The sequence below is a fragment of the Hydractinia symbiolongicarpus genome, chromosome 3 (genome assembly GCF_029227915.1).
Source record: "Hydractinia symbiolongicarpus strain clone_291-10 chromosome 3, HSymV2.1, whole genome shotgun sequence".
In the NCBI taxonomy this organism is placed as follows: Eukaryota; Metazoa; Cnidaria; class Hydrozoa; order Anthoathecata; family Hydractiniidae; genus Hydractinia; species Hydractinia symbiolongicarpus.
Window position 1 is genome coordinate 2,452,074 of NC_079877.1, and position 144,179 is coordinate 2,596,252.

Sequence of the window (144,179 nt, forward strand, 5' to 3'; positions counted from 1 at the left end):
TTCATTTAAAAATTTATATAAATAAGTCATTTTTACTGTGGGACCAATCCTAGCTGTTAGCGCGCGCTGAAGATATAGAGATAGTTTCAAAAACTCCATTTCATTGACTTTCTAACTGTGTCAATCCGTTTGAGTTAGAACGGTTGCGTCACATAATCGTACCAACATGTATTTAGTGATTTTCTTCCGATATTACTAAGTTGTATCGCTTTCAACAGAGAAACGATTGACTGTGGGACTTAATTGAACTGATTTTGGACTTTGACCTTATAAATGTGATAAATTTGACAATTGGACTCCAAGAAAGAACATTCTTCTTAATTTGACATGATTGCCGGAACTCAGCGACTACACTGGACCCTGTGGTAGCAATTCATTTAAAAATTTAGATAAATAAGTCATTTTTACTGTGGGACCAATCCTAGCCGTTAGCGCGCGCTGAAGATATAAAGACAGTTTCACAAACTCCATTTCATTGACTTTCTAACGTTGTCAATCCGTTTGAGTTACAACGGTTGCGTCACATATTCGTACCAACATGTAATTAACGAAAGTATTCGGATATTACTAGGTTGCATCGCTTTTAACTGTGAAACGTTTGACTGTGCGACTTAATTGAACTGATTTTGAACTTTGACCTTATAAATGTTATAAGTAAGACAATTGGACACCAAGAAATACCATTCTTCTTAATTTGACATGATTGGTGGAACTAAGCGTATACACTGGCGCTGTGGTAGCGATTCATTTAAAAATTTAGATAAATAAGTCATTTTTACTGTGGGACCAATCCTAGCCGTTAGCGCGCGCTGAAGATATAGAGATAGTTTCAAAAACTCCATTTCATTGACTTTCTAACTGTGTCAATCCGTTTGAGTTAGAACGGTTGCGTCACATAATCGTACCAACATGTATTTAGTGATTTTCTTCCGATATTACTAAGTTGTATCGCTTTCAACAGAGAAACGATTGACTGTGCGACTTAATTGAACTGATTTTGGACTTTGACCTCATAAGTGTGATAAATGAGACAATTGGACTCCAAGAAAGAACATTCTTCGTAATTTGACATGATTGCTGGAACTCAGCGATTACACTGGACCCTGTGGTAGCGATTCATTTAAAAATTTAGATAAATAAGTCATTTTTTACTGTGGGACCAATCCTAGCCGTTAGTTCGCGCTGAAGAAATAGAGAAAGCTTTAAAAAGTACATTTCATTGACTTTCTAACGGTTTCAATCCGTTTGAGTTACAACGGTTGGGTCACATATTCGTACCAACATGTATTTAGCGATATTTTTCTGATATTACTAGGTTGCATCGCTTCTAACAGTGAAACGATTGACTGTGGGACTTAATTGAACTAACTTTGGACTGTGACCTCATAAGTGTGATAAATGAGACAATTGGACTCCAGGAAAGGACATTCTTCTTACTTTGACATGATTGCCGGAACTCAGCGATTACACTGGACCCTGTGGTAGCGATTCATTTAAAAATTTAGATAAATAAGTCATTTTTACTGTGGGACCAATCCTAGCCGTTAGCGCGCGCTGAAGATAAAGAGACAGCTTCAAAAACTCCATTTCATTGACTTTCTAACGGTGTCATTCCGTTTGAGTTACAACGGTTGCGTCACACATTCGTACCAACATGTATTTAGTGACTTTTTTCCGATATTACTAAGTTGTATCGCTTTAAACAGTGAAACGGTTGACTGTGGGACTTAATTGAACTGATTTTGGACTTTGACCTTATAAATGTGATAAATGAGTCATTTTGACTACAAGAATTGATATTATTCGTAATTTGACATGATTGCTAGAACTCAGCGATTACATTAGGCTCTGTGGTAGCGCTTTATTTAAAAATTAAGACAAATAAGTCATTCTTTACTGTGGGACCAATCCTAGCCGTTAGTTCGCGCTGAAGAAATGAAGGCATTCTCAAAAACTACATTTCATTGATTTCTTGGCGGTATAATTCCGTTTGAGTTACAACGGTTGCGTCACATATTTGTACTAACATGTATTTAGCGAAAGTATTCTGATATTACTATGTTGCATCGCTTTTAACTGTGAAACGTTTGACTGTGCGACTTAATTGAACTGATTTTGGACTTTGACCTCATAAGTGTGATAAATGAGACAATTGGACTCCAAGAAAGCACATTCTTCGTAAATTGACATGATTGCTGGAACTCAGCGATTACACTGGACCCTTTGGTAGCGATTCATTTAAAAATTTAGATAAATAAGTCATTTTTTACTGTGGGACCAATCCTAGCCGTTAGTTCGCGCTGAAAAGATAGAGAAAGCTTTAAAAAGTACATTTCATTGACTTTCTAACGGTTTCAATCCGTTTGAGTTACAACGGTTGGGTCACATATTCGTACCAACATGTATTTAGCGACTTTTTTCCGATATTACTAAGTTGTATCGCTTCTAACAGTGAAACGATTGACTGTGGGACTTAATTGAACTAACTTTGGACTGTGATCTCATAAGTGTGATAAATGTGACAATTGGACACCAAGAAATAACATTCTTCTTAATTTGACATGATTGGTGGAACTAAGCGTATACACTGGACCCTGTGGTAGCGATTCATTTAAAAATTTAGATAAATAAGTCATTTTTACTGTGGGACCAGTCCTAGCCGTTAGCGCGCGCTGAAGATATAGAGATAGTTTCAAAAACTCCATTTCATTGACTTTCTAACGGTGTCAATCCGTTTGAGTTAGAACGGTTGCGTCACATAATCGTACCAACATGTATTTAGTGATTTTCTTCCGATATTACTAAGTTGTATCGCTTTCAACAGAGAAACGATTGACTGTGCGACTTAATTGAACTGATTTTGGACTTTCACCTCATAAGTGTGATAAATGAGACAATTGGACTCCAAGAAAGAACATTCTTCGTAATTTGACATGATTGCTGGAACTCAGCGATTACACTGGACCCTGTGGTAGCGATTCATTTAAAAATTTAGATAAATAAGTCATTTTTTACTGTGGGACCAATCCTAGCCGTTAGTTCGCGCTGAAGAAATAGAGAAAGCTTTAAAAAGTACATTTCATTGACTTTCTAACGGTTTCAATCCGTTTGAGTTACAACGGTTGGGTCACATATTCGTACCAACATGTATTTACCAATATTTTTCTGATATTACTAGGTTGCATCGCTTCTAACAGTGAAACGATTGACTGTGGGACTTAATTGAACTAACTTTGGACTGTGACCTCATAAGTGTGATAAATGTGACAATTGGACTCCAAGAAAGAATATTCTTCTTAATTTGACATGATTGCCGGAACTCAGCGATTACACTGGACCCTGTGGTAGCGATTCATTTAAAAATTTAGATAAATAAGTCATTTTTACTGTGGGACCAATCCTAGCCGTTAGCGCGCGCTAAAGATATAGAGACAGTTTCACAAACTCCATTTCATTGACTTTCTAACGGTGTCAATCCGTTTGAGTTACAACGGTTGCGTCACATATTCGTACCAACATGTATTTAGCGAAAGTATTCGGATATTACTAGGTTGCATCGCTTTTAACTGTAAAACGTTTGACTGTGCGACTTAATTGAACTGATTTTGAACTTTGACCTTATAAATGTTATAAGTGAGACAATTGGACCCCAAGAAATACCATTCTTCTTAATTTGACATGATTGGTGGAACTAAGCGTATACACTGGACCCTGTGGTAGCGATTCATTTAAAAATTTAGATAAATAAGTCATTTTTACTGTGGGACCAGTCCTAGCCGTTAGCGCGCGCTTAGCTGCGCGAGATAGTTTCAAAAACTCTATTTCATTGACTTTCTAACGGTTTCAATCCGTTTGAGTTACAACGGTTGGGTCACATATTCGTACCAACATGTATTTAGCGATATTTTTCTGATATTACTAGGTTGCATCGCTTCTAACAGTAAAACGATTGACTGTGGGACTTAATTGAACTAACTTTGGACTGTGACCTCATAAGTGTGATAAATGAGACAATTGGACTCCAGGAAAGAACATTCTTCTTACTTTGACATGATTGCCGGAACTCAGCGATTACACTGGACCCTGTGGTAGCGATTCATTTAAAAATTTTGAAAAATAAGTCATTTTTACTGTGGGACCAATCCTAGCCGTTAGCGCGCGCTGAAGATAGAGAGACAGTTTCGAAAACTCCATTTCATTGACTTTCTAACGGTGTCAATCCGTTTGAGTTACAACAGTTGCGTCACACATTCGTACCAACATGTATTTAGTGATTTTTTTCCGATATTACTAAGTTGTATCGCTTTAAACAGTGAAACGATTGACTGTGGGACTAAATTGAACTAACTTTGGACTGTGACCTCATAAGTGTGATAAATGAGAAAATTGGACTCCAGGAAAGAACATTCTTCTTACTTTGACATGATTGCCGGAACTCAGCGATTACACTGGACCCTGTGGTAGCAATTCATTTAAAAATTTAGATAAATAAGTCGTTTTTACTGTGGGTCCAATCCTAGCCGTTAGCGCGCGCTGAAGATAGAGAGACAGTTTCAAAAACTTCATTTCATTGAATTTCTAACGGTGTCAATCCGTTTGAGTTACAACAGTTGCGTCACACATTCGTACCAACATGTATTTAGTGATTTTTTTCCGATATTACTAAGTTGTATCGCTTTAAACAGTGACACGATTGACTGTGGGACTTAATTGAACTGATTTTGGACTTTGACCTTATAAATGTGATAAATGAGTCAGTTTGACTACAAGAAATGATATTATGCGTAATTTGACATGATTGCTGGAACTCAGCGATTACATTAGGCTTTGTGGTAGCGCTTTATTTAAAAATTAAGTTAAATAAGTCAATCTTTACTGTGGGACCAATCCTAGCCGTTAGTTCGCGCTGAAGAAATGAAGACATTCTCAAAAACTACATTTCATTGATTTCTTGGCGGTATAATTCCGTTTGAGTTACAACGGTTGCCTCACATATTCGTACCAACATGTATTTAGCGAAAGTATTCTGATATTACTATGTTGCATCGCTTTTAACTGTGAGACGTTTGACTGTGCGACTTAATCGAACTGATTTTGGACTTTGACCTCATAAGTGTGATAAATGAGACAATTGGACTCCAAGAAAGAACATTCTTCGTAAATTGACATGATTGCTGGAACTCAGCGATTACACTGGACCCTTTGGTAGCGATTCATTTAAAAATTTAGATAAATAAGTCATTTTTTACTGTGGGACCAATCCTAGCCGTTAGTTCGCGCTGAAAAAATAGAGAAAGTTTTAAAAAGTACATTTCATTGACTTTCTAACGGTTTCAATCCGTTTGAGTTACAACGGTTGGGTCACATATTCGTACCAACATGCATTTAGCGATATTTTTCTGATATTACTAGGTTGCATCGCTTCTAACAGTGAAACGATTGACTGTGGGACTTAATTGAACTAACTTTGGACTGTGACCTCATAAGTGTGATGAATGTGACAATTGGACTCCAAGAAAGAACATTCTTCTTAATTTGACATGGCTGCCGGAACTCAGCGATTACACTGGACCCTGTGGTAGCGATTCATTTAAAAATTTAGATAAATAAGTCATTTTTACTGTGGGACCAATCCTAGCCGTTAGCGCGCGCTAAAGATATAGAGACAGTTTCAAAAACTCCATTTCTTTGACTTTCTAACGGTGTCAATCCGTTTGAGTTACAACTGTTGCGTCACACATTCGTACCAACATGTATTTAGTGATTTTTTTCCGATATTACTAAGTTGTATCGCTTTAAACAGTGAAACGATTGACTGTGGGACTTAATTGAACTAACTTTGGACTGTGACCTCATAAGTGTGATAAATGAGACAATTGGACTCCAGGAAAGAACATTCTTCTCACTTTGACATGATTGCCGGAACTCAGCGATTACACTGTACCCTGTGGTAGCGATTCATTTAAAAATTTAGATAAATAAGTCATTTTTACTGTGGGACCAATCCTAGCCGTTAGCGCGCGCTGAAGATAGAGAGACAGTTTCAAAAACTCCATTTCATTGAATTTCTAACGGTGTCAATCCGTTTGAGTTACAACAGTTGCGTCACACATTCGTACCAACATGTATTTAGTGATTTTTTTCCGATATTACTAAGTTGTATCGCTTTAAACAGTGAAACGATTGACTGTGGGACTTAATTGAACTGATTTTGGACTTTGACCTTATAAATGTGATAAATGAGTCAGTTTGACTACAAGAAATAACATTATTCGTAATTTGACATGATTGCTGGAACTCAGCGATTACATTAGGCTCTGTGGTAGCGCTTTAATTAAAAATTAAGATAAATAAGTCAATCTTTACTGTGGGACCAATCCTAGCCGTTAGTTCGCGCTGAAGAAATGAAGACATTCTCAAAAACTACATTTCATTGATTTCTTGGCGGTATAATTCCGTTTGAGTTACAACGGTTGCGTCACATATTCGTACCAACATGTATTTAGCAAAAGTATTCTGATATTACTAGGTTGCATCGCTTCTAACAGTAAAACGATTGACTGTGGGACTTAATTGAACTAACTTTGGACTGTGACCTCATAAGTGTGATAAATGAGACAATTGGACTCCAGGAAAGAACATTCTTCTTACTTTGAGATGATTGCCGGAACTCAGCGATTACACTGGACCCTGTGGTAGCGATTCATTTAAAAATTTTGAAAAATAAGTCATTTTTACTGTGGGACCAATCCTAGCCGTTAGCGCGCGCTGAAGATAGAGAGACAGTTTCGAAAACTCCATTTCATTGACTTTCTAACGGTGTCAATCCGTTTGAGTTACAACAGTTGCGTCACACATTCGTACCAACATGTATTTAGTGATTTTTTTCCGATATTACTAAGTTGTATCGCTTTAAACAGTGAAACGATTGACTGTGGGACTTAATTGAACTAACTTTGGACTGTGACCTCATAAGTGTGATAAATGAGAAAATTGGACTCCAGGAAAGAACATTCTTCTTACTTTGACATGATTGCCGGATCTCAGCGATTACACTGGACCCTGTGGTAGCAATTCATTTAAAAATTTAGATAAATAAGTCGTTTTTACTGTGGGTCCAATCCTAGCCGTTAGCGCGCGCTGAAGATAGAGAGACAGTTTCAAAAACTTCATTTCATTGAATTTCTAACGGTGTCAATCCGTTTGAGTTACAACAGTTGCGTCACACATTCGTACCAACATGTATTTAGTGATTTTTTTCCGATATTACTAAGTTGTATCGCTTTAAACAGTGACACGATTGACTGTGGGACTTAATTGAACTGATTTTGGACTTTGACCTTATAAATGTGATAAATGAGTCAGTTTGACTACAAGAAATGATATTATGCGTAATTTGACATGATTGCTGGAACTCAGCGATTACATTAGGCTTTGTGGTAGCGCTTTATTTAAAAATTAAGTTAAATAAGTCAATCTTTACTGTGGGACCAATCCTAGCCGTTAGTTCGCGCTGAAGAAATGAAGACATTCTCAAAAACTACATTTCATTGATTTCTTGGCGGTATAATTCCGTTTGAGTTACAACGGTTGCGTCACATATTCGTACCAACATGTATTTAGCGAAAGTATTCTGATATTACTATGTTGCATCGCTTTTAACTGTGAAACGTTTGACTGTGCGACTTAATCGAACTGATTTTGGACTTTGACCTCATAAGTGTGATAAATGAGACAATTGGACTCCAAGAAAGAACATTCTTCGTAAATTGACATGATTGCTGGAACTCAGCGATTACACTGGACCCTTTGGTAGCGATTCATTTAAAAATTTAGATAAATAAGTCATTTTTTACTGTGGGACCAATCCTAGCCGTTAGTTCGCGCTGAAAAAATAGAGAAAGTTTTAAAAAGTACATTTCATTGACTTTCTAACGGTTTCAATCCGTTTGAGTTACAACGGTTGGGTCACATATTCGTACCAACATGCATTTAGCGATATTTTTCTGATATTACTAGGTTGCATCGCTTCTAACAGTGAAACGATTGACTGTGGGACTTAATTGAACTAACTTTGGACTGTGACCTCATAAGTGTGATGAATGTGACAATTGGACTCCAAGAAAGAACATTCTTCTTAATTTGACATGGCTGCCGGAACTCAGCGATTACACTGGACCCTGTGGTAGCGATTCATTTAAAAATTTAGATAAATAAGTCATTTTTACTGTGGGACCAATCCTAGCCGTTAGCGCGCGCTAAAGATATAGAGACAGTTTCAAAAACTCCATTTCTTTGAATTTCTAACGGTGTCAATCCGTTTGAGTTACAACGGTTGCGTCACATATTCGTACCAACATGTATTTAGCGAAAGTATTCGGATATTATTAGGTTGCATCGCTTTTAACTGTGAAACGTTTGACTGTGCGACTTAATTGAACTGATTTTGAACTTTGACCTTATGAATGTTATAAGTGAGACAATTGGACACCAAGAAATACCATTCTTCTTAATTTGACATGATTGGTGGAACTAAGCGTATACACTGGACCCTGGGGTAGCGATTCATTTAAAAATTTAGATAAATAAGTCATTTTTACTGTGGGACCAATCCTAGCCGTTAGCGCGCGCTGAAGATATAAAGATAGTTTCAAAAAATCCATTTCATTGATTTTCTAACGGTGTCAATCCGTTTCAGTTAGAACGGTTGCGTCACATAGTCGTACCAACATGTATTTAGTGATTTTCTTCCGATATTACTAAGTTGTATCGCTTTCAACAGAGAAACGATTGACTGTGCGACTTAATTGAACTGATTTTGGACTGTGACCTCATAAGTGTGGTAAATGAGACAATTGGAATCCAAGAAAGAACATTCTTCGTAATTTGACATGATTGCCGGAACTCAGCGATTACACTGGACCCTGTGGTAGCGATTCATTTAAAAATTTAGATAAATAAGTCATTTTTACTGTGGGACCAATCCTAGCCGTTAGCGCGCGCTAAAGATATAGAGACAGTTTCACAAACTCCATTTCATTGACTTTCTAACGGTGTCAATCCGTTTGAGTTACAACGGTTGCGTCACATATTCGTACCAACATGTATTTAGCGAAAGTATTCGGATATTATTAGGTTGCATCGCTTTTAACTGTGAAACGTTTGACTGTGCGACTTAATTGAACTGATTTTGAACTTTGACCTTATGAATGTTATAAGTGAGACAATTGGACACCAAGAAATACCATTCTTCTTAATTTGACATGATTGGTGGAACTAAGCGTATACACTGGACCGTGGGGTAGCGATTCATTTAAAAATTTAGATAAATAAGTCATTTTTACTGTGGGACCAATCCTAGCCGTTAGCGCGCGCTGAAGATATAAAGATAGTTTCAAAAAATCCAATTCATTGATTTTCTAACGGTGTCAATCCGTTTCAGTTAGAACGGTTGCGTCACATAGTCGTACCAACATGTATTTAGTGATTTTCTTCCGATATTACTAAGTTGTATCGCTTTCAACAGAGAAACGATTGACTGTGCGACTTAATTGAACTGATTTTGGACTGTGACCTCATAAGTGTGATAAATGAGACAATTGGAATCCAAGAAAGAACATTCTTCGTAATTTGACATGATTGCTGGAACTCAGCGATTACACTGGACCCTGTGGTAGCGATTCATTTAAAAATTTAGATAAATAAGTCATTTTTTACTGTGGGAGCAATCCTAGCCGTTAGTTCGCGCTGAAGAAATAGAGAAAGCTTTAAAAAGTACATTTCATTGACTTTCTAACGGTTTCAATCCGTTTGAGTTACAACGGTTGGCTCACATATTCGTACCAACATGCATTTAGCGACATTTTTCTGATATTACTAGGTTGCATCGCTTCTAACAGTGAAAGGATTGACTGTGGGACTTAATTGAACTAACTTTGGACTGTGACCTCATAAGTGTGATAAATGAGACAATTGGACTCCAAGAAAGAACATTCTTCTTAATTTGACATGATTGCCGGAACTCAGCGATTACACTGGACCCTGTGGTAGCGATTCATTTAAAAATTTAGATAAATAAGCCATTTTTACTGTGGGACCAATCCTAGCCGTTAGCGCGCACTGAAGATATAGAGACAGTTTCACAAACTCCATTTCATTGACTTTCTAACGGTGTCAATCCGTTTGAGTTACAATGGTTGCGTCACATATTCGTACCAACATGTATTTAGCGAAAGTATTCTGATATTACTAGGTTGCATCGCTTTTAACTGTGAAACGTTTGACTGTGCGACTTAATTGAACTTATTTTGGACTTTGACCTTGTAAATGTTATAAGTGAGACAATTGGACTCCAAGGAATAACATTCTTCTTAATTTGACATGATTGCTGGAACTCAGCGATTACACTGGGCGCTGTGGTAGCGCTTTATTTAAAAATTAAGATAAATAAGTCTTTTTTTACTGTGGGACCAATCCTAGGAGTTATCGCGCGCTGAAGAAATAGAGACAGTTTCAAAAACCACATTTCATTGACTTTTTAACGGTGTCAATCCGTTTGAGTTACAACAGCTGCGTCACATATTCGGACCAAAATGTATTTAGTGATTTTCTTCCGATATTACTAAGTTGTATCGCTTTCAACAGTGAAACGATTGACTGTGGGAATTATTTGAACTGATTCAGGACTTTGACCTTATAAATGTAATAAATGAGCCATTTTGACTAAAAGAAATATCATTCTTCTTAATTTTACATGATTGCTGGAACTCAGCGATTACACTGGGCGCTGTGGTAGCGCTTTATTTAAATACTTAGATAAATAAGATTTTCTTACTGTGGGACCAATCCTGGCCGTTAGCACGCGCTGAAGAAATAAAGACATTCTCAAAAACTACATTTCATTGATTTCTTGGCGGTATAATTCGGTTTGAGTTACAACGGTTGCGTCACATATTCGCACCAACATGTATTTAGCGAAAGTATTCGGATATTACTAGGTTGCATCGCTTTTAACTGTGAAACGTTTGACTGTGCGACTTAATTGAACTGATTTTGAACTTTGACCTTATAAATGTTATAAGTGAGACAATTGGACACCAACAAATACCATTCTTCTTAATTTGACATGATTGGTGGAACTAAGCGTATACACTGGACCCTGTGGTAGCGATTCATTTAAAAATTTAGATAAATAAGTCATTTTTACTGTGGGACCAATGCTAGCCGTTAGCGCGCGCTGAAGATATAGAGATAGTTTCGAAAAATCCATTTCATTGATTTTCTAACGGTGTCAATCCGTTTCAGTTAGAACGGTTGCGTCACATAGTCTTACCAACATGTATTTAGTGATTTTCTTCCGATATTACTAAGTTGTATCGCTTTCAACAGAGAAACGATTGACTGTGCGACTTAATTGAACTGATTTTGGACTTTGACCTCATAAGTGTAATAAATGAGACAATTGGAATCCAAGAAAGAACATTCTTCGTAATTTGACATGATTGCTGGAACTCAGCGATTACACTGGACCCTGTGGTAGCGATTCATTTAAAAATTTAGATAAATAAGTCATTTTTTACTGTGGGACCAATCCTAGCCGTTAGTTCGTGCTGAAGAAATAGAGAAAGCTTTAAAAAGTACATTTCATTGACTTTCTAACGGTTTCAATCCGTTTGAGTTACAACGGTTGGGTCACATATTCGTACCAACATGTATTTAGCGATATTTTTCTGATATTATTAGGTTGCATCGCTTCTAACAGTGAAACGATTGACTGTGCGACTTAATTGAACTGATTTTGGACTGTGACCTCATAAGTGTGATAAATGAGACAATTGGAATCCAAGAAAGAACATTCTTCGTAATTTGACATGATTGCCGGAACTCAGCGATTACACTGGACCCTGTGGTAGCGATTCATTTAAAAATTTAGATAAATAAGTCATTTTTACTGTGGGACCAATCCTAGCCGTTAGCGCGCGCTAAAGATATAGAGACAGTTTCACAAACTCCATTTCATTGACTTTCTAACGGTGTCAATCCGTTTGAGTTACAACGGTTGCGTCACATATTCGTACCAACATGTATTTAGCGAAAGTATTCGGATATTATTAGGTTGTATCGCTTTTAACTGTGAAACGTTTGACTGTGCGACTTAATTGAACTGATTTTGAACTTTGACCTTATGAATGTTATAAATGAGACAATTGGACACCAAGAAATACCATTCTTCTTAATTTGACATGATTGGTGGAACTAAGCGTATACACTGGACCGTGGGGTAGCGATTCATTTAAAAATTTAGATAAATAAGTCATTTTTACTGTGGGACCAATCCTAGCCGTTAGCGCGCGCTGAAGATATAAATATAGTTTCAAAAAATCCATTTCATTGATTTTCTAACGGTGTCAATCCGTTTCAGTTAGAACGGTTGCGTCACATAGTCGTACCAACATGTATTTAGTGATTTTCTTCCGATATTACTAAGTTGTATCGCTTTCAACAGAGAAACGATTGACTGTGCGACTTAATTGAACTGATTTTGGACTGTGACCTCATAAGTGTGATAAATGAGACAATTGGAATCCAAGAAAGAACATTCTTCGTAATTTGACATGATTGCTGGAACTCAGCGATTACACTGGACCCTGTGGTAGCGATTCATTTAAAAATTTAGATAAATAAGTCATTTTTTACTGTGGGAGCAATCCTAGCCGTTAGTTCGCGCTGAAGAAATAGAGAAAGCTTTAAAAAGTACATTTCATTGACTTTCTAACGGTTTCAATCCGTTTGAGTTACAACGGTTGGCTCACATATTCGTACCAACATGCATTTAGCGACATTTTTCTGATATTACTAGGTTGCATCGCTTCTAACAGTGAAAGGATTGACTGTGGGACTTAATTGAACTAACTTTGGACTGTGACCTCATAAGTGTGATAAATGAGACAATTGGACTCCAAGAAAGAACATTCTTCTTAATTTGACATGATTGCCGGAACTCAGCGATTACACTGGACCCTGTGGTAGCGATTCATTTAAAAATTTAGATAAATAAGCCATTTTTACTGTGGGACCAATCCTAGCCGTTAGCGCGCACTGAAGATATAGAGACAGTTTCACAAACTCCATTTCATTGACTTTCTAACGGTGTCAATCCGTTTGAGTTACAATGGTTGCGTCACATATTCGTACCAACATGTATTTAGCGAAAGTATTCTGATATTACTAGGTTGCATCGCTTTTAACTGTGAAACGTTTGACTGTGCGACTTAATTGAACTTATTTTGGACTTTGACCTTGTAAATGTTATAAGTGAGACAATTGGACTCCAAGGAATAACATTCTTCTTAATTTGACATGATTGCTGGAACTCAGCGATTACACTGGGCGCTGTGGTAGCGCTTTATTTAAAAATTAAGATAAATAAGTCTTTTTTTACTGTGGGACCAATCCTAGGAGTTATCGCGCGCTGAAGAAATAGAGACAGTTTCAAAAACCACATTTCATTGACTTTTTAACGGTGTCAATCCGTTTGAGTTACAACAGCTGCGTCACATATTCGGACCAAAATGTATTTAGTGATTTTCTTCCGATATTACTAAGTTGTATCGCTTTCAACAGTGAAACGATTGACTGTGGGAATTATTTGAACTGATTCAGGACTTTGACCTTATAAATGTAATAAATGAGCCATTTTGACTAAAAGAAATATCATTCTTCTTAATTTTACATGATTGCTGGAACTCAGCGATTACACTGGGCGCTGTGGTAGCGCTTTATTTAAATACTTAGATAAATAAGATTTTCTTACTGTGGGACCAATCCTGGCCGTTAGCACGCGCTGAAGAAATAAAGACATTCTCAAAAACTACATTTCATTGATTTCTTGGCGGTATAATTCCGTTTGAGTTACAACGGTTGCGTCACATATTCGCACCAACATGTATTTAGCGAAAGTATTCGGATATTACTAGGTTGCATCGCTTTTAACTGTGAAACGTTTGACTGTGCGACTTAATTGAACTGATTTTGAACTTTGACCTTATAAATGTTATAAGTGAGACAATTGGACACCAACAAATACCATTCTTCTTAATTTGACATGATTGGTGGAACTAAGCGTATACACTGGACCCTGTGGTAGCGATTCATTTAAAAATTTAGATAAATAAGTCATTTTTACTGTGGGACCAATGCTAGCCGTTAGCGCGCGCTGAAGATATAGAGATAGTTTCGAAAAATCCATTTCATTGATTTTCTAACGGTGTCAATCCGTTTCAGTTAGAACGGTTGCGTCACATAGTCTTACCAACATGTATTTAGTGATTTTCTTCCGATATTACTAAGTTGTATCGCTTTCAACAGAGAAACGATTGACTGTGCGACTTAATTGAACTGATTTTGGACTTTGACCTCATAAGTGTAATAAATGAGACAATTGGAATCCAAGAAAGAACATTCTTCGTAATTTGACATGATTGCTGGAACTCAGCGATTACACTGGACCCTGTGGTAGCGATTCATTTAAAAATTTAGATAAATAAGTCATTTTTTACTGTGGGACCAATCCTAGCCGTTAGTTCGTGCTGAAGAAATAGAGAAAGCTTTAAAAAGTACATTTCATTGACTTTCTAACGGTTTCAATCCGTTTGAGTTACAACGGTTGGGTCACATATTCGTACCAACATGTATTTAGCGATATTTTTCTGATATTATTAGGTTGCATCGCTTCTAACAGTGAAACGATTGACTGTGGGACTTAATTGAACTAACTTTGGACTGTGACCTCATAAGTGTGATAAATGAGACAATTGGACTCCAAGAAAGAACATTCTTCTTAATTTGACATGATTGCCGGAACTCAGCGATTACACTGGACCCTGTGGTAGCGCCTCATTTAAAAATTTAGATAAATAAGTCATTTTCACTGTGGGACCAATCCTAGCCGTTAGTGCGCGCTGAAGATATAGAGACAGTTTCACAAACTCCATTTCATTGACTTTCTAACGGTGTCAATCCGTTTGAGTTACAATGGTTGCGTCACATATTCGTACCAACATGTATTTAGCGAAAGTATTCTGATATTACTAGGTTGCATCGCTTTTAACTGTGAAACGTTTGACTGTGTGACTTAATTGAACTGATTTTGGACTTTGACCTTGTAAATGTTATAAGTGAGACAATTGGACTCCAAGAAATAACATTCTTCTTAATTTGACATGATTGCTGGAACTAAGCGATTACACTGGGCGCTGTGGTAGCGCTTTATTTAAAAATTAAGATAAATAAGTCTTTTTTTACTCTGGGACCAATCCTAGCAGTTATCGCGCGCTGAAGAAATGGAGACAGTTTCAAAAACCACATTTCATTGACTTTTTAACGGTGTCAATCCGTTTGAGTTACAACAGCTGCGTCACATATTCGTACCAAAATGTATTTAGTGATTTTCTTCCGATATTACTAAGTTGTATCGCTTTTAACAGTGAAACGATTGACTGTGGGAATTATTTAAACTGATTCAGGACTTTGACCTTATAAATGTAATAAATGAGCCATTTTGACTAAAAGAAATATCATTCTTCTTAATTTTACATGATTGCTGGAACTCAGCGATTACACTGGGCGCTGTGGTAGCGCTTTATTTAAATATTTAGATAAATAAGATTTTCTTACTGTGGGACCAATCCTGGCCGTTAGCACGCGCTGAAGAAATAAAGACATTCTCAAACACTACATTTCATTGATTTCTTGGCGGTATAATTCCGTTTGAGTTACAACGGTTGCGTCACATATTCGTACCAACATGTATTTAGCGAAAGTATTCGGATATTACTAGGTTGCATCGCTTTTAACTGTGAAACGTTTGACTGTGCGACTTAATTGAACTGCTTTTGGATTTTGACCTTATAAATGTTGTAAGTGAGACAATTGCACTCCAAGAAATAACATTCTTCTTAATTTGACATAATTGCTGGAACTCAGCAATTACACTGTGCGCTGTGGTAGCGCTTTATTTAAAAATTAAGATGAATAAGTCATTTTTTACTGTGGAAGCAATCCTAGCCGTTAGTTTGCGCTGAAGAAGTAGAGACAGCTTCAAAAAGTACATTTCATTGAATTTCTCACGGTGTCAATCCGTTTGAGTTACAACGGTTGTGTCACACATTCGTACCAACATGTATTTAGTGATATTTTTCCGATATTACTAAGTTGTATCGCTTTCAACAGTGAAACGATTGACTGTGGGACTTAGTTGAACTGATTTTGGAGTTTGACCTTATAAATGTGATAATTGAGTCATTTTGACTACAAGAAATGACATTCTTCTTAGTTTGACATGATTGCTGGAACTCAGCGATTACACTGGGCGCTGTGGTAACGCTTTATTTAAAAATTAAGATAAATAAGTCATTTTGTACTGTGGGACCAATCCTAGCCGTTATCGCGCGCTGAAGAAATAGAGACAGTTTCAAAAACTACATTTCATTGACTTTCTAACGGTGTCAATCCGTTTGAGTTAGAACGGTTGCGTCACATAATCGTACCAGCATGTATTAAGTGATTTTCTTCCGATATTACTAAGTTGCATCGCTTTCAACAGAGAAACGATTGACTGTGGGAATTAATTGAACTGATTTTGGGCTTTGACCTTATAAATGTAATAAATGAGCCATTATGACTAGAAGAAATAACATTCTCCTTAATTTGACATGATTGCTGGAACTCAGCGATTACACTGTGCGCTGTGGTAGCGCTTTGTGTAAAAGTTAAGATAAATAAGTCATTTATTACTGTGGAAACAAACCTAGCCGTTATCGCACGCTGAAGAAATAGAGACAGTTTCAAAAACTACATTTCATTGACTTTCTAACGGTGTAAATCCGTTTGAATTAAAACGGTTGCGTCACACATTCGTACCAACATGTATTTAGTGATATTTTTCCAATATTACTAAGTTGTATCGCTTTCAACAGTGAAACGATTGACTGTGGGACTTAGTTGAACTGATTTTGGACTTTGACCTTATAAATGTGATAAATGAGTCATTTTGACTACAAGAAATGACATTCTTCTTAGTTTGACATGATTGCTGGAACTCAGCGATTACACTGGGCGCTGTGGAAACGCTTTATTTAAAAATTAAGATAAATAAGTCATTTTGTACTGTGGGACCAATCCTAGCCGTTATCGCGCGCTGAAGAAATAGAGACAGTTTCAAAAACTACATTTCATTGACATTCTAACGGTCTCAATCCGTTTGAGTTAGAACGGTTGCGTCACATAATCGTACCAGCATGTATTTAGTGATTTTCTTCCGATATTACTAAGTTGTATCGCTCTTAACAGTGAAACGATTGACTGTGGGAATTATTTGAACTGATTCAGGACTTTGACCTTATAAATGTAATAAATGAGCCATTTTGACTATAAGAAATATCATTCTTCTTAATTTTACATGATTGCTGGAACTCAGCGATTACACTGGGCGCTGTGGTAGCGCTTTATTTAAATATTTAGATAAATAAGATTTTCTTACTGTGGGACCAATCCTAGCCGTTAGCACGCGCTGAAGAAATAAAGACATTCTCAAAAACTACATTTCATTGATTTCTTGGCGGTATAATTCCGTTTGAGTTACAACGGTTGCGTCACATATTCGTACCAACATGTATTTAGCGAAAGTATTCGGATATTACTAGGTTGCATCGCTTTTAACTGTGAAACGTTTGACTGTGCGACTTAATTGAACTGCTTTTGGATTTTGACCTTATAAATGTTGTAAGTGAAACAATTGCACTCCAAGAAATAACATTCTTCTTAATTTGACATAATTGCTGGAACTCAGCAATTACACTGGGCGCTGTGGTAGCGCTTTATTTAAAAATTAAGATGAATAAGTCATTTTTTACTGTGGAAGCAATCCTAGCCGTTAGTTTGCGCTGAAGAAGTAGAGACAGCTTCAAAAAGTACATTTCATTGAATTTCTTACGGTGTCAATCCGTTTGAGTTACAACGGTTGTGTCACACATTCGTACCAACATGTATTTAGTGATATTTTTCCGATATTACTAAGTTGTATCGCTTTCAACAGTGAAACGATTGACTGTGGGACTTAGTTGAACTGATTTTGGAGTTTGACCTTATAAATGTGATAATTGAGTCATTTTGACTACAAGAAATGACATTCTTCTTAGTTTGACATGATTGCTGGAACTCAGCGATTACACTGGGCGATGTGGTAACGCTTTATTTAAAAATTAAGATAAATAAGTCATTTTGTACTGTGGGACCAATCCTAGCCGTTATCGCGCGCTGAAGAAATAGAGACAGTTTCAAAAACTACATTTCTTTGACTTTCTAACGGTGTCAATCCGTTTGAGTTAGAACGGTTGCGTCACATAATCGTACCAGCATGTATTTAGTGATTTTCTTCCGATATTACTAAGTTGTATCGCTTTCAACAGAGAATCGATTGACTGTGGGACTTAATTGAACTGATTTTGGGCTTTGTCCTTATAAATGTAATAAATGAGCCATTATGACTAGAAGAAATAACATTCTCCGTAATTTGACATGATTGCTGGAACTCAGCGATTACACTATGCGCTGTTGTAGCGCTTTGTTTAAAAGTTAAGATAAATAAGTCATTTATTACGGTGGAAACAATCCTAGCCGTTATCGCACGCTGAAGAAATAGAGACAGTTTCAAAAACTACATTTCATTGACTTTCTAACGGTGTCAATCCGTTTGAGTTAAAACGGTTGCGTCACATAATCGTACCAGCATGTATTTAGTGATTTTTTTCCGATATTACTAAGTTCTATCGCTTTCAACAGAGAAACGATTGACTGTGAGACTTAATTGAACTGATTTTGGACTTTGACTTTATAAATGTGATAAATGAGTCATTTTGACTACAAGAAATGACATTCTTCTTAGTTTGACATGATTGCTGAAACTCAGCGATTACACTGGGCGCTGTGGAAACGCTTTATTTAAAAATTAAGATAAATAAGTCATTTTGTACTGTGGGACCAATCCTAGCCGTTTTAGCGCGCTGAAGAAATAGAGACAGTTTCAAAAACTACATTTCATTGACTTTCTAACGGTGTCAATCCGTTTGAGTTAGAACGGTTGCGTCACATAATCGTACCAGCATGTATTTAGTGATTTTCTTACGATATTACTAAGTTGTATCGCTTTCAACAGTGAAACGATTGACTGTGGGACTTAGTTGAACTGATTTTGGACTTTGACCTTATAAATGTGATAAATGAGTCATTTTGAATACAAGAAATGACATTCTTCTTAGTTTGACATGATTGCTGGAACTCAGCGATTACACTGGGCGATGTGGTAACGCTTTATTTAAAAATTAAGATAAATAAGTCATTTATTACTGTGGAAACAATCCTAGCCGTTATCGCACGCTGAAGAAATAGAGACAGTTTCAAAAACTACATTTCATTGACTTTCTAACGGTCTCAATCCGTTTGAGTTAGAACGGTTGCGTCACATAATCGTACCAGCATGTATTTAGTGATTTTCTTCCGATATTACTAAGTTGAATCGCTTTCAACAGAGAAACGATTGACTGTGGGACTTAATTGAACTGATTTTGGGCTTTGACCTTATAAATGTAATAAATGAGCCATTATGACTAGAAGAAATAACATTCTCCTTAATTTGACATGATTGCTGGAACTCAGCGATTACACTATGCGCTGTGGTAGTGCTTTGTTTAAAAGTTAAGATAAATAAGTCATTTATTACTGTGGAAACAATCCTAGCTGTTATCGCACGCTGAAGAAATAGAGACAGTTTCAAAAACTACATTTCATTGACTTTCTAACGGTGTCAATCCGTTTGAATTAAAACAGTTGCGTCACATATTCGTACCAATATGTATTTAGTGATTTCCTTCCGATAATACTAAGTTGTATCGCTTTCAACAGTGAAACAATTGACTGTGGGACTTAGTTGAACTGATTTTAGACTTTGACCTTATAAATGTGATAAATGAGTCATTTTGACTACAAGAAATGACATTCTTCTTAGTTTGACATGATTGATGGAACTCACCGATTACACTGGGCGCTGTGATAACGCTTTATTTAAAAATTTAGATAAATAAGTCATTTTGTACTGTGGGACCAATCCTAGCCGTTATCGCGCGCTGAAGAAATAGAGACAGTTTTAAAAACTACATTTCATTGACTTTCTAACGGTGTCAATTCGTTTGAGTTAAAACGGTTGCGTCACACATTCGTACCAACATGTATTTAGTGATATTTTTCCGATATTACTAAGTTGTATCGCTTTCAACAGTGAAACGATTGACTGTGGGACTTAGTTGAACTGATTTTGGACTTTGACCTTATAAATGTGATAAATGAGTCATTTTGACTACAAGAAATGACATTCTTCTTAGTTTGATATGATTGCTGGAACTCAGCGATTACACTGGGCGCTGTGGAAACGCTTTATTTAAAAATTAAGATAAATAAGTCATTTTGTACTGTGGGACCAATCCTAGCCGTTATCGCGCGCTGAAGAAATAGAGACAGTTTCAAAAACTACATTTCATTGACTTTCTAACGGTGTCAATCCGTTTGAGTTAGAACGGTTGCGTCACATAATCGTACCAGCATGTATTTAGTGATTTTCTTCCGATATTACTAAGTTGAATCGCTTTCAACAGAGAAACGATTGACTGTGGGACTTAATTGAACTGATTTTGGGCTTTGACCTTATAAATGTAATAAATGAGCCATTATGACTAGAAGAAATAACATTCTCCTTAATTTGACATGATTGCTGGAACTCAGCAATTACACTATGCGCTGTGGTAGCGCTTTGTTTAAAAGTTAAGATAAATAAGTCATTTATTACTGTGGAAACAATCCTAGCCGTTATCGCACGCTGAAGAAATAGAGACAGTATCAAAAACTACATTTCATTGACTTTCTAACGGTGTCCATCCGTTGGAATTAAAACGGTTGCGTCACATATTCGTACCAACATGTATTTAGTGATTTCCTTCCGATAATACTAAGTTGTATCGCTTTCAACAGTGAAACGATTGACTGTGGGACTTAGTTGAACTGATTTTAGACTTTGACCTTATAAATGTGATAAATGAGTCATTTTGACTACAAGAAATGACATTCTTCTTAGTTTGACATGATTGATGGAACTCACCGATTACACTGGGCGCTGTGGTAACGCTTTATTTAAAAATTTAGATAAATAAGTCATTTTGTACTGTGGGACCAATCCTAGCCGTTATCGCGCGCTGAAGAAATAGAGACAGTTTTAAAAACTACATTTCATTGACTTTCTAACGGTGTCAATCCGTTTGAGTTAAAACAGTTGCGTCACACATTCGTACCAACATGTATTTAGTGATATTTTTCCGATATTACTAAGTTGCATCGCTTTCAACAGTGAAACGATTGACTGTGGGACTTAGTTGAACTGATTTTGGACTTTGACCTTATAAATGAGGTAAATGAGTCATTTTGACTACAAGAAATGACATTCTTCTTAGTTTGACATGATTGATGGAACTCACGGATTACACTGGGCGCTGTGGTAACGCTTTATTTAAAAATTTAGATAAATAAGTCATTTTGTACTGTGGGACCAATCCTAGCCGTTATCGCGCGCTGAAGAAATAGAGACAGTTTTAAAAACTACATTTCATTGACTTTCTAACGGTGTCATTCCGTTTGAGTTACAACGGTTGCGACACATAATCGTACCAACATGTATTTACTGATTTTCTTCCGATATTACTAAGATGTATCGCTTTCAACAGTGAAACGATTGACTGCGGGACTTAGTTGAACTGATTTTGGACTTTGACCTTATAAATGTGATTAATGCGCCAATTGGTCTCCAAGGAATAACATTCTTCTTAATTTGACATGATTACTGGAATTCAGCGGTTACAATAGGCTCTGCGGTAGCGTTTTATTTAAAAATTTAGATAAATAAGATTTTCTTACTGTGGGACCAATCCTGGCCGTTACCATGCGCTGAAGAAATAAAGACATTCTCAAGAACTACATTTCATTGATTTCTTGGTGGTATAATTCCGTTTGAGTTACAACGGTTGCGTCACATATTCGTACCAACATGTATTTAGCGAAAGTGTTCGGATATTACTAAGTTGCATCGCTTTCAACAGTGAAACGATTGACTGTGGGACTTAGTTGAACTGATTTTAGACTTTGACCTTATAAATGTGATAAATGAGTCATTTTGACTACAAGAAATACCATTCTTCTTAATTTGACATGATTGGTAGAACTAAGCGTATACACTGGACCCTGTGGTAGCGATTCATTTAAAAATTTAGATAAATAAGTCATTTTTACTGTGGGACCAATCCTAGCTGTTAGCGCGCGCTGAAGATATAGAGATAGTTTCAAAAACTCCATTTCATTGACTTTCTAACGGTGTCAATCCGTTTGAGTTAGAACGGTTGCGTCACACAATCGTACCAACATGTATTTAGTGATTTTCTTCCGATATTACTAAGTTGTATCGCTTTCAAAAGAGAAACGATTGACTGTGGGACTTAATTGAACTGATTTTGGACTTTGACCTTATAAATGTAATAAATGAGCCATTTTGACTAGAAGAAATAACATTTTCCGTAATTTGACATGATTGATGGAACTCACCGATTACACTGGGCGCTGTGGTAACGGTTTATTTATAAATTGAGATAAATAAGTCATTTTGTACTGTGGGACCAATCCTAGCCGTTATCGCGCGCTGAAGAAATAGAGACAGTTTCAAAAACTACATTTCATTGACTTTCTAACGGTGTCAATCCGTTTGAGTTAAAACAGTTGCGTCACATATTCGTACCAAAATGTATTTAGTGATTTTTTTCGGATATTCCTAAGTTGCATCGCTTTTAATAGTGAAACGATTGACTGTGGGAATTATTTGAACTGATTCAGGACTGTGACCTTATAAATGTGATAAATGAGGGAAAAGGTCTCCAAGGAATAACATTCTTCTTAATTTAACATGATTGCTGGAATTCAGCGATTACATTAGGCTCTGTGGTAGCCTTTTTTAAAAAATTTAGATAAATAAGTCATTTTTTACTGTGGGACCAATCCTAGCCGTTAGTTCGCGCTGAAGAAATAGAGACAGCTTCAAAAAGTACATTTCATTGACTTTCTAACGGTGTCAAACTGTTTGAGTTACAACGGTTGGGTCACATATTCGTACCAACATGTATTAACGATGTTTTTCTGATATTACTAGGTTGCATCGCTTCTAACAGTGAAACGATTGACTGTGGGAATTAATTGAACTAACTTTGGACTTTGACCTTGTAAATGTTATAAGTGAGACAATTGGACTCCAAGAAATAACATTCTTCTCAATTTGGCATGATTGCTGGAACTCAGCGATTACACTGGGCGCTGTGGTAGCGCTTTATTTAAAAATTAAGATAAATAAGTCTTTTTTTACTGTGGGACCAATCCTAGCCGTTAGTTCGCGCTGAAGAAATAGAGAGAGCTTCAAAATGTACATTTCATTGACTTTCTAACGGTGTCAATCTGTTTGAGTTACAACGGTTGGGTCACATATTCGTACCAACATGTATTTAGTGATTTTCTTCCGATATTACTAAGTTGTATCGCTTTCAACAGAGAAACGATTGACTGTGGGACTTAATTGAACTGATTTTGGACTTTGACCTTATAAATGTAATAAATGAGCCATTTTGACTAGAAGATATAACATTCTCCTTAATTTGACATGATTGATGGAAATCACCGATTACACTGGGCGCTGTGGTAACGGTTTATTTATAAATTGAAATAAATAAGTCATTTTGTACTGTGGGACCAATCCTAGCCGTTATCGCGCGCTGAAGAAATAGAGACAGTTTCAAAAACTACATTTCATTGACTTTCTAACGGTGTCAATCCGTTTGAGTTAAAACAGTTGCGTCACATATTCGTACCAAAATGTATTTAGTGATATTTTTCGGATATTCCTAAGTTGCATCGCTTTTAACAGTGAAACGATTGACTGTGGGAATTATTTGAACTGATTCAGGACTGTGACCTTATAAATGTGATAAATGAGGGAAAAGGTCTCCAAGGAATAACATTCTTCTTAATTTAACATGATTGCTGGATTCAGCGATTACATTAGGCTCTGTGGTAGCCTTTTTTAAAAAATTTAGATAAATAAGTCATTTTTTACTGTGGGACCAATCCTAGCCGTTAGTTCGCGCTGAAGAAGTAGAGACAGCTTCAAAAAGTACATTTCATTGACTTTTTAACGGTGTCAATCTGTTTGAGTTAAAACGGTTGGGTCACATATTCGTACCAACATGTATTAACGATGTTTTTCTGATGTTACTAGGTTGCATCGCTTCTAACAGTGAAACGATTGACTGTGGGACTTAATTGAACTAACTTTGGACTTTGACCTTGTAAATGTTATAAGTGAGACAATTGGACTCCAAGAAATAACATTCTTCTTAATTTGGCATGATTGCTGGAACTCAGCGATTACACTGGGCGCTGTGGTAGCGCTTTATTTAAAAATTAAGATAAATAAGACTTTTTTTACTGTGGGACCAATCCTAGCAGTTATCGCGCGCTGAAGAAATAGAGACAGTTTCAAAAACCACATTTCATTGACTTTTTAACGGTGTCAATCCGTTTGAGTTACAACAGCTGCGTCACATATTCGTACCAAAATGTATTTAGTGATTTTCTTCCGATATTACTAAGTTGTATCGCTTTTAACAGTGAAACGATTGACTGTGGGAATTATTTGAACTGATTCAGGACTTTGACCTTATAAATGTAATAAATGAGCCATTTTGACTAAAAGAAATATCATTCTTCTTAATTTTACATGATTGCTGGAACTCAGCGATTACACTGGGCGCTGTGGTAGCGCTTTATTTAAATATTTAGATAAATAAGATTTTCTTACTGTGGGACCAATCCTGGCCGTTAGCACGCGCTGAAGAAATAAAGACATTCTCAAAAACTACATTTCATTGATTCCTTGGCGTATAATTCCGTTTGAGTTACAACGGTTGCGTCACATATTCGTACCAACATGTATTTAGCGAAAGTATTCGGATATTACTAGGTTGCATCGCTTTTAACTGTTAAACGTTTGACTGTGCGACTTAAATGTACTGATTTTGGACTTTGACCTTATAAATGTTGTAAGTGAGACAATTGCACTCCAAGAAATAACATTCTTCTTAATTTGACATAATTGCTGGAACTCAGCGATTACACTGGGCGCTGTGGTAGCGCTTTATTTAAAAATTAAGATGAATAAGTCATTTTTTACTGTGGAAGCAATCCTAGCCGTTAGTTTGCGCTGAAGAAGTAGAGACAGCTTCAAAAAGTACATTTCATTGAATTTCTCACGGTGTCAATCCGTTTGAGTTACAACGGTTGTGTCACACATTCGTACCAACATGTATTTAGTGATATTTTTCCGATATTACTAAGTTGTATCGCTTTCAACAGTGAAACTATTGACTGTGGGACTTAGTTGAACTGATTTTGGAGTTTGACCTTATAAATGTGATAATTGAGTCATTTTGACTACAAGAAATGACATTCTTCTTAGTTTGACATGATTGCTGGAACTCAGCGATTACACTGGGCGATGTGGTAACGCTTTATTTAAAAATTAAGATAAATAAGTCATTTTGTACTGTGGGACCAATCCTAGCCGTTATCGCGCGCTGAAGAAATAGAGACAGTTTCAAAAACTACATTTCATTGACTTTCTAACGGTGTCAATCCGTTTGAGTTAGAACGGTTGCGTCACATAATCGTACCAGCATGTATTTAGTGATTTTCTTCCGATATTACTAAGTTGTATCGCTTTCAACAGAGAATCGATTGACTGTGGGACTTAATTGAACTGATTTTGGGCTTTGTCCTTATAAATGTAATAAATGAGACATTATGACTAGAAGAAATAACATTCTCCGTAATTTGACATGATTGCTGGAACTCAGCGATTACACTATGCGCTGTGGTAGCGCTTTGTTTAAAAGTTAAGATAAATAAGTCATTTATTACGGTGGAAACAATCCTAGCCGTTATCGCACGCTGAAGAAATAGAGACAGTTTCAAAAACTACATTTCATTGACTTTCTAACGGTGTCAATCCGTTTGAGTTAAAACGGTTGCGTCACATAATCGTACCAGCATGTATTTAGTGATTTTCTTCCGATATTACTAAGTTCTATCGCTTTCAACAGAGAAACGATTGACAGTGAGACTTAATTGAACTGATTTTGGACTTTGACCTTATAAATGTGATAAATGAGTCATTTTGACTACAAGAAATGACATTCTTCTTAGTTTGACATGATTGCTGGAACTCAGCGATTACACTGGGCGCTATGGAAACGCTTTATTTAAAAATTAAGATAAATAAGTCATTTTGTACTGTGGGACCAATCCTAGCCGTTTTAGCGCGCTGAAGAAATAGAGACAGTTTCAAAAACTACATTTCATTGACTTTCTAACGGTGTCAATCCGTTTGAGTTAGAACGGTTGCGTCACATAATCGTACCAGCATGTATTTAGTGATTTTCTTCCGATATTACTAAGTTGTATCGCTTTCAACAGTGAAACGATTGACTGTGGGCTTAGTTGAACTGATTTTGGAGTTTGACCTTATAAATGTGATAATTGAGTCATTTTGACTACAAGAAATGACATTCTTCTTAATTTAACATGATTGCTGGATTCAGCGATTACATTAGGCTCTGTGGTAGCCTTTTTTAAAAAATTTAGATAAATAAGTCATTTTTTACTGTGGGACCAATCCTAGCCGTTAGTTCGCGCTGAAGAAATAGAGACAGCTTCAAAAAGTACATTTCATTGACTTTCTAACGGTGTCAATCTGTTTGAGTTACAACGGTTGGGTCACATATTCGTACCAACATGTATTAACGATGTTTTTCTGATATTACTAGGTTGCATCGCTTCTAACAGTGAAACGATTGACTGTGGGACTTAATTGAACTAACTTTGGACTTTGACCTTGTAAATGTTATAAGTGAGACAATTGGACTCCAAGAAGTAACATTCTTCTTAATTTGGCATGATTGCTGGAACTCAGCGATTACACTGGGCGCTGTGGTAGCGCTTTATTTAAAAATTAAGATAAATAAGACTTTTTTTTACTGTGGGACCAATCCTAGCAGTTATCGCGCGCTGAAGAAATAGAGACAGTTTCAAAAACCACATTTCATTGACTTTTTAACGGTGTCAATCCGTTTGAGTTACAACAGCTGCGTCACATATTCGTACCAAAATGTATTTAGTGATTTTCTTCCGATATTACTAAGTTGTATCGCTTTTAACAGTGAAACGATTGACTGTGGGAATTATTTGAACTGATTCAGGACTTTGACCTTATAAATGTAATAAATGAGCCATTTTGACTAAAAGAAATATCATTCTTCTTAATTTTACATGATTGCTGGAACTCAGCGATTACACTGGGCGCTGTGGTAGCGCTTTATTTAAATATTTAGATAAATAAGATTTTCTTACTGTGGGACCAATCCTGGCCGTTAGCACGCGCTGAAGAAATAAAGACATTCTCAAAAACTACATTTCATTGATTTCTTGGCGTATAATTCCGTTTGAGTTACAACGGTTGCGTCACATATTCGTACCAACATGTATTTAGCGAAAGTATTCGGATATTACTAGGTTGCATCGGTTTTAACTGTGAAACGTTTGACTATGCGACTTAATTGAACTGCTTTTGGATTTTGACCTTATAAATGTTGTAAGTGAGACAATTGCACTCCAAGAAATAACATTCTCCTTAATTTGACATAATTGCTGGAACTCAGCGATTACACTGGGCGCTGTGGTAGCGCTTTATTTAAAAATTAAGATGAATAAGTCATTTTTTACTGTGGAAGCAATCCTAGCCGTTAGTTTGCGCTGAAGATGTAGAGACAGCTTCAAAAAGTACATTTCATTGAATTCCTCACGGTGTCAATCCGTTTGAGTTACAAGGGTTGTGTCACACATTCGTACCAACATGTATTTAGTGATATTTTTCCGATATTACTAAGTTGTATCGCTTTCAACAGTGAAACGATTGACTGTGGGACTTAGTTGAACTGATTTTGGAGTTTGACCTTATAAATGTGATAATTGAGTCATTTTGACTACAAGAAATGACATTCTTCTTAGTTTGACATGATTGCTGGAACTCAGCGATTACACTGGGCGATGTGGTAACGCTTTATTTAAAAATTAAGATAAATAAGTCATTTTGTACTGTGGGACCAATCCTAGCCGTTATCGCGCGCTGAAGAAATAGAGACAGTTTCAAAAACTACATTTCATTGACTTTCTAACGGTGTCAATCCGTTTGAGTTAGAACGGTTGCGTCACATAATCGTACCAGCATGTATTTAGTGATTTTCTTCCGATATTACTAAGTTGTATCGCTTTCAACAGAGAATCGATTGACTGTGGGACTCAATTGAACTGATTTTGGGCTTTGTCCTTATAAATGTAATAAATGACACATTATGACTAGAAGAAATAACATTCTCCGTAAATTGACATGATTGCTGGAACTCAGCGATTACACTATGCGCTGTGGGAGCGCTTTGTTTAAAAGTTAAGATAAATAAGTCATTTAATACGGTGGAAACAATCCTAGCCGTTATCGCACGCTGAAGAAATAGAGACAGTTTCAAAAACTACATTTCATTGACTTTCTAACGGTGTCAATCCGTTTGAGTTAAAACGGTTGCGTCACATAATCGTACCAGCATGTATTTAGTGATTTTTTTCCGATATTACTAAGTTCTATCGCTTTCAACAGAGAAACGATTGACAGTGAGACTTAATTGAACTGATTTTGGACTTTGACCTTATAAATATTATAAATGAGTCATTTTGACTACAAGAAATGACATTCTTCTTAGTTTGACATGATTGCTGGAATTCAGCGATTACACTGGGCGCTATGGAAACGCTTTATTTAAAAATTAAGATAAATAAGTCATTTTGTACTGTGGGACCAATCCTAGCCGTTTTAGCGCGCTGAAGAAATAGAGACAGTTTCAAAAACTACATTTCATTGACTTTCTAACGGTGTCAATCCGTTTGAGTTAGAACGGTTGCGTCACATAATCGTACCAGCATGTATTTAGTGATTTTCTTCCGATATTACTAAGTTGTATCGCTTTCAACAGTGAAACGATTGACTGTGGGACTTAGTTGAACTGATTTTGGAGTTTGACCTTATAAATGTGATAATTGAGTCATTTTGACTACAAGAAATGACATTCTTCTTAGTTTGACATGATTGCTGTAACTCAGCGATTACACTGGGCGCTGTGGTAGCGCTTTATTTAAATATTTAGATAAATAAGATTTTCTTACTGTGGGACCAATCCTGGCCGTTAGCACGCACTGAAGAAATAGAGACAGTTTCAAAAACCACATTTCATTGACTTTTTAACGGTGTCAATCCGTTTGAGTTACAACAGCTGCGTCACATAATCGTACCAAAATGTATTTAGTGATTTTCTTCCGATAATACTAAGTTGTATCGCTTTCAACAGTGAAACGATTGACTGTGGGACTTAGTTGAACTGATTTTAGACTTTGACCTTATAAATGTGATAAATGAGTCATTTTGACTACTAGAAATGATATTCTTCTTAGTTTGACATGATTGATGGAACTCACCGATTACACTGGGCGCTGTGGTAATGCTTTAATAAAAAATTTAGATAAATAAGTCATTTTGTACTGTGGGACCAATCCTAGCCGTTATCGCGCGCTGAAGAAATAGAGACAGTTTTAAAAACTACATTTCATTGACTTTCTAACGGTGTCAATCCGTTTGAGTTACAACGGTTGCGACACATAATCGTACCAACATGTATTTACTGATTTTCTTCCGATATTACTAAGATGTATCGCTTTCAACAGTGAAACGATTGACTGCGGGACTTAGTTGAACTGATTTTGGACTTTGACCTTATAAATGTGATTAATGCGCCAATTGGTCTCCAAGGAATAACATTCTTCTTAATTTGACATGATTGCTGGAATTCAGCGGTTACAATAGGCTCTGCGGTAGCGCTTTATTTAAAAATTTAGAAAAATAAGATTTTCTTACTGTGGGACCAATCCTGGCCGTTACCATGCGCTGAAGAAATAAAGACATTCTCAAGAACTACATTTCATTGATTTCTTGGTGGCATAATTCCGTTTGAGTTACAACAGTTGCGTCACATATTCGTACCAACATGTATTTATCGAAAGTATTCGGATATTACTAGGTTGCATCGCTTTTAACTGTGAAACGTTTGACTGTGCGACTTAATTGAACTGATTTTGAACTTTAACCTTATAAATGTTATAAATGAGACAATTGGACACCAAGAAATACCATTCTTCTTAATTTGACATGATTGGTGGAACTAAGCGTATACACTGGACCCTGTGGTAGCGATTCATTTAAAAATTTAGATAAATAAGTCATTTTTACTGTAGGACCAATCCTAGCCGTTAGCGCGCGCTGAAGATATAGAGATAGTTTCAAAAACTCCATTTCATTGACTTTCTATCGGTGTCAATCCGTTTGAGTTAGAACGGTTGCGTCACACAATCGTACCAACATGTATTTAGTGATTTTCTTCCGATATTACTAAGTTGTATCGCTTTCAACAGGGAAACGATTGACTGTGGGACTTAATTGAACTGATTTTGGACTTTGACCTTATAAATGTAATAAATGAGCCATTTTGACTAGAAGAAATAACATTTTCCGTAATTTGACATGATTGATGGAACTCACCGATTACACTGGGCGCTGTGGTAACGGTTTATTTATAAATTGAGATAAATAAGTCATTTTGTACTGTGGGACCAATTCTAGCCGTTATCGCGCGCTGAACAAATAGGGACAGTTTCAAAAACTACATTTCATTGACTTTCTAACGGTGTCAATCCGTTTGAGTTAAAACAGTTGCGTCACATATTCGTACCAAAATGTATTTAGTGATTTTTTTCGGATATTCCTAAGTTGCATCGCTTTTAACAGTGAAACGATTGACTGTGGGAATTATTTGAACTGATTCAGGACTGTGACCTTATAAATGTGATAAATGAGGGAAAAGGTCTCCAAGGAATAACATTCTTCTTAATTTAACATGATTGCTGGAATTCAGCGATTACATTAGGCTCTGTGGTAGCCTTTTTTAAAAAATTTAGATAAATAAGTCATTTTTTACTGTGGGACCAATCCTAGCCGTTAGTTCGCGCTGAAGAAATAGAGACAGCTTCAAAAAGTACATTTCATTGACTTTCTAACGGTGTCAATCTGTTTGAGTTACAACGGTTGGGTCACATATTCGTACCAACATGTATTAACGATGTTTTTCTGATATTACTAGGTTGCATCGCTTCTAACAGTGAAACGATTGACTGTGGGACTTAATTGAACTAACTTTGGACTTTGACCTTGTAAATGTTATAAGTGAGACAATTGGACTCCAAGAAATAACATTCTTCTTAATTTGGCATGATTGCTGGAACTCAGCGATTACACTGGGCGCTGTGGTAGCGCTTTATTTAAAAATTAAGATAAATAAGTCTTTTTTTACTGTGGGACCAATCCTAGCCGTTAGTTCGCGCTGAAGAAATAGAGAGAGCTTCAAAATGCACATTTCATTGACTTTCTAACGGTGTCAATCTATTTGAGTTACAACAGCTGCGTCACATATTCGTACCAAAATGTATTTAGTGATTTTCTTCCGATATTACTAAGTTGTATCGCTTTTAACAGTGAAACGATTGACTGTGGGAATTATTTGAACTGATTCAGGACTTTGACCTTATAAATGTAATAAATGAGCCATTTTGACTAAAAGAAATATCATTCTTCTTAATTTTACATGATTGCTGGAACTCAGCGATTACACTGGGCGCTGTGGTAGCGCTTTATTTAAATATTTAGATAAATAAGATTTTCTTACTGTGGGACCAATCCTGGCCGTTAGCACGCGCTGAAGAAATAAAGACATTCTCAAAAACTACATTTCATTGATTCCTTGGCGTATAATTCCGTTTGAGTTACAACGGTTGCGTCACATATTCGTACCAACATGTATTTAGCGAAAGTATTCGGATATTACTAGGTTGCATCGCTTTTAACTGTTAAACGTTTGACTGTGCGACTTAAATGTACTGATTTTGGACTTTGACCTTATAAATGTTATAAGTGAGACAATTGCACTCCAAGAAATAACATTCTTCTTAATTTGACATAATTGCTGGAACTCAGCGATTACACTGGGCGCTGTGGTAGCGCTTTATTTAAAAATTAAGATGAATAAGTCATTTTTTACTGTGGAAGCAATCCTAGCCGTTAGTTTGCGCTGAAGAAGTAGAGACAGCTTCAAAAAGTACATTTCATTGAATTTATCACGGTGTCAATCCGTTTGAGTTACAACGGTTGTGTCACACATTCGTACAAACATGTATTTAGTGATATTTTTCCGATATTACTAAGTTGTATCGCTTTCAACAGTGAAACTATTGACTGTGGGACTTAGTTGAACTGATTTTGGAGTTTGACCTTATAAATGTGATAATTGAGTCATTTTGACTACAAGAAATGACATTCTTCTTAGTTTGACATGATTGCTGGAACTCAGCGATTACACTGGGCGATGTGGTAACGCTTTATTTAAAAATTAAGATAAATAAGTCATTTTGTACTGTGGGACCAATCCTAGCCGTTATCGCGCGCTGAAGAAATAGAGACAGTTTCAAAAACTACATTTCATTGACTTTCTAACGGTGTCAATCCGTTTGAGTTAGAACGGTTGCGTCACATAATCGTACCAGCATGTATTTAGTGATTTTCTTCCGATATTACTAAGTTGTATCGCTTTCAACAGAGAATCGATTGACTGTGGGACTTAATTGAACTGATTTTGGGCTTTGTCCTTATAAATGTAATAAATGAGACATTATGACTAGAAGAAATAACATTCTCCGTAATTTGACATGATTGCTGGAACTCAGCGATTACACTATGCGCTGTGGTAGCGCTTTGTTTAAAAGTTAAGATAAATAAGTCATTTATTACGGTGGAAACAATCCTAGCCGTTATCGCACGCTGAAGAAATAGAGACAGTTTCAAAAACTACATTTCATTGACTTTCTAACGGTGTCAATCCGTTTGAGTTAAAACGGTTGCGTCACATAATCGTACCAGCATGTATTTAGTGATTTTCTTCCGATATTACTAAGTTCTATCGCTTTCAACAGAGAAACGATTGACAGTGAGACTTAATTGAACTGATTTTGGACTTTGACCTTATAAATGTGATAAATGAGTCATTTTGACTACAAGAAATGACATTCTTTTTAGTTTGACATGATTGCTGGAACTCAGCGATTACACTGGGCGCTATGGAAACGCTTTATTTAAAAATTAAGATAAATAAGTCATTTTGTACTGTGGGACCAATCCTAGCCGTTTTAGCGCGCTGAAGAAATAGAGACAGTTTCAAAAACTACATTTCATTGACTTTCTAACGGTGTCAATCCGTTTGAGTTAGAACGGTTGCGTCACATAATCGTACCAGCATGTATTTAGTGATTTTCTTCCGATATTACTAAGTTGTATCGCTTTCAACAGTGAAACGATTGACTGTGGGCTTAGTTGAACTGATTTTGGAGTTTGACCTTATAAATGTGATAATTGAGTCATTTTGACTACAAGAAATGACATTCTTCTTAATTTAACATGATTGCTGGATTCAGCGATTACATTAGGCTCTGTGGTAGCCTTTTTTAAAAAATTTAGATAAATAAGTCATTTTTTACTGTGGGACCAATCCTAGCCGTTAGTTCGCGCTGAAGAAATAGAGACAGCTTCAAAAAGTACATTTCATTGACTTTCTAACGGTGTCAATCTGTTTGAGTTACAACGGTTGGGTCACATATTCGTACCAACATGTATTAACGATGTTTTTCTGATATTACTAGGTTGCATCGCTTCTAACAGTGAAACGATTGACTGTGGGACTTAATTGAACTAACTTTGGACTTTGACCTTGTAAATGTTATAAGTGAGACAATTGGACTCCAAGAAGTAACATTCTTCTTAATTTGGCATGATTGCTGGAACTCAGCGATTACACTGGGCGCTGTGGTAGCGCTTTATTTAAAAATTAAGATAAATAAGACTTCTTTTTACTGTGGGACCAATCCTAGCAGTTATCGCGCGCTGAAGAAATAGAGACAGTTTCAAAAACCACATTTCATTGACTTTTTAACGGTGTCAATCCGTTTGAGTTACAACAGCTGCGTCACATATTCGTACCAAAATGTATTTAGTGATTTTCTTCCGATATTACTAAGTTGTATCGCTTTTAACAGTGAAACGATTGACTGTGGGAATTATTTGAACTGATTCAGGACTTTGACCTTATAAATGTAATAAATGAGTCATTTTGACTACAAGAAATGACATTCTTCTTAGTTTGACATGATTGCTGGAACTCAGCGATTACACTGGGCGATGTGGTAACGCTTTATTTAAAAATTAAGATAAATAAGTCATTTTGTACTGTGGGACCAATCCTAGCCGTTATCGCGCGCTGAAGAAATAGAGACAGTTTCAAAAACTACATTTCATTGACTTTCTAACGGTGTCAATCCGTTTGAGTTAGAACGGTTGCGTCACATAATCGTACCAGCATGTATTTAGTGATTTTCTTCCGATATTACTAAGTTGTATCGCTTTCAACAGAGAATCGATTGACTGTGGGACTCAATTGAACTGATTTTGGGCTTTGTCCTTATAAATGTAATAAATGACACATTATGACTAGAAGAAATAACATTCTCCGTAATTTGACATGATTGCTGGAACTCAGCGATTACACTATGCGCTGTGGGAGCGCTTTGTTTAAAAGTTAAGATAAATAAGTCATTTATTACGGTGGAAACAATCCTAGCCGTTATCGCACGCTGAAGAAATAGAGACAGTTTCAAAAACTACATTTCATTGACTTTCTAACGGTGTCAATCCGTTTGAGTTAAAACGGTTGCGTCACATAATCGTACCAGCATGTATTTAGTGATTTTCTTCCGATATTACTAAGTTCTATCGCTTTCAACAGAGAAACGATTGACAGTGAGACTTAATTGAACTGATTTTGGACTTTGACCTTATAAATGTTATAAATGAGTCATTTTGACTACAAGAAATGACATTCTTCTTAGTTTGACATGATTGCTGGAACTCAGCGATTACACTGGGCGCTATGGAAACGCTTTATTTAAAAATTAAGATAAATAAGTCATTTTGTACTGTGGGACCCATCCTAGCCGTTTTAGCGCGCTGAAGAAATAGAGACAGTTTCAAAAACTACATTTCATTGACTTTCTAACGGTGTCAATCCGTTTGAGTTAGAACGGTTGCGTCACATAATCGTACCAGCATGTATTTAGTGATTTTCTTCCGATATTACTAAGTTGTATCGCTTTCAACAGTGAAACGATTGACTGTGGGACTTAGTTGAACTGATTTTGGAGTTTGACCTTATAAATGTGATAATTGAGTCATTTTGACTACAAGAAATGACATTCTTCTTAGTTTGACATGATTGCTGGAACTCAGCGATTACACTGGGCGCTGTGGTAGCGCTTTATTTAAATATTTAGATAAATAAGATTTTCTTACTGTGGGACCAATCCTGGCCGTTAGCACGCACTGAAGAAATAGAGACAGTTTCAAAAACCACATTTCATTGACTTTTTAACGGTGTCAATCCGTTTGAGTTACAACAGCTGCGTCACATAATCGTACCAAAATGTATTTAGTGATTTTCTTCCGATAATACTAAGTTGTATCGCTTTCAACAGTGAAACGATTGACTGTGGGACTTAGTTGAACTGATTTTAGACTTTGACCTTATAAATGTGATAAATGAGTCATTTTGACTACTAGAAATGATATTCTTCTTAGTTTGACATGATTGATGGAACTCACCGATTACACTGGGCGCTGTGGTAATGCTTTAATAAAAAATTTAGATAAATAAGTCATTTTGTACTGTGGGACCAATCCTAGCCGTTATCGCGCGCTGAAGAAATAGAGACAGTTTTAAAAACTACATTTCATTGACTTTCTAACGGTGTCAATCCGTTTGAGTTACAACGGTTGCGACACATAATCGTACCAACATGTATTTACTGATTTTCTTCCGATATTACTAAGATGTATCGCTTTCAACAGTGAAACGATTGACTGCGGGACTTAGTTGAACTGATTTTGGACTTTGACCTTATAAATGTGATTAATGCGCCAATTGGTCTCCAAGGAATAACATTCTTCTTAATTTGACATGATTGCTGGAATTCAGCGGTTACAATAGGCTCTGCGGTAGCGCTTTATTTAAAAATTTAGAAAAATAAGATTTTCTTACTGTGGGACCAATCCTGGCCGTTACCATGCGCTGAAGAAATAAAGACATTCTCAAGAACTACATTTCATTGATTTCTTGGTGGCATAATTCCGTTTGAGTTACAACAGTTGCGTCACATATTCGTAAAAACATGTATTTATCGAAAGTATTCGGATATTACTAGGTTGCATCGCTTTTAACTGTGAAACGTTTGACTGTGCGACTTAATTGAACTGATTTTGAACTTTAACCTTATAAATGTTATAAATGAGACAATTGGACACCAAGAAATACCATTCTTCTTAATTTGACATGATTGGTGGAACTAAGCGTATACACTGGACCCTGTGGTAGCGATTCATTTAAAAATTTAGATAAATAAGTCATTTTTACTGTAGGACCAATCCTAGCCGTTAGCGCGCGCTGAAGATATAGAGATAGTTTCAAAAACTCCATTTCATTGACTTTCTATCGGTGTCAATCCGTTTGAGTTAGAACGGTTGCGTCACACAATCGTACCAACATGTATTTAGTGATTTTCTTCCGATATTACTAAGTTGTATCGCTTTCAACAGGGAAACGATTGACTGTGGGACTTAATTGAACTGATTTTGGACTTTGACCTTATAAATGTAATAAATGAGCCATTTTGACTAGAAGAAATAACATTTTCCGTAATTTGACATGATTGATGGAACTCACCGATTACACTGGGCGCTGTGGTAACGGTTTATTTATAAATTGAGATAAATAAGTCATTTTGTACTGTGGGACCAATTCTAGCCGTTATCGCGCGCTGAACAAATAGAGACAGTTTCAAAAACTACATTTCATTGACTTTCTAACGGTGTCAATCCGTTTGAGTTAAAACAGTTGCGTCACATATTCGTACCAAAATGTATTTAGTGATTTTTTTCGGATATTCCTAAGTTGCATCGCTTTTAACAGTGAAACGATTGACTGTGGGAATTATTTGAACTGATTCAGGACTGTGACCTTATAAATGTGATAAATGAGGGAAAAGGTCTCCAAGGAATAACATTCTTCTTAATTTAACATGATTGCTGGAATTCAGCGATTACATTAGGCTCTGTGGTAGCCTTTTTTAAAAAATTTAGATAAATAAGTCATTTTTTACTGTGGGACCAATCCTAGCCGTTAGTTCGCGCTGAAGAAATAGAGACAGCTTCAAAAAGTACATTTCATTGACTTTCTAACGGTGTCAATCTGTTTGAGTTACAACGGTTGGGTCACATATTCGTACCAACATGTATTAACGATGTTTTTCTGATATTACTAGGTTGCATCGCTTCTAACAGTGAAACGATTGACTGTGGGACTTAATTGAACTAACTTTGGACTTTGACCTTGTAAATGTTATAAGTGAGACAATTGGACTCCAAGAAATAACATTCTTCTTAATTTGGCATGATTGCTGGAACTCAGCGATTACACTGGGCGCTGTGGTAGCGCTTTATTTAAAAATTAAGATAAATAAGTCTTTTTTTACTGTGGGACCAATCCTAGCCGTTAGTTCGCGCTGAAGAAATAGAGAGAGCTTCAAAATGCACATTTCATTGACTTTCTAACGGTGTCAATCTGTTTGAGTTACAACGGTTGGGTCACATATTCGTACCAACATGTATTAACGATGTTTTTCTGATGTTACTAGGTTGCATCGCTTCTAACAGTGAAACGATTGACTGTGGGACTTAATTGAACTAACTTTGGACTTTGACCTTGTAAATGTTATAAGTGAGACAATTGGACTCCAAGAAATAACATTCTTCTTAATTTGGCATGATTGCTGGAACTCAGCGATTACACTGGGCGCTGTGGTAGCGCTTTATTTAAAAATTAAGATAAATAAGACTTTTTTTACTGTGGGACCAATCCTAGCAGTTATCGCGCGCTGAAGAAATAGAGACAGTTTCAAAAACCACATTTCATTGACTTTTTAACGGTGTCAATCCGTTTGAGTTACAACAGCTGCGTCACATATTCGTACCAAAATGTATTTAGTGATTTTCTTCCGATATTACTAAGTTGTATCGCTTTTAACAGTGAAACGATTGACTGTGGGAATTATTTGAACTGATTCAGGACTTTGACCTTATAAATGTAATAAATGAGCCATTTTGACTAAAAGAAATATCATTCTTCTTAATTTTACATGATTGCTGGAACTCAGCGATTACACTGGGCGCTGTGGTAGCGCTTTATTTAAATATTTAGATAAATAAGATTTTCTTACTGTGGGACCAATCCTGGCCGTTAGCACGCGCTGAAGAAATAAAGAAATTCTCAAAAACTACATTTCAATGATTCCTTGGTGTATAATTCCGTTTGAGTTACAACGGTTGCGTCACATATTCGTACCAACATGTATTTAGCGAAAGTATTCGGATATTACTAGGTTGCATCGCTTTTAACTGTGAAACGTTTGACTGTACGACTTAATTGAACTGCTTTTGGATTTTGACCTTATAAATGTTGTAAGTGAGACAATTGCACTCCAAGAAATAACATTCTTCTTAATTTGACATAATTGCTGAAACTCAGCGATTACACTGGGCGCTGTGGTAGCGCTTTATTTAAAAATTAAGATGAATAAGTCATTTTTTACTGTGGAAGCAATCCTAGCCGTTAGTTTGCGCTGAAGAAGTAGAGACAGCTTCAAAAAGTACATTTCATTAAATTTCTCACGGTGTCAATCCGTTTGAGTTACAACGGTTGTGTCACACATTCGTACCAACATGTATTTAGTGATATTTTTCCGATATTACTAAGTTGTATCGCTTTCAACAGTGAAACGATTGACTGTGGGACTTAGTTGAACTGATTTTGGAGTTTGACCTTATAAATGTGATAATTGAGTCATTTTGACTACAAGAAATGACATTCTTCTTAGTTTGACATGATTGCTGGATCTCAGCGATTACACTGGGCGATGTGGTAACGCTTTATTTAAAAATTAAGATAAATAAGTCGTTTTGTACTGTGGGACCAATGCTAGCCGTTATCGCGCGCTGAAGAAATAGAGACAGTTTCAAAAACTACATTTCATTGACTTTCTAACGGTGTCAATCCGTTTGAGTTAGAACGGTTGCGTCACATAATCGTACCAGCATGTATTTAGTGATTTTCTTCCGATATTACTAAGTTGTATCGCTTTCAATAGAGAATCGATTGACTGTGGGACTTAATTGAACTGATTTTGGGCTTTGTCCTTATAAATGTAATAAATGAGACATTATGACTAGAAGAAATAACATTCTCCGTAATTTGACATGATTGCTGGAACTCTGCGATTACACTATGCGCTGTGGTAGCGCTTTGTTTAAAAGTTGAGATAAATAAGTCATTTATTACGGTGGAAACAATCCTAGCCGTTATCGCACGCTGAAGAAATAGAGACAGTTTCAAAAACTACATTTCATTGACTTTCTAACGGTGTCAATCCGTTTGAGTTAAAACGGTTGCGTCACATAATCGTACCAGCATGTATTTAGTGATTTTCTTCCGATATTACTAAGTTCTATCGCTTTCAACAGAGAAACGATTGACAGTGAGACTTAATTGAACTGATTTTGGACTTTGACCTTATAAATGTGATAATTGAGTCATTTTGACTACAAGAAATGACATTCTTCTTAATTTAACATGATTGCTGGATTCAGCGATTACATTAGGCTCTGTGGTAGCCTTTTTTAAAAAATTTAGATAAATAAGTCATTTTTTACTGTGGGACCAATCCTAGCCGTTAGTTCGCGCTGAAGAAATAGAGACAGCTTCAAAAAGTACATTTCATTGACTTTCTAACGGTGTCAATCTGTTTGAGTTACAACGGTTGGGTCACATATTCGTACCAACATGTATTAACGATGTTTTTCTGATATTACTAGGTTGCATCGCTTCTAACAGTGAAACGATTGACTGTGGGACTTAATTGAACTAACTTTGGACTTTGACCTTGTAAATGTTATAAGTGAGACAATTGGACTCCAAGAAATAACATTCTTCTTAATTTGGCATGATTGCTGGAACTCAGCGATTACACTGGGCGCTGTGGTAGCGCTTTATTTAAAAATTAAGATAAATAAGTCTTTTTTTACTGTGGGACCAATCCTAGCCGTTAGTTCGCGCTGAAGAAATAGAGAGAGCTTCAAAATGCACATTTCATTGACTTTCTAACGGTGTCAATCTGTTTGAGTTACAACGGTTGGGTCACATATTCGTACCAACATGTATTAACGATGTTTTTCTGATGTTACTAGGTTGCATCGCTTCTAACAGTGAAACGATTGACTGTGGGACTTAATTGAACTAACTTTGGACTTTGACCTTGTAAATGTTATAAGTGAGACAATTGGACTCCAAGAAATAACATTCTTCTTAATTTGGCATGATTGCTGGAACTCAGCGATTACACTGGGCGCTGTGGTAGCGCTTTATTTAAAAATTAAGATAAATAAGACTTTTTTTACTGTGGGACCAATCCTAGCAGTTATCGCGCGCTGAAGAAATAGAGACAGTTTCAAAAACCACATTTCATTGACTTTTTAACGGTGTCAATCCGTTTGAGTTACAACGGTTGCGTCACACATTCGTACCAACATGTATTTAGCGAAAGTATTCGGATATTACTAAGTTGTATCGCTTTTAACAGTGAAACGATTGACTGTGGGAATTATTTGAACTGATTCAGGACTTTGACCTTATAAATGTAATAAATGAGCCATTTTGACTAAAAGAAATATCATTCTTCTTAATTTTACATGATTGCTGGAACTCAGCGATTACACTGGGCGCTGTGGTAGCGCTTTATTTAAATATTTAGATAAATAAGATTTTCTTACTGTGGGACCAATCCTGGCCGTTAGCACGCGCTGAAGAAATAAAGAAATTCTCAAAAACTACATTTCAATGATTCCTTGGTGTATAATTCCGTTTGAGTTACAACGGTTGCGTCACATATTCGTACCAACATGTATTTAGCGAAAGTATTCGGATATTACTAGGTTGCATCGCTTTTAACTGTGAAACGTTTGACTGTACGACTTAATTGAACTGCTTTTGGATTTTGACCTTATAAATGTTGTAAGTGAGACAATTGCACTCCAAGAAATAACATTCTTCTTAATTTGACATAATTGCTGAAACTCAGCGATTACACTGGGCGCTGTGGTAGCGCTTTATTTAAAAATTAAGATGAATAAGTCATTTTTTACTGTGGAAGCAATCCTAGCCGTTAGTTTGCGCTGAAGAAGTAGAGACAGCTTCAAAAAGTACATTTCATTGAATTTCTCACGGTGTCAATCCGTTTGAGTTACAACGGTTGTGTCACACATTCGTACCAACATGTATTTAGTGATATTTTTCCGATATTACTAAGTTGTATCGCTTTCAACAGTGAAACGATTGACTGTGGGACTTAGTTGAACTGATTTTGGAGTTTGACCTTATAAATGTGATAATTGAGTCATTTTGACTACAAGAAATGACATTCTTCTTAGTTTGACATGATTGCTGGATCTCAGCGATTACACTGGGCGATGTGGTAACGCTTTATTTAAAAATTAAGATAAATAAGTCGTTTTGTACTGTGGGACCAATGCTAGCCGTTATCGCGCGCTGAAGAAATAGAGACAGTTTCAAAAACTACATTTCATTGACTTTCTAACGGTGTCAATCCGTTTGAGTTAGAACGGTTGCGTCACATAATCGTACCAGCATGTATTTAGTGATTTTCTTCCGATATTACTAAGTTGTATCGCTTTCAATAGAGAATCGATTGACTGTGGGACTTAATTGAACTGATTTTGGGCTTTGTCCTTATAAATGTAATAAATGAGACATTATGACTAGAAGAAATAACATTCTCCGTAATTTGACATGATTGCTGGAACTCTGCGATTACACTATGCGCTGTGGTAGCGCTTTGTTTAAAAGTTGAGATAAATAAGTCATTTATTACGGTGGAAACAATCCTAGCCGTTATCGCACGCTGAAGAAATAGAGACAGTTTCAAAAACTACATTTCATTGACTTTCTAACGGTGTCAATCCGTTTGAGTTAAAACGGTTGCGTCACATAATCGTACCAGCATGTATTTAGTGATTTTCTTCCGATATTACTAAGTTCTATCGCTTTCAACAGAGAAACGATTGACAGTGAGACTTAATTGAACTGATTTTGGACTTTGACCTTATAAATGTGATAATTGAGTCATTTTGACTACAAGAAATGACATTCTTCTTAATTTAACATGATTGCTGGATTCAGCGATTACATTAGGCCCTGTGGTAGCCTTTTTTAAAAAATTTAGATAAATAAGTCATTTTTTACTGTGGAACCAATCCTAGCCGTTAGTTCGCGCTGAAGAAATAGAGACAGCTTCAAAAAGTACATTTCATTGACTTTCTAACGGTGTCAATCTGTTTGAGTTACAACGGTTGGGTCACATATTCGTACCAACATGTATTAACGATGTTTTTCTGATATTACTAGGTTGCATCGCTTCTAACAGTGAAACGATTGACTGTGGGACTTAGTTGAACTGATTTTGGAGTTTGACCTTATAAATGTGATAATTGAGTCATTTTGACTACAAGAAATGACATTCTTCTTAATTTGGCATGATTGCTGGAACTCAGCGATTACACTGGGCGCTGTGGTAGCGCTTTATTTAAAAATTAAGATAAATAAGACTTTTTTTACTGTGGGACCAATCCTAGCAGTTATCGCGCGCTGAAGAAATAGAGACAGTTTCAAAAACCACATTTCATTGACTTTTTAACGGTGTCAATCCGTTTGAGTTACAACAGTTGCGTCACATATTCGTACCAAAATGTATTTAGTGATTTTCTTCCGATATTACTAAGTTGTATCGCTTTTAACAGTGAAACGATTGACTGTGGGAATTATTTGAACTGATTCAGGACTTTGACCTTATAAATGTAATAAATGAGCCATTTTGACTAAAAGAAATATCATTCTTCTTAATTTTACATGATTGCTGGAACTCAGCGATTACACTGGGCGCTGTGGTAGCGCTTTATTTAAATATTTAGATAAATAAGATTTTCTTACTGTGGGACCAATCCTGGCCGTTAGCACGCGCTGAAGAAATAAAGACATTCTCAAAAACTACATTTCATTGATTTCTTGGCGTATAATTCCGTTTGAGTTACAACGGTTGCGTCACATATTCGTACCAACATGTATTTAGCGAAAGTATTCGGATATTACTAGGTTGCATCGCTTTTAACTGTGAAACGTTTGACTGTGCGACTTAATTGAACTGCTTTTGGATTTTGACCTTATAAATGTTGTAAGTGAGACAATTGCACTCGAAGAAATAACATTCTCCTTAATTTGACATAATTGCTGGAACTCAGCGATTACACTGGGCGCTGTGGTAGCGCTTTATTTAAAAATTAAGATGAATAAGTCATTTTTTACTGTGAAAGCAATCCTAGCCGTTAGTTTGCGCTGAAGAAGTAGAGACAGCTTCAAAAAGTACATTTCATTGAATTTCTCACGGTGTCAATCCGTTTGAGTTAGAACGGTTGTGTCACACATTCGTACCAACATGTATTTAGTGATATTTTTCCGATATTACTAAGTTGTATCGCTTTCAACAGTGAAACGATTGACTGTGGGACTTAGTTGAACTGATTTTGGAGTTTGACCTTATAAATGTGATAATTGAGTCATTTTGACTACAAGAAATGACATTCTTCTTAGTTTGACATGATTGCTGGAACTCAGCGATTACACTGGGCGATGTGGTAACGCTTTATTTAAAAATTAAGATAAATAAGTCATTTTGTACTGTGGGACCAATCCTAGCCGTTATCGCGCGCTGAAGAAATAGAGACAGTTTCAAAAACTACATTTCATTGACTTTCTAACGGTGTCAATACGTTTGACTTAGAACGGTTGCGTCACATAATCGTACCAGCATGTATTTAGTGATTTTCTTCCGATATTACTAAGTTGTATCGCTTTCAACAGAGAATCGATTGACTGTGGGACTTAATTGAACTGATTTTGGGCTTTGTCCTTATAAATGTAATAAATGAGACATTATGACTAGAAGAAATAACATTCTCCGTAATTTGACATGATTCCTGGAACTCTGCAATTACACTATGCGCTGTGGTAGCGCTTTGTTTAAAAGTTAAGATAAATAAGTCATTTATTACGGTGGAAACAATCCTAGCCGTTATCGCACGCTGAAGAAATAGAGACAGTTTCAAAAACTACATTTCATTGACTTTCTAACGGTGTCAATCCGTTTGAGTTAAAACGGTTGCGTCACATAATCGTACCAGCATGTATTTAGTGATTTTCTTCCGATATTACTAAGTTCTATCGCTTTCAACAGAGAAACGATTGACAGTGAGACTTAATTGAACTGATTTTGGACTTTGACCTTATAAATGTGATAAATGAGTCATTTTGACTACAAGAAATGACATTCTTCTTAGTTTGACTTGATTGCTGGAACTCAGCGATTACACTGGGCGCTATGGAAACGCTTTATTTAAAAATTAAGATAAATAAGTCATTTTGTACTGTGGGACCAATCCTAGCCGTTTTAGCGCGCTGAAGAAATAGAGACAGTTTCAAAAACTACATTTCATTGACTTTCTAACGGTGTCAATCCGTTTGAGTTAGAACGGTTGCGTCACATAATCGTACCAGCATGTATTTAGTGATTTTCTTCCGATATTACTAAGTTGTATCGCTTTCAACAGTGAAACGATTGACTGTGGGACTTAGTTGAACTGATTTTGGAGTTTGACCTTATAAATGTGATAATTGAGTCATTTTGACTACAAGAAATGACATTCTTCTTAGTTTGACTTGATTGCTGGAACTCAGCGATTACACTGGGCGCTATGGAAACGCTTTATTTAAAAATTAAGATAAATAAGTCATTTTGTACTGTGGGACCAATCCTAGCCGTTTTAGCGCGCTGAAGAAATAGAGACAGTTTCAAAAACTACATTTCATTGACTTTCTAACGGTGTCAATCCGTTTGAGTTAGAACGGTTGCGTCACATAATCGTACCAGCATGTATTTAGTGATTTTCTTCCGATATTACTAAGTTGTATCGCTTTCAACAGTGAAACGATTGACTGTGGGACTTAGTTGAACTGATTTTGGAGTTTGACCTTATAAATGTGATAATTGAGTCATTTTGACTACAAGAAATGACATTCTTCTTAGTTTGACATGATTGCTGGAACTCAGCGATTACACTGGGCGTGGTGGTAGCGCTTTATTTAAATATTTAGATAAATAAGATTTTCTTACTGTGGGACCAATCCTGGCCGTTAGCACGCACTGAAGAAATAGAGACAGTTTCAAAAACTACATTTCATTGACTTTCTAACGGTGTCAATCCGTTTGAGTTAGAACGGTTGCGTCACATAATCGTACCAGCATGTATTTAGTGATTTTCTTCCGATATTACTAAGTTGTATCGCTTTCAACAGTGAAACGATTGACTGTGGGACTTAGTTGAACTGATTTTGGAGTTTGACCTTATAAATGTGATAATTGAGTCATTTTGACTACAAGAAATGACATTCTTCTTAGTTTGACATGATTGCTGGAACTCAGCGATTACACTGGGCGCTGTGGTAGCGCTTTATTTAAATATTTAGATAAATAAGATTTTCTTACTGTGGGACCAATCCTGGCCGTTAGCACGCACTGAAGAAATAGAGACAGTTTCAAAAACCACATTTCATTGACTTTTTAACGGTGTCAATCCGTTTGAGTTACAACAGCTGCGTCACATATTCGTACCAAAATGTATTTAGTGATTTTCTTCCGATATTACTAAGTTGTATCGCTTTCAACAGAGAATCGATTGACTGTGGGATTAATTGAACTGATTTTGGGCTTTGTCCTTATAAATGTAATAAATGAGACATTATGACTAGAAGAAATAACATTCACCGTAATTTGACAAGATTGCTGGAACTCAGCGATTACACTATGCGCTGTGGTAGCGCTTTGTTTAAAAGTTAAGATAAATAAGTCATTTATTACGGTGGAAACAATCCTAGCCGTTATCGCACGCTGAAGAAATAGAGACAGTTTCAAAAACTACATTTCATTGACTTTCTAACGGTGTCAATCCGTTTGAGTTAAAACGGTTGCGTCACATAATCGTACCAGCATGTATTTAGTGATTATGTTCCGATATTACTAAGTTCTATCGCTTTCAACAGAGAAACGATTGACAGTGAGACTTAATTGAACTGATTTTGGACTTTGACCTTATAAATGTGATAAATGAGTCATTTTGACTACAAGAAATGACATTCTTCTTAGTTTGACATGATTGCTGGAACTCAGCGATTACACTGGGCGCTGTGGAAACGCTTTATTTAAAAATTAAGATAAATAAGTCATTTTGTATTGTGGGACCAATCCTAGCCGTTTTAGCGCGCTGAAGAAATAGAGACAGTTTCAAAAACTACATTTCATTGACTTTCTAACGGTGTCAATCCGTTTGAGTTAGAACGGTTGCGTCACATAATCGTACCAGCATGTATTTAGTGATTTTCTTCCGATATTACTAAGTTGTATCGCTTTCAACAGTGAAACGATTGACTGTGGGACTTAGTTGAACTGATTTTGGACTTTGACCTTATAAATGTGATAAATGAGTCATTTTGACTACAAGAAATGACATTCTTCTTAGTTTGACATGATTGCTGGAACTCAGCGATTACACTGGGCGCTGTGGTAACGCTTTATTTAAAAATTAAGATTAATAAGTCATTTTGTACTGTGGGACCAATCCTAGCCGTTATCGCGCGCTGAAGAAATAGAGACAGTTTCAAAAACTACATTTCATTGACTTTCTAACGGTGTCAATCCGTTTGAGTTAGAACGGTTGCGTCACATAATCGTACCAGCATGTATTTAGTGATTTTCTTTCGATATTACTAAGTTGCATCGCTTTCAACAGAGAAACGATTGACTGTGGGAATTAATTGAACTGATTTTGGGCTTTGACCTTATAAATGTAATAAATGAGCCATTATGACTAGAAGAAATAACATTCTCCTTAATTTGACATGATTGCTGGAACTCAGCGATTACACTGGGCGCTGTGGTAGCGCTTTGTTTAAAAGTTAAGATAAATAAGTCATTTATTACTGTGGAAACAATCCTAGCCGTTATCGCACGCTGAAGAAATAGAGACAGTTTCAAAAACTACATTTCATTGACTTTCTAACGGTGTCAATCCGTTTGAATTAAAACGGTTGCGTCACACATTCGTACCAACATGTATTTAGTGATATTTTTCCGATATTACTAAGTTGTATCGCTTTCAACAGTGAAACGATTGACTGTGGGACTTAGTTGAACTGATTTTGGACTTTGACCTTATAAATGTGATAAATGTGTCATTTTGACTACAAGAAATGACATTCTTCTTAGTTTGACATGATTGCTGGAACTCAGCGATTACACTGGGCGCTGTGGAAACGCTTTATTTAAAAATTAAGATAAATAAGTCATTTTGTACTGTGGGACCAATCCTAGCCGTTATCGCGCGCTGAAGAAATAGAGACAGTTTCAAAAACTACATTTCATTGACTTTCTAACGGTGTCAATCCGTTTGAGTTAGAACGGTTGCGTCACATAATCGTACCAGCATGTATTTAATGATTTTCTTCCGATATTACTAAGTTGAATCGCTTTCAACAGAGAAACGATTGACTGTGGGACTTAATTGAACTGATTTTGGGCTTTGACCTTATAAATGTAATAAATGAGCCATTATGACTAGAAGAAATAACATTCTCCATAATTTGACATGATTGCTGGAACTCAGCGATTACACTATGCGCTGTGGTAGCGCTTTGTTTAAAAGTTAAGAAAAATAAGTCATTTATTACTGTGGAAACAATCCTAGCCGTTATCGCACGCTGAAGAAATTGAGACAGTTTCAAAAACTACATTTCATTGACTTTCTAACGGTGTCAATCCGTTTGAATTAAAACGGTTGCGTCACATATTCGTACCAACATGTATTTAGTGATTTCCTTCCGATAATACTAAGTTGTATCGCTTTCAACAGTGAAACGATTGACTGTGGGACTTAGTTGAACTGATTTTAGACTTTGACCTTATAAATGTGATAAATGAGTCATTTTGACTACAAGAAATGACATTCTTCTTAGTTTGACATGATTGCTGGAACTCAGCGATTACACTGGGCGATGTGGTAACGCTTTATTTAAAAATTAAGATAAATAAGTCATTTTGTACTGTGGGACCAATCCTAGCCGTTATCGCGCGCTGAAAAAATAGAGACAGTTTCAAAAACTACATTTCATTGACTTTCTAACGGTGTCAATCCGTTTGAGTTAGAACGGTTGCGTCACATAATCGTACCAGCATGTATTTAGTGATTTTCTTCCGATATTACTAAGTTGTATCGCTTTCAACAGAGAATCGATTGACTATGGGACTTAATTGAACTGATTTTGGGCTTTGTCCTTATAAATGTAATAAATGAGCCATTATGACTAGAAGAAATAACATTCTCCGTAATTTGACATGATTGCTGGAAGTCAGCGATTACACTATGCGCTGTGGTAGCGCTTTGTTTAAAAGTTAAGATAAATAAGTCATTTATTACGGTGGAAACAATCCTAGCCGTTATCGCACGCTGAAGAAATAGAGACAGTTTCAAAAACTACATTTCATTGACTTTCTAACGGTGTCAATCCGTTTGAATTAAAACGGTTGCGTCACACATTCGTACCAACATGTATTTTGTGATATTTTTCCGATATTACTAAGTTGTATCGCTTTCAACAGTGAAACGATTGACTGTGGGACTTAGTTGAACTGATTTTGGACTTTGACCTTATAAATGTGATAAATGAGTCATTTTGACTACAAGAAATGACATTCTTCTTAGTTTGACATGATTGCTGGAACTCAGCGATTACACTGGGCGCTGTGGAAACGCTTTATTTAAAAATTAAGATAAATAAGTCATTTTGTACTGTGGGACCAATCCTAGCCGTTTTAGCGCGCTGAAGAAATAGAGACAGTTTCAAAAACTACATTTCATTGACTTTCTAACGGTGTCAATCCGTTTGAGTTAAAACGGTTCCGTCACATAATCGTACCAGCATGTATTTAGTGATTTTCTTCCGATATTACTAAGTTCTATCGCTTTCAACAGAGAAAAGATTGACAGTGAGACTTAATTGAACTGATTTTGGACTTTGACCTTATAAATATGATAAATGAGTCATTTTGACTACAAGAAATGACATTCTTCTTAGTTTGACATGATTGCTGGAACTCAGCGATTACACTGGGCGCTGTGGAAACGCTTTATTTAAAAATTAAGATAAATAAGTCATTTTGTACTGTGGGACCAATCCTAGCCGTTTTAGCGCGCTGAAGAAATAGAGACAGTTTCAAAAACTACATTTCATTGACTTTCTAACGGTGTCAATCCGTTTGAGTTAGAACGGTTGCGTCACATAATCGTACCAGCATGTATTTAGTGATTTTCTTCCGATATTACTAAGTTGTATCGCTTTCAACAGTGAAACGATTGACTGTGGGACTTAGTTGAACTGATTTTGGACTTTGACCTTATAAATGTGATAAATGAGTCATTTTGACTACAAGAAATGATATTCTTCTTAGTTTGACATGATTGCTGGAACTCAGCGATTACACTGGGCGCTGTGGTAACGCTTTATTTAAAAATTAAGATAAATAAGTCATTTTGTACTGTTGGACCAATCCTAGCCGTTATCGTGCGCTGAAGAAATAGAGACAGTTTCAAAAACTACATTTCATTGACTTTCTAACGGTGTCAATCCGTTTGAGTTAGAACGGTTGCGTCACATAATCGTACCAGCATGTATTTAATGATTTTCTTCCGATATTACTAAGTTGCATCGCTTTCAACAGAGTAACGATTGACTGTGGGAATTAATTGAACTGATTTTGGGCTTTGACCTTATAAATGAAACAAATGAGCCATTTTGACTACAAGAAATGACATTCTTCTTAGTTTGACATGATTGCTGGAACTCAGCGATCACACTGGGCGCTGTGGAAACGCTTTATTTAAAAATTAAGATAAATAAGTCATTTTGTACTGTGGGACCAATCCTAGCCGTCATCGCGCGCTGAAGAAATAGAGACAGTTTCAAAAACTACATTTCATTGACTTTCTAACGGTCTCAATCCGTTTGAGTTAGAACGGTTGCGTCACATAATCGTACCAGCATGTATTTAGTGATTTTCTTCCGATATTACTAAGTTGAATCGCTTTCAACAGAGAAACGATTGACTGTGGGACTTAATTGAACTGATTTTGGGCTTTGACCTTATAAATGTAATAAATGAGCCATTATGACTAGAAGAAATAACATTCTCCTTAATTTGACATGATTGCTGGAACTCAGCGATTACACTATGCGCTGTGGTAGCGCTTTGTTTAAAAGTTAAGATAAATAAGTCATTTATTACTGTGGAAACAATCCTAGCCGTTATCGCACGCTGAAGAAATAGAGACAGTTTCAAAAACTACATTTCATTGACTTTCTAACAGTGTCAATCCGTTTGAATTAAAACGGTTGCGTCACATATTCGTACCAACATGTATTTAGTGATTTCCTTCCGATAATACTAAGTTGTATCGCTTTCAACAGTGAAACGATTGACTGTGGGACTTAGTTGAACTGATTTTAGACTTTGACCTTATAAATGTAATAAATGAGTCATTTTGACTACAAGAAATGACATTCTTCTTAGTTTGACATGATTGATGGAACTCACCTATTACACTGGGCGCTGTGGTAACGCTTTATTTAAAAATTTAGATAAATAAGTCATTTTGTACTGTGGGACCAATCCTAGCCGTTATCGCGCCCTGAAGAAATAGAGACAGTTTTAAAAACTACATTTCATTGACTTTCTAATGGTGTCAATCCGTTTGAGTTAAAACGGTTGCGTCACATATTCGTACCAACATGTATTTGGTGATTTCCTTCCGATATTACTAAGTTGAATCGCTTTCAACAGAGAAACGATTGACTGTGGGACTTAATTGAACTGATTTTGGGCTTTGACCTTATAAATGTAATAAATGAGCCATTATGACTAGAAGAAATAACATTCTCCTTAATTTGACATGATTGCTGGAACTCAGCGATTACACTATGCGCTGTGGTAGCGCTTTGTTTAAAAGTTAAGATAAATAAGTCATTTATTACTGTGGAAACAATCCTAGCCGTTATCGCACGCTGAAGAAATAGAGACAGTTTCAAAAACTACATTTCATTGACTTTCTAACAGTGTCAATCCGTTTGAATTAAAACGGTTGCGTCACATATTCGTACCAACATGTATTTAGTGATTTCCTTCCGATAATACTAAGTTGTATCGATTTCAACAGTGAAACGATTGACTGTGGGACTTAGTTGAACTGATTTTAGACTTTGACCTTATAAATGTAATAAATGAGTCATTTTGACTACAAGAAATGACATTCTTCTTAGTTTGACATGATTGATGGAACTCACCTATTACACTGGGCGCTGTGGTAACGCTTTATTTAAAAATTTAGATAAATAAGTCATTTTGTACTGTGGGACCAATCCTAGCCGTTATCGCGCGCTGAAGAAATAGAGACAGTTTTAAAAACTACATTTCATTGACTTTCTAACGGTGTCAATCCGTTTGAGTTACAACGGTTGCGACACATAATCGTACCAACATGTATTTACTGATTTTCTTCCGATATTACTAAGATGTATCGCTTTCAACAGTGAAACAATTGACTGCGGGACTTAGTTGAACTGATTTTGGACTTTGACCTTATAAATGTGATTAATGCGCCAATTGGTCTCCAAGGAATAACATTCTTCTTAATTTGACATGATTGCTGGAATTCAGCGGTTACAATAGGCTCTGCGGTAGCGCTTTATTTAAAAATTTAGATAAATAAGATTTTCTTACTGTGGGACCAATCCTGTCCGTTACCATGCGCTGAAGAAAAAAAGACATTCTCAAGAACTACATTTCATTGATTTCTTGGTGGTATAATTCCGTTTGAGTTACAACGGTTGCGTCACATATTCGTACCAACATGTATTTAGCGAAAGTATTCGGATATTACTAGGTTGCATCGCTTTTAACTGTGAAACGTTTGAATGTGCGACTTAATTGAACTGATTTTGAACTTTGACCTTATAAATGTTATAAGTGAGACAATTGGACACCAAGAAATACCATTCTTCTTAATTTGACATGATTGGTGGAACTAAGCGTATACACTGGACCCTGTGGTAGCGATTCATTTAAAAATTTAGATAAATAAGTCATTTTTACTGTGGGACCAATCCTAGCCGTTAGCGCGCGCTGAAGATATAGAGATAGTTTCAAAAACTCCATTTCATTGACTTTCTAACGGTGTCAATCCGTTTGAGTTAGAACGGTTGCGTCACATAATCGTACCAACATGTATTTAGTGATTTTCTTCCGATATTTCTAAGTTGTATCGCTTTCAACAGAGAAACGATTGACTGGGGGACTTAATTGAACTGATTTTGGACTTTGACCTTATAAATGTAATAAATGAGCCATTTTGACTAGAAGAAATAACATTCTCCTTAATTTGACATGATTGATGGAACTCACCGATTACACTGGGCGCTGTGGTAACGGTTTATTTATAAATTGAGATAAATAAGTCATTTTGTACTGTGGGACCAATCCTAGCCGTTATCGCGCGCTGAAGAAATAGAGACAGTTTTAAAAACTACATTTCATTGACTTTCTAACGGTGTCAATCCGTTTGAGTTAAAACAGTTGCGTCACATATTCGTACCAAAATGTATTTAGTGATTTTTTTCGGATATTCCTAAGTTGCATCGCTTTTAATAGTGAAACGATTGACTGTGGGAATTATTTGAACTGATTCAGGTCTGTGACCTTATAAATGTGATAAATGAGGGAAAAGGTCTCCAAGGAATAGCATTCTTCTTAATTTAACATGATTGCTGGAATTCAGCGGTTACATAGGGCTCTGTGGTAGCCTTTTTTAAAAAATTTAGATAAATAAGTCATTTTTTACTGTGGGACCAATCCTAGCCGTTAGTTCGCGCTGAAGAAATAGAGACAGCTTCAAAAAGTACATTTCATTGACTTTCTAACGGTGTCAATCTGTTTGAGTTACAACGGTTGTGTCTCATATTCGTACCAACATGTATTTAGTGATTTTCTTCCGATATTACTAAGTTGTATCGCTTTCAACAGAGAAACGATTGACTGTGGGACTTAATTGAACTGATTTTGGCCTTTGACCTTATAAATGTAATAAATGAGCCATTTTGACTAGAAGAAATAACATTCTCCTTAATTTGACATGATTGATGGAACTCACCGATTACACTGGGCGCTGTGGTAACGGTTTATTTATAAATTGAGATAAATAAGTCATTTTGTACTGTGGGACCAATCCTAGCCGTTATCGCGCGCTGAAGAAATAGAGACAGTTTCAAAAACTACATTTCTTTGACTTTCTAACGGTGTCAATCCGTTTGAGTTGAAACAGTTGCGTCACATATTCGTACCAAAATGTATTTAGTGATTTCCTTCCGATATTACTAAGTTGTATCGCTTTTAACAGTGAAACGATTGACCGTGGGAATTAATTCAATGATTCTGGACTGTGACCTAATAAATGTGTTTAATGCGACAATTGGTCTCCAAGGAATAACATTCTTCTTAATTTGACATGATTGCTGGAATTCAGCGATTACATTAGGCTCTGTGGTAGCCTTTTTTAAAAAATTTAGATAAATAAGTCATTTTTTACTGTGGGACCAGTCCTAGCCGTTAGTTCGCGCTGAAGGAATAAAGACATTCTCAAAAACTACCTTTCATTGATTTCTTGGCGGTATAATTCCGTTTGAGTTACAACGGTTGCGTCACATATTCGTAGCAACATGTATTTAGCAAAAGTATTCGGATATTACTAGGTTGCATTCCTTTTAACTGTGAAACGTTTGACTGTGCGACTTAATTGAACTGATTTTGGACTTTGACCTTATAAATGATTTAAGTGAGACAATTGGACTCCAAGAAATGACATTCTTCTTAATTTGACATGATTGCTGGAACTCAGCGATTACACTGGGCGCTGTGGTAGCGCTTTATTTAAAAATTAAGATAAATAAGTCTTTTTTTACTGTGGGACCAATCCTAGCCGTTATCGCGCGCTGAAGAAACAGAGACAGTTTCAAAAACCACATTTGTGTCAATCCGTTTGAGTTACAACAGTTGCGTCACATAATCGTACCAAAATTTATTTAGTGATTTTCTGCGGATATTCCTAAGTTGTATCGCTTTTAACAGTGAAACGATTGACTGTGGGAATTATTTGAACTGATTCAAGACTGTGACCTTATAAATGTGATAAATGAGGGAAAAGGTCTCCGAGGAATAACATTCTTCTTAATTTAACATGATTGCTGGAATTCAGCGATTACATTAGGCTCTGTGGTAGCCTTTTTTTAAAAATTTAGATAAATAAGTCATTTTTTACTGTGGGACCAATCGTAGCCGTTAGTTCGCGCTGAAGAAATAGAGACAGCTTCAAAAAGTACATTTCATTGACTTTCTAACGGTGTCAATCCGTTTGAGTTACATCGGTTGAGTCACATATTCGCACCAACAGGTATTAACGATGTTTTTCTGATATTATTAGGTTGCATCGGTTCTAACAGTGAAACGATTGACTGTGGGATTTAATTGAACTGATTTTGGACTATGACCTTATAAATGTAATAAATGAGCCATTTTGACTAGAAGAAATAACATTCTCCTTAATTTGACATGATTGATGGAACTCACCGATTACACTGGGCGCTGTGGTAACGGTTTATTTATAAATTGAGATAAATAAGTCATTTTGTACTGTGGGACCAATCCTAGCCGTTATCGCGCGCTGAAGAAATAGAGACAGTTTCAAAAACTACATTTCTTTGACTTTCTAACGGTGTCAATCCGTTTGAGTTGAAACAGTTGCGTCACATATTCGTACCAAAATGTATTTAGTGATTTCCTTCCGATATTACTAAGTTGTATCGCTTTTAACAGTGAAACGATTGACCGTGGGAATTAATTCAATGATTCTGGACTGTGACCTAATAAATGTGTTTAATGCGACAATTGGTCTCCAAGGAATAACATTCTTCTTAATTTGACATGATTGCTGGAATTCAGCGATTACATTAGGCTCTGTGGTAGCCTTTTTTAAAAAATTTAGATAAATAAGTCATTTTTTACTGTGGGACCAGTCCTAGCCGTTAGTTCGCGCTGAAGGAATAAAGACATTCTCAAAAACTACCTTTCATTGATTTCTTGGCGGTATAATTCCGTTTGAGTTACAACGGTTGCGTCACATATTCGTAGCAACATGTATTTAGCAAAAGTATTCGGATATTACTAGGTTGCATTCCTTTTAACTGTGAAACGTTTGACTGTGCGACTTAATTGAACTGATTTTGGACTTTGACCTTATAAATGATTTAAGTGAGACAATTGGACTCCAAGAAATGACATTCTTCTTAATTTGACATGATTGCTGGAACTCAGCGATTACACTGGGCGCTGTGGTAGCGCTTTATTTAAAAATTAAGATAAATAAGTCTTTTTTTACTGTGGGACCAATCCTAGCCGTTATCGCGCGCTGAAGAAACAGAGACAGTTTCAAAAACCACATTTGTGTCAATCCGTTTGAGTTACAACAGTTGCGTCACATAATCGTACCAAAATTTATTTAGTGATTTTCTGCGGATATTCCTAAGTTGTATCGCTTTTAACAGTGAAACGATTGACTGTGGGAATTATTTGAACTGATTCAAGACTGTGACCTTATAAATGTGATAAATGAGGGAAAAGGTCTCCGAGGAACAACATTCTTCTTAATTTAACATGATTGCTGGAATTCAGCGATTACATTAGGCTCTGTGGTAGCCTTTTTTTAAAAATTTAGATAAATAAGTCATTTTTTACTGTGGGACCAATCGTAGCCGTTAGTTCGCGCTGAAGAAATAGAGACAGCTTCAAAAAGTACATTTCATTGACTTTCTAACGGTGTCAATCCGTTTGAGTTACATCGGTTGAGTCACATATTCGCACCAACAGGTATTAACGATGTTTTTCTGATATTATTAGGTTGCATCGGTTCTAACAGTGAAACGATTGACTGTGGGATTTAATTGAACTGATTTTGGACTATGACCTTATAAATGTAATAAATGAGCCATTTTGACTAGAAGAAATAACATTCTCCTTAATTTGACATGATTGATGGAACTCACCGATTACACTGGGCGCTGTGGTAACGGTTTATTTATAAATTGAGATAAATAAGTCATTTTGTACTGTGGGACCAATCCTAGCCGTTATCGCGCGCTGAAGAAATAGAGACAGTTTTAAAAACTACATTTCATTGACTTTCTAACGGTGTCAATCCGTTTGAGTTAAAACAGTTGCGTCACATATTCGTACCAAAATGTATTTAGTGATTTTTTTCGGATATTCCTAAGTTGCATCGCTTTTAATAGTGAAACGATTGACTGTGGGAATTATTTGAACTGATTCAGGTCTGTGACCTTATAAATGTGATAAATGAGGGAAAAGGTCTCCAAGGAATAGCATTCTTCTTAATTTAACATGATTGCTGGAATTCAGCGGTTACATAGGGCTCTGTGGTAGCCTTTTTTAAAAAATTTAGATAGATAAGTCATTTTTTACTGTGGGACCAATCCTAGCCGTTAGTTCGCGCTGAAGAAATAGAGACAGCTTCAAAAAGTACATTTCATTGACTTTCTAACGGTGTCAATCTGTTTGAGTTACAACGGTTGTGTCTCATATTCGTACCAACATGTATTTAGTGATTTTCTTCCGATATTACTAAGTTGTATCGCTTTCAACAGAGAAACGATTGACTGTGGGACTTAATTGAACTGATTTTGGCCTTTGACCTTATAAATGTAATAAATGAGCCATTTTGACTAGAAGAAATAACATTCTCCTTAATTTGACATGATTGATGGAACTCACCGATTACACTGGGCGCTGTGGTAACGGTTTATTTATAAATTGAGATAAATAAGTCATTTTGTACTGTGGGACCAATCCTAGCCGTTATCGCGCGCTGAAGAAATAGAGACAGTTTCAAAAACTACATTTCTTTGACTTTCTAACGGTGTCAATCCGTTTGAGTTGAAACAGTTGCGTCACATATTCGTACCAAAATGTATTTAGTGATTTCCTTCCGATATTACTAAGTTGTATCGCTTTTAACAGTGAAACGATTGACCGTGGGAATTAATTCAATGATTCTGGACTGTGACCTAATAAATGTGTTTAATGCGACAATTGGTCTCCAAGGAATAACATTCTTCTTAATTTGACATGATTGCTGGAATTCAGCGATTACATTAGGCTCTGTGGTAGCCTTTTTTAAAAAATTTAGATAAATAAGTCATTTTTTACTGTGGGACCAGTCCTAGCCGTTAGTTCGCGCTGAAGGAATAAAGACATTCTCAAAAACTACCTTTCATTGATTTCTTGGCGGTATAATTCCGTTTGAGTTACAACGGTTGCGTCACATATTCGTAGCAACATGTATTTAGCAAAAGTATTCGGATATTACTAGGTTGCATTCCTTTTAACTGTGAAACGTTTGACTGTGCGACTTAATTGAACTGATTTTGGACTTTGACCTTATAAATGATTTAAGTGAGACAATTGGACTCCAAGAAATGACATTCTTCTTAATTTGACATGATTGCTGGAACTCAGCGATTACACTGGGCGCTGTGGTAGCGCTTTATTTAAAAATTAAGATAAATAAGTCTTTTTTTACTGTGGGACCAATCCTAGCCGTTATCGCGCGCTGAAGAAACAGAGACAGTTTCAAAAACCACATTTGTGTCAATCCGTTTGAGTTACAACAGTTGCGTCACATAATCGTACCAAAATTTATTTAGTGATTTTCTGCGGATATTCCTAAGTTGTATCGCTTTTAACAGTGAAACGATTGACTGTGGGAATTATTTGAACTGATTCAAGACTGTGACCTTATAAATGTGATAAATGAGGGAAAAGGTCTCCGAGGAATAACATTCTTCTTAATTTAACATGATTGCTGGAATTCAGCGATTACATTAGGCTCTGTGGTAGCCTTTTTTTAAAAATTTAGATAAATAAGTCATTTTTTACTGTGGGACCAATCGTAGCCGTTAGTTCGCGCTGAAGAAATAGAGACAGCTTCAAAAAGTACATTTCATTGACTTTCTAACGGTGTCAATCCGTTTGAGTTACATCGGTTGAGTCACATATTCGCACCAACAGGTATTAACGATGTTTTTCTGATATTATTAGGTTGCATCGGTTCTAACAGTGAAACGATTGACTGTGGGATTTAATTGAACTAACTTTGGACTATGACCTCATAAGTGTAATAAATGAGACAATTGGACTCCAAGAAAGAACATTCTTCTTAATTTGACATGATTGCTGGAACTCAGCGATTACACTGGACCCTGTGGTAGCGATCCATTTAAAAATTTAGATAAATAAGTCAATTTTACTGTGGGACCAATCCTAGCCGTTAGCGCGCGCTGAAGATATAGAGACACTTTCAAAAGCTCCATTTCATTGACTTTCTAACGGTGTCAATCCGTTTGAGTTACAACGGTTGCGTCACACATTCGTACCAACATGTATTTAGTGATTTTTTTCCGATATTACTAAGTTTTATCGCTTTCAACGGTGAAACTATTGACTGTGGGATTTAATTGACCTGATTTGGGACTTTCACCTTATAAATGTAATAAATGAGCCATTTTGACTAAAAGAAAAAACATTCTTCTTAATTTGACATGATTGCTGGAACTCAGCGATTACACTGGGCGCTGTGGTAGCGCTTTGTTTAAAAGTTAAGATAAATAAGTCATTTATTACTGTGGGACCAATCATAGCCGTTAGCGCGCGCTGAAGATATAGAGACAGTTTCAAAAACTCCATTTCATTGACTTTCTAACGGTGTCAATCCGTTTGAGTTACAACGGTTGCGTCACACATTCGTACCAACATGTATTTAGCGAAAGTATTCGGATATTACTAGGTTGCATCGCTTTTAACTGTGAAACGTTTGATTGTGCGACTTAAATGAACTGATTTCGGACTTTGACCTTATAAATGTGATAAATGAGTCATTTTGACTACAAGAAATGACATTCTTCTTAGTTTGACATGATTGATGGAACTCACCGATTACACTGGGCGCTGTGGTAACGGTTTATTTATAAATTGAGATAAATAAGTCATTTTGTACTGTGGGACCAATCCTAGCCGTTATCGCGCGCTGAAGAAATAGAGACAGTTTCAAAAACTACATTTCTTTGACTTTCTAACGGTGTCAATCCGTTTGAGTTGAAACAGTTGCGTCACATATTCGTACCAAAATGTATTTAGTGATTTCCTTCCGATATTACTAAGTTGTATCGCTTTCAACAGAGAAACGATTGACTGTGGGACTTAATTGAACTGATTTTGGCCTTTGACCTTATAAATGTAATAAATGAGCCATTTTGACTAGAAGAAATAACATTCTACTTAATTTGACATGATTGATGGAACTCACCGATTACACTGGGCGCTGTGGTAACGGTTTATTTATAAATTGAGATAAATAAGTCATTTTGTACTGTGGGACCAATCCTAGCCGTTATCGCGCGCTGAAGAAATAGAGACAGTTTCAAAAACTACATTTCTTTGACTTTCTAACGGTGTCAATCCGTTTGAGTTGAAACAGTTGCGTCACATATTCGTACTAAAATGTATTTAGTGATTTCCTTCCGATATTACTAAGTTGTATCGCTTTTAACAGTGAAACGATTGACCGTGGGAATTAATTCAATGATTCTGGACTGTGACCTAATAAATGTGTTTAATGCGACAATTGGTCTCCAAGGAATAACATTCTTCTTAATTTGACATGATTGCTGGAATTCAGCGATTACATTAGGCTCTGTGGTAGCCTTTTTTAAAAAATTTAGATAAATAAGTCATTTTTTACTGTGGGACCAGTCCTAGCCGTTAGTTCGCGCTGAAGGAATAAAGACATTCTCAAAAACTACCTTTCATTGATTTCTTGGCGGTATAATTCCGTTTGAGTTACAACGGTTGCGTCACATATTCGTAGCAACATGTATTTAGCAAAAGTATTCGGATATTACTAGGTTGCATTCCTTTTAACTGTGAAACGTTTGACTGTGCGACTTAATTGAACTGATTTTGGACTTTGACCTTATAAATGATTTAAGTGAGACAATTGGACTCCAAGAAATGACATTCTTCTTAATTTGACATGATTGCTGGAACTCAGCGATTACACTGGGCGCTGTGGTAGCGCTTTATTTAAAAATTAAGATAAATAAGTCTTTTTTTACTGTGGGACCAATCCTAGCCGTTATCGCGCGCTGAAGAAACAGAGACAGTTTCAAAAACCACATTTGTGTCAATCCGTTTGAGTTACAACAGTTGCGTCACATAATCGTACCAAAATTTATTTAGTGATTTTCTGCGGATATTCCTAAGTTGTATCGCTTTTAACAGTGAAACGATTGACTGTGGGAATTATTTGAACTGATTCAAGACTGTGACCTTATAAATGTGATAAATGAGGGAAAAGGTCTCCGAGGAATAACATTCTTCTTAATTTAACATGATTGCTGGAATTCAGCGATTACATTAGGCTCTGTGGTAGCCTTTTTTTAAAAATTTAGATAAATAAGTCATTTTTTACTGTGGGACCAATCGTAGCCGTTAGTTCGCGCTGAAGAAATAGAGACAGCTTCAAAAAGTACATTTCATTGACTTTCTAACGGTGTCAATCCGTTTGAGTTACATCGGTTGAGTCAAATATTCGCACCAACAGGTATTAATGATGTTTTTCTGATATTATTAGGTTGCATCGGTTCTAACAGTGAAACGATTGACTGTGGGATTTAATTGAACTAACTTTGGACTATGACCTCATAAGTGTAATAAATGAGACAATTGGACTCCAAGAAAGAACATTCTTCTTAATTTGACATGATTGCCGGAACTCAGCGATTACACTGGACCCTGTGGTAGCGATCCATTTAAAAATTTAGATAAATAAGTCATTTTTACTGTGGGACCAATCCTAGCCGTTAGCGCGCGCTGAAGATATAGAGACACTTTCAAAAGCTCCATTTCATTGACTTTCTAACGGTGTCAATCCGTTTGAGTTACAACGGTTGCGTCACACATTCGTACCAACATGTATTTAGTGATTTTTTTCCGATATTACTAAGTTGTATCGCTTTCAACGGTGAAACGATTGACTGTGGGATTTAATTGACCTGATTTGGGACTTTCACCTTATAAATGTAATAAATGAGCCATTTTGACTAAAAGAAAAATTATTCTTCTTAATTTGACATGATTGCTGGAACTCAGCGATTACACTGGGCGCTGTGGTAGCGCTTTGTTTAAAAGTTAAGATAAATAAGTCATTTATTACTGTGGGACCAATCATAGCCGTTAGCGCGCGCTGAAGATATAGAGACAGTTTCAAAAACTCCATTTCATTGACTTTCTAACGGTGTCAATCCGTTTGAGTTACAACGGTTGCGTCACACATTCGTACCAACATGTATTTAGCGAAAGTATTCGGATATTACTAGGTTGCATCGCTTTTAACTGTGAAACGTTTGATTGTGCGACTTAAATGAACTGATTTCGGACTTTGACCTTATAAATGTGATAAATGAGTCATTTTGTCTACAAGAAATGACATTCTTCTTAGTTTGACATGATTGATGGAACTCACCGATTACACTGGGCGCTGTGGTAACGTATTATTTAAAAATTTAGATAAATAAGTCATTTTGTACTGTGGGACCAATCCTAGCCGTTATCGTGCGCTGAAGAAATAGAGACAGTTTTAAAAACTACAATTCATTGACTTTCTAACGGTGTCAATCCGTTTGAGTTAAAAGGGTTGCGTCACATTTTCGTACCAACATGTATTTAGTGATTTCCTTCCGATAATACTAAGTTGTATCGCTTTCAAGAGTGAAACGATTGACTGTGGGACTTAGTTGAACTGATTTTAGACTTTGACCTTATAAGTGTGATAAATGAGTCATTTTGACTACAAGAAATGACATTCTTCTTAGTTTGACATGATTGATGGAACTCACCGATTACACTGGGCGCTGTGGTAACGCTTTATTAAAAAATTTAGATAAATAAATCATTTTGTACTGTGGGACCAATCCTAGCCGTTATCTCGCGCTGAAGAAATAGAGACAGTTTTAAAAACTACATTTCATTGACTTTCTAACGGTGTCAATCCGTTTGAGTTACAACGGTTGCGTCACATAGTCGTACCAACATGTATTTACTGATTTTCTTCCGATATTACTAAGATGTATCGCTTTCAACAGTGAAACGATTGACTGTGGGACGTAGTTGAACTGATTTTGGACTTTGACCTTATAAATGTGATTAATGCGCCAATTGGTCTCCAAGGAATAACATTCTCCTTAATTTGACATGATTGCTGGAATTCAGCGGTTACAACAGGCTCTTCGGTAGCGCTTTATTTAAAAATTTAGATAAATAAGATTTTCTTACTGTGGGACCAATCCTGGCCGTTACCATGCGCTGAAGAAATAAAGACATTCTCAAAAACTACATTTCATTGATTTCTTGGTGGTATAATTCCGTTTGAGTTACAACGGTTGCGTCACATATTCGTACCAACATGTATTTAGTGATTTCCTTCCGATAATACTAGGTTGCATCGCTTTTAACTGTGAAACGTTTGACTGTGCGACTTAATTGAACTGATTTTGAACTTTGACCTTATAAATGTTATAAGTGAGACAATTGGACACCAAGAAATACCATTCTTCTTAATTTGACATGATTGGTGGAACTAAGCGTATACACTGGACCCTGTGGTAGCGATTCATTTAAAAATTTAGATAGATAAGTCATTTTTACTGTGGGACCAGTCCTAGCCGTTAGCGCGCGCTGAAGATATAGAGATAGTTTCAAAAACTCCATTTCATTGACTTTCTAACGGTGTCAATCCGTTTGAGTTAGAACGGTTGCGTCACATAATCGTACCAACATGTATTTAGTGATTTTCTTCCGATATTACTAAGTTGTATCGCTTTCAACAGAGAAATGATTGACTGTGGGACTTAATTGAACTGATTTTGGACTTTGACCTTATAAATGTAATAAATGAGCCATTTTGACTAGAAGAAATAACATTCTCCTTAATTTGGTATGATTGACGGAACTCAACGATTACACTGGGCGCTGTGGTAACGGTTTATTTATAAATTGAGATAAATAAGTCATTTTGTACTGTGGGACCAATCCTAGCCGTTATCGCGCGCTGAAGAAATAGAGACAGTTTCAAAAACTACATTTCATTGACTTTTTAACGGTGTTAATCCGTTTGACTTACAACGGTTGCGTCACATAATCGTACCAACATGTATTTAGTGATTTTCTTCCGATATTACTAAGTTGTATCGCTTTCAACAGTGAAACGATTGACTGTGGGACTTAGTTGAACTGATTTTGGACTTTGACCTTATAAATGCAATAAATGAGCCATTTTGACTAGAAGAAATAACATTCTTCTTAAATTGACATGATTGCCGGAACTCAGCAATTACACTGGACCCTGTGGTAGCGATTCATTAAAAAATTTAAATAAATAAGTCATTTTTACTGTGGGACCAATCCTAGCCGTTAGCGCGCGCTGAAGATATTGAGACAGTTTCAAAAACTCCATTTCATTGACTTTCTAACGGTGTCAATCCGTTTGAGTTACAACGGTTGCGTCACACATTCGTACCAACATGTATTTTGTGATATTTTTCTGATATTACTAGGTTGCATCGGTTCTAACAGTGAAACGATTGACTGTGGGATTTAATTGAACTAACTTTGGAATGTGACCTCATAAGTGTGATAAATGAGACAATTGGACTCCAAAAAAGAACATTCTTCTTAATTTGACATGATTGCCGGAACTCAGCGATTACACTGGACCCTGTGGTAGCGATCCATTTAAAAATTTAGATAAATAAGTCATTTTTACTGTGGGACCAATCATAGCCGTTAGCGCGCGCTGAAGATATAGAGACAGTTTCAAAAACTCCATTTCATTGACTTTCTAACGGTGTCAATCCGTTTGAGTTACAACGGTTGCGTCACACATTCGTACCAACATGTATTTAGCGAAAGTATTCGGATATTACTAGGTTGCATCGCTTTTAACTGTGAAACGTTTGATTGTGCGACTTAAATGAACTGATTTCGGACTTTGACCTTATAAATGTGATAAATGAGTCATTTTGACTACAAGAAATGACATTCTTCTTAGTTTGACATGATTGATGGAACTCACCGATTACACTGGGCGCTGTGGTAACGTATTATTTAAAAATTTAGATAAATAAGTCATTTTGTACTGTGGGACCAATCCTAGCCGTTATCGCGCGCTGAAGAAATAGAGACAGTTTTAAAAACTACAATTCATTGACTTTCTAACGGTGTCAATCCGTTTGAGTTGTAACGGTTGCGTCACATTTTCGTACCAACATGTATTTAGTGATTTCCTTCCGATAATACTAAGTTGTATCGCTTTCAACAGTGAAACGATTGACTGTGGGACTTAGTTGAACTGATTTTGGACTTTGACCTTATAAGTGTGATAAATGAGTCATTTTGACTACAAGAAATGACATTCTTCTTAGTTTGACATGATTGATGGAACTCACCGATTACACTGGGCGCTGTGGTAACGCTTTATTAAAAAATTTAGATAAATAAGTCATTTTGTACTGTGGGACCAATCCTAGCCGTTATCTCGCGCTGAAGAAATAGAGACAGTTTTAAAAACTACATTTCATTGACTTTCTAACGGTGTCAATCCGTTTGAGTTACAACGGTTGCGTCACATAGTCGTACCAACATGTATTTACTGATTTTCTTCCGATATTACTAAGATGTATCGCTTTCAACAGTGAAACGATTGACTGTGGGACGTAGTTGAACTGATTTTGGACTTTGACCTTATAAATGTGATTAATGCGCCAATTGGTCTCCAAGGAATAACATTCTCCTTAATTTGACATGATTGCTGGAATTCAGCGGTTACAACAGGCTCTTCGGTAGCGCTTTATTTAAAAATTTAGATAAATAAGATTTTCTTACTGTGGGACCAATCCTGGCCGTTACCATGCGCTGAAGAAATAAAGACATTCTCAAAAACTACATTTCATTGATTTCTTGGTGGTATAATTCCGTTTGAGTTACAACGGTTGCGTCACATATTCGTACCAACATGTATTTAGTGATTTCCTTCCGATAATACTAGGTTGCATCGCTTTTAACTGTGAAACGTTTGACTGTGCGACTTAATTGAACTGATTTTGAACTTTGACCTTATAAATGTTATAAGTGAGACAATTGGACACCAAGAAATACCATTCTTCTTAATTTGACATGATTGGTGGAACTAAGCGTATACACTGGACCCTGTGGTAGCGATTCATTTAAAAATTTAGATAGATAAGTCATTTTTACTGTGGGACCAGTCCTAGCCGTTAGCGCGCGCTGAAGATATAGAGATAGTTTCAAAAACTACATTTCTTTGACTTTCTAACGGTGTCAATCCGTTTGAGTTGAAACAGTTGCGTCACATATTCGTACCAAAATGTATTTAGTGATTTCCTTCCGATATTACTAAGTTGTATCGCTTTTAACAGTGAAACGATTGACCGTGGGAATTAATTCAATGATTCTGGACTGTGACCTAATAAATGTGTTTAATGCGACAATTGGTCTCCAAGGAATAACATTCTTCTTAATTCGACATGATTGCTGGAATTCAGCGATTACATTAGGCTCTGTGGTAGCCTTTTTTTAAAAATTTAGATAAATAAGTCATTTTTTACTGTGGGACCAGTCCTAGCCGTTAGTTCGCGCTGAAGGAATAAAGACATTCTCAAAAACTACCTTTCATTGATTTCTTGGCGGTATAATTCCGTTTGAGTTACAACGGTTGCGTCACATATTCGTAGCAACATGTATTTAGCAAAAGTATTCGGATATTACTAGGTTGCATTCCTTTTAACTGTGAAACGTTTGACTGTGCGACTTAATTGAACTGATTTTGGACTTTGACCTTATAAATGTTTTAAGTGAGACAATTGGACTCCAAGAAATGACATTCTTCTTAATTTGACATGATTGCTGGAACTCAGCGATTACACTGGGCGCTGTGGTAGCGCTTTATTTAAAAATTAAGATAAATAAGTCTTTTTTTACTGTGGGACCAATCCTAGCCGTTATCGCGCGCTGAAGAAACAGAGACAGTTTCAAAAACCACATTTCAATGACTTTCTAACTGTGTCAATCCGTTTGAGTTACAACAGTTGCGTCACATAATCGTACCAAAATTTATTTAGTGATTTTCTGCGGATATTCCTAAGTTGTATCGCTTTTAACAGTGAAACGATTGACTGTGGGAATTATTTGAACTGATTCAGGACTGTGACCTTATAAATGTGATAAATGAGGGAAAAGGTCTCCAAGGAATAACATTCTTCTTAATTTAACATGATTGCTGGAATTCAGCGATTACATTAGGCTCTGTGGTAGCCTTTTTTTAAAAATTTAGATAAATAAGTCATTTTTTACTGTGGGACCAATCGTAGCCGTTAGTTCGCGCTGAAGAAATAGAGACAGCTTCAAAAAGTACATTTCATTGACTTTCTAACGGTGTCAATCCGTTTGAGTTACATCGGTTGAGTCACATATTCGCACCAACAGGTATTAACGATGTTTTTCTGATATTATAAGGTTGCATCGGTTCTAACAGTGAAACGATTGACTGTGGGATTTAATTGAACTAACTTTGGACTATGACCTCATAAGTGTAATAAATGAGACAATTATACTCCAAGAAAGAACATTCTTCTTAATTTGACATGATTGCCGGAACTCAGCGATTACACTGGACCCTGTGGTAGCGATCCATTTAAAAATTTAGATAAATAAGTCATTTTTACTGTGGGACCAATCCTAGCCGTTAGCGCGCGCTGAAGATATAGAGACACTTTCAAAAGCTCCATTTCATTGACTTTCTAACGGTGTCAATCCGTTTGAGTTACAACGGTTGCGTCACACATTCGTACCAACATGTATTTAGTGATTTTTTTCCGATATTACTAAGTTGTATCGCTTTCAACGGTGAAACGATTGACTGTGGGATTTAATTGACCTGATTTGGGACTTTCACCTTATAAATGTAATAAATGAGCCATTTTGACTAAAAGAAAAAACATTCTTCTTAATTTGACATGATTGCTGGAACTCAGCGATTACACTGGGCGCTGTGGTAGCGCTTTGTTTAAAAGTTAAGATAAATAAGTCATTTATTACTGTGGGACCAATCATAGCCGTTAGCGCGCGCTGAAGATATAGAGACAGTTTCAAAAACTCCATTTCATTGACTTTCTAACGGTGTCAATCCGTTTGAGTTACAACGGTTGCGTCACACATTCGTACCAACATGTATTTAGCGAAAGTATTCGGATATTACTAGGTTGCATCGCTTTTAACTGTGAAACGTTTGATTGTGCGACTTAAATGAACTGATTTCGGACTTTGACCTTATAAATGTGATAAATGAGTCATTTTGACTACAAGAAATGACATTCTTCTTAGTTTGACATGATTGATGGAACTCACCGATTACACTGGGCGCTGTGGTAACGTATTATTTAAAAATTTAGATAAATAAGTCATTTTGTACTGTGGGACCAATCCTAGCCGTTATCGCGCGCTGAAGAAATAGAGACAGTTTTAAAAACTACAATTCATTGACTTTCTAACGGTGTCAATCCGTTTGAGTTAACACGGTTGCGTCACATTTTCGTACCAACATGTATTTAGTGATTTCCTTCCGATAATACTAAGTTGTATCGCTTTCAACAGTGAAACGATTGACTGTGGGACTTAGTTGAACTGATTTTAGACTTTGACCTTATAAGTGTGATAAATGAGTCATTTTGACTACAAGAAATGACATTCTTCTTAGTTTGACATGATTGATGGAACTCACCGATTACACTGGGCGCTGTGGTAACGCTTTATTAAAAAATTTAGATAAATAAGTCATTTTGTACTGTGGGACCAATCCTAGCCGTTATCTCGCGCTGAAGAAATAGAGACAGTTTTAAAAACTACATTTCATTGACTTTCTAACGGTGTCAATCCGTTTGAGTTACAACGGTTGCGTCACATAGTCGTACCAACATGTATTTACTGATTTTCTTCCGATATTACTAAGATGTATCGCTTTCAACAGTGAAACGATTGACTGTGGGACGTAGTTGAACTGATTTTGGACTTTGACCTTATAAATGTGATTAATGCGCCAATTGGTCTCCAAGGAATAACATTCTCCTTAATTTGACATGATTGCTGGAATTCAGCGGTTACAACAGGCTCTTCGGTAGCGCTTTATTTAAAAATTTAGATAAATAAGATTTTCTTACTGTGGGACCAATCCTGGCCGTTACCATGCGCTGAAGAAATAAAGACATTCTCAAAAACTACATTTCATTGATTTCTTGGTGGTATAATTCCGTTTGAGTTACAACGGTTGCGTCACATATTCGTACCAACATGTATTTAGTGATTTCCTTCCGATAATACTAGGTTGCATCGCTTTTAACTGTGAAACGTTTGACTGTGCGACTTAATTGAACTGATTTTGAACTTTGACCTTATAAATGTTATAAGTGAGACAATTGGACACCAAGAAATACCATTCTTCTTAATTTGACATGATTGGTGGAACTAAGCGTATACACTGGACCCTGTGGTAGCGATTCATTTAAAAATTTAGATAGATAAGTCATTTTTACTGTGGGACCAATCCTAGCCGTTAGCACGCGCTGAAGAAATAAAGACATTCTCAAAAACTACATTTCATTGATTTCTTGGCGGTATAATTCCGTTTGAGTTACAACGGTTGCGTCACATAATCGTACCAACATGTATTTAGTGATTTTCTTCCGATATTACTAAGTTGTATCGCTTTCAACAGTGAAACGATTGACTGTGGGACTTAGTTGAACTGATTTTGGACTTTGACCTTATAAATGCAATAAATGAGCCATTTTGACTAGAAGAAATAACATTCTTCTTAAATTGACATGATTGCCGGAACTCAGCAATTACACTGGACCCTGTGGTAGCGATTCATTAAAAAATTTAAATAAATAAGTCATTTTTACTGTGGGACCAATCCTAGCCGTTAGCGCGCGCTGAAGATATTGAGACAGTTTCAAAAACTCCATTTCATTGACTTTCTAACGGTGTCAATCCGTTTGAGTTACAACGGTTTCGTCACACATTCGTACCAACATGTATTTTGTGATATTTTTCTGATATTACTAGGTTGCATCGGTTCTAACAGTGAAACGATTGACTGTGGGATTTAATTGAACTAACTTTGGACTGTGACCTCATAAGTGTGATAAATGAGACAATTGGACTCCAAAAAAGAACATTCTTCTTAATTTGACATGATTGCCGGAACTCAGCGATTACACTGGACCCCGTGGTAGCGATCCATTTAAAAATTTAGATAAATAAGTCATTTTTACTGTGGGACCAATCATAGCCGTTAGCGCGCGCTGAAGATATAGAGACAGTTTCAAAAACTCCATTTCATTGACTTTCTAACGGTGTCAATCCGTTTGAGTTACAACGGTTGCGTCACACATTCGTACCAACATGTATTTAGCGAAAGTATTCGGATATTACTAGGTTGCATCGCTTTTAACTGTGAAACGTTTGATTGTGCGACTTAAATGAACTGATTTCGCACTTTGACCTTATAAATGTGATAAATGAGTCATTTTGACTACAAGAAATGACATTCTTCTTAGTTTGACATGATTGATGGAACTCACCGATTACACTGGGCGCTGTGGTAGCGTATTATTTAAAAATTTAGATAAATAAGTCATTTTGTACTGTGGGACCAATCCTAGCCGTTATCGCGCGCTGAAGAAATAGAGACAGTTTTAAAAACTACAATTCATTGACTTTCTAACGGTGTCAATCCGTTTGAGTTGGAACGGTTGCGTCACATTTTCGTACCAACATGTATTTAGTGATTTCCTTCCGATAATACTAAGTTGTATCGCTTTCAACAGTGAAACGATTGACTGTGGGACTTAGTTGAACTGATTTTAGACTTTGACCTTATAAGTGTGATAAATGAGTCATTTTGACTACAAGAAATGACATTCTTCTTAGTTTGACATGATTGATGGAACTCACCGATTACACTGGGCGCTGTGGTAACGCTTTATTAAAAAATTTAGATAAATAAGTTATTTTGTACTGTGGGACCAATCCTAGCCGTTATCTCGCGCTGAAGAAATAGAGACAGTTTTAAAAACTACATTTCATTGACTTTCTAACGGTGTCAATCCGTTTGAGTTACAACGGTTGCGTCACATAGTCGTACCAACATGTATTTACTGATTTTCTTCCGATATTACTAAGATGTATCGCTTTCAACAGTGAAACGATTGACTGTGGGACGTAGTTGAACTGATTTTGGACTTTGACCTTATAAATGTGATTAATGCGCCAATTGGTCTCCAAGGAATAAGATTCTTCTTAATTTGACATGATTGCTGGAATTCAGCGGTTACAACAGGCTCTTCGGTAGCGCTTTATTTAAAAATTTAGATAAATAAGATTTTCTTACTGTGGGACCAATCCTGGCCGTTACCATGCGCTGAAGAAATAAAGACATTCTCAAAAACTACATTTCATTGATTTCTTGGTGGTATAATTCCGTTTGAGTTACAACGGTTGCGTCACATATTCGTACCAACATGTATTTAGTGATTTCCTTCCGATAATACTAGGTTGCATCGCTTTTAACTGTGAAACGTTTGACTGTGCGACTTAATTGAACTGATTTTGAACTTTGACCTTATAAATGTTATAAGTGAGACAATTGGACACCAAGAAATACCATTCTTCTTAATTTGACATGATTGGTGGAACTAAGCGTATACACTGGACCCTGTGGTAGCGATTCATTTAAAAATTTAGATAGATAAGTCATTTTTACTGTGGGACCAGTCCTAGCCGTTAGCGCGCGCTGAAGATATAGAGATAGTTTCAAAAACTCCATTTCATTGACTTTCTAACGGTGTCAATCCGTTTGAGTTAGAACGGTGGCGTCACATAATCGTACCAACATGTATTTAGTGATTTTCTTCCGATATTACTAAGTTGTATCGCTTTCAACAGAGAAACGATTGACTGTGGGACTTAATTGAACTGATTTTGGACTTTGACCTTATAAATGTAATAAATGAGCCATTTTGACTAGAAGAAATAACATTCTCCTTAATTTGATATGATTGATGGAACTCAACGATTACACTGGGCGCTGTGGTAACGGTTTATTTATAAATTGAGATAAATAAGTCATTTTGTACTGTGGGACCAATCCTAGCCGTTATCGCGCGCTGAAGAAATAGAGACAGTTTCAAAAACTACATTTCATTGACTTTTTAACGGTGTTAATCCGTTTTACTTACAACGGTTGCGTCACATAATCGTACCAACATGTATTTAGTGATTTTCTTCCGATATTACTAAGTTGTATCGCTTTCAACAGTGAAACGATTGACTGTGGGACTTAGTTGAACTGATTTTGGACTTTGACCTTATAAATGCAATAAATGAGCCATTTTGACTAGAAGAAATAACATTCTTCTTAACTTGACATGATTGCCGGAACTCAGCAATTACACTGGACCCTGTGGTAGCGATTCATTAAAAAATTTAAATAAATAAGTCTATTTTACTGTGGGACCAATCCTAGCCGTTAGCGCGCGCTGAAGATATTGAGACAGTTTCAAAAACTTCATTTCATTGACTTTCTAACGGTGTCAATCCGTTTGAGTTACAACGGTTGCGTCACACATTCGTACCAACATGTATTTTGTGATATTTTTCTGATATTACTAGGTTGCATCGGTTCTAACAGTGAAACGATTGACTGTGGGATTTAATTGAACTAACTTTGGACTGTGACCTCATAAGTGTGATAAATGAGACAATTGGACTCCAAAAAAGAATATTCTTCTTAATTTGACATGAGTGCCGGAACTCAGCAATTACACTGGACCCTGTGGTAGCGATCCATTTAAAAATTTAGATAAATAAGTCATTTTTACTGGGGGACCAATCATAGCCGTTAGCGCGCGCTGAAGATATAGAGACAGTTTCAAAAACTCCATTTCATTGACTTTCTAACGGTGTCAATCCGTTTGAGTTACAACGGTTGCGTCACACATTCGTACCAACATGTATTTAGCGAAAGTATTCGGATATTACTAGGTTGCATCGCTTTTAACTGTGAAACGTTTGATTGTGCGACTTAAATGAACTGATTTCGGACTTTGAACTTATAAATGTGATAAATGAGTCATTTTGACTACAAGAAATGACATTCTTCTTAGTTTGACATGATTGCCGGAACTCAGCAATTACACTGGACCCTGTGGTAGCGATCCATTTAAAAATTTAGATAAATAAGTCATTTTTACTGTGGGACCAATCATAGCCGTTAGCGCGCGCTGAAGATATAGAGACAGTTTCAAAAACTCCATTTCATTGACTTTCTAAAGGTGTCAATCCGTTTGAGTTACAACGGTTGCGTCACACATTCGTACCAACATGTATTTAGCGAAAGTATTCGGATATTACTAGGTTGCATCGCTTTTAACTGTGAAACGTTTGATTGTGCGACTTAAATGAACTGATTTCGGACTTTGAACTTATAAATGTGATAAATGAGTCATTTTGACTACAAGAAATGACATTCTTCTTAGTTTGACATGATTGATGGAACTCACCGATTACACTGGGCGCTGTGGTAACGTATTATTTAAAAATTTAGATAAATAAGTCATTTTGTACTGTGGGACCAATCCTAGCCGTTATCGCGCGCTGAAGAAATAGAGACAGTTTTAAAAACTACAATTCATTGACTTTCTAACGGTGTCAATCCGTTTGAGTTAAAACGGTTGCGTCACATTTGCGTACCAACATGTATTTAGTGATTTCCTTCCGATAATACTAAGTTGTATCGCTTTCAACAGTGAAACGATTGACTGTGGGACTTAGTTGAACTGATTTTAGACTTTGACCTTATAAGTGTGATAAATGAGTCATTTTGACTACAAGAAATGACATTCTTCTTAGTTTGACATGATTGCTGGAATTCAGCGGTTACAACAGGCTCTTCGGTAGCGCTTTATTTAAAAATTTAGATAAATAAGATTTTCTTACTGTGGGACCAATCCTGGCCGTTACCATGCGCTGAAGAAATAAAGACATTCTCAAAAACTACATTTCATTGATTTCTTGGTGGTATAATTCCGTTTGAGTTACAACGGTTGCGTCACATATTCGTACCAACATGTATTTAGTGATTTCCTTCCGATAATACTAGGTTGCATCGCTTTTAACTGTGAAACGTTTGACTGTGCGACTTAATTGAACTGATTTTGAACTTTGACCTTGTAAATGTTAAAAGTGAGACAATTGGACACCAAGAAATACCATTCTTCTTAATTTGACATGATTGGTGGAACTAAGCGTATACACTGGACCCTGTGGTAGCGATTCATTTAAAAATTTAGATAGATAAGTCATTTTTACTGTGGGACCAGTCCTAGCCGTTAGCGCGCGCTGAAGATATAGAGATAGTTTCAAAAACTCCATTTCATTGACTTTCTAACGGTGTCAATCCGTTTGAGTTAGAACGGTTGCGTCACATAATCGTACCAACATGTATTTAGTGATTTTCTTCCGATATTACTAAGTTGTATCGCTTTCAACAGAGAAACGATTGACTGTGGGACTTAATTGAACTGATTTTGGACTTTGACCTTATAAATGTAATAAATGAGCCATTTTGACTAGAAGAAATAACATTCTCCTTAATTTGATATGATTGATGGAACTCAACGATTACACTGGGCGCTGTGGTAACGGTTTATTTATAAATTGAGATAAATAAGTCATTTTGTACTGTGGGACCAATCCTAGCCGTTATCGCGCGCTAAAGAAATAGAGACAGTTTCAAAAACTACATTTCATTGACTTTTTAACGGTGTTAATCCGTTTGACTTACAACGGTTGCGTCACATAATCGTACCAACATGTATTTAGTGATTTTCTTCCGAAATTACTAAGTTGTATCGCTTTCAACAGTGAAACGATTGACTGTGGGACTTAGTTGAACTGATTTTGGAGTTTGACCTTATAAATGCAATAAATGAGCCATTTTGACTAGAAGAAATAACATTCTTCTTAACTTGACATGATTGCCGGAACTCAGCAATTACACTGGACCCTGTGGTAGCGATTCATTAAAAAATTTAAATAAATAAGTCTATTTTACTGTGGGACCAATCCTAGTCGTTAGAGCGCGCTGAAGATATTGAGACAGTTTCAAAAACTTCATTTCATTGACTTTCTAACGGTGTCAATCCGTTTGAGTTACAACGGTTGCGTCACACATTCGTACCAACATGTATTTTGTGATATTTTTCTGATATTACTAGGTTGCATCGGTTCTAACAGTGAAACGATTGACTCTGGGATTTAATTGAACTAACTTTGGACTGTGACCTCATAAGTGTGATAAATGAGACAATTGGACTCCAAAAAAGAACATTCTTCTTAATTTGACATGATTGCCGGAACTCAGCGATTACACTGGACCCTGTGGTAGCGATCCATTTAAAAATTTAGATAAATAAGTCATTTTTACTGTGGGACCAATCATAGCCGTTAGCGCGCGCTGAAGATATAGAGACAGTTTCAAAAACTCCATTTCATTGACTTTCTAACGGTGTCAATCCGTTTGAGTTACAACGGTTGCGTCACACATTCGTACCAACATGTATTTAGCGAAAGTATTCGGATATTACTAGGTTGCATCGCTTTTAACTGTGAAACGTTTGATTGTGCGACTTAAATGAACTGATTTCGGACTTTGAACTTATAAATGTGATAAATGAGTCATTTTGACTACAAGAAATGACATTCTTCTTAGTTTGACATGATTGATGGAACTCACCGATTACACTGGGCGCTGTGGTAACGTATTATTTAAAAATTTAGATAAATAAGTCATTTTGTACTGTGGGACCAATCCTAGCCGTTATCGCGCGCTGAAGAAATAGAGACAGTTTTAAAAACTACAATTCATTGACTTTCTAACTGTGTCAATCCGTTTGAGTTAAAACGGTTGCGTCACATTTGCGTACCAACATGTATTTAGTGATTTCCTTCCGATAATACTAAGTTGTATCGCTTTCAACAGTGAAACGATTGACTGTGGGACTTAGTTGAACTGATTTTAGACTTTGACCTTATAAGTGTGATAAATGAGTCATTTTGACTACAAGAAATGACATTCTTCTTAGTTTGACATGATTGATGGAACTCACCGATTACACTGGGCGCTGTGGTAACGCTTTATTAAAAAATTTAGATAAATAAGTCATTTTGTACTGTGGGACCAATCCTAGCCGTTATCTCGCGCTGAAGAAATAGAGACAGTTTTAAAAACTACATTTCATTGACTTTCTAACGGTGTCAATCCGTTTGAGTTACAACGGTTGCGTCACATAGTCGTACCAACATGTATTTACTGATTTTCTTCCGATATTACTAAGATGTATCGCTTTCAACAGTGAAACGATTGACTGTGGGACGTAGTTGAACTGATTTTGGACTTTGACCTTATAAATGTGATTAATGCGCCAATTGGTCTCCAAGGAATAACATTCTTCTTAACTTGACATGATTGCTGGAATTCAGCGGTTACAACAGGCTCTTCGGTAGCGCTTTATTTAAAAATTTAGATAAATAAGATTTTCTTACTGTGGGACCAATCCTGGCCGTTACCATGCGCTGAAGAAATAAAGACATTCTCAAAAACTACATTTCATTGATTTCTTGGTGGTATAATTCCGTTTGAGTTACAACGGTTGCGTCACATATTCGTACCAACATGTATTTTGTGATATTTTTCCGATATTACTAAGTTGTATCGCTTTCAACAGTGAAACGATTGACTGTGGGATTTAATTGAACTAACTTTGGACTGTGACCTCATAAGTGTGATAAATGAGACAATTGGACTCCAAAAAAGAACATTCTTCTTAATTTGACATGATTGCCGAACTCAGCGATTACACTGGACCCTGTGGTAGCGATCCATTTAAAAATTTAGATAAATAAGTCATTTTTACTGTAGGACCAATCATAGCCGTTAGCGCGCGCTGAAGATATAGAGACAGTTTCAAAAACTCCATTTCATTGACTTTCTAACGGTGTCAATCCGTTTGAGTTACAACGGTTGCGTCACACATTCGTACCAACATGTATTTAGCGAAAGTATTCGGATATTACTAGGTTGCATCGCTTTTAACTGTGAAACGTTTGATTGTGCGACTTAAATGAACTGATTTCGGACTTTGAACTTATAAATGTGATAAATGAGTCATTTTGACTACAAGAAATGACATTCTTCTTAGTTTGACATGATTGATGGAACTCACCGATTACACTGGGCGCTGTGGTAACGTATTATTTAAAAATTTAGATAAATAAGTCATTTTGTACTGTGGGACCAATCCTAGCCGTTATCGCGCGCTGAAGAAATAGAGACAGTTTTAAAAACTACAATTCATTGACTTTCTAACTGTGTCAATCCGTTTGAGTTAAAACGGTTGCGTCACATTTGCGTACCAACATGTATTTAGTGATTTCCTTCCGATAATACTAAGTTGTATCGCTTTCAACAGTGAAACGATTGACTGTGGGACTTAAATGAACTGATTTCGGACTTTGAACTTATAAATGTGATAAATGAGTCATTTTGACTACAAGAAATGACATTCTTCTTAGTTTGACATGATTGATGGAACTCACCGATTACACTGGGCGCTGTGGTAACGTATTATTTAAAAATTTAGATAAATAAGTCATTTTGTACTGTGGGACCAATCCTAGCCGTTATCGCGCGCTGAAGAAATAGAGACAGTTTTAAAAACTACAATTCATTGACTTTCTAACTGTGTCAATCCGTTTGAGTTAAAACGGTTGCGTCACATTTGCGTACCAACATGTATTTAGTGATTTCCTTCCGATAATACTAAGTTGTATCGCTTTCAACAGTGAAACGATTGACTGTGGGACTTAGTTGAACTGATTTTAGACTTTGACCTTATAAGTGTGATAAATGAGTCATTTTGACTACAAGAAATGACATTCTTCTTAGTTTGACATGATTGATGGAACTCACCGATTACACTGGGCGCTGTGGTAACGCTTTATTAAAAAATTTAGATAAATAAGTCATTTTGTACTGTGGGACCAATCCTAGCCGTTATCTCGCGCTGAAGAAATAGAGACAGTTTTAAAAACTACATTTCATTGACTTTCTAACGGTGTCAATCCGTTTGAGTTACAACGGTTGCGTCACATAGTCGTACCAACATGTATTTACTGATTTTCTTCCGATATTACTAAGATGTATCGCTTTCAACAGTGAAACGATTGACTGTGGGACGTAGTTGAACTGATTTTGGACTTTGACCTTATAAATGTGATTAATGCGCCAATTGGTCTCCAAGGAATAACATTCTTCTTAACTTGACATGATTGCTGGAATTCAGCGGTTACAACAGGCTCTTCGGTAGCGCTTTATTTAAAAATTTAGATAAATAAGATTTTCTTACTGTGGGACCAATCCTGGCCGTTACCATGCGCTGAAGAAATAAAGACATTCTCAAAAACTACATTTCATTGATTTCTTGGTGGTATAATTCCGTTTGAGTTACAACGGTTGCGTCACATATTCGTACCAACATGTATTTTGTGATATTTTTCCGATATTACTAAGTTGTATCGCTTTCAACAGTGAAACGATTGACTGTGGGACTTAATTGAACTAACTTTGGACTGTGACCTCATAAGTGTGATAAATGAGACAATTGGACTCCAAGAAAGAACATTCTTCTTAATTTGACATGATTGCCGGAACTCAGCGATTACACTGGACCCTATGGTAGCGATTCATTTTAAAATTTAGATAAATAAGTCATTTTTACTGTGGGACCAATCCTAGCCGTTAGCGCGCGTTGAAGATATAGAGACAGTTTCAAAAGCTCCATTTCATTGATTTCTTGGCGGTATAATTCCGTTTGAGTTACAACGGTTGCGTCACATATTCGTACCAACATGTATTTAGCGAAAGTATTCGCATATTACTAGGTTGCATTGCTTTTAACTGTGAAACGTTTGACTGTGCGACTTAATTGAACTGATTTTGGACTTTGACCTTATAAATTTTATAAGTGAGACAATTGGACTCCTAGAAATAACTTTCTTCTTAATTTGACATGATTGCTGGAACTCAGCGATTACACTGGGCGCTGTGGTAGCGCTTTATTTAAAAATTAAGATAAATAAGTCTTTTTTTACTGTGGGACCAATCCTAGCCGTTATCGCGCGCTGAAGAAATAGAGACAGTTTCTAAAACTAGATTTCATTGATTTTCTAACGGTGTCAATCCGTTTGAGTTAAAACAGTTGCGTCACATATTCGTACCAAAATGTATTTAGTGATTTTTTTCGGAGATTCCTAAGTTGTATTGCTTTTAACAGTGAAACGATTGACTGTGGGAATTATTTGAACTGATTCAAGACTGTGACCTTATAAATGTGAGAAATGAGGCAAAAGGTCTCCAAGGAATAACATTCTTTTTAATTTGACATTATTGCTGGAATTCAGCGATTACATTAGGCTCTGTGGTAGCCTTTTTTTAAAAATTTAGATAAATAAGTCATTTTTTACTGTGGGACCAATCCTAGCCGTTAGTTCGCGCTGAAGAAATAGAGACAGCTTCAAAAAGTACATTTCATTGACTTTCTAACGGTGTCAATCTGTTTGAGTTACAACGGTTGGGTCACATATTCGTACAAACATGTATTAACGATTTTTTTCTGATATTACTAGGTTGCATCGGTTCTAACAGTAAAACGATTGACTGTGGGATTTAATTGAACTAACTTTGGACTGTGACCTCATAAGTGTGATAAATATGACAATTGGACTCCAAGAAAGAACATTCTTCTTAATTTGACATGATTGCCGGAACTCAGCGATTACACTGGGCGCTGTGGTAGCGCTTTGTTTAAATGTTAAGATAAATAAGTCATTTATTACTGTGGAAACAATCCTAGCCGTTATCGCGCGCTGAAGAAGTAAAGACAGTTTCAAAAACTACATTTCATTGACTTTCTAACCGTGTCAATCCGTTTGAGTTACAACGGTTGGGTCACATATTCGTACCAATATGTATTTAGTGATTTCCTTCCGATATTACTAAGTTGTATCGCTTTTAACAGTGAAACGATTGACCGTGGGGATTAATTCAACTGATTCTGGACTGTGACCTTATAAATGTGATTAATGCGCCAATTGGTCTCCAAGGAATAACATTCTTCTTAATTTGACATGATTGCTGTAATTCAGCGGTTACAACAGGCTCTTCGGTAGCGCTTTATTTAAAAATTTAGATAAATAAGATTTTCTTACTGTGGGACCAATCCTGGCCGTTACCATGCGCTGAAGAAATAAAGACATTCTCAGAAACTACATTTCATTGATTTCTTGGTGGTATAATGCCGTTTGAGTTACAACGGTTGCGTCACATGTTCGTACCAACATGTATTTAGCGAAAGTATTCGGATATTACTAGGTTGCATCGCTTTTAACTGTGAAACGTTTGACTGTGCGACTTAATTGAACTGATTTTGAACTTTGACCTTATAAATGTTATAAGTGAGACAATTGGACACCAAGAAATACCATTCTTCTTAATTTGACATGATTGGTGGAACTAAGCGTATACACTGGACCCTGTGGTAGCGATTCACTTAAAAATTTAGATAAATAAGTCATTTTTACTGTGGGACCAATCCTAGCCGTTAGCGCGCGCTGAAGATATAGAGATAGTTTCAAAAACTCCATTTCATTGACTTTCTAACGGTGTCAATCCGTTTGAGTTAGAACGGTTGCGTCACATAATCGTACCAACATGTATTTAGTGATTTTCTTCCGATATTACTAAGTTGTATCGCTTTCAACAGAGAAACGATTGACTGTGGGACTTAGTTGAACTGATTTTGGACTTTGACCTTATAAATGCAATAAATGAGCCATTTTGACTAGAAGAAGTAACATTCTTCTTAATTTGACATGATTGCCGGAACTCAGCAATTACACTGGACCCTGTGGTAGCGATTCATTAAAAAATTTAAATAAACATGTCATGTTTACTGTGGGACCAATCCTAGCCGTTAGCGCGCGCTGAAGATATTGAGACAGTTTCAAAAACTCCATTTCATTGACTTTCTAAAGGTGTCAATCCGTTTGAGTTACAACGGTTGCGTCACACATTCGTACCAACATGTATTTTGTGATATTTTTCCGATATTACTAAGTTGTATCGCTTTCAACAGTGAAACAATTGAATGTGGGACTTAATTGAACTAACTTTGGACTGTGACCTCATAAGTGTGATAAATGAGACAATTGGACTCCAAGAAAGAACATTCTTCTTAATTTGACATGATTGCCGGAACTCAGCGATTACACTGGACCCTGTGGTAGCGATTCATTTAAAAATTTAGATAAATAAGTCATTTTTACTGTGGGACCAATCCTAGCCGTTAGCGCGCGCTGAAGATATAGAGACAGTTTCAAAAGCTCCATTTCAATGATTTCTTGGCGGTATAATACCGTTTGAGTTACAACGGTTGCGTCACATATTCGTACCAACATGTATTTAGCAAAAGTATTCGGATATTATTAGGTTGCATTGCTTTTAACTGTGAAACGTTTGACTGTGCGACTTAATTGAACTGATTTTGGACTTTGACCTTATAAATGTTATAAGTGAGACAATTGGACTCCAAGAAATAACTTTCTTCTTAATTTGAAATGATTGCTGGAACTCAGCGATTACACAGGGCGCTGTGGTAGCGCTTTATTTAAAAATTAAGATAAATAAGTCTTTTTTTACTGTGGGACCAATCCTAGCCGTTATCGCGCGCTGAAGAAATAGAGACAGTTTCTAAAACTAAATTTCGTCACATATTCGTACCAATATGTATTTAGTGATTTCCTTCCGATATTACTAAGTTGTATCGCTTTTAACAGTGAAACGATTGACTGTGGGACTTAATTGAACTAACTTTGGACTGTGACCTCATAAGTGTGATAAATGAGACAATTGGACTCCAAGAAAGAACATTCTTCTTAATTTGACATGATTGCCGGAACTCAGCGATTACACTGGACCCTGTGGTAGCGATTCATTTAAAAATTTAGATAAATAAGTCTTTTTTTACTGTGGGACCAATCCTAGCCGTTATCGCGCGCTGAAGAAATAGAGACAGTTTCTAAAACTAAATTTCATTGATTTTCTAACGGTGTCAATCCGTTTGAGTTAAAACAGTTGCGTCACATATTCGTACCAAAATGTATTTAGTGATTTCTTTCGGATATTCCTAAGTTGTATCGCTTTTAACAGTGAAACGATTGACTGTGGGATTTAATTGAACTAACTTTGGACTGTGACCTCATAAGTGTGATAAATATGACAATTGGACTCCAAGAAAGAACATTCTTCTTAATTTGACATGATTGCCGGAACTCAGCGATTACACTGGGCGCTGTGGTAGCGCTTTGTTTAAAAGTTAAGATAAATAAGTCATTTATTACTGTGGAAACAATCCTAGCCGTTATCGCGCGCTGAAGAAGTAGAGACAGTTTTAAAAACTACATTTCATTGACTTTCTAACCGTGTCAATCCGTTTGAGTTAAAACGGTTGCGTCACATAATCGTACCAGCATGTATTTAGTGATTTTCTTCCGATATTACTAAGTTGTATCGCTTTTAACAGTAAAACGATTGACCGTGGGGATTAATTCAACTGATTCTGGACTGTGACCTTCTAAATGTGATTAATGCGCCAATTGGTCTTCAAGGAATAACATTCTTCTTAATTTGACATGATTGCTGGAATTCAGCGGTTACATTAGGCTCTGCGGTAGCGCTTTATTCAAAAATTTAGATAAATAAGATTTTCTTACTGTAGGAGCAATCCTGGCCGTTAGCACGCGCTGAAGAAACAAAGACATTCTCAAAAACTACATTTCATTGATTTCTTGGCGGTATAATTCCGTTTGAATTACAACGGTTGCGTCACATATTCGTACCAACATGTATTTAGCGAAAGTATTCGGATATTACTAGGTTGCATTCCTTTTAACTGTGAAACGTTTGACTGTGCGACTTAATTGAACTGATTTTGGACTTTGACCTTATAAATGTTATAAGTGAGACAATTGGACTTCAAGAAATAACATTCTTTTTAATTTGACATGATTGCTGGAACTCAGCGATTACACTGGGCGCTGTGGTAGCGCTTTATTTAAAAATTAAGATAAATAAGTCTTTTTTTACTGTGGGACCAATCCTAGCCGTTATCGCGCGCTGAAGAAATAGAGACAGACTCAAAAATCACATTTCATTGACTTTCTAACGGTGTCAATCCGTTTGAGTTACAACAGTTGCGTCACATAATCGTACCAAAATGTATTTAGTGTTTTTCTGCGGATATTCCTAAGTTGTATCGGTTCTAACAGTGAAACGATTGACTGTTGGATTTAATTGAACTAACTTTGGACTGTGACCTCATAAGTGTGATAAATGAGACAATTGGACTGCAAGAAAGAACATTCTTCTTAATTTGACATGATTGCCGGAACTCAGCGATTACACTGGACCCTGTGGTAGCGATCCATTTAAAAATTTAGATAAATAAGTCATTTTTACTGTGGGACCAATCCTAGCCGTTAGCGCGCGCTGAAGATATAGAGACAGTTTCAAAAACTCCATTTTATTGACTTTCTAACGGTGTCAATCCGTTTGAGTTACAACGGTTGCGTCACACATTCGTACCAACATGTATTTAGCGAAAGTATTCGGATATTACCAGGTTACATCGCTTTTAACTGTGAAACGTTTGACTGTGCGACTTAAATGAACTGATTTTGGACTTTGACCTTATAAATGTTATAAGTGAGACAATTGGACACCAAGAAATAAAATTCTTCTTAATTTGACGTGATTGCCGGAACTCAGCGATTACACTGGACCCTGTGGTAGCGATTTATTTAAAAATTTAGATAAATAAGTCATTTTTACTGTGGGACCAATCCTAGCCGTTAGCGTGCGCTGAAGATATAGAGACAGTTTCAAAAGCTCCATTTCATTGACTTTCTAACGGTGTCAATCCGTTTGAGTTACAACGGTTGCGTCACACATTCGTACCAACATGTATTTAGTGATTTTTTTCCGATATTACTAAGTTGTATCGCTTTCAACGGTGAAACGATTGACTGTGGGATTTAATTGACCTGATTTTGGACTTTCACCTTATAAATGTAATAAATGAGCCATTTTGACTAAAAGAAAAAACATTCTTCTTAATTTGACATGATTGCTGGAACTCAGCGATTACACTGGGCGCTGTGGTAGCGCTTTCTTTAAAAGTTAAGATAAATAAGTCATTTATTACTGTGGAAACAATCCTAGCCGTTATCGCGCGCTGAAGAAATAGAGACAGTTTCAAAAACTACATTTCATTGACTTTCTAACGGTGTCAATCCGTTTGAGTTACAACGGTTGCGTCACATATTCGTACCAACATGTATTTAGTGATTTTCTTCGGATAATACCAAGTTGTATCGCTTTTAACAGTGAAACTATTGACTGTGGTAATTATTTGAACTGATTCAGGACTGTGACCTTATAAATGTGATAAATGAGGCAATAGGTCTTCAAGGAATATCATTCTTCTTAATTTGACATGATTGCTGGAATTCAGCGATTACATTAGGCTCTGTGGTAGCCCTTGTTTAAAAATTTAGATAAATAAGTCATTTTTTACTGTGGGACCAATCCTAGCCGTTAGTTCGCGCGGAAGAAATAGAGACAGCTTCAAAAAGTACATTTCATTGACTTTCTAACGGTGTCAATCCGTTTGAGTTACAACGGTTGGGTCACATATTCGAACCAACATGTATTTAGCGATATTTTTCTGATATTACTAGGTTGCATTGCTTCAAACAGTGAAACGATTGACTGTGAGACTTAATTGAACTAACTTTGGACTGTGACCTCATAAGTGTGATAAATGAGACAATTGGACTCCAGGAAAGAACATTCTTCTTAATTTGACATGATTGCCGGAACTCAGCGATTACACTGGACCCTGTGGTAGCGATTCATTAAAAGTTTAGATAAATAAGTCATTTTTACTGTAGGCCCAATCCTAGCCGTTAGCGCGCGCTGAAGATATAGAGACAGTTTCAAAAACTCCATTTCATTGACTTTCTAACGGTGTCAATCCGTTTGAGTTACAGCGGTTGCGTCACACATTCGTACCAACATGTATTTAGTGATTTTTTTCCGATATTACTAAGTTGTATCGCTTTCAACAGTGAAACGATTGACTGTGGGACTTAATTGAACTGATTTTGGACTTTGACCTTATAAATGTGATAAATGAGTCATTTTGACTACAAGAAATGATATTATTCGTAATTTGACATGATTGCTGGAACTCAGCGATTACACCGGACCCTGTGGTAGCGATTCAATTAAAAATTTAGATAAATAAGTCATTTTTACTGTGGGACCAATCATAGCCGTTAGCGCGCGCTGAAGATATAGAGACAGTTTCACAAACTCCATTTCATTGACTTTTTAACGGTGTCAATCCGTTTGAGTTACAACGGTTGCGTCACATATTCGTACCACCGTGTATTTAGCGAAAGTCTTCTGATATTACTAGGTTGCATCGCTTTTAACTGTGAAACGTTTGACTGTGCAACTTAATTGAACTGATTTTGGACTTTGACCTTATAAATGTTATAAGTGAGACAATTGGACTCCAAGAAATGACATTCTTCTTAATTTGACATGATTGCTGGAACTCAGCGATTACACTGGGCGCTGTGGTAGCGCTTTATTTAAAAATTAAGATAAATAAGTCTTTTTTACTGTGGGACCAATCCTAGCAGATATCGCGCGCTGAAGAAATAGAGACAGTTTCAAAAACCACATTTCATTGACTTTCTAACGGTGTCAATGCGTTTTAGTTACAACGGTTGTGTCACATAATCGTACCATCATGTATTTAGTGATTTTCTTCCGATATTACTAAGTTGTATCGCTTTTAACAGTGAAACGATTGACTGTGGGAATTATTTGAACTGATTCAGGACTTTGACCTTATAAATGTAATAAATGAGCCATTATGACTACAAGAAATAACATTCTCCTTAATTTGACATGATTGCTGGAACTCAGCGATTACACTGGGCGCTGTTGTAGCGCTTTGTTTAAAAGTTAAGATAAATAAGTCATTTATTACTGTGGAAACAATCCTAGCCGTTATCGCACGCTGAAGAAATCGAGACAGTTTCAAAAACTACATTTCATTGACTTTCTAACGGTGTCAATCCGTTTGAGTTACAACGGTTGCGTCACATATTCGTACCAACATGTATTTAGCGAAAGTATTCGGATATTACTTGGTTGCATCGCTTTTAACTGTGAAACGTTTGGTTGTGCGACTTAATTGAACTGCTTTTGGACTTTGACCTTATAAATGTTATAAGTGAGACAATTGGACTCCAGGAAAGAACATTCTTCTTAATTTGACATGATTGCCGGAACTCAGCGATTACACTGGACCCTGTGGTAGCGATTCATTAAAAGTTTAGATAAATAAGTCATTTTTACTGTGGGACCAATCCTAGCCGTTAGCGCGCGCTGAAGATATAGAGACAGTTTCAAAAACTCCATTTCATTGACTTTCTAACGGTGTCAATCCGTTTGAGTTACAGCGGTTGCGTCACACATTCGTACCAACATGTATTTAGTGATTTTTTTTTGATATTACTAAGTTGTATCGCTTGCAACAGTGAAACGATTGACTGTGGGACTTAATTGAACTGATTTTGGACTTTGACCTTATAAATGTTATAAGTGAGACAATTGGACTCCAAGAAATGACATTCTTCTTAATTTGACATGATTGCTGGAACTCAGCGATTACACTGGGCGCTGTGGTAGCGCTTTATTTAAAAATTAAGATAAATAAGTCTTTTTTACTGTGGGACCAATCCTAGCAGATATCGCGCGCTGAAGAAATAGAGACAGTTTCAAAAACCACATTTCATTGACTTTCTAACGGTGTCAATGCGTTTGAGTTACAACGGTTGTGTCACATCATCGTACCATCATGTATTTAGTGATTTTCTTCCGATATTACTAAGTTGTATCGCTTTTAACAGTGAAACGATTGACTGTGGGAATTATTTGAACTGATTCAGGACTTTGACCTTATAAATGTAATTAATGAGCCATTATGACTAGAAGAAATAACATTCTCCTTAATTTGACATGATTGCTGGAACTCAGCGATTACACTGGGCGCTGTGGTAGCGCTTTGTTTAAAAGTTAAGATAAATAAGTCATTTATTACTGTGGAAACAATCCTAGCCGTTATCGCACGCTGAAGAAATCGAGACAGTTTCAAAAACTACATTTCATTGACTTTCTAACGGTGTCAATCCGTTTGAGTTACAACGGTTGCGTCACATATTCGTACCAACATGTATTTAGTGATTTCCTTCCGATATTACTAAGTTGTATCGCTTTTAACAGTGAAACGATTGACCGTGGGAATTATTTCAATTGATTCTGGACTGTGACCTTAAAAATGTGATTAATGCGCCAATTGGTCTCCAAGGAATAACATTTTTCTTAATTTGTCATGATTGCTGGAATTCAGCGGTTACATTAGGCTCTGCGGTAGCGCTTTATTTAAATATTTAGATAAATAAGATTTTCTTACTGTGGGACCAATCATGGCTGTTAGCACGCGCTGAAGAAATAAAGACATTCTCAAAAACTACATTTCATTGATTTCTTGGCGGTATAATTCCGTTTGAGTTACAACGGTTGCGTCACATATTCGTACCAACATGTATTTAGCGAAAGTATTCGGATATTACTTGGTTGCATCGCTTTTAACTGTGAAACGTTTGGCTGTGCGACTTAATTGAACTGCTTTTGGACTTTGACCTTATAAATGTTGTAAGTGAGACAATTGGTCTCCAAGAAATAACATTCTTCTTAATTTGACATAATTGCTGGAACTCAGCGATTACACTGGGCGCTGTGGTAATGCTTTATTTAAAAATTAAGATGAATAAGTCATTTTTTACTGTGGGACCAATCCTAGCCGTTAGTTTGCGCTGAAGAAGTAGAGACAGCTTCAAAAAGTACATTTCATTGACTTTCTCACGGTGTCAATCCGTTTGAGTTACAACGGTTGCGTCACACATTCGTACCAACATGTATTTAGTGATATTTTTCCGATGTTACTAAGTTGAATCGCTTTCAACAGTAAAACGATTGACTGTGGGATTTAGTTGAACTGATTTTGGACTTTGACCTTATAAATGTGATAAATGAGTCATTTTGACTACAAGAAATGACATTCTTCTTAGTTTGACATGATTGCTGGAACTCAGCGATTACACTGGGCGCTGTGATAACGCTTTATTTAAAAATTAAGATAAATAAGTCATTTTGTACTGTGGGACCAATCCTAGCCGTTATCGCGAGCTGAAGAAATAGAGAAAGTTTCAAAAACTACATTTCATTGACTTTCTAACGGTGTCAATCCGTTTGAATTAAAACGGTTGCGTCACATATTCGTACCAACATGTATTTAGCGAAAGTATTCGGATATTACTAGGTTGCATCGCTCTTAACTGTGAAACGCTTGGCTGTGCGACTTAATTGAACTGCTTGTGGACTTTGACCTTATAAATGTTGTAAGTGAGACAATTGGACTCCAAGAAAAAACATTCTTCTTAATTTGACATAATTGCTGCAACTCACCGATTACACTGGGCGCTGTGGTAAGGCTTTATTTAAAAATTAAGATAAATAAGTCATTTTTTACTGTGGGACCAATCCTAGCCGTTAGTTTGCGCTGCAGAAGTAGAGACAGCTTCCAAAAGTACATTTCATTGACTTTTTCAAGGTGTCAATCCGTTTGAGTTACAACGGTTGCGTCACACATTCGTACCAACATATATTTAGTGATATTTTTCCGATATTACTAAGTTGTATCGCTTTCAACAGTGAAACGCTTGACTGTGGGACTTAGTTGAACTGATTTTGGACTTTGACCTTATAAATGTGATAAATGAGTCATTTTGACTACAAGAAATGACATTCTTCTTAGTGTGACATGATTGCTGGAACTCAGCGATTACACTGGACGCTGTGGTAACGCTTTATTTAAAAATTAAGATAAATAAGTCATTTGGTACTGTGGGACCAATCCTAGCCGTTATCGCGCGCTGAAGAAATAGAGACAGTTTCAAAAACTACATTTCATTGACTTTCTAACAGTGTCAATAAGTTTGAGTTAGAACGGTTGCGTCACATAATCGTACCAGCATGTATTTAGTGATTTTCTTCCGATATTACTAAGTTGTATCGCTTTCAACAGAGAAACGATTGACTGTGAAACTTAATTGAACTGATTTTGGACTTTGACCTTATAAATGTAATAAATGAGCCATTATGACTAGAAGAAATAACATTCTCCTTAATTTGACATGATTGCTGGAACTCAGCGATTACACTGGGCGCTGTGGTAGCGCTTTGTTTAAAAGTTAAGATAAATAAGTCATTTATTACTGTGGAAACAATCCTAGCCGTTATCACACCCTGAAGAAATAGAGACAGTTTCAAAAACTACATTTCATTGACTTTCTAACGGTGTCAATCCGTTTGAATTAAAACGGTTGCGTCACACATTCGTACCAACATGTATTTAGTGATATTTTTCCGATATTACTAAGTTGTATCGCTTTCAACAGTGAAACGATTGACTGTGGGACTTAGTTGAACTGATTTTGTACTTTGACCTTATAAATGTGATAAATGAGTCATTTTGACAACAAGAAATGACATTCTTCTTAGTTTGACATGATTGCTGGAACTCAGCGATTACACTGGGCGCTGTGTTAACGCTTTATTTAAAAATTAAGATAAATAAGTCATTTTGTACTGTGGGACCAATCCTAGCCGTTACCGCGCGCTAAAGAAATAGAGACAGTTTCAAAAACTACATTTCATTGACTTTCTAACGATGTCAATCCGTTTGAATTAGAACGGTTGCGTCACATAATCGTACCAGCATGTATATAGTGATTTTCTTCCGATATTACTAAGTTGTATCGCTTTCAACAGAGAAAGGATTGACTGTGGGACTTAATTGAACTGATTTTGGGCTTTGACCTCATAAATGTAATAAATGAGCCATTGTGACTAGAAGAAATAACATTCTCCTTAATTTGACATGATTGCTGGAACTCAGCGATTACACTATGCGCTGTGGTAGCGCTTTGTTTAAAAGTTAAGATAAATAAGTCATTTATTACGGTGGAAACAATCCTAGCCGTTATCGCACGCTGAAGAAATAGAGACAGTTTTAAAAACTACATTTCATTGACTTTCTAACGGTGTCAATCCGTTTGAGTTAAAACGGTTGCGTCACATATTCGTACCAACATGTATTTAGTGATTTCCTTCCGATAATACTAGGTTGCATCGCTTTTAACTGTGAAACGTTTGACTGTGCGACTTAATTGAACTGATTTGGAACTTTGACCTTATAAATGTTATAAGTGAGACAATTGGACACCAAGAAATACCATTCTTCTTAATTTGACATGATTGGTGGAACTAAGCGTATACACTGGACCCTGTGGTAGCGATTCATTTAAAAATTTAGATAAAGAAGTCAATTTTACTGTGGGACCAATCCTAGCCGTTAGCGCGCGCTGAAGATATAGAGATAGTTTCAAAAACTCCATTTCATTGACTTTCTAACGGTGTCAATCCGTTTGAGTTAGAACGTTTGCTTCACATAATCGTACCAACATGTATTTAGTGATTTTCTTCCGATATTACTAAGTTGTATCGCTTTCAACAGAGAAACGATTGACTGTGGCACTTAATTGAACTGATTTTTGACTTTGACCTTATAAATGTAATAAATGAGCCATTTTGACTAGAAGAAATAACCTTCTCCTTAATTTGACATGATTGCTGGAACTCAGCGATTACACTATGCGCTGTGGTAGCGCTTTGTTTAAAAGTTTAGATAAATAAGTCATAAATAAGAAACAATCCTAGCCGTTATAGCACGCTGAAGAAATAGAGCCAGTTTCAAAAACTACATTTCATTGACTTTCTAACGGTGTCAATCCGTTTGAGTTAAAACGGTTGCGTCACATATTCGTACCAACATGTATTTAGCGAAAGTATTCTGATATTACTAGGTTGCATCGCTTTTAACTGTGAAACGTTTGACTGTGCGACTTAATTGAACTGATTTTGGACTTTGACCTTATAAATGTTATAAGTGAGACAATTGGACTCCAAGAAATGACATTCTTCTTAATTTGACATGATTGCTGGAACTCAGCGATTACACTGGGCGCTGTGGTAGCGCTTTATTTAAAAATTAAGATAAATAAGTCATTTTGTACTGTGGGACCAATCCTAGCCGTTATCGCGCGCTGAAGAAATAGAGACAGTTTCAAAAACGACATTTCATTGACTTTCTAACGGTGTCAATCCGTTTGAGTTAAAACGGTTGCGTCACATAATCGTACCAGCATGTATTTAGTGATTTTCTTCCGATATTTCTAAGTTGTATCGCTTTCAACAGAGAAACGATTGACTGTGAAACTTAATTGAACTGATTTTGGACTTTGACCTTATAAATGTAACAAATGAGCCATTATGACTAGAAGAAATAACATTCTCCTTAATTTGACATGATTGCTGGAACTCAGCGATTACACTGGGCGCTGTGGTGGCGCTTTGTTTAAAAGTTAAGATAAATAAGTCATTTATTACTGTGGAAACAATCCTAGCCGTTATCGCACCCTGAAGAAATAGAGACAGTTTCAAAAACTACATTTCATTGACTTTCTAACGGTGTCAATCCGTTTGAATTAAAACGGTTGCGTCACACATTCGTACCAACATGTATTTAGTGATATTTTTCCGATATTACTAAGTTGTATCGCTTTCAACAGTGAAACGATTGACTGTGGGACTTAGCTGAACTGATTTTGGACTTTGACCTTATAAATGTGATAAATGAGTCATTTTGACAACAAGAAATGACATTCTTCTTAGTTTGACATGATTGCTGGAACTCAGCGATTACACTAGGCGCTGTGGTAACGCATTTTTTAAAAATTAAGATAAATAAGTCATTTTGTACTGTGGGACCAATCCTAGCCGTTACCGCGCGCTGAAGAAATAGAGACAGTTTCAAAACTACATTTCATTGACTTTCTAACGGTGTCAATCCGTTTGAGTTAGAACGGTTGCGTCACATAATCGTACCAGCATGCATTTAGTGATTTTCTTCCGATATTACTAAGTTGTATCGCTTTCAACAGAGAAACGATTGACTGTGGGACTTAATTGAACTGATTTCGGGCTTTGACCTTATAAATGTAATAAATGAGCCATTATGACTAGAAGAAATAACATTCTCCTTAATTTGACATGATTGCTGGGACTCAGCGATTACACTATGCGCTGTGGTAGCGCTTTGTTTAAAAGTTAAGATAAATAAGTCATTTATTACGGTGGAAACAATCCTAGCCGTTATCGCACGCTGAAGAAATAGAGACAGTTTTAAAAACTACATTTCATTGACTTTCTAACGGTGTCAATCTGTTTGAGTTAAAACGGTTGCGTCACATATTCGTACCAACATGTATTTAGTGATTTCCTTCCGATAATACTAGGTTGCATCGCTTTTAACTGTGAAACGTTTGGCTGTGCAACTTAATTGAACTGATTTTGAACTTTGACCTTATAAATGTTATAAGTGAGACAATTGGACACCAAGAAATACCATTCTTCTTAATTTGATATGATTGGTGGAACTAAGCGTATAGACTGGACCCTGTGGTAGCGATTCATTTAAAAATTTAGATAAAGAAGTCATTTTTACTGTGGGACCAATCCTAGCCGTTAGCGCGCGTTGAAGATATAGAGATAGTTTCAAAAACTCCATTTCATTGACTTTCTAACGGTGTCAATCTGTTTGAGTTAGAACGGTTGCTTCACATAATCGTACCAACATGTATTTAGTGATTTTCTTCCGATATTACTAAGTTGTATCGCTTTCAACAGAGAAACGATTGACTGTGGCACTTAATTGAACTGATTTTTGACTTTGACCTTATAAATGTAATAAATGAGCCATTTTGACTAGAAGAAATAACATTCTCCTTAATTTGACATGATTGCTGGAACTCAGCGATTACACTATGCGCTGTGGTAGCGCTTTGTTTAAAAGTTAAGATAAATAAGTCATTTATTACGGTGGAAACAATCCTAGCCGTTATCGCACGCTGAAGAAATAGAGACAGTTTCAAAAACTACATTTCATTGACTTTCTAACGGTGTCAATCCGTTTGAGTTAAAACGGTTGCGTCACATAATCGTACCAGCATGTATTTAGTGATTTTCTTCCGATATTACTAAGTTGTATCGCTTTCAACAGAGAAACGATTGACTGTGAGACTTAATTGAACTGATTTTGGACTTTGACCTTATAAATGTAATAAATGAGCCATTATGACTAAAAGAAATAACATTCTCCTTAATTTGACATGATTGCTGGAACTCAGCGATTACACTGGGCGCTGTGGTAGCGCTTTGTTTAAAAGTTAAGATAAATAAGTCATTTATTACTGTGGAAACAATCCTAGCCGTTATCGCACCCTGAAGAAATAGAGACAGTTTCAAAAACTACATTTCATTGACTTTCTAACGGTGTCAATCCGTTTGAGTTAGAACGGTTGCTTCACATAATCGTACCAACATGTATTTAGTGATTTTCTTCCGATATTACTAAGTTGTATCGCTTTCAACAGAGAAACGATTGACTGTGGCACTTAATTGAACTGATTTTTGACTTTGACCTTATAAATGTAATAAATGAGCCATTTTGACTAGAAGAAATAACATTCTCCTTAATTTGACATGATTGCTGGAACCCAGCGATTACACTATGCGCTGTGGTAGCGCTTTGTTTAAAAGTTAAGATAAATAAGTCATTTATTACGGTGGAAACAATCCTAGCCGTTATCGCACGCTGAAGAAATAGAGACAGTTTCAAAAACTACATTTCATTGACTTTCTAACGGTGTCAATCCGTTTGAGTTACAACGGTTGCGTCACACATTCGTACCAAAATGTATTTAGTGATATTTTTCCGATATTACTAAGTTGTATCGCTTTCAACAGTGAAAAGATTGACTGTGGGACTTAGTTGAACTGATTTCGGACTTTGACCATATAAATGTGATAAATGAGTCATTTTCACTACAGGAAATGACATTCTTCTTAGTTTGACATGATTGATGGAACTCACCGATTACACTGGGCGCTGTGGTAACGCTTTGTTTAAAAGTTAAGATAAATAAGTCATTTATTACGGTGGAAACAATCCTAGCCGTTATCGCACGCTGAAGAAGTAGAGACAGTTTCAAAAACTACATTTCATTGACTTTCTAACGGTGTCAATCCGGTTGAGTTAAAACGGTTGCGTCACATAATCATACCAGCATGTATTTAGTGATTTTCTTCCGATATTAATAAGTTGTATCGCTTTCAACAGAGAAACGATTGACTGTGGGACTTAATTGAACTGATTTTGGGCTTTGACCTTATAAATGTAATAAATGAGCCATTATGACTAGAAGAAATAACATTCTCCTTAATTTGACATGGTTGCTGGAACTCAGCGATTACACTATGCGCTGTGGTAGCGCTTTGTTTAAAAGTTAAGATAAATAAGTCATTTATTACGGTGGAAGCAATCCTAGCCGTTATCGCACGCTGAAGAAATAGAGACAGTTTCAAAAACTCCATTTCATTGACTTTCTAACGGTGTCAATCCGTTTGAGTTAAAACGGTTGCGTCACATAATCGTACCAGCATGTATTTAGTGATTTTCTTCCGATATTACTAAGTTGTATCGCTTTCAACAGAGAAACGATTGACTGTGAGACTTAATTGAACTGATTTTGGACATTGACCTTATAAATGTAATAAATGAGCCATTATGACTAAAAGAAATAACATTCTCCTTAATTTGACATGATTGCTGGAACTCAGCGATTACACTGGGCGCTGTGGTAGCGCTTTGTTTAAAAGTTAAGATAAATAAGTCATTTATTACTGTGGAAACAATCCTAGCCGTTATCGCACCCTGAAGAAATAGAAACAGTTTGAAAAACTACATTTCATTGACTTTCTAACGGTGTCAATCCGTTTGAATTAAAACGGTTGCGTCACACATTCGTACCAAAATGTATTTAGTGATATTTTTCCGATATTACTAAGTTGTATCGCTTTCAACAGTGAAACGATTGACTGTGGGACTTAGTTGAACTGATTTCGGACTTTGACCTTATAAATGTGATAAATGAGTCATTTTGACTAGAGGAATTGACATTCTTCTTAGTTTGACATGATTGATGGAACTCACCGATTACACTGGGCGCTAACGGTGTCAATCTGTTTGAGTTAGAACGGTTGCTTCACATAATCGTACCAACATGTATTTAGTGATTTTCTTCCGATATTACTAAGTTGTATCGCTTTCAACAGAGAAACGATTGACTGTGGCACTTAATTGAACTGATTTTTGACTTTGACCTTATAAATGTAATAAATGAGCCATTTTGACTAGAAGAAATAACATTCTCCTTAATTTGACATGATTGCTGGAACTCAGCGATTACACTATGCGCTGTGGTAGCGCTTTGTTTAAAAGTTAAGATAAATAAGTCATTTATTACGGTGGAAACAATCCTAGCCGTTATCGCACCCTGAAGAAATAGAGACAGTTTCAAAAACTACATTTCATTGACTTTCTAACGGTGTCAATCCGTTTGAGTTAGAACGGTTGCTTCACATAATCATACCAACATGTATTTAGTGATTTTCTTCCGATATTACTAAGTTGTATCGCTTTCAACAGAGAAACGATTGACTGTGGCACTTAATTGAACTGATTTTTGACTTTGACCTTATAAATGTAATAAATGAGCCATTTTGACTAGAAGAAATAACATTCTCCTTAATTTGACATGATTGCTGGAACCCAGCGATTACACTATGCGCTGTGGTAGCGCTTTGTTTAAAAGTTAAGATAAATAAGTCATTTATTACGGTGGAAACAATCCTAGCCGTTATCGCACGCTGAAGAAATAGAGACAGTTTCAAAAACTACATTTCATTGACTTTCTAACGGTGTCAATCCGTTTGAGTTACAACGGTTGCGTCACATATTCGTACCAACATGTATTTAGTGATTTCCTTCCGATATTACTAAGTTGTATCGCTTTTAACAGTGAAACGATTGACCGTGGGAATTAATTCAACTGATTCTGGACTTTGACCTTATAAATGTAATAAATGAGCCATTATGACTAAAAGAAATAACATTCTTCTTAATTTGACATGATTGCTGGAACTCAGCGATTACACTGGGCGCTGTGGTAGCGCTTTGTTTAAAAGTTAAGATAAATAAGTCATTTATTACGGTGGAAACAATCCTAGCCGTTATCGCACGCTGAAGAAATAGAGACAGTTTCAAAAACTACATTTCATTGACTTTCTAACGGTGTCAATCCGTTTGAATTAAAACGGTTGCGTCACACATTCGTACCAAAATGTATTTAGTGATATTTTTCCGATATTACTAAGTTGTATCGCTTTCAACAGTGAAACGATTGACTGTGGGACTTAGTTGAACTGATTTCGGACTTTGACCTTATAAATGTGATAAATGAGTCATTTTCACTACAGGAAATGACATTCTTCTTAGTTTGACATGATTGATGGAACTCACCGATTACACTGGGCGCTGTGGTAACGCTTTGTTTAAAAGTTAAGATAAATAAGTCATTTATTACGGTGGAAACAATCCTAGCCGTTATCGCACGCTGAAGAAGTAGAGACAGTTTCAAAAACTACATTTCATTGACTTTCTAACGGTGTCAATCCGGTTGAGTTAAAACGGTTGCGTCACATAATCATACCAGCATGTATTTAGTGATTTTCTTCCGATATTAATAAGTTGTATCGCTTTCAACAGAGAAACGATTGACTGTGGGACTTAATTGAACTGATTTTGGGCTTTGACCTTATAAATGTAATAAATGAGCCATTATGACTAGAAGAAATAACATTCTCCTTAATTTGACATGGTTGCTGGAACTCAGCGATTACACTATGCGCTGTGGTAGCGCTTTGTTTAAAAGTTAAGATAAATAAGTCATTTATTACGGTGGAAGCAATCCTAGCCGTTATCGCACGCTGAAGAAATAGAGACAGTTTCAAAAACTACATTTCATTGACTTTCTAACGGTGTCAATCCGTTTGAGTTAAAACGGTTGCGTCACATAATCGTACCAGCATGTATTTAGTGATTTTCTTCCGATATTACTAAGTTGTATCGCTTTCAACAGAGAAACGATTGACTGTGAGACTTAATTGAACTGATTTTGGACTTTGACCTTATAAATGTAATAAATGAGCCATTATGACTAAAAGAAATAACATTCTCCTTAATTTGACATGATTGCTGGAACTCAGCGATTACACTGGGCGCTGTGGCAGCGCTTTGTTTAAAAGTTAAGATAAATAAGTCATTTATTACTGTGGAAACAATCCTAGCCGTTATTGCACCCTGAAGAAATAGAAACAGTTTCAAAAACTACATTTCATTGACTTTCTAACGGTGTCAATCCGTTTGAATTAAAACGGTTGCGTCACACATTCGTACCAAAATGTATTTAGTGATATTTTTCCGATATTACTAAGTTGTATCGCTTTCAACAGTGAAACGATTGACTGTGGGACTTAGTTGAACTGATTTCGGACTTTGACCTTATAAATATGATAAATGAGTCATTTTGACTACAGGAATTGACATTCTTCTTAGTTTGACATGATTGATGGAACTCACCGATTACACTGGGCGCTGTGGTAACGCTTTGTTTAAAAGTTAAGATAAATAAGTCATTTATTACGGTGGAAACAATCCTAGTCGTTATCGCACGCTGAAGAAAGAGAGACAGTCTCAAAAACTACATTTCATTGACTTTCTAACGGTGTCAATCCGTTTGAATTAAAACGGTTGCGTCACACATTCGTACCAAAATGTATTTAGTGATATTTTTCCGATATTACTAAGTTGTATCGCTTTCAACAGTGAAACGATTGACTGTGGGACTTAGTTGAACTGATTTCGGACTTTGACCTTATAAATGTGATAAATGAGTCATTTTGACTACAGGAATTGACATTCTTCTTAGTTTGACATGATTGATGGAACTCACCGATTACACTGGGCGCTGTGGTAACGCTTTGTTTAAAAGTTAAGATAAATAAGTCATTTATTACGGTGGAAACAATCCTAGCCGTTATCGCACGCTGAAGAAATAGAGACAGTTTCAAAAACTACATTTCATTGACTTTCTAACGGTGACAATCCGGTTGAGTTAAAACGGTTGCGTCACATAAGCGTACCAGCATGTATTTAGTGATTTTCTTCCGATATTACTAAGTTGTATCGCTTTCAACAGAGAAACGATTGACTGTGGGACTTAATTGAACTGATTTTGGGCTTTGACCTTATAAATGTAATAAATGAGCCATTATGACTAGAAGAAATAACATTCTTCTTAATTTGACATGGTTGCTGGAACTCAGCGATTACACTATGCGCTGTGGTAGCGCTTTGTTTAAAAGTTAAGATAAATAAGTCATTTATTACGGTGGAAACAATCCTAGCCGTTATCGCACGCTGAAGAAAGAGAGACAGTCTCAAAAACTACATTTCATTGACTTTCTAACGGTGTCAATCCGTTTGAGTTAAAACGGTTGCGTCACATAATCGTTTCAGCATGTACTTAGTGATTTTCTTCCGATATTACTAAGTTGTATCGCTTTCAACAGTGAAACGAATGACTGTGGGACTTAGTTGAACTGATTTTAGACTTTGACCTTATAAATGTGATAAATGAGTCATGTTGACTACAAGAAATGACATTCTTCTTAGTTTGACATGATTGATGGAACTCACCGATTACACTTGGCGCTGTGGTAACGCTTTATTAAAAAATTTAGATAAATAAGTCATTTTGTACTGTGGGACCAATCCTAGCCGTTATCGCGCGCAGAAGAAATAGAGACAGTTTTAAAAACTACATTTCATTGACTTTCTAACAGTGTCAATCCGTTTGACTTACAAAGCTTGCGTCACATAATCGTACCAACATGTATTTAGTGATTTCCTTCCGATATTACTAAGTTGCATAGCTTTCAACAGTGAAACGATTGACTGTGGGACTTAATTGAACTGATTTTGGACTTTGACCTTATAAATGTGATTGATGCGCCAATTGGTCTCCAAGGAATAACATTCTTCTTAATTTGACATGATTGCTGGAATTCAGCGGTTACATTAGGCTCTGCGGTAGCGCTTTATTAAAAAATTTAGAGAAATAAGATTTTCTTACTATGGGACCAATCCTGGCCGTTACCATGCGCTGAAGAAATAAAGACATTCTTAAAAACTACATTTCATTGATTTCTTGGCGGTATAATTCCGTTTGAGTTACAACGGTTGCGTCACATATTCGTACCAACATGTATTTAGCGAAAGTGTTCGGATATTACTAGGTTGCATCGCTTTTAACTGTGAAACGTTTGACTGTGCGACTTAATTGAACTGATTTTGGACTTTGACCTTATAAATGTAATAAATGAGCCATTTTGACTAGAAGAAATAACATTCTCCTTAATTTGCCATGATTGATGAAACTCACCGATTACACTGGGCGCTGTGGTAACGCTTTATTTAAAAATTAAGATAAATAAGTCATTTTGTACTGTGGGACCAATCATAGCCGTTATCGCGCGCTGAAGAAATAGAGACAGTTTCAAAAACTACATTTTATTGACTTTCTAACGGTGTCAATCCGTTTGAATTACAAAGCTTGCGTCACATAATCGTACCAACATGTATTTAGTGATTTTCTTCCGATATTACTAAGTTGCATCGCTTTCAACAGTGAAACGATTGACTGTGGGACTTAATTGAACTGATTTTAGACTTTAACCTTATAAATGTGATAAATGAGTCATTTTGACTACAAGAAATGATATTCTTCTTAATTTGACATGATTGCTGGAACTCAGCGATTTCACTGGGCGCTTTGGTAAGGCTTTATTTAAAAATTAAGATAAATAAGTCATTTTTCACTGTGGGACTAATCCTAGCCGTTATCGCGCGCTGAAGAAATAGAGACAGTTTCTAAAACTAAATTTCATTGATTTTCTAACGGTGTCAATCCGTTTGAGTTACAACGGTTGCGTCACATAATCGTACCAGAATGTATTTAGTGATTTTCTTCCGATATTACTAAGTTGTATCGCTTTCAACAGAGAAACGATTGACTGTGAGACTTAATTGAACTGATTTTGGACTTTGACCTTATAAATGTAATAAATGAGCCATTATGACAAGAAGAAATAACATTCTCCTTAATTTGACATGATTGCTGGAACTCAGCGATTACACTGGGCGCTGTGGTAGCGCTTTGTTTAAAAGTTAAGATAAATAAGTCATTTATTACTGTGGAAACAATCCTAGCCGTTATCGCACGCTGAAGAAATAGAGACAGTTTCAAAAACTACATTTCATTGACTTTCTAACGGTGTCAATCCGTTTGAGTTAAAACGGTTGCGTCACATATTCGTACCAACATGTATTTAGTGATTTCCTTCCGATAATACTAAGTTGTATCGCTTTCAACAGTGAAACGATTGACTGTGGGACTTAGTTGAACTGATTTTAGACTTTGACCTTATAAATGTGATTGATGCGCCAATTGGTCTCCAAGGAATAACATTCTTCTTAATTTGACATGATTGCTGGAATTCAGCGGTTACATTAGGCTCTGCGGTAGCGCTTTATTTAAAAATTTAGATAAATATGATTTTCTTACTGTGGGACCAATCCTGGCCGTTACCATGCGCTGAAGAAATAAAGACATTCTTAAAAATTACATTTCATTGATTTCTTAGCGGTATAATTCCGTTTGAGTTACAACGGTTGCGTCACATATTCGTACCAACATGTATTTAGCGAAAGTGTTCCGATATTTCTAAGTTGTATCGCTTTCAACAGAGAAACGTTTGACTGTGCGACTTAATTGAACTGATTTTGGACTTTGACCTTATAAATGTAATAAATGAGCCATTATGACAAGAAGAAATAACATTCTCCTTAATTTGACATGATTGCTGGAACTCAGCGATTACACTGGGCGCTGTGGTAGCGCTTTGTTTAAAAGTTAAGATAAATAAGTCATTTATTACTGTGGAAACAATCCTAGCCGTTATCGCACGCTGAAGAAATAGAGACAGTTTCAAAAACTACATTTCATTGACTTTGTAACGGTGTCAATCCGTTTGAGTTAAAACGGTTGCGTCACATATTCGTACCAACATGTATTTAGTGATTTCCTTCCGATAATACTAAGTTGTATCGCTTTCAACAGTGAAACGATTGACTGTGGGACTTAGTTGAACTGATTTTAGACTTTGACCTTATAAATGTGATTGATGCGCCAATTGGTCTCCAAGGAATAACATTCTTCTTAATTTGACATGATTGCTGGAATTCAGCGGTTACATTAGGCTCTGCGGTAGCGCTTTATTTAAAAATTTAGATAAATATGATTTTCTTACTGTGGGACCAATCCTGGCCGTTACCATGCGCTGAAGAAATAAAGACATTCTTAAAAATTACATTTCATTGATTTCTTGGCGGTATAATTCCGTTTGAGTTACAACGGTTGCGTCACATATTCGTACCAACATGTATTTAGCGAAAGTGTTCGGATATTACTAGGTTGCATCGCTTTTAACTGTGAAACGTTTGACTGTGCGACTTAATTGAACTTATTTTGGACTTTGACCTTATAAATGTAATAAATGAGCCATTTTGACTACAAGAAATGACATTCTTCTTAGTTTGACATGATTGATGGAACTCACCGATTACACTGGGCGATGTGGTAACGCTTTATTAAAAAATTTAGATAAATAAGTCATTTTGTACTCTGGGACCAATCCTAGCCGTTATCGCGCGCTGAAGAAATAGAGACAGTTTTAAAAACTACATTTCATTGACTTTCTAACGGTGTCAATCCGTTTGAGTTACAACGGTTGCGTCACATAATCGTACCAACATGTATTTACTGATTTTCTTCCGATATTACTAAGATGTATCGCTTTTAACAGTGAAACGATTGATTGTGGGACTTAATTGAACTGATTTTGGACTTTGACCTTATAAATGTGATTGATGCGCCAATTGGTCTCCAAGGAATAACATTCTTCTTAATTAGACATGATTGCTGGAATTCAGCGGTTACATTAGGCTCTGCGGTAGCGCTTTATTTAAAAATTTAGATAAATAAGACTTCCTTACTGTGGGACCAATCCTGGCCATTACCATGCGCTGAAGAAATAAAGACATTCTCAAAAACTACATTTCATTGATTTCTTGGCGGTATAATTCCGTTTGAGTTGCAACGGTTGCGTCACATATTCGTACCAACATGTATTTAGCGAAAGTATTCGGATATTACTAGGTTGCATCGCTTTTAACTGTGAAACGTTTGACTGTGCGACTTAATTGAACTGATTTTGAACTTTGACCTTATAAATGTTATAAGTGAGAAAATTGGACACCAAGAAATACCATTCTTCTTAAATTGACATGATTGGTGGAACTAAGCGTATACACTGGACCCTGTGGTAGCGATTCATTTAAAAATTTAGATAAATAAGTCATTTTTACTGTGGGACCAATCCTAGCCGTTAGCGTGCGCTGAAGATATAGAGATAGTTTCAAAAACTCCATTTCATTGACTTTCTAACGGTGTCAATCCGTTTGAGTTAGAACGGTTGCGTCACATAATCGTACCAACATGTATTTAGTGATTTTCTTCCGATATTACTAAGTTGTATCGCTTTCAACAGAGAAACGATTGACTGTGGGACTTAATTGAACTGATTTTGGACTTTGACCTTGTAAATGTAATAAATGAGCCATTTTGACTAGAAGAAATAACATTCTCCTTAATTTGACATGATTGATGAAACTCACCGATTACACTGGGCGCTGTGGTAAGGCTTTATTTAAAAATTAAGATAAATAAGTCATTTTTCACTGTGGGACTAATCCTAGCCGTTATCGCGCGCTGAAGAAATAGAGACAGTTTCTAAAACTAAATTTCATTGATTTTCTAACGGTGTCAATTCGTTTGAGTTACAACGGTTGCGTCACACATTCGTACTAACATGTATTTAGTGATTTTTTTCCGATATTACTAAGTTGTATCGCTTTCAACAGTGAAACGATTGATTGTGGGACTTAATTGAACTGATTTTGGACTTTGACCTTATAAATGTAATAAATGAGCCATTATGACTAGAAGAAATAACATTCTCCTTAATTTGACATGATTGCTGGAACTCAGCGATTACACTGGGCGCTGTGGTAGCGCTTTGTTTAAAAGTTAAGATAAATAAGTCATTTATTACTGTGGAAACAATCCTAGCCGTTATCGCACGCTGAAGAAATAGAGACAGTTTCAAAAACTACATTTCATTGACTTTCTAACGGTGTCAATCCGTTTGAGTTAAAACGGTTGCGTCACATATTCGTACCAACATGTATTTAGTGATTTCCTTCCGATAATACTAAGTTGTATCGCTTTCAACAGTGAAACGATTGACTGTGGGACTTAGTTGAACTGATTTTAGACTTTGACCTTATAAATGTGATAAATGAGTCATTTTGACTACAAGAAATGACATTATTCTTAGTTTGACATGATTGATGGAACTCACCGATTACACTGGGCGCTGTGGTAACGCTTTATTTAAAAATTTAGATAAATAAGTCATTTTGTACTGTGGGACCAATCCTAGCCGTTATTGCGCGCTGAAGAAATAGAGACAGTTTTAAAAACTACATTTCATTGACTTTCTAACGGTGTCAATCCGTTTGAGTTAAAACGGTTGCGTCACATATTCGTACCAACATGTATTTAGTGGTTTCCTTCGATAATACTAAGTTGTATCGCTTTCAACAGTGAAACGATTGACTGTGGGACTTAGTTGAACTGATTTTAGACTTTGACCTTATAAATGTGATAAATGAGTCATTTTGACTACAAGAAATGACATTCTTCTTAGTTTGACATGATTGATGGAACTCACCGATTACACTGGGCGCTGTGGTAACGCTTTATTAAAAAATTTAGATAAATAAGTCATTTTGTACTGTGGGACCAATCCTAGCCGTTATTGCGCGCTGAAGAAATAGAGACAGTTTTAAAAACTACATTTCATTGACTTTCTAACGGTGTCAATCCGTTTGAGTTAAAACGGTTGCGTCACATATTCGTACCAACATGTATTTAGTGGTTTCCTTCGATAATACTAAGTTGTATCGCTTTCAACAGTGAAACGATTGACTGTGGGACTTAGTTGAACTGATTTTAGACTTTGACCTTATAAATGTGATAAATGAGTCATTTTGACTACAAGAAATGACATTCTTCTTAGTTTGACATGATTGATGGAACTCACCGATTACACTGGGCGCTGTGGTAACGCTTTATTAAAAAATTTAGATAAATAAGTCATTTTGTACTGTGGGACCAATCCTAGCCGTTATCGCGCGCTCAAGAAATAGAGACAGTTTTAAAAACTACATTTCATTGACTTTCTAACGGTGTCAATCCGTTTGAGTTACAACGGTTGCGTCACATAATCGTACCAACATGTATTTACTGATTTTCTTCCGATATTACTAAGATGTATCGCTTTCAACAGTGAAACGATTGATTGTGGGACTTAATTGAACTGATTTTGGACTTTGACCTTATAAATGTGATTGATGCGCCAATTGGTCTCCAAGGAATAACATTCTTCTTAATTTGACATGATTGCTGAAATTCAGCGGTTACATTAGGCTCTGCGGTAGCGCTTTATTTAAAAATTAAGATAAATAAGTCATTTTTCACTGTGGGACTAATCCTAGCCGTTATCGCGCGCTGAAGAAATAGAGACAGTTTCTAAAACTAAATTTCATTGATTTTCTAACGGTGTCAATCCGTTTGAGTTACAACGGTTGCGTCACACATTCGTACCAACATGTATTTAGTGATTTTTTTCCGATATTACTAAGTTGTATCGCTTTCAACAGTGAAACGATTGATTGTGGGACTTAATTGAACTGATTTTGGACTTTGACCTTATAAATGTAATAAATGAGCCATTATGACTAGAAGAAATAACATTCTCCTTAATTTGACATGATTGCTGGAACTCAGCGATTACACTGGGCGCTGTGGTAGCGCTTTGTTTAAAAGTTAAGATAAATAAGTCATTTATTACTGTGGAAACAATCCTAGCCGTTATCACACGCTGAAGAAATAGAGACAGTTTCAAAAACTACATTTCATTGACTTTCTAAAGGTGTCAATCCGTTTGAGTTAAAACGGTTGCGTCACATATTCGTACCAACATGTATTTAGTGATTTCCTTCCGATAATACTAAGTTGTATCGCTTTCAACAGTGAAACGATTGACTGTGGGACTTAGTTGAACTGATTTTAGACTTTGACCTTATAAATGTGATAAATGAGTCATTTTGACTACAAGAAATGACATTCTTCTTAGTTTGACATGATTGATGGAACTCACCGATTACACTGGGCGCTGTGGTAACGCTTTATTTAAAAATTTAGATAAATAAGTCATTTTGTACTGTGGGACCAATCCTAGCCGTTATTGCGCGCTGAAGAAATAGAGACAGTTTTAAAAACTACATTTCATTGACTTTCTAACGGTGTCAATCCGTTTGAGTTAAAACGGTTGCGTCACATATTCGTACCAACATGTATTTAGTGATTTCCTTCGATAATACTAAGTTGTATCGCTTTCAACAGTGAAACGATTGACTGTGGGACTTAGTTGAACTGATTTTAGACTTTGACCTTATAAATGTGATAAATGAGTCATTTTGACTACAAGAAATGACATTCTTCTTAGTTTGACATGATTGATGGAACTCACCGATTACACTGGGCGCTGTGGTAACGCTTTATTAAAAAATTTAGATAAATAAGTCATTTTGTACTGTGGGACCAATCCTAGCTGTTATCGCGCCCTCAAGAAATAGAGACAGTTTTAAAAACTACATTTCATTGACTTTCTAACGGTGTCAATCCGTTTGAGTTACAACGGTTGCGTCACATATTTGTACCAACATGTATTTAGCGAAAGTATTCGGATATTACTAGGTTGCATCGCATTTAACTGTGAAACGTTTGACTGTGCGACTTAATTGAACTGATTTTGAACTTTGACCTTATAAATGTTATAAGTGAGAAAATTGGGACACCAAGAAATACCATTCTTCTTAATTTGACATGATTGGTGGAACTAAGCGTATACACTGGACCCTGTGGTAGCGATTCATTTTAAAATTTAGATAAATAAGATTTCCTTACTGTGGGACCAATCCTGGCCGTTAGCACGCGGTATAACTCCGCTTGAGTTACAACGGTTGCGTCACATATTCGTACCAACATGTATTTAGCGAAAGTACTCGGATTTTACTAGGTTGCATCGCTTTTAACTGTGAAACGTTTGACTGTGCGACTTAAATGAACTGATTTTGGACTTTGACCTTATAAATGTTATAAGTGAGACAATTGGACGCCAAGAAATAACATTCTTCTTAATTTGACATGATTGCTGGAATTCAGCATTTACATTAGGCTCTGCGGAAGCGCTTTATTTAAAAATTTAGATAAATAAGATTTTCTTACTGTGGGACCAATCCTGGCCGTTAGCACGCGCTGAAGAAATAAAGACATTCACAAAAACTACATTTCATTGATTTCTTGGCGGTATAATTCCGTTTGAGTTACAACGGTTGCGTCACATATTCGTACCAACATGTATTTGGCGAAAGTATTCGGATATTACTAGGTTGCATCGCTTTTAACTGTGAAACGTTTGACTGTGCGACTTAATTGAACTGATTTTGGACTTTGACCTTATAAATGTTATAAGTGAGACAATTGGACTCCAAGAAATAACATTCTTCTTAATTTGACATGATTGATGGAACTCAGCGATTACACTGGGCGCTGTGGTAGCGCTTTATTTAAAAATTAAGATAAATAAGTCTTTTTTTACTGTGGGACCAATCCTAGCCGTTAGTTCGCACCGAAGAAATAGAGACAGTTTCAAAAACCACATTTCATTGACTTTCTAACGGTGTCAATCCGTTTGAGTTACAACGGTTGGGTCACATATTCGTACCAACATGTATTAACGATGTTTTTCTGATACTACTAGGTTGCATCGCTTCTAACAGTGAAACGATTGACTGTGGGATTTAATTGAACTAACTTTGGACTGTGACCTCATAAGTGTGATAAATGAGACAATTGGACTCCAAGAAAGAACATTCTTCTGAATTTAACATGATTGCCGGAACTCAGCGATTACACTGGACCCTGTGGTAGCGATTCATTTAAAAATTCAGATAAATAAGTCATTTTTGCTGTGGGACCAATCCTAGCCGTTAGGGCGCGATGAAGATATAGAAACAGTTTTAAAAACTCCATTTTATTGACTTTCTAACGGTGTCAATCCGTTTGAGTTACAACGGTTGCCTCACACATTCGTACCAACATGTATTTAGTGATATTTTTCCGATATTACTAAGTTGTATCGCTTTCAACAGCGAAACGATTGACTGTGGGAATTATTTGAACTGATTCAGGACCGTGACCTTATAAATGTTATAAGTGAGACAATTGGACGCCAAGAAATAACATTCTTCTTAATTTGACATGATTGCCGGAACTCAGCGATTACACTGGGCGCTGTGGTAGCGCTTTATTTAAAAATTTAGATAAATAAGTCATTTTTTACTGTGGGACCAATCCTAGCCGTTAGTTCGCGCTGAAGAAATAGAGACAGCTTCAAAAACTCCATTTTATTGACTTTCTAACGGTGTCAATCCATTTGAGTTACAACAGTTGCGTCACATATTCGTACCAAAATGTATTTAGTGATTTTCTTCGGATAATACTAAGTTGTATCGCTTTTAACAGTGAAACGATTGACTGTGGGAATTTTTTGAACTGATTCAGGACTGTGACCTTATAAATGTGATAAATGAGTCAATAGGTTTCCAAGGAATAACATTCTTCTTAATTTGACATGATCGCTGGAATTCAGCGATTACATTAGGCTCTGTGGTAGCCCTTTTTTAAAAATTTAGATAAATAAGTCATTTTTTACTGTGGGACCAATCCTAGCCGTTAGTTCGCGCTGAAGAAATAGAGACAGCTTCAAAAAGTACATTTCATTGACTTTCTAACGGTGTCAATCCGTTTGAGTTACAACGGTTGGGTCACATATTCGTACCAACATGTATTAACAATGTTTTTCTGATATTACTAGGTTGCATCGGTTCTAACAGTGAAACGATTGACTGTGGGATTTAATTGAACTAACTTTGGACTGTGACCTCATAAGTGTGATAAATGAGACAATTGGACTCCAAGAAATGATATTCTTCTTAATTTGACATGATTGCTGGAACTCAGCGATTACACTGGGCGCTGTGGTAAGGCTTTATTTAAAAATTAAGATAAATAAGTCATTTTTTATTGTGGGACCAAAACTAGCCGTTATCGCGCGCTGAAGAAATAGAGACAGTTTCTAAAACTAAATTTCATTAATTTTCTAACGGTGTCAATCCGTTTGAGTTACAACGGTTGCGTCACATAATCGTACCAACATGTATTTAGTGATTTTCTTCCGATAATACTAAGTTGCATCGCTTTCAACAGTGAAACGATTGACTGTGGGACTTAATTGAACTGATTTTAGACTTTGACCTTATAAATGTGATAAATGAGTCATCTTGACTACAAGAAATGATATTCTTCTTAATTTGACATGATTGCTGGAACTCAGCGATTTCACTGGGCGCTGTGGTAGCGCTTTATTTAAAAATTAAGATAAATAAGTCATTTTTCACTGTGGGACTAATCCAAGCCGCTATCGCGCGCTGAAGAAATAGAGACAGTTTCTAAAACTAAATTTCATTGATTTTCTAACGGTGTCAATCCGTTTGAGTTACAACGGTTGCGTCACATAATCGTACCAGAATGTATTTAGTGATTTTCTTCCGATATTACTAAGTTGTATCGCTTTCAACAGAGAAACGATTGACTGTGAGACTTAATTGAACTGATTTTGGACTTTGACCTTATAAATGTAATAAATGAGCCATTATGACTAGAAGAAATAACATTCTCCTTAATTTGACATGATTGCTGGAACTCAGCGATTACACTGGGCGCTGTGGTAGCACTCTGTTTAAAAGTTAAGATAAATAAGTCATTTATTACTGTGGAAACAATCCTAGCCGTTATCGCACGCTGAAGAAATAGAGACAGTTTCAAAAACTACATTTCATTGACTTTCTAACGGTGTCAATCCGTTTGAGTTAAAACGGTTGCGTCACATATTCGTACCAACATGTATTTAGTGATTTCCTTCCGATAATACTAAGTTGTATCGCTTTCAACAGTGAAACGATTGACTGTGGGACTTAGTTGAACTGATTTTAGACTTTGACCTTATAAATGTGATAAATGAGTCATTTTGACTACAAGAAATGACATTCTTCTTAGTTTTGACATGATTGATGGAACTCACCGATTACACTGGGCGCTGTGGTAACGCTTTATTTAAAAATTTAGAAAAATAAGTCATTTTGTACTGTGGGACCAATCCTAGCCGTTATTGCGCGCTGAAGAAATAGAGACAGTTTTAAAAACTACATTTCATTGACTTTCTAACGGTGTCAATCCGTTTGAGTTAAAACGGTTGCGTCACATATTCGTACCAACATGTACTTAGTGATTTCCTTCGATAATACTAAGTTGTATCGCTTTCAACAGTGAAACGATTGACTGTGGGATTTAGTTGAACTGATTTTAGACTTTGACCTTATAAATGTGATAAATGAGTCATTTTGACTACAAGAAATGACATTCTTCTTAGTTTGACATGATTGATGGAACTCACCGATTACACTGGACGCTGTGGTAACGCTTTATTAAAAAATTTAGATAAATAAGTCATTTTGTACTGTGGGACCAATCCTAGCCGTTATAGCGCGCTGAAGAAATAGAGACAGTTTTAAAAACTACATTTCATTGACTTTCTAACGGTGTCAATCCGTTTGAGTTACAACAGTTGCGTCACATAATCGTACCAACATGTATTTACTGATTTTCTTCCGATATTACTAAGATGTATCGCTTTCAACAGTGAAACGATTGATTGTGGGACTTAATTGAACTGATTTTGGACTTTGACCTTATAAATGTGATTGATGCGCCAATTGGTCTCCAAGGAATAACATTCTTCTTAATTTGACATGATTGCTGGAATTCAGCGGTTACATTAGGCTCTGCGGTAGCGCTTTATTTAAAAATTTAGATAAATAAGATTTTCTTACTGTGGGACCAATCCTGGCCGTTACCATGCGCTGAAGAAATAAAGACATTCTCAAAAACTACATTTCATTGATTTCTTGGCGGTATAATTCCGTTTGAGTTGCAACGGTTGCGTCACATATTCGTACCAACATGTATTTAGCGAAAGTATTCGGATATTACTAGGTTGCATCGCTTTTAACTGTGAAACATTTGACTGTGCGACTTAATTGAACTGATTTTGAACTTTGACCTTATAAATGTTATAAGTGAGAAAATTGGACACCAAGAAATACCATTCTTCTTAATTTGACATGACTGGTGGAACTAAGCGTATACACTGGACCCTGTGGTAGCGATTCATTTAAAAATTTAGATAAATAAGTCATTTTTACTGTGGGACCAATCCTAGCCGTTAGCGCGCGCTGAAGATATAGAGATAGTTTCAAAAACTCCATTTCATTGACTTTCTAACGGTGTCAATCCGTTTGAGTTAGAACGGTTGCGTCACATAATCGTACCAACATGTATTTAGTGATTTTCTTCCGATATTACTAAGTTGTATCGCTTTCAACAGAGAAACGATTGACTGTGGGACTTAATTGAACTGATTTTGGACTTTGACCTTGTAAATGTAATAAATGAGCCATTTTGACTAGAAGAAATAACATTCTCCTTAATTTGACATGATTGATGAAACTCACCGATTACACTGGGCGCTGTGGTAACGCTTTATTTAAAAATTAAGATAAATAAGTCATTTTGTACTGTGGGACCAATCCTAGCCGTTATCGCGCGCTGAAGAAATAGAGACAGTTTCAAAAACTAAATTTCATTGACTTTCTAACGGTGTCAATCCGTTGACTTACAAAGCTTGCGTCACATAATCGTACCAACATGTATTTAGTGATTTTCTTCCGATATTACTAAGTTGTATCGCTTTCAACAGTGAAACGATTGACTGTGGGACTTAATTGAACAGATTTTGGACTTTGACCTTAAAAATGCGATAAATGAGCCATTATGACTAGAAGAAATAACATTCTCCTTAATTTGACATGATTGCTGGAACTCAGCGATTACACTGGGAGCTGTGGTAGCGCTTTGTTTAAAAGTTAAGATAAATAAGTCATTTATTACTGTGGAAACAATCCTAGCCGTTATCGCACGCTGAAGAAATAGAGACAGTTTCAAAAACTACATTTCATTGACTTTCTAACGGTGTCAATCCGTTTGAGTTAAAACGGTTGCGTCACATATTCGTACCAACATGTATTTAGTGATTTCCTTCCGATATTACTAATTTGTATCGCTTTCAACAGTGAAACGATTGACTGTGGGACTTAGTTGAACTGATTTTAGACTTTGACCTTATAAATGTGATAAATGAGTCATTTTGACAACAAGAAATGACATTCTTCTTAGTTTGACATGATTGATGGAACTCACCGATTACACTGGGCGCTGTGGTAACGCTTTATTTAAAAATTTAGATAAATAAGTCATTTTGTACTGTGGGACCAATCCTAGCCGTTATTGCGCGCTGAAGAAATAGAGACAGTTTTAAAAACTACATTTCATTGACTTTCTAACGGTGTCAATCCGTTTGAGTTAAAACGGTTGCGTCACATATTCGTACCAACATGTATTTAGTGATTTCCTTCGATAATACTAAGTTGTATCGCTTTCAACAGTGAAACGATTGACTGTGGGACTTAGTTGAACTGATTTTAGACTTTGACCTTATAAATGTGATAAATGAGTCATTTTGACTACAAGAAATGACATTCTTCTTAGTTTGACATGATTGATGGAACTCACCGATTACACTGGGCGCTGTGGTAACGCTTTATTAAAAAATTTAGATAAATAAGTCATTTTGTACTGTGGGACCAATCCTAGCCGTTATCGCGCGCTGAAGAATTAGAGACACTTTTAAAAACTACATTTCATTGACTTTCTAACGGTGTCAATCCGTTTGAGTTACAACGGTTGCGTCACATAATCGTACCAACATGTATTTACTGATTTTCTTCCGATATTACTAAGATGTATCGCTTTCAACAGTGAAACGATTGATTGTGGGATTTAATTGAACTGATTTTGGACTTTGACCTTATAAATGTGATTGATGCGCCAATTGGTCTCCAAGGAATAACATTCTTCTTAATTTGACATGATTGCTGGAAGTCAGCGGGTACATTAGGCTCTGCGGTAGCGCTTTATTTAAAAATTTAGATAAATAAGATTTTCTTACTGTGGGACCAATCCTGGCCGTTACCATGCGCTGAAGAAATAAAGACATTCTCAAAAACTACATTTCATTGATTTCTTGGCGGTATAATTCCGTTTGAGTTGCAACGGTTGCGTCACATATTCGTACCAACATGTATTTAGCGAAAGTATTCGGATATTACTAGGTTGCATCGTTTTTAACTGTGAAACGTTTGACTGTGCGACTTAATTGAACTGATTTTGAACTTTGACCTTATAAATGTTATAAGTGAGAAAATTGGACACCAAGAAATACCATTCTTCTTAATTTGACATGATTGGTGGAACTAAGCGTATACACTGGACCCTGTGGTAGCGATTCATTTAAAAATTTAGATAAATAAGTCATTTTTACTGTGGGACCAATCCTAGCCGTTAGCGCGCGCTGAAGATATAGAGATAGTTTCAAAAACTCCATTTCATTGACTTTCTAACGGTCTCAATCCGTTTGAGTTAGAACGGTTGCGTCACATAATCGTACCAACATGTATTTAGTGATTTTCTTCCGATATTACTAAGTTGTATCGCTTTCAACAGAGAAACGATTGACTGTGGGACTTAATTGAACTGATTTTGGACTTTGACCTTGTAAATGTAATAAATGAGCCATTTTGACTAGAAGAAATAACATTCTCCTTAATTTGACATGATTGATGAAACTCACCGATTACACTGGGCGCTGTGGTAACGCTTTATTTAAAAATTAAGATAAATAAGTCATTTTGTACTGTGGGACCAAACCTAGCCGTTATCGCGCGCTGAAGAAATAGAGACAGTTTCAAAAACTACATTTCATTGACTTTCTAACGGTGTCAATCCGTTTGACTTACAAAGCTTGCGTCACATAATCGTACCAACATGTATTTAGTGATTTTCTTCCGATATTACTAAGTTGTATCGCTTTCAACAGTGAAACGATTGACTGTGGGACTTAATTGAACAGATTTTGGACTTTGACCTTATAAATGTGATAAATGAGTCATTTTGACTACAAGAAATGATATTCTTCTTAATTTAACATGATTGCTGGAACTCAGCGATTTCACTGGGCGCTGTGGTAAGGCTTTATTTAAAAATTAAGATAAATAAGTCATTTTTCACTGTGGGACTAATCCTAGCCGTTATCGCGCGCTGAAGAAATAGAGACAGTTTCTAAAACTAAATTTCATTGATTTTCTAACGGTGTCAATCCGTATGAGTTACAACGGTTGCGTCACACATTCGTACCAACATGTATTTAGTGATTTTTTTCCGATATTACTAAGTTGTATCGCTTTCAACAGTGAAACGATTGACTGTGGGACTTAATTGAACTGATTTTGGACTTTGACCTTATAAATGTGATAAATGAGTCATTTTGACTACAAGAAATGATATTCTTCTTAATTTGACATGATTGCTGGAACTCAGCGATTACACTGGGCGCTGTGGTAAGGCTTTATTTAAAAATTAAGATAAATAAGTCATTTTTACTGTGGGACCAATCCTAGCCGTTAGCGCGCGCTGAAGATATAGAGACAGTTTCAAAAACTCCATTTCATTGACTTTCTAACGGTGTCAATCCGTTTGAGTTACAACGGTTGGGTCACATATTCGTACCAACATGTATTAACGATGTTTTTCTGATATTACTACGTTGCATCGCTTCTAACAGTGAAACCATTGACTGTGGGATTTAATTGAACTAACTTTGGACTGTGACCTCATAAGTGTGATAAATGAGACAATTGGACTCCAAGAAAGAACATTCTTCTTAATTTGACATGATTGCCGGAACTCAGCGATTACACTGGACCCTGTGGTATCGATTCATTTAAAAATTTAGATAAATAAGTCATTTTTACTGTGGGACCAATCCTAGCCGTTAGCGCGCGCTGAAGATATAGAGACAGTTTCAAAAACTCAATTTCATTGACTTTCTAACATTGTCAATCCGTTTGAGTTCAACGGTTGCGTCACACATTCGTACCAACATGTATTTAGTGATTTTTTTCCGATATTACCAAGTTGTATCGCTTTCAACAGCGAAACGATTGACTGTGGGACTTAATTGAACTGATTTTGGACTTTCACCTTATAAATGTGATAAATGAGTCATTTTGACTACAAGAAATGATATTCTTCTTAATTTGACGTGATTGCCAGAACTCAGCGATTACACTGGACCCTGTGGTAGCGCTTTATTTAAAAATTAAGATAAATAAGTCTTTTTTTACTGTGAGACCAATCCTAGCCGTTATCGCGCGCTGAAGAAATAGAGACAGTTTCAAAAACCACATTTCATTGACTTTCTAACGGTGTCAATCCGTTTGAGTTACAACAGTTGCGTCACATATTCGTACCAGAATGTATTTAGTGATTTTCTGCGGATAATACTAAGTTGTATCGCTTTTAACAGTGAAACGATTGACTGTGGGAATTATTTGAACTGATTCAGGACTGTGACCTTATAAATGTGATAAATGAGGCAATAGGTTTCCAAGGAATAACATTCTTCTTAATTTGACATGATTGCTGGAATTCAGCGATTACATTAGGCTCTGTGGTAGCCCTTTTTTAAAAATTTAGATAAATAAGTCATTTTTTACTGTGGGACCAATCCTAGCCGTTAGTTCGCGCTGAAGAAATAGAGACAGCTTCAAAAAGTACATTTCATTGACTTTCTAACGGTGTCAATCCGTTTGAGTTACAACGGTTGCGTCACATATTCGTACCAACATGTATTTAGCGATATTTTTCTGATATTACTAGGTTGCATCGCTTCAAACAGTGAAACGATTGACTGTGGGACTTAATTGAACTAACTTTGGACAGTGACCTCATAAGTGTGATAAATGAGACAATTGGACTCCAAGAAAGAACATTCTTCTTAATTTGACATGATTGCCGGAACTCAGCGATTACACTGGACCCTGTGGTAGCGATTCATTACAAATTTAGATAAATAAGTCATTTTTACTGTGGGACCAATCCAGCCGTTAGCGCGCGCTGAAGATATAGAGACAGTTTCAAAAACTCCATTTCATTGACTTTCTAACAGTGTCAATCCGTTTGAGTTACAACGGTTGCGTCACATAATCGTACCAACATGGGTTTACTGATTTTTTCTAATATTACTAAGTTGTATCGATTTTAACAGTGAAACGATTGACTGTGGGACTTAATTAAACTGATTCTAGACTGTGACCTTATAAATGTGATAAATAAGCCAGTTTGACTACAAGAAATGATGTTCTTCTTAATTTGACATGATTGCCGGAACTCAGCGATTACACTGGACCGTGTGGTAGCGATTCATTTTAAAATTTAGATAAATAAGATTTTCTTACTGTGGGACCAATCCTGGCCGTTAGCACGCGCTGAAGAAATAAAGACATTCTCAAAAACTACATTTCATTGATTTCTTGGCGGTATAATTCCGTTTGAGTTACAACGGTTGCGTCACATATTCGTACCAACATGTATTTAGCGAAAGTATTCGGATATTACTAGGTTGCATCGCTTTTAACTGTGAAACGTTTGACTGTGCGACTTAAATGAACTGATTTTGGACTTTGACCTTATAAATGTTATAAGTGAGACAATTGGACGCCAAGAAATAACATTCTTCTTAATTTCACATGATTGCTGGAATTCAGCGGTTACATTAGGCTCTGCGGAAGCGCTTTATTTAAAAATTTAGATAAATAAGATTTTCTTACTGTGGGACCAATCCTGGCCGTTAGCACGCGCTGAAGAAATAAAGACATTCTCGAAAACTACATTTCATTGATTTCTTGGCGGTATAATTCCGTTTGAGTTACAACGGTTGCGTCACATATTCGTACCAACATGTATTTGGCGAAAGTATTCGGATATTACTAGGTTGCATCGCTTTTAACTGTGAAACGTTTGACTGTGCGACTTAATTGAACTGATTTTGGACTTTGACCTTATAAATGTTATAAGTGAGACAATTGGACTCCAAGAAATAACATTCTTCTTAATTTGACATGATTGCTGGAACTCAGCGATTACACTGGGCGCTGTGGTAGCGCTTTATTTAAAAATTAAGATAAATAAGTGTTTTTTTACTGTGGGACCAATGCTAGCCGTTAGTTCGCACCGAAGAAATAGAGACAGTTTCAAAAACCACATTTCATTGACTTTCTAACGGTGTCAATCCGTTTGAGTTACAACAGTTGGGTCACATATTCGTACGAACATGTATTAACGATGTTTTTCTGATACTACTAGGTTGCATCGCTTCTAACAGTGAAACGATTGACTGTGGGATTTATTTGAACTAACTTTGGACTGTAACCTCATAAGTGTGATAAATGAGACAATTGGACTCCAAGAAAGAACATTCTTCTGAATTTGACATGATTGCCGGAACTCAGCGATTACACTGGACCCTGTGGTAGCGATTCATTTAAAAATTTAGATAAATAAGTCATTTTTACAGTGGAACCAATCCTAGCCGTTAGCGCGCGATGAAGATATAGAAACAGTTTTAAAAACTCCATTTTATTGACTTTCTAACGGTGGTTTGAGTTACAACGGTTGCCTCACACATTCGTACCAACATGTATTTAGTGATATTTTTCCGATATTACTAAGTTGTATCGCTTTCAACAGCGAAACGATTGACTGTGGGAATTATTTGAACTGATTCAGGACCGTGACCTTATAAATGTTATAAGTGAGACAATTGGACGCCAAGAAATAACATTCTTCTTAATTTGACATGATTGCCGGAACTCAGCGATTACACTGGGCGCTGTGGTAGCGCTTTATTTAAAAATTAAGATAAATAAGTCTTTTTTTACTGTGAGACCAATCCTAGCCGTTATCACGCGCTGAAGAAATTGAGACAGTTTCAAAAACTCCATTTCATTGACTTTCTAACGGTGTCAATCCGCTTGAGTTACAACAGTTGCGTCACATATTCGTACCAAAATGTATTTAGTGATTTTCTTCGGATAATACTAAGTTGTATCGCTTTTAACAGTGAAACGATTGACTGTGGGAATTTTTTGAACTGATTCAGGACTGTGACCTTATAAATGTGATAAATGAGTCAATAGGTTTCCAAGGAATAACATTCTTCTTAATTTGACATGATTGCTGGAATTCAGCGATTACATTAGGCTCTGTGGTAGCCCTTTTTTAAAAATTTAGATAAATAAGTCATTTTTTACTGTGGGACCAATCCTAGCCGTTAGTTCTTGCTGAAGAAATAGAGACAGATTCAAAAAGTACATTTCATTGACTTTCTAACGGTGTAATCCGTTTGAGTTACAACGGTTGGGTCACATATTCGTACCAACATGTATTAACAATGTTTTTCTGATATTACTAGGTTGCATCGGTTCTAACAGTGAAACGATTGACTGTGGGATTTAATTGAACTAACTTAGGACTGTGACCTCATAAGTGTGATAAATGAGACAATTGGACTCCAAGAAATGATATTCTTCTTAATTTGACATGATTGCTGGAACTCAGCGATTACACTGGGCGCTGTGGTAGCGCTTTATTTAAAAATTAAGATAAATAAGTCATTTTTTACTGTGGGACCAATCCTAGCCGTTATCGCGCGCTGAAGAAGTAGAGACAGTTTCAAAAACTACATTTCATTGACTTTCTAACGGTGTCAATCCGTTTGAGTTACAAAGGTTGGGTCACATATTCGTACCAACATGTATTAACGATGTTCTTCTGATGTTACTAGGTTGCATCGGTTTTTACAGTGAAACGATTGACTGTGGGATTTAATTGAACTAACTTTGGACTGTGACCTCATAAGTGTGATAAATGAGACAATTGGAATCCAAGGAAGAACATTCTTCTTAATTTGACATGATTGCCGGAACTCAGCGATTACACTGGACACTGTGGTAGCGATCCATTTAAAAATTTAGATAAATAAGTCATTTTTACTGTGGGACCAATCCTAGCCGTTAGCGCGCGCTGAAGATATAGAGACAGTTTCAAAAACTCCATTTCATTGACTTTCTGACGGTGTCAATCCGTTTGAGTTACAACGGTTGCGTCACACATTCGTACCAACATGTATTTAGCGAAAGTATTCGGATATTACTAGGTTGCATCGCTTTTAACTGTGAAACGTTTGACTGTGCGACTTAAATGAACTGATTTTGGACTTTGACCTTATAAATGTTATAAGTGAGACAATTGGACGCCAAGAAATAACATTCTTCTTAATTTGACATGATTGCTGGAACTCAGCGATTACACTGGGCGCTGTGGTAGCGCTTTATTTAAAAATTAAGATAAATAAGTCTTTTTTTACTGTGGGACCAATCCTAGCCGTTATCGCGCGCTGAAGAAATAGAGACAGTTTCAAAAACCACATTTCATTGACTTTCTAACAGTGTCAATCCGTTTGAGTTACAACAGTTTTGTCACATATTCGTACCAAAATGTATTTAGTGATTTTCTTCGGATAATACTAAGTTGTATCGGTTTTAACAGTGAAACGATTGACTGTGGTAATTATTTGAACTGATCCAGGACTGTGACCTTATAAATGTGATAAATGAGGCAATAAGTCTTCAAGGAATAACATTCTTCTTAATTTGACATGATTGCCGGAACTCAGCGATTACACTGGGCGCTGTGGTAAGGCTTTATTTAAAAATTAAGATAAATAAGTCATTTATTACTGTGGAAACAATCCTAGCCGTTATCGCGCGCTGAAGAAGTAGAAACAGTTTCAAAAACTACATTTCATTGACTTTCTAACGGTGTCAATCCGTTTGAGTTACAACTTTTGGGTCACATATTCGTACCAACATGTATTTAGTGATTTCCTTCCGATATTACGAAGTTGTATCGCTTTTAACAGTGAAACGATTGACCGTGGGAATTAATTCAACTGATTCTGGACTGTGACCTTATAAATGTGATTAATGCGCCAATTGGTCTCCAAGGAATAACATTCTTCTTAATTTGACATGATTTCTGGAATTCAGCGGTTACATTAGGCTCTGCGGAAGCGCTTTATTTAAAAATTTAGATAAATAAGATTTTCTTACTCTGGGACCAATCCTGGCCGTTAGCACGCGCTGAAGAAATAAAGACATTCTCAAAAACTACATTTCATTGATTTCTTGGCGGTATAATTCCGTTTGAGTTACAACGGTTGCGTCACATATTCGTACCAACATGTATTTAGCGAAAGTATTCGGATATTACTAGGTTGCATCGCTTTTAACTGTGAAACGTTTGACTGTGCGACTTAAATGAACTGATTTTGGACTTTGACCTTATAAATGTTATAAGTGAGACAATTGGACGCCAAGAAATAACATTCTTCTTAATTTGACATGATTGCTGGAACTCAGCGATTACACTGGGCGCTGTGGTAGCGCTTTATTTAAAAATTAAGATAAATAAGTCATTTTTTACTGTGGGACCAATCCTAGCCGTTAGTTCGCGCTGAAGAAATAGAGACAGCTTCAAAAAGTACATTTCATTGACTTTCTAACGGTGTCAATCCGTTTGAGTTACAAAGGTTGGGTCACATATTCGTACCAACATGTATTAACGATGTTCTTCTGATGTTACTAGGTTGCATCGGTTCTTACAGTGAAACGATTGACTGTGGGATTTAATTGAACTAACTTTGGACTGTGACCTCATAAGTGTGATAAATGAGACAATTGGAATCCAAGGAAGAACATTCTTCTTAATTTGACATGATTGCCGGAACTCAGCGATTACACTGGACACTGTGGTAGCGATCCATTTAAAAATTTAGATAAATAAGTCATTTTTACTGTGGGACCAATCCTAGCCGTTAGCGCGCGCTGAAGATATAGAGACAGTTTCAAAAACTCCATTTCATTGACTTTCTGACGGTGTCAATCCGTTTGAGTTACAACGGTTGCGTCACACATTCGTACCAACATGTATTTAGCGAAAGTATTCGGATATTACTAGGTTGCATCGCTTTTAACTGTGAAACGTTTGACTGTGCGACTTAAATGAACTGATTTTGGACTTTGACCTTATAAATGTTATAAGTGAGACAATTGGACGCCAAGAAATAACATTCTTCTTAATTTGACATGATTGCTGGAACTCAGCGATTACACTGGGCGCTGTGGTAGCGCTTTATTTAAAAATTAAGATAAATAAGTCTTTTTTTACTGTGGGACCAATCCTAGCCGTTATCGCGCGCTGAAGAAATAGAGACAGTTTCAAAAACCACATTTCATTGACTTTCTAACAGTGTCAATCCGTTTGAGTTACAACAGTTTTGTCACATATTCGTACCAAAATGTATTTAGTGATTTTCTTCGGATAATACTAAGTTGTATCGGTTTTAACAGTGAAACGATTGACTGTGGTAATTATTTGAACTGATCCAGGACTGTGACCTTATAAATGTGATAAATGAGGCAATAAGTCTTCAAGGAATAACATTCTTCTTAATTTGACATGATTGCCGGAACTCAGCGATTACACTGGGCGCTGTGGTAAGGCTTTATTTAAAAATTAAGATAAATAAGTCATTTATTACTGTGGAAACAATCCTAGCCGTTATCGCGCGCTGAAGAAGTAGAAACAGTTTCAAAAACTACATTTCATTGACTTTCTAACGGTGTCAATCCGTTTGAGTTACAACTTTTGGGTCACATATTCGTACCAACATGTATTTAGTGATTTCCTTCCGATATTACGAAGTTGTATCGCTTTTAACAGTGAAACGATTGACCGTGGGAATTAATTCAACTGATTCTGGACTGTGACCTTATAAATGTGATTAATGCGCCAATTGGTCTCCAAGGAATAACATTCTTCTTAATTTGACATGATTTCTGGAATTCAGCGGTTACATTAGGCTCTGCGGAAGCGCTTTATTTAAAAATTTAGATAAATAAGATTTTCTTACTCTGGGACCAATCCTGGCCGTTAGCACGCGCTGAAGAAATAAAGACATTCTCAAAAACTACATTTCATTGATTTCTTGGCGGTATAATTCCGTTTGAGTTACAACGGTTGCGTCACATATTCGTACCAACATGTATTTAGCGAAAGTATTCGGTTATTACTAGGTTGCATCGCTTTTAACTGTGAAACGTTTGACTGTGCGACTTAAATGAACTGATTTTGGACTTTGACCTTATAAATGTTATAAGTGAGACAATTGGACGCCAAGATATAACATTCTTCTTAATTTGACATGATTGCTGGAACTCAGCGATTACACTGGGCGCTGTGGTAGCGCTTTATTTAAAAATTAAGATAAATAAGTCTTTTTTTACTGTGGGACCAATCCTAGCCATTATCGCGCGCTGAAGAAATAGAGACAGTTTCAAAAACCACATTTCATTGACTTTCTAACAGTGTCAATCCGTTTGAGTTACAACAGTTTTGTCACATATTCGTACCAAAATGTATTTAGTGATTTTCTTCGGATAATACTAAGTTGTATCGGTTTTAACAGTGAAACGATTGACTGTGGTAATTATTTGAACTGATCCAGGACTGTGACCTTATAAATGTGATAAATGAGGCAATAAGTCTTCAAGGAATAACATTCTTCTTAATTTGACATGATTGCCGGAACTCAGCGATTACACTGGGCGCTGTGGTAAGGCTTTATTTAAAAATTAAGATAAATAAGTCATTTATTACTGTGGAAACAATCCTAGCCGTTATCGCGCGCTGAAGAAGTAGAAACAGTTTCAAAAACTACATTTCATTGACTTTCTAACGGTGTCAATCCGTTTGAGTTACAACTTTTGGGTCACATATTCGTACCAACATGTATTTAGTGATTTCCTTCCGATATTACGAAGTTGTATCGCTTTTAACAGTGAAACGATTGACCGTGGGAATTAATTCAACTGATTCTGGACTGTGACCTTATAAATGTGATTAATGCGCCAATTGGTCTCCAAGGAATAACATTCTTCTTAATTTGACATGATTTCTGGAATTCAGCGGTTACATTAGGCTCTGCGGAAGCGCTTTATTTAAAAATTTAGATAAATAAGATTTTCTTACTCTGGGACCAATCCTGGCCGTTAGCACGCGCTGAAGAAATAAAGACATTCTCAAAAACTACATTTCATTGATTTCTTGGCGGTATAATTCCGTTTGAGTTACAACGGTTGCGTCACATATTCGTACCAACATGTATTTAGCGAAAGTATTCGGTTATTACTAGGTTGCATCGCTTTTAACTGTGAAACGTTTGACTGTGCGACTTAAATGAACTGATTTTGGACTTTGACCTTATAAATGTTATAAGTGAGACAATTGGACGCCAAGATATAACATTCTTCTTAATTTGACATGATTGCTGGAACTCAGCGATTACACTGGGCGCTGTGGTAGCGCTTTATTTAAAAATTAAGATAAATAAGTATTTTTTTACTGTGAGACCAATCCTAGCCGTTATCGCGCGCTGAAGAAATAGAGACAGTTTCAAAAACTCCATTTCATTGACTTTTTAACGGTGTCAATCCGTTTGAGTTACAACAGTTGCGTCACATATTCGTACCAAAATGTATTTAGTGATTTTCTTCGGATAATACTAAGTTGTATCGCTTTTAACAGTGAAACGATTGACTGTGGGATTTAATTGAACTAACTTTGGACTGTGACCTCATAAGTGTGATAAATGAGACAATTGGACTCCAAGAAAGAACATTCTTCTTAATTTGACATGATTGCCGGAACTCAGCGATTACACTGGACACTGTGGTAGCGATCCATTTAAAAATTTAGATAATAAAGTCATTTTTACTGTGGGACCAATCCTAGCCGTTAGCGCGCGCTGAAGATATAGAGACAGTTTCAAAAACTCCATTTCATTGACTTTCTAACGGTGTCAATCCGTTTGAGTTACAACGGTTGCGTCACACATTCGTACCAACATGTATTTAGCGAAAGTATTCGGATATTACTAGGTTGCATCGCTTTTAACTGTGAAACGTTTGACTGTGCGACTTAAATGAACTGATTTTGGACTTTGACCTTATAAATGTTATAAGTGAGACAATTGGACGCCAAGAAATAACATTCTTCTTAATTTGACATGATTGCTGGAACTCAGCGATTACACTGGGCGCTGTGGTAGCGCTTTATTTAAAAATTAAGATAAATAAGTCATTTTTTACTGTGGGACCAATCCTAGCCGTTAGTTCGCGCTGAAGAAATAGAGACAGCTTCAAAAAGTACATTTCATTGACTTTCTAACGGTGTCAATCCGTTTGAGTTACAAAGGTTGGGTCACATATTCGTACCAACATGTATTAACGATGTTCTTCTGATGTTACTAGGTTGCATCGGTTCTTACAGTGAAACGATTGACTGTGGGATTTAATTGAACTAACTTTGGACTGTGACCTCATAAGTGTGATAAATGAGACAATTGGAATCCAAAGAAGAACATTCTTCTTAATTTGACATGATTGCCGGAACTCAGCGATTACACTGGACACTGTGGTAGCGATCCATTTAAAAATTTAGATAAATAAGTCATTTTTACTGTGGGACCAATCCTAGCCGTTAGCGCGCGCTGAAGATATAGAGACAGTTTCAAAAACTCCATTTCATTGACTTTCTGACGGTGTCAATCCGTTTGAGTTACAACGGTTGCGTCACACATTCGTACCAACATGTATTTAGCGAAAGTATTCGGATATTACTAGGTTGCATCGCTTTTAACTGTGAAACGTTTGACTGTGCGACTTAAATGAACTGATTTTGGACTTTGACCTTATAAATGTTATAAGTGAGACAATTGGACGCCAAGAAATAACATTCTTCTTAATTTGACATGATTGCTGGAACTCAGCGATTACACTGGGCGCTGTGGTAGCGCTTTATTTAAAAATTAAGATAAATAAGTCTTTTTTTACTGTGGGACCAATCCTAGCCGTTATCGCGCGCTGAAGAAATAGAGACAGTTTCAAAAACCACATTTCATTGACTTTCTAACAGTGTCAATCCGTTTGAGTTACAACAGTTTTGTCACATATTCGTACCAAAATGTATTTAGTGATTTTCTTCGGATAATACTAAGTTGTATCGGTTTTAACAGTGAAACGATTGACTGTGGTAATTATTTGAACTGATCCAGGACTGTGACCTTATAAATGTGATAAATGAGGCAATAAGTCTTCAAGGAATAACATTCTTCTTAATTTGACATGATTGCCGGAACTCAGCGATTACACTGGGCGCTGTGGTAAGGCTTTATTTAAAAATTAAGATAAATAAGTCATTTATTACTGTGGAAACAATCCTAGCCGTTATCGCGCGCTGAAGAAGTAGAAACAGTTTCAAAAACTACATTTCATTGACTTTCTAACGGTGTCAATCCGTTTGAGTTACAACTTTTGGGTCACATATTCGTACCAACATGTATTTAGTGATTTCCTTCCGATATTACGAAGTTGTATCGCTTTTAACAGTGAAACGATTGACCGTGGGAATTAATTCAACTGATTCTGGACTGTGACCTTATAAATGTGATTAATGCGCCAATTGGTCTCCAAGGAATAACATTCTTCTTAATTTGACATGATTTCTGGAATTCAGCGGTTACATTAGGCTCTGCGGAAGCGCTTTATTTAAAAATTTAGATAAATAAGATTTTCTTACTCTGGGACCAATCCTGGCCGTTAGCACGCGCTGAAGAAATAAAGACATTCTCAAAAACTACATTTCATTGATTTCTTGGCGGTATAATTCCGTTTGAGTTACAACGGTTGCGTCACATATTCGTACCAACATGTATTTAGCGAAAGTATTCGGTTATTACTAGGTTGCATCGCTTTTAACTGTGAAACGTTTGACTGTGCGACTTAAATGAACTGATTTTGGACTTTGACCTTATAAATGTTATAAGTGAGACAATTGGACGCCAAGATATAACATTCTTCTTAATTTGACATGATTGCTGGAACTCAGCGATTACACTGGGCGCTGTGGTAGCGCTTTATTTAAAAATTAAGATAAATAAGTATTTTTTTACTGTGAGACCAATCCTAGCCGTTATCGCGCGCTGAAGAAATAGAGACAGTTTCAAAAACTCCATTTCATTGACTTTCTAACGGTGTCAATCCGTTTGAGTTACAACAGTTGCGTCACATATTCGTACCAAAATGTATTTAGTGATTTTCTTCGGATAATACTAAGTTGTATCGCTTTTAACAGTGAAACGATTGACTGTGGGATTTAATTGAACTAACTTTGGACTGTGACCTCATAAGTGTGATAAATGAGACAATTGGACTCCAAGAAAGAACATTCTTCTTAATTTGACATGATTGCCGGAACTCAGCGATTACACTGGACACTGTGGTAGCGATCCATTTAAAAATTTAGATAATAAAGTCATTTTTACTGTGGGACCAATCCTAGCCGTTAGCGCGCGCTGAAGATATAGAGACAGTTTCAAAAACTCCATTTCATTGACTTTCTAACGGTGTCAATCCGTTTGAGTTACAACGGTTGCGTCACACATTCGTACCAACATGTATTTAGCGAAAGTATTCGGATATTACTAGGTTGCATCGCTTTTAACTGTGAAACGTTTGACTGTGCGACTTAAATGAACTGATTTTGGCCTTTGACCTTATAAATGTTATAAGTGAGACAATTGGACGCCAAGAAATAACATTCTTCTTAATTTGACATGAGTGCTGGAACTCAGCGATTACACTGGGCGCTGTGGTAGCGCTTTATTTAAAAATTAAGATAAATAAGTCTCTTTTTACTGTGGGACCAATCCTAGCCGTTATCGCGCGCTGAAGAAATAGAGACAGTTTCAAAAACCACATTTCATTGACTTTCTAACAGTGTCAATCCGTTTGAGTTACAACAGTTTTGTCACATATTCGTACCAAAATGTATTTAGTGATTTTCTTCGGATAATACTAAGTTGTATCGGTTTTAACAGTGAAACGATTGACTGTGGTAATTATTTGAACTGATCCAGGACTGTGACCTTATAAATGTGATAAATGAGGCAATAAGTCTTCAAGGAATACCATTCTTCTTAATTTGACATGATTGCCGGAACTCAGCGATTACACTGGACCCTGTGGTAGCGATTCATTAAAAACTTAGATAAATAAGTCATTTTTACTGTGGGACCAATCCTAGCCGTTAGCGCGCGCTGAAGATATAGAGACAGTTTCAAAAACTTCATTTCATTGACTTTCTAACGGTGTCAATCCGATTGAGTTACAACGGTTGCGTGAAACATTCGTACCAACATGTATTTAGTGATTTTTTTTTGATATTACTAAGTTGTATCGCTTTCAACAGTGAAACGATTGACTGTGGGACTTAATTGAACTGATTTTGGACTTTGACCTTATGAATGTGATAAATGAGTCATTTTGACTACAAAAAATGATATCTTCTTAATTTGACATGATTGCTGGAACTCAGCGATTACACTGGGCGCTGTGGAAAGGCTTTATTTAAAAATTAAGATAAATAACTCATTTTTTACTGTGGGACCAATCCTAGCCGTTATCGCGCGCTGAAGAAATAGAGACAGTTTCTAAAACTAAATTTCATTGATTTTCTAACGGTGTCAATTCGTTTTAGCTACAACGGTTGCGTCACATATTCGTACCAACATGTATTTAGTGATTTTTTTCCGATATTACTAAGTTGTATCGCTTTCAACAGTTAAACGATTGATTGTGGGTCTTAATTGAACTGATTTTAGACTTTGACCTCATAAGTGTGATAAATGAGACAATTGGACTACAAGAAAGAACATTCTTCTTAATTTGACATGATTGCCGGAACTCAGCGACTACACTAGACCCTGTGGTAGCGATTCATTTAAAAATTTAGATTAATAAGTCATTTTTACTGTGGGATCAATCCTAGCCGTTAGTTCGCGCTGAAGAAATAGAGACAGCTTCAAAAAGTACATTTCATTGACTTTCTAACGGTGTCAATCCGTTTGAGTTACAACGGTTGGGTCACATATTCGTACCAACATGTATTAACGATGTTCTTCTGATGTTACTAGGTTGCATCGGTTCTAACAGTGAAACGATTGACTGTGGGATTTAATTGAACTAACTTTGGACTGTGACCTCATAAGTGTGATAAATGAGACAATTGGACTCCAAGAAAGAACATTCTTCTTAATTTGACATGATTGCCGGAAATCAGCAATTACACTGGACACTGTGGTAGCTATCCATTTAAAAATTTAGATAAATAAGTCATTTTTACTGTGGGACCAATCCTAGCCGTTAGCGCGCGCTGAAGATATAGAGACAGTTTCAAAAACTCCATTTCATTGACTTTCTAACGGTGTCAATCCGTTTGAGTTACAACGGTTGCGTCACACATTCGTACCAACATGTATTTAGCGAAAGTATTCGGATATTACTAGGTTGCATCGCTTTTAACTCTGAAACGTTTGACTGTGCGACTTAAATGAACTGATTTTGGACTTTGACCTTATAAATGTTATAAGTGAGACAATTGGACGCCAAGAAATAACATTCTTCTTAATTTGACATGATTGCTGGAACTCAGCGATTACACTGGGCGCTGTGGTAGCGCTTTATTTAAAAATTAAGATAAATAAATCTTTTTTTACTGTGGGACCAATCCTAGCCGTTATCGCGCGCTGAAGAAATAGAGACAGTTTCAAAAACCACATTTCATTGACTTTCTAACAGTGTCAATCCGTTTGAGTTACAACGGTTGCGTCAAACATTCGTGCCAACATGTAATTAGTGATTTTTTTTTGATATTACTAAGTTGTATCGCTTTCAACAGTGAAACGATTGACTGTGGGACTTAATTGAACTGATTTTGGACTTTGACCTTATGAATGTGATAAATGAGTCATTTTGACTACAAAAAATGATATTCTTCTTAATTTGACATGATTGCTGGAACTCAGCGATTACACTGGGCGCTGTGGAAAGGCTTTATTTAAAAATTAAGATAAATAAGTCATTTTTTACTGTGGGACCAATCCTAGCCGTTATCGCGCGCTGAAGAAATTGAGACAGTTTGTAAAACTAAATTTCATTGATTTTCTAACGGTGTCAATTCGTATGAGCTACAACGGTTGCGTCACATATTCGTACCAACATGTATTTAGTGATTTTTTTCCGATATTACTAAGTTGTATCGCTTTCAACAGTTAAACGATTGACTGTGGGATTTAATTGAACTAACTTTAGACTGTAACCTCATAAGTGTGATAAATGAGACAATTGGACTCCAAGAAAACACATTATTCTGAATTTGACATGATTGCCGGAACTCAGCGATTACACTGGACCCTGTGGTAGCGATTCATTTAAAAATTTAGATAAATAAGTCATTTTTACAGTGGAACCAATCCTAGCCGTTAGGGCGCGATGAAGATATAGAGACAGTTTTAAAAACTCCATTTTATTGACTTTCTAACGGTGTCAATCCGTTTGAGTTACAACGGTTGCCTCACACATTCGTACCAACATGTATTTAGTGATATTTTTCCGATATTACTAAGTTGTATCGCTTTCAACAGCGAAACGATTGACTGTGGGAATTATTTGAACTGATTCAGGACCGTGACTTTATAAATGTTATAAGTGAGACAATTGGACGCCAAGAAATAACATTCTTCTTAATTTGACATGATTGCTGGAACTCAGCAATTACACTGGGCGCTGTGGTAGCGCTTTATTTAAAAATTAAGATAAATAAGTCATTTATTACTGTGGAAACAATCCTAGCCGTTATCGCGCGCTGAAGAAGTAGAGACAGTTTCAAAAACTACATTTCATTGACTTTCTAACGGTGTCAATCCGTTTGAGTTACAACGGTTGGGTCACATATTCGTACCAACATGTATTTAGTGATTTCCTTCCGATATTACGAAGTTGTATCGCTTTTAACAGTGAAACGATTGACCGTGGGAATTAATTCAACTGATTCTGGACTGTGACCTTATAAATGTGATTAATGCGCCAATTGGTCTCCAAGGAATAACATTCTTCTTAATTTGACATGATTGCTGGAATTCAGCGGTTACATTAGGCTCTGCGGAAGCGCTTTATTTAAAAATTTAGATAAATAAGATTTTCTTACTCTGGGACCAATCCTGGCCGTTAGCACGCACTGAAGAAATAAAGACATTCTCAAAAACTACATTTCATTGATTTCTTGGCAGTATAATTCCGTTTGAGTTACAACGGTTGCGTCACATATTCGTACCAACATGTATTTAGCAAAAGTATTCGGATATTACTAGGTTGCATCGCTTTTAACTGTGAAACGTTTGACTGTGCGACTTAAATGAACTGATTTTGGACTTTGACCTTATAAATGTTATAAGTGAGACAATTGGACGCCAAGATATAACATTCTTCTTAATTTGACATGATTGCTGGAACTCAGCGATTACACTGGGCGCTGTGGTAACACTTTAATTAAAAATTAAGATAAATAAGTCTTTTTTTACTGTGAGACCAATCCTAGCCGTTATCGCGCGCTGAAGAAATAGAGACAGTTTCAAAAACTCCATTTCATTGACTTTCTAACGGTGTCAATCCGTTTGAGTTACAACAGTTGCGTCACATATTCGTACCAAAATGTATTTAGTGATTTTCTTCGGATAATACTAAGTTGTATCGCTTTTAACAGTGAAACGATTAACTGTGGGAATTATTTGAACTGATTCAGGACTGTGACCTTATAAATGTTATAAGTGAGACAATTGGACGCCAAGAAATAACATTCTTCTTAATTTGACATGATTGCTGGAACTCAGCGATTACACTGGGCGCTGTGGTAGCGCTTTATTTAAAAATTAAGATAAATAAGTCATTTTTTACTGTGGGACCAATCCTAGCCGTTAGTTTGCGCTGAAGAAATAGAGACAGCTTCAAAAACACCATTTCATTGACTTTCTAACGGTGTCAATCCGTTTGAGTTACAAAGGTTGGGTCACATATTCGTACCAACATGTAATAACGATGTTCTTCTGATGTTACTAGGTTGCATCGGTTCTAACAGTGAAACGATTGACTGTGGGATTTAATTGAACTAACTTTGGACTGTGACCTCATAAGTGTGATAAATGAGACAATTGGAGTCCAAGAAAGAACATTCTTCTTAATTTGACATGATTGCCGGAACTCAGCGATTACACTGGACACTGTGGTAGCGATCCATTTAAAAATTTAGATAAATAAGTCATTTTTACTGTGGGACCAATCCTAGCCGTTAGCGCGCGCTGAAGATATAGAGACAGTTTCAAAAACTCCATTTCATTTACTTTCTGACGGTGTCAATCCGTTTGAGTTACAACGGTTGCGTCACACATTCGAACCAACATGTATTTAGCGAAAGTATTCGGATATTACTAGGTTGCATCGCTTTTAACTGTGAAACGTTTGACTGTGCGACTTAAATGAACTGATTTTGGACTTTGACCTTATAAATGTTATAAGTGAGACAATTGGACGCCAAGAAATAACATTCTTCTTAATTTGACATGATTGCTGGAACTCAGCGATTACACTGGGCGCTGTGGTAGCGCTTTATTTAAAAATTAAGATAAATAAGTCTTTTTTTACTGTGGGACCAATCCTAGCCGTTATCGCGCGCTGAAGAAATAGAGACAGTTTCAAAAACCACATTTCATTGACTTTCTAACAGTGTAAATCCGTTTGAGTTACAACAGTTTTGTCACATATTCGTACCAAAATGTATTTAGTGATTTTCTTCGGATAATACTAAGTTGTATCGGTTTTAACAGTGAAACGATTGACTGTGGTAATTATTTGAACTGATCCAGGAGTGTGACCTTATAAATGTGATAAATGAGGCAATAAGTCTTCAAGGAATAACATTCTTCTTAATTTGACATGATTGCCGGAACTCAGCGATTACACTGGGCGCTGTGGTAAGGCTTTATTTAAAAATTAAGATAAATAAGTCATTTTTTATTGTGGGACCAATCCTAGCCGTTAACACGCACTGAAGAAATAAAGACATTCTCAAAAACTACATTTCATTGATTTCTTGGCAGTATAATTCCGTTTGAGTTACAACGGTTGCGTCACATATTCGTACCAACATGTATTTAGCAAAAGTATTCGGATATTACTAGGTTGCATCGCTTTTAACTGTGAAACGTTTGACTGTGCGACTTAAATGAACTGATTTTGGACTTTGACCTTATAAATGTTATAAGTGAGACAATTGGACGCCAAGATATAACATTCTTCTTAATTTGACATGATTGCTGGAACTCAGCGATTACACTGGGCGCTGTGGTAACACTTTAATTAAAAATTAAGATAAATAAGTCTTTTTTTACTGTGAGACCAATCCTAGCCGTTATCGCGCGCTGAAGAAATAGAGACAGTTTCAAAAACTCCATTTCATTGACTTTCTAACGGTGTCAATCCGTTTGAGTTACAACAGTTGCGTCACATATTCGTACCAAAATGTATTTAGTGATTTTCTTCGGATAATACTAAGTTGTATCGCTTTTAACAGTGAAACGATTGACTGTGGGAATTATTTGAACTGATTCAGGACTGTGACCTTATAAATGTTATAAGTGAGACAATTGGACGCCAAGAAATAACATTCTTCTTAATTTGACATGATTGCTGGAACTCAGCGATTACACTGGGCGCTGTGGTAGCGCTTTATTTAAAAATTAAGATAAATAAGTCATTTTTTACTGTGGGACCAATCCTAGCCGTTAGTTTGCGCTGAAGAAATAGAGACAGCTTCAAAAACACCATTTCATTGACTTTCTAACGGTGTCAATCCGTTTGAGTTACAAAGGTTGGGTCACATATTCGTACCAACATGTAATAACGATGTTCTTCTGATGTTACTAGGTTGCATCGGTTCTAACAGTGAAACGATTGACTGTGGGATTTAATTGAACTAACTTTGGACTGTGACCTCATAAGTGTGATAAATGAGACAATTGGAGTCCAAGAAAGAACATTCTTCTTAATTTGACATGATTGCCGGAACTCAGCGATTACACTGGACACTGTGGTAGCGATCCATTTAAAAATTTAGATAAATAAGTCATTTTTACTGTGGGACCAATCCTAGCCGTTAGCGCGCGCTGAAGATATAGAGACAGTTTCAAAAACTCCATTTCATTTACTTTCTGACGGTGTCAATCCGTTTGAGTTACAACGGTTGCGTCACACATTCGTACCAACATGTATTTAGCGAAAGTATTCGGATATTACTAGGTTGCATCGCTTTTAACTGTGAAACGTTTGACTGTGCGACTTAAATGAACTGATTTTGGACTTTGACCTTATAAATGTTATAAGTGAGACAATTGGACGCCAAGAAATAACATTCTTCTTAATTTGACATGATTGCTGGAACTCAGCGATTACACTGGGCGCTGTGGTAGCGCTTTATTTAAAAATTAAGATAAATAAGTCTTTTTTTACTGTGGGACCAATCCTAGCCGTTATCGCGCGCTGAAGAAATAGAGACAGTTTCAAAAACCACATTTCATTGACTTTCTAACAGTGTAAATCCGTTTGAGTTACAACAGTTTTGTCACATATTCGTACCAAAATGTATTTAGTGATTTTCTTCGGATAATACTAAGTTGTATCGGTTTTAACAGTGAAACGATTGACTGTGGTAATTATTTGAACTGATCCAGGAGTGTGACCTTATAAATGTGATAAATGAGGCAATAAGTCTTCAAGGAATAACATTCTTCTTAATTTGACATGATTGCCGGAACTCAGCGATTACACTGGGCGCTGTGGTAAGGCTTTATTTAAAAATTAAGATAAATAAGTCATTTTTTATTGTGGGACCAATCCTAGCCGTTATCGCGCGCTGAAGAAATAGAGACAGTTTCTAAAACTAAATTTCATTGATTTTCTAACGGTGTCAATCCGTTTGAGTTACAACGGTTGCGTCACACCTTCGTACCAACATGTATTTAGTGATTTTTTTCCGATATTACTAAGTTGTATCGCTTTCAGCAGTGAAACGATTGACTGTGGGACTTAATTGAACTGATTTTGGACTTTGACCTTATAAATGTGATAAATGAGTTATTTTGACTACAAGAAATGACATTCTTCTTAATTTGACATGATTGCTGGAACTCAGCAATTACACTGGGCGCTGTGGTAGCGCTTTGTTTAAAAGTTAAGAAAAATAAGTCATTTATTACTGTGGAAACAATCCTAGCCGTTATCGCGCGCTGAAGAAGTAGAGACAGTTTCAAAAACTACATTTCATTGACTTTCTAACGGTGTCAATCCGTTTGAGTTACAACGGTTGGGTCACATATTCGTACCAACATGTATTTAGTGATTTCCTTCCGATATTACGAAGTTGTATCGCTTTTAACAGTGAAACGATTGACCGTGGGAATTAATTCAACTGATTCTGGACTGTGACCTTATAAATGTGATTAATGCGCCAATTGGTCTCCAATGAATAACATTCTTCTTAATTTGACATGATTGCTGGAATTCAGCGGTTACATTAGGCTCTGCGGAAGCGCTTTATTTAAAAATTTAGATAAATAAGATTTTCTTACTCTGGGACCAATCCTGGCCGTTAGCACGCGCTGAAGAAATAAAGACATTCTCAAAAACTACATTTCATTGATTTCTTGGCGGTATAATTCCGTTTGAGTTACAACGGTTGCGTCACATATTCGTACCAACATGTATTTAGCGAAAGTATTCGGATATTACTAGGTTGCATCGCTTTTAACTGTGAAACGTTTGACTGTGCGACTTAAATGAACTGATTTTGGACTTTGACCTTATAAATGTTATAAGTGAGACAATTGGACGCCAAGATATAACATTCTTCTTAATTTGACATGATTGCTGGAACTCAGCGATTACACTGGGCGCTGTGGTAGCGCTTTATTTAAAAATTAAGATAAATAAGTCTTTTTTTACTGTGAGACCAATCCTAGCCGTTATCGCGCGCTGAAGAAATAGAGACAGTTTCAAAAACTCCATTTCATTGACTTTCTAACGGTGTCAATCCGTTTGAGTTACAACAGTTGCGTCACATATTCGTACCAAAATGTATTTAGTGATTTTCTTCGGATAATACTAAGTTGTATCGCTTTTAACAGTGAAACGATTGACTGCGGGATTTAATTGAACTAACTTTGGACTGTGACCTCATAAGTGTGATAAATGAGACAATTGGACTCCAAGAAAGAACATTCTTCTTAATTTGACATGATTGCCGGAACTCAGCGATTACACTGGACACTGTGGTAGCGATCCATTTAAAAATTTAGATAATAAAGTCATTTTTACTGTGGGACCAATCCTAGCCGTTAGCGCGTGCTGAAGATATAGAGACAGTTTCAAAAACTCCATTTCATTGACTTTCTAACGGTGTCAATCCGTTTGAGTTACAACGGTTGCGTCACACATTCGTTCCAACATGTATTTAGCGAAAGTATTCGGATATTACTAGGTTGCATCGCTTTTAACTGTGAAACGTTTGACTGTGCGACTTAAATGAACTGATTTTGGCCTTTGACCTTATAAATGTTATAAGTGAGACAATTGGACGCCAAGAAATAACATTCTTCTTAATTTGACATGAGTGCTGGAACTCAGCGATTACACTGGGCGCTGTGGTAGCGCTTTATTTAAAAATTAAGATAAATAAGTCTTTTTTTACTGTGAGACCAATCCTAGCCGTTATCGCGCGCTGAAGAAATAGAGACAGTTTCAAAAACTCCATTTCATTGACTTTCTAACGGTGTCAATCCGTTTGAGTTACAACAGTTGCGTCACATATTCGTACCAAAATGTATTTAGTGATTTTCTTCGGATAATACTAAGTTGTATCGCTTTTAACAGTGAAACGATTGACTGCGGGATTTAATTGAACTAACTTTGGACTGTGACCTCATAAGTGTGATAAATGAGACAATTGGACTCCAAGAAAGAACATTCTTCTTAATTTGACATGATTGCCGGAACTCAGCGATTACACTGGACACTGTGGTAGCGATCCATTTAAAAATTTAGATAATAAAGTCATTTTTACTGTGGGACCAATCCTAGCCGTTAGCGCGCGCTGAAGATATAGAGACAGTTTCAAAAACTCCATTTCATTGACTTTCTAACGGTGTCAATCCGTTTGAGTTACAACGGTTGCGTCACACATTCGTTCCAACATGTATTTAGCGAAAGTATTCGGATATTACTAGGTTGCATCGCTTTTAACTGTGAAACGTTTGACTGTGCGACTTAAATGAACTGATTTTGGCCTTTGACCTTATAAATGTTATAAGTGAGACAATTGGACGCCAAGAAATAACATTCTTCTTAATTTGACATGAGTGCTGGAACTCAGCGATTACACTGGGCGCTGTGGTAGCGCTTTATTTAAAAATTAAGATAAATAAGTCTTTTTTTACTGTGGGACCAATCCTAGCCGTTATCGCGCGCTGAAGAAATAGAGAAAGTTTCAAAAACCACATTTCATTGACTTTCTAACAGTGTCAATCCGTTTGAGTTACAACAGTTTTGTCACATATTCGTACCAAAATGTATTTAGTGATTTTCTTCGGATAATACTAAGTTGTATCGGTTTTAACAGTGAAACGATTGACTGTGGTAATTATTTGAACTGATCCAGGACTGTGACCTTATAAATGTGATAAATGAGGCAATAAGTCTTCAAGGAATACCATTCTTCTTAATTTGACATGATTGCCGGAACTCAGCGATTACACTGGACCCTGTGGTAGCGATTCATTAAAAATTTAGATAAATAAGTCATTTTTACTGTGGGACCAATCCTAGCCGTTAGCGCGCGCTGAAGATATAGAGACAGTTTCAAAAACTCCATTTCATTGACTTTCTAACGGTGTCAATCCGTTTGAGTTACAACGGTTGCGTCACACATTCGTTCCAACATGTATTTAGCGAAAGTATTCGGATATTACTAGGTTGCATCGCTTTTAACTGTGAAACGTTTGACTGTGCGACTTAAATGAACTGATTTTGGCCTTTGACCTTATAAATGTTATAAGTGAGACAATTGGACGCCAAGAAATAACATTCTTCTTAATTTGACATGAGTGCTGGAACTCAGCGATTACACTGGGCGCTGTGGTAGCGCTTTATTTAAAAATTAAGATAAATAAGTCTTTTTTTACTGTGGGACCAATCCTAGCCGTTATCGCGCGCTGAAGAAATAGAGAAAGTTTCAAAAACCACATTTCATTGACTTTCTAACAGTGTCAATCCGTTTGAGTTACAACAGTTTTGTCACATATTCGTACCAAAATGTATTTAGTGATTTTCTTCGGATAATACTAAGTTGTATCGGTTTTAACAGTGAAACGATTGACTGTGGTAATTATTTGAACTGATCCAGGACTGTGACCTTATAAATGTGATAAATGAGGCAATAAGTCTTCAAGGAATACCATTCTTCTTAATTTGACATGATTGCCGGAACTCAGCGATTACACTGGACCCTGTGGTAGCGATTCATTAAAAATTTAGATAAATAAGTCATTTTTACTGTGGGACCAATCCTAGCCGTTAGCGCGCGCTGAAGATATAGAGACAGTTTCAAAAACTCCATTTCATTGACTTTCTAACGGTGTCAATCCGATTGAGTTACAACGGTTGCGTGAAACATTCGTACCAACATGTATTTAGTGATTTTTTTTTGATATTACTAAGTTGTATCGCTTTCAACAGTGAAACGATTGACTGTGGGACTTAATTGAACTGATTTTGGACTTTGACCTTATGAATGTGATAAATGAGTCATTTTGACTACAAAAAATGATATTCTTCTTAATTTGACATGATTGCTGGAACTCAGCGATTACACTGGGCGCTGTGGAAAGGCTTTATTTAAAAATTAAGATAAATAACTCATTTTTTACTGTGGGACCAATCCTAGCCGTTATCGCGCGCTGAAGAAATAGAGACAGTTTCTAAAACTAAATTTCATTGATTTTCTAACGGTGTCAATTCGTTTTAGCTACAACAGTTGCTTCACATATTCCTACCAACATGTATTTAGTGATTTTTTTCCGATATTACTAAGTTGTATCGCTTTCAACAGTTAAACGATTGACTGTGGGTCTTAATTGAACTGATTTTAGACTTTGACCTCATAAGTGTGATAAATGAGACAATTGGACTCCAAGAAAGAACATTCTTCTTAATTTGACATGATTGCCGGAACTCAGCGATTACACTAGACCCTGTGGTAGCGATTCATTTAAAAATTTAGATTAATAAGTCATTTTTACTGTGGGATCAATCCTAGCCGTTAATTCGCACTGAAGAAATAGAGACAGCTTCAAAAAGTACATTTCATTGACTTTCTAACGGTGTCAATCCCTTTGAGTTACAACGGTTGGGTCACATATTCGTACCAACATGTATTAACGATGTTCTTCTGATGTTACTAGGTTGCATCGGTTCTAACAGTGAAACGATTGACTGTGGGATTTAATTGAACTAACTTTGGACTGTGACCTCATAAGTGTGATAAATGAGACAATTGGACTCCAAGAAAGAACATTCTTCTTAATTTGACATGATTGCCGGAAATCAGCAATTACACTGGACACTGTGGTAGCGATCCATTTAAAAATTTAGATAAATAAGTCATTTTTACTGTGGGACCAATCCTAGCCGTTAGCGCGCGCTGAAGATATAGAGACAGTTTCAAAAACTCCATTTCATTGACATTCTAACGGTGTCAATCCGTTTGAGTTACAACGGTTGCGTCAAACATTCGTACCAACATGTATTTAGTGAATTTTTTTTGAAATTACTAAGTTGTATCGCTTTCAACAGTGAAACGAATGACTGTGGGACTTAATTGAACTGATTTTGGACTTTGACCTTATGAATGTGATAAATGAGTCATTTTGACTACAAAAAATGATATTCTTCTTAATTTGACATGATTGCTGGAACTCAGCGATTACACTGGGCGCTGTGGAAAGGCTTTATTTAAAAATTAAGATAAATAAGTCATTTTTTACTGTGGGACCAATCCTAGCCGTTATCGCGCGCTGAAGAAATAGAGACAGTTTGTAAAACTAAATTTCATTGATTTTCTAACGGTGTCAATTCGTATGAGCTACAACGGTTGCGTCACATATTCGTACCAACATGTATTTAGTGATTTTTTACCGATATTACTAAGTTGTATCGCTTTCAACAGTTAAACGATTGACTGTGGGTCTTAATTGAACTGATTTTAGACTTTGACCTCATAAGTGTGATAAATGAGACAATTGGACTCCAAGAAAGAACATTCTTCTTAATTTGACATGATTGCCGGAACTCAGCGATTACACTAGACCCTGTGGTAGCGATTCATTTAAAAATTTAGATAAATAAGTCATTTTTACTGTGGGACCAATCCTAGCCGTTAGCGCGCGCTGAAGATATAGAGACAGTTTCAAAAACTCCATTTCATTGAACTTCTAACGGTGTCAATCCGTTTGAGTTACAACGGTTGCGTCACACATTCGTACCAACATGTATTTAGTGATTTTTTTCCGATATTACTAAGTTGTATCGCTTTCAACAGTGAAACGATTGACTGTGGGACTTAATTGAACTGATTTTGGACTTTGACCTTATAAATGTGTTAAATGAGTCATTTTGACTATATTCTTCGTAATTTGACATGATTGCTGGAACTCAGCGATTACATTAGGCTCTGTGGTAGCCCTTTTATTAAAAATTTAGATAAATAAGTCATTTTTTACTGTGGGACCAATCGCGCTGAAGAAATAGAGACAGTTTTAAAAACTCCATTTCATTGACTTTCTAACGGTGTCAATCCGTTTGAGTTACAACGGCTGCGTCACATATTCGTACCAACATGTATTTAGTGATTTTTTTCCGATATTGCTAAGTTGCATCGCTTTCAACTGTGAAACGATTGACTGTGGGACTTAATTGAACTGATTTTGGACTTTGACTTCATAAGTGTGATAAATGAGACAATTGGAGTCCAAGAAAGAACATTCTTCGTAATTTGACATGATTGCTGGAACTCAGCGATTAACTGGACCCTGTGGTAGCGATTCATTTAAAAATTAAGATAAATAAGTCATTTTTTATTGTGGGACCACTACTAGCCGTTATCGCGCGCTGAAGAAAGAGAAACAGTTTCTAAAACCACATTTCATTGACTTTCTAACGGTGTCAATCCGTTTGAGTTACAACAGTTTTGTCACATATTCGTACCAAAATGTATTTAGTGATTTTCTTCGGATAATAGTAAGTTGTATCGGTTTTAACAGTGAAACGATTGACTGTGGGACGTAATTGAACTAACTTTGGACTGTGACCTCATAAGTGTGATAAATGAGGCAATAGGTCTTCAAGGAATAACATTCTTCTTAATTTGACATGATTGCTGGAATTCAGCGATTACATTACGCTCTCTGGTAGCCCTTTTTTAAAAATTTAGATAAATAAGTCATTTTTTACTGTGGGACCAATCCTAGCCGTTAGTTCGCGCTGAAGAAATAGAGACAGTTTCTAAAACTAAATTTCATTGATTTTCTAACGGTGTCAATCCGTTTGAGCTACAACGGTTGCGTCACATATTCGTACCAACATGTATTTAGTGATTTTTTTCCGATATTACTAAGTTGTATCGCTTTCAACAGTGAAACGATTGACTGTGGGTCTTAATTGAACTGATTTTAGACTTTGACCTCATAAGTGTGATAAATGAGACAATTGGACTCCAAGAAAGAACATTCTTCTTAATTTGACATGATGGCCGGAACTCAGCGTTTACACTGGACCCTGTGGTAGCGATTCATTTAAAAATTTAGATAAATAAGTCATTTTTACTGTGGGACCAATCCTAGCCGTTAGCGCGCGCTGAAGATATAGAGACAGTTTCAAAAACTCCATTTCATTGAATTTCTAACGGTGTCAATCCGTTTGAGTTACAACGGTTGCGTCACACATTCGTACCAACATGTATTTAGTGATTTTTTTCCGATATTACTAGGTTGAATCGCTTTCAACAGTGAAACGATTGACTGTGGGACTTAATTGAACTGATTTTGAACTTTGACCTTATAAATGTGATAAATGAGTCACTTTGACTACAAGAAATGATATTCTTCGTAATTTGACATGATTGCTGGAACTCAGCGATTACATTAGGCTCTGTGGTAGCCCTTTTATTAAAAATTTAGATAAATAAGTCATTTTTTACTGTGGGACCAATCCTAGCCGTTAGCGCGCGCTGAAGAAATAGAGACAGTTTTAAAAACTCCATTTCATTGACTTTCTAACGGTGTCAATCCGTTTGAGTTACAACGGCTGCGTCACATATTCGTACCAAAATATATTTAGTGATTTTCTTCGGATAATACTAAGTTGTATCGGTTTTAACAGTGAAACGATTGACTGTGGTAATTATTTGAACTGATCCAGGACTGTGACCTTATAAATGTGATAAATGAGGCAATAGGTCTTCACGGAATAACATTCTTCTTAATTTGACATGATTGCTGGAATTCAGCGATTACATTAGGCTCTCTGGTAGCCCTTTTTTAAAAATTTAGATAAATAAGTGATTTTTAACTGTGGGACCAATCCTAGCCGTTAGTTCGCGCTGAAAAAATAGAGACAGTTTCAAAAACACCATTTCATTGACTTTCTAACGGTGTCAATCCGTTTGAGTTACAACGGTTGCGTCAAACATTCGTACCAACATGTATTTACTGATTTTTTTCCGATATTACTAAGTTGTATCGCTTTCAACAGTGAAACGATTGACTGTGGGACTTAATTGAACTAACTTTGGACTGTGACCTCATAAGTGTGATAAATGAGGCAATAAGTCTTCAAGGAATAACATTCTTCTTAATTTGACATGATTGCCGGAACTCAGCGATTACACTGGACCCTGTGGTAGCGATTCATTAAAAATTTAGATAAATAAGTCATTTTTACTGTGGGACCAATCCTAGCCGTTAGCGCGCGCTGAAGATATAGAGACAGTTTCAAAAACACCATTTCATTGACTTTCTAACGGTGTCAATCCGTTTGAGTTACAACGGTTGCGTCAAACATTCGTACCAACATGTATTTACTGATTTTTTTCCGATATTACTAAGTTGTATCGCTTTCAACAGTGAAACGATTGACTGTGGGACTTAATTGAACTAACTTTGGACTGTGACCTCATAAGTGTGATAAATGAGGCAATAAGTCTTCAAGGAATAACATTCTTCTTAATTTGACATGATTGCCGGAACTCAGCGATTACACTGGACCCTGTGGTAGCGATTCATTAAAAATTTAGATAAATAAGTCATTTTTACTGTGGGACCAATCCTAGCCGTTAGCGCGCGCTGAAGATATAGAGACAGTTTCCAAAACTCCATTTCATTGACTTTCTAACGGTGTCAATCCGTTTGAGTTACAACGGTTGCTTCAAACATTCGTACCAACATGTATTTAGTAATTCTTTTTGATATTACTAAGTTGTATCGCTTTCAACAGTGAAACGATTGACTGTGGGACTTAATTGAACTGATTTTGGACTTTGACCTTATGAATGTGATAAATGAGTCATTTTGACTACAAAAAATGATATTCTTCTTAATTTGACATGATTGCTGGAACTGAGCGATTACACTGGGCGCTGTGGAAAGGCTTTATTTAAAAATTAAGGTAAATAAGTCATTTTTTACTGTGGGACCAATCCTAGCCGTTATCGCGCGCTGAAGAAATAGAGACAGTTTTTAAAACTAAATTTCATTGATTTTCTAACGGTGTCAATTCGTTTGAGTTACAACGGTTGCGTCACATATTCGTACCAACATGTATTTAGTGATTTTTTTCCGATATTACTAAGTTGTATCGCTTTCAACAGTTAAACGATTGACTGTGGGTCTTAATTGAACTGATTTTAGACTTTGACCTCATAAGTGTGATAAATGAGACAATTGGACTCCAAGAAAGAACATTCTTCTTAATTTGACATGATTGCCGGAACTCAGCGATTACACTGGACCCTGTGGTAGCGATTCATTTAAAAATTTAGATAAATAAGTCATTTTTTACTGTGGGACCAATCCTAGCCGTTAGCGCGCGCTGAAGAAATAGAGACAGTTTTAAAAACTCCATTTCATTGACTTTCTAACGGTGTCAATCCGTTTGAGTTCCAACAGCTGCGTCACATATTCGTGCCAACATGTATTTAGTGATTTTTTTCCGAAATTACTAAGTTGCATCGCTTTCAACAGTGGAACGATTGACTGTGGCACTTAATTGAACTGATTTTGGACTTTGACCTCATAAGTGTGATAAATGAGACAATTGGACTCCAAGAAAGAACATTCTTCGTAATTTGACATGATTGCTGGAACTCAGCGATTACACTGGACCCTGTGGTAGCGATTCATTTAAGATTTAAGATAAATAAGTCAATTTTTATTGTGGGACCAATCCTAGCCGTTATCGCGCGCTGAAGAAAGAGAGACAGTTTCTAAAACCACATTTCATTGACTTTCTAACGGTGTCAATCCGTTTGAGTTACAACAGTTTTGTCACATATTCGTACCAAAATGTATTTAGTGATTTTCTTCGGATAATACTAAGTTGTATCGGTTTTAACAGTGAAACGATTGACTGTGGTAATTATTTGAACTGATCCAGGACTGTGACCTTATAAATGTGATAAATGAGGCAATAGGTCTTCAAGGAATAACATTCTTCTTAATTTGACATGATTGCTGGAATTCAGCGATTACATTAGGCTCTCTGGTAGCCCTTTTTTAAAAATTTAGATAAATAAGTCATTTTATACTGTGGGACCAATCCTAGCCGTTAGTTCGCGCTGAAGAAATAGAGACAGTTTCAAAAACTCCATTTCATTGACTTTCTAACGGTGTCAATCCGTTTGAGTTACAACGGTTGCGTCACACATTCGTACCAACATGTATTTAGTGATTTTTTTCCGATATCACTAGGTTGTATCGCTCTCAACAGTGAAACGATTGACTGTGGGACTTAATTGAACTGATTTTGAACTTTGACCATATAAATGTGATAAATGATTCATTTTGACTACAAGAAATGATATTCTTCGTAATTTGACATGATTGCTGGAACTCAGCGATTACATTAGGATCTGTGGTAGCCCTT